The 102963-nt window shown below is 44.3% G+C and overlaps 4 protein-coding genes and 1 pseudogene across 12 annotated transcripts; 3 read left to right on the forward strand and 2 right to left on the reverse strand.

Annotated features, from left to right (window-relative positions):
* Window positions 1-1240: 1240 nt before the first annotated feature.
* LOC139424603 (junction plakoglobin-like) lies at window positions 1241-28198 on the reverse strand. Of its 5 annotated transcripts, none has more exons than XM_071176604.1 (16): window positions 28067-28179; window positions 10017-10072; window positions 9407-9577; window positions 8942-9195; window positions 6951-7189; window positions 6576-6777; window positions 6026-6170; window positions 5753-5856; window positions 5221-5559; window positions 4451-4603; window positions 4197-4316; window positions 3931-4081; window positions 2873-2994; window positions 2477-2519; window positions 2020-2157; window positions 1241-1867 (listed from the first exon to the last, which is right to left on the reverse strand). In XM_071176604.1, the coding sequence occupies exons 2-15, from the start codon at window positions 10027-10029 to the stop codon at window positions 2027-2029; spliced, it is 2187 nt and encodes a 728-aa protein (XP_071032705.1). In that variant the 5' UTR covers window positions 10030-10072; window positions 28067-28179; the 3' UTR covers window positions 1241-1867; window positions 2020-2026. The 5 variants fall into 5 exon arrangements, with proteins under 5 accessions (XP_071032705.1, XP_071032704.1, XP_071032700.1 ...); XM_071176603.1 differs by having other exon boundaries at window positions 1993-2157; XM_071176599.1 differs by having other exon boundaries at window positions 1241-2157; window positions 28067-28198.
* A 6460-nt stretch (window positions 28199-34658) lies between these two features.
* LOC139424604 (trafficking kinesin-binding protein 1-like) lies at window positions 34659-73330 on the forward strand. 5 transcript variants are annotated; one of them, XM_071176607.1, is made up of 18 exons: window positions 34659-34763; window positions 36780-36938; window positions 47211-47558; window positions 47920-48111; window positions 62568-62644; window positions 62869-62985; window positions 63327-63424; window positions 63566-63674; window positions 63768-63846; window positions 64075-64205; window positions 64504-64578; window positions 64818-65029; window positions 65377-65616; window positions 68458-68822; window positions 69099-69305; window positions 69747-69852; window positions 70633-70691; window positions 71448-73330. In XM_071176607.1, exons 3-17 carry the CDS (start codon window positions 47498-47500, stop codon window positions 70670-70672), a joined length of 2109 nt encoding a protein of 702 aa, XP_071032708.1. In that variant the 5' UTR covers window positions 34659-34763; window positions 36780-36938; window positions 47211-47497; the 3' UTR covers window positions 70673-70691; window positions 71448-73330. The 5 variants fall into 5 exon arrangements, with proteins under 5 accessions (XP_071032708.1, XP_071032706.1, XP_071032710.1 ...); XM_071176605.1 differs by lacking the exon at window positions 70633-70691 and having other exon boundaries at window positions 34665-34763; XM_071176609.1 differs by lacking the exons at window positions 69747-69852; window positions 70633-70691 and having other exon boundaries at window positions 34665-34763; window positions 71448-71697.
* Window positions 73331-73610: 280 nt separating this feature from the next.
* Window positions 73611-74107, reverse strand: LOC139423833 (cholecystokinin-like). Its single transcript, XM_071175472.1, has 2 exons — window positions 73834-74107; window positions 73611-73681 (listed from the first exon to the last, which is right to left on the reverse strand). The coding sequence occupies exons 1-2, from the start codon at window positions 74105-74107 to the stop codon at window positions 73611-73613; spliced, it is 345 nt and encodes a 114-aa protein (XP_071031573.1).
* A 7471-nt stretch (window positions 74108-81578) lies between these two features.
* Window positions 81579-87611, forward strand: LOC139423834 (keratin, type I cytoskeletal 19-like). The gene is made up of 9 exons (XM_071175473.1): window positions 81579-81925; window positions 83064-83192; window positions 84423-84505; window positions 84735-84891; window positions 85253-85414; window positions 85611-85736; window positions 86028-86248; window positions 86923-87011; window positions 87119-87611. The coding sequence occupies exons 1-9, from the start codon at window positions 81617-81619 to the stop codon at window positions 87223-87225; spliced, it is 1383 nt and encodes a 460-aa protein (XP_071031574.1). The 5' UTR covers window positions 81579-81616; the 3' UTR covers window positions 87226-87611.
* Window positions 87612-95432: 7821 nt separating this feature from the next.
* The window catches only part of LOC139423518 (keratin, type I cytoskeletal 17-like), an 8907-nt pseudogene continuing 1376 nt past the window's right edge, over window positions 95433-102963 (forward strand).

Below are 102963 nucleotides of genomic sequence, written 5' to 3' on the forward strand. Positions count from 1 at the left end.
AATCGTGTCCTTCGGTCTCTCCATTAGATGCCTGTGAGCTACCTGCCGTAGCCTGATCACGCAGGGAGTTTGAGGGCTGTTGGCAGGTGCTGTGTGAAGAGGGTCTGAATAGACGCAGTTATTGAGAGGAAATGGGAGTGACAGAAAAATCGGCAGGAGTGGAGAGGTTGGGGACTGTTGGCTTGGACGTAATGACAAGTCCTGGAGTTTGCAATGCTTTGACATAATGCTAGAAGTATTGCTTTCCCTGCTACCTCGTCTTATTTGAACAGAGTAGGAGTGTACCTGGACTGGCTGGCTGGCACGCTGTCCTTCTACAGCGTCTCCTCTGGTACACTGACCCATCTGCGTACATTTTACTCCACATTTTCTGACCCTCTTTACCCGGGGTTTGGAATGACAGCGTGTGCGTGTCAGGTAGAGCAGCCTCCAATTTGAAACTCAGGCCAGAATTCCATCATTGCAGGTAGTTGATTTTTGCATTGCGGTTTCAGAACTAGATTTGCGTTGCAGAAATGATACAGAAATCAGTAGTCCCGTACTACCTGGTTTTAGCTGAAGCTCTGGTAGGATGTTTTGAGTTACCATCCCTTCTATATTTATTTTTATAATTCCTTTGGTCGTCATTGCAGTAACACAATTTCAGTGAGCGTAACCAATTAAATAGCATACATTTTTCTGCTCTGCTTCACCTACAGCAAATACAATATTTGGTTTTGTTCAATTTAGGTGTCCTGAGTGAGACAATTTTAATCATGTATATCTGGAATACAATTCTAAAGTGTGCCCAGACCACAGCCTTAAATGACACCTGTAATTTAAGAAATCATTTAGAGTACATGTTGCACATTAATGTAGGCTAATTGAGTATTATAAAATCACATGCTATAGCCAGGTCTCTGGGCTTGTTGCATGGGCTCCGGGTTTCTCAGCAGACCACTAGATGGAGCCACAAACCATTTTATGTAGTGAAAATTCTTCAAAACAATTTGACCGTTTTAGGCTGAGAGACTACTGAAAATGTTCTCGCTAGATAGTGATGCAAGTTACTCCTACCGTCCCATGAAGAGTGGCGGTTCTGACTTCAGCAGCACTAGCTATGTATCATCATTGGATAAAGAGTACTTTCCCTAAATTTGGGTAGGAAAGATTTGCTGTACAGAGCAACAAAAGAAAACTGTATGGCATTGCCCCAGATATACAGCATTTCCCAGACAGTAAAATCAATACCCAGCCTGCCTGTACTTTAATATATTCTTTATTTTCTTAAACAAAAATTGAAGTAAAAACCTTTTCTGTAGAAAGACAAATTCCCTGTCAGTAGCGTTCCACCTAAGGTTCTTGATTTAGGGCCAGTAGACTCCCCCTATTGGGTTCCCTTCTACTGTGAGAGTCAATGTAAGTATATTACATCACTGAGTCCGTATTAACTCCTTACTAGCTCATGAATTAACTCATGCAGACTTTCGAGAAACACAGTTGGAAAAACGTTAACAGCGAATAGCGTTAAAAGAAACCGTTACACAGAAAGAAAGCATGTGCGCAGTACAATACACATTGTCCAGTCACCTCTGGCAGTGTTTTCAACTAGCATTTAAAAAGGAAGCTACATGATTATCGTCACAAAATAAAATCTCTTTGGCATCGATTACCCACCGAAAAGCGCACAACAACCTTGAAAGCGTCCTCGACTAAAAACCGGTGCATCATCAATATTATGCTTAGAAAACAGATGGCAAGCCCTGTTAGATTCGGAGTCCCACAAGTCAGTGATAATTGCATATAATACATCGAGGTGAGCGGAGACCGATTGACATCCCCCCCATTTGAAGGTTCTGTGTGATTGCTTCTTCCTCCCTTCAGTGGTCTGTAGAGAGAACAGCATCTTTATTAAAAAGGGGTGTGACTTGTTTTTAGAATAATAGGTGCATGTAACTAATGGCTGCTCGGTCTTTCGTGTATCTGCGCGCTTGACAATAAGAGCGCGCGTACATTTGTCTATTGGCTGTATGCACGGACCGTTGTCCTAATAGCGCTCAGCATATGCCGGTTGCCTCATGCCGCCGTTCTGGTACTCGACATCGGACATCCCCATCTCGCCGTCCATGACCATGTCAGCAGGGTAGTCTACATAATGGGGGTAGCCTGCATCCAGCTCTGAAACACACACACACACACACACACACACACATACTTAGATCAACACTTTGCAAAACATTAAATTATCTGGAGATGATACCCTTATTTCAATCATAAAACAGGGGGGGGGGGGCTCACTTAACATGGTTGAAGTTACATAGATCAATTGCTTTCTCTCTCCTTAATACAGTATAATCATGTCAGAAATTCAAAACATTTAACTTTATACACAGCCCATTGGAACAGTGACCATCTGGCACATAGAGCCACAGCCAGCGTTCTGTTCTGCCCCCTGTCAGTCAGTATGGGCACCTTTCTGCCAGAGTGAGTTACTCACCGTCGGCTGCGTAGCCTGCTTCCATGGGGACAGCGTTGTGGGCCTGGGGAGGGGGTCACGAGAGGTGAAAGATCAAAATCAAGTCAGCGAGTTGCCCATATATGGATGACAGAAACCGTGCCAACTCTGTCACCTGTTTTCTTAACCTGGATTATCTACCTTTCTCTAAATACAAAATATTACACTGCCATTTTACAGAAACTAAAATACTTCCCATGTAAGAATCGCCGAAAAATGTAATACATGCATTTTTATCAATGTTAAATTACCGCTAGAAGCAAATAATTTTCTTCAGTTAAATCGGAATTGGGAGAAACCGCAATTTGTTACTAGATCCTGCAGTGGCTCCCTCCTCACCACAGAGGGCGCTCGAGGCCGAGCATCGCTCCCACTCACCATTTCCCAGGCGGCGGGGTCGTGCTTGAACAGGGAGTGAGTGAGCTCCACGGACACACGCTTCTTGTAGTCGGAGTTCTTGTCCTCGGAGATGCGGAAGAGAACGGCGGCCGCGTAGGTGGCTTGGAGGGAGGAGAAAGATTATCACACGGACATATTGATTGGCTGACACAGTAAGTCAATCTACTCCCAAGTTCTGAGAGGATGTATCAGGGGGAATCAAATGCCTGCAGTGTGCAATGCTACTTCTCAATCCTGGTGTCATTCAACAATTGAGTTAAGAGATCAGATGTGACCCAGACTCAATAAATTGGTCAATTAAGTGCGAGAGAGAGATGAAAACCAGCAGAGACTTACACCCGTTGAGGCTCCACTGGTTTATGGAAATGTAGCCCATTACACAGTCAGACAAAAAAAAAAGCATTCTCTTCCAGGTAATAACTTCCTCTCAAATGGAGCCAAACAACGACCTCTGAATCTATCCACAAGGCCCTCCAGCGGGTGGTGATGACGGCCCAGTGCATCACTGGTACCGCGCTCCTACCCATTTAGGACATCTACTGGAAACGGTGCCCGAGGAAGGCATGCAGCGTCATCAAGGACGCCACACATCCCATCACGAGCTGTTCTCTCCCTTTCTGTCCAGCAGACGGTATCGGATACCAACAGGCTCAGAGACAGTTTCTAACTACAAGCCGTCAGACTGCTGAACACTTGAACAAGGTCTCCGCACCTTGCTACCAGACTTATTATACTGCTACATTTATACACTTGCCCCCCCCCCCCCCCATCCCCAAAACTTGTAAATATTGGACTATAGATTGCGCCTTCCTGTATTTTACTTACGCTAAAATGTTTTCTATTCTACTGAGCCATTTACTTTGTTTGTATTCGTATTGTTGTTGCATTGTCGAGAAGGAACCCGCAAGTAGGCATTTCGCTGGACGATGTATGCCATTCGTACACCGTACGACTAATAAAATAAAAAAACGTGAAACTAGTGACGCATCTATTGCAAATCCTGATTTTAGATGTGGTTTTAAGAGAAGTGGTCTCACCGATGCCCTCGTTGTTGGAGTGCAGCAGCTCCATGAGCGGCGCGGAGGCTCCCTCTGCGTCGATCATCTCCGCAGACTGCTTGTCCAGGGCCAGCTCACACAGGGCCCCCGCTGACACGCGCTTCACGTTCTCCACTGGAGAGTACAGCAGCTAGGTAGGAGGAGGGAGACCATGGTTAACACACAATCTACAGGAGACATAAGCAGCAACAGAGATATTGCCGTCTTAAAAGCAAGAAACGTATGAGATTAAAACAAGCTCTAACCTGTACAAAGAGCGGGATGGTCTGCATGCTGGCGATCTCTCCCCTGTTGATGGGGTCTCTGGCCATGATGTGCAGGGCCCCTGTGCATCCCTCCACGATCTCCTCCATCCTCACGCCATCCTGAGAGAGAGCGAGAAAGCAAGAGTCAGTAACAAAAAGAGACTAGGGAGGTTAAGAATAACCGTTGGATACATTTATTTATATACATATATATATTTATTTTTTAAAGTCAATAGATCTGTTTCTACATCTACCTGGTATGTCTGCTGTGCGGCGGAGCCATGTTTTTGGGCGTCCTGGTGGGCTTTGAGCAGCAGATTGACCAGGCGTGGGATGGCCCCGGCGTCCCTCAGAGGGGTCTGGTTGTCTGGGCACAGTGCCAGGTTACGGATCAGACCAACCACAGCCTGAGGACAAGAAAGAGGCGGGGTTAGAGAGAGAAGCCATTTTGATTAGTGAGCACAAAGAAAGTAACATTTTTTTTGGTTAGAGACTGTTTGTTTTACAAATATCACCCATCTCATAATCGTTTACAGTTTCTCTCCTTCGCCCCGTTCTCTATGTAGCTTCTTCCTCATTTTCCTTCTTCCATCACAACCTTGTCTTCCTCTTTCCATCTCTCCTTAAGCCTCCTACTTCTCACCTCATAGCGAATTAAGCAGCCGGTTACGTGAATGGTTAGCCCTCTCCCTGGGCAACCATCTGTCAACTATTCATCTCTCTATCCCACAACCCCTCACTCTTTCTCCCCCGCTCACCTTGATGACAGGCCAGTAGTAGGGCTGGTTGTCCCTCTATACACCCCTCCATCCTGCCTCTCCTATCCTCTCTCCTTGACGACAGGCCAGTAGTAGGGCTGGTTGTCCCTCTATACACCCCTCCATCCTGCCTCTCACCTTGACGACAGGCCAGTAGTAGGGCTGGTTGTCCCTCTATACACCCCTCCATCCTGCCTCTCACCTTGACGACAGGCCAATAGTAGGGCTGGTTGTCCCTCTATACACCCCTCCATCCTGCCTCTCACCTTGATGACAGGCCAGTAGTAGGGCTGGTTGAGTAGCTTGACGATCGCGGGAATGCCATAATGCATGCGCACGGCATTCTGGGCCACCTCGGCGTCGGAGTGTCGCGACGTCAGGTGACGCAGGGCGCACACGGCCGGCTCCGCCACGTCCTCCTTCTCTCCCGCCCTCAGGACGGCGTGGATGAGCGCCTCGATGCCGTTGCCCTGGGTGACCATGGCCTTGTTGCGAGCGTTGTTACAGGTGAGGTTGGAGAGGATGCCAGTGGAGCAGGTGAGCATGTTGACGTCGTCAGAGCTCAGGAGACCAACGAGAGTCTGAAGGAGACTGTCCAGACCCTCCTAGAGAGAGACAGAGTTTAGTTCATCTGTAGTATATTAGTGGTTCTTAAACACATGGCTGTTGCAATAAATAAGAACATTTAGAGTAAATGCAAGTGAGGTTAAAAGGTCAAAGGTTAGGACAAATGAGAGAAGCAGACAGCAGGGTGGAAACAGTCTATATGGCTCTAGGTTGGAAGGTAGGAGTTCTCACCTGTTTCGTGGCGGCGTCAGACAGGTTCCTCAGGGTCCACAGACAGTTCTGCATCAGACGCTGACTGGAGCCTGTCAGGTGCATCCCCAGAGCCTGCATCCCGCCTGACAGAGGGAAACAGAGAGAGGGATAGATAATCTATTTTCTAACTCCTTTAACTGCAAAATATGTACGTCCTTCATAATCTCATAGCATTACAACTGAGGGGGAAAAAAATACAATTTCTATTCATTAAAACCACAGTGTCGCTCGTTGCAAATCTAATACACTTACCAGCATCCACGATGGCAGGTTTGTTGCTGGGGCAGACAGAGAGAACTTTGAGCACGCGGCTGGTGGTCCACAGGAGCTTCTCATAGCTGTAGTTCCTCATGATGTGGACCAGGCCCTCCGGACCACTGTTAGCCAGGATGATCAGCTGAGAGAGGGATGATGGGAAAAATGGAGTTTAAACAACATGAATCAAGCAATAGCATTTATATGAGCAGCAAAGTGTGGACATTCACTTTTAGTCCAGCTCGTGACATGATTGGATGTGCCCAATTCCTCGTTTTTCCAGTAGGGGTTTAGGCATTACAAGGTTAACATCTTCAAAAGGGTCAAAACATTCCATGTATCACTCCTGTCCAAACATGCACTTACCCATTGAACCACAGGCAAGCGCACACAGGGCAGACACCCTACCCGGCCACACCTGTCTCATATCCACACATGCTCATAAGCGTGCAGTCACAGAATTACTATGGCAGCCACACCCATGCCAACACGGGGCAATCATTCAAACACACTGTCATTCACCCCCCCCCCCCACACACACACACACCTTGCTCTCCTGGTTGCCGTAGGACAGCAGCTGCAGGCAGTCGGTGGTGATGGCCAGGAACTTGGGGTTGCTCTTCTTCAGCAGAGGCACCATTCGCTGCAGGCCGTCGGCCAGGCGCACCGCCATCTTGGCTCCCTCCTGGTGCAGTAGCAGGTTGTGGAGGGTGGTGATGGCATAGAACAGCACAGACTCCATGGGAGAACTGACAGAGGGAGAGAGTTACCTTAAGGATTTCCAGAGATGAACATAGTAAGACTCATAATGAACTGTCAAATGCTTTGTCAATAGAAGGCCACAAAATAAAAAAGGCCACAAAATAAGGGAGTTGCGAGAATGAGAGGATGCACTCCCACACGCAGTCCCTCAGACTCCTACCTGAGCATGCGGACCAGGGCAGGGATGCCCCCGCACTTGAAGATGGAGAGCAGGCCCTCTCTCTGGTGAGACAGGTTGTGGAGGATGCTGGCTGTAGCCCGGGCTGTCTCCATGTCCCCGGTGTTCTGCATGGCCCGCACCACCGCCGCCACCATCTGGGGGGACGCCATCAGCGCCCGGCGAGACGCCTCCTTGCGGGTCAGCTGGTTGACGATCAGGGAGGCTTTGTTGACTACCACCTGGAAGACGTAGAGGGGGGTTTGGTTCGTTTGAATGGAGGGAAAAATGCAGAGATCTTGACTATTGGAGAAGTACAGCAATGTGAATGAATGACAGCCAGGTTGACTACCACCTGTGATTACTAGTGGTAAATAACATGAACGAATGAGTGATTGAACGAATCAATGTCTAAAACGACAAAGGGTGGATTGATGGCTAGATGCCGAGGGTAGATAAAACAAACATGCATTGCCGGGTTGTGCTCTTTTCAGAATTGAAAATGCCTCAAATTCCAATTCAACTGAAGTAGTAAACATGGTTCAGAATTGCAATTGAAATGAATTCAAGGAAATTGCTTCACGGTGTTCTTTGGCTCCCAAGCCTCCCCCTTTTCCTCCAAACATAACGATGGTCATTATGGCCAAACAGTTCTATTTTTGTTTCATCAGACCAGAGGACACTTCTCCAAAAAGTACAATCTTTGTCCCCATGTGCAGTTGCGAACCATTGTCTGGCTTTTTATGGAGGTTTTGGAGCAGTGGCTTCTTCCTTGCTGAGCGGCCTTTTATGTCGATATAAGACTCATTTTACTGTGGATATAGATTCTTTTGTACCCGTTTCCTCCAGCATCTTCACAGGGTCTTTTGCTGTTGTTCTGGGATTGATTTGCACTTTTCGCACCAAAGTACTTCATCTCTAGGAGACAGAATGCGTCTCCTTCCTGAGCGGTATGACGTCCACGTGGTCCCATGGTGTTTATACTTGCTTACTATTGTTTGTACATATGAAAGTGGTACCGCCAGGCTTTTGGAAATTGCCCCCAAGGTCTACAAAAACATTTCTGAGGTCTTGGCTGATTTTTGGGGATTTTCCCATGATGTCAAGCAAAGAGGCACTGAGTTTGAAGGTAGGCCTTGAAATACATCCATTGGTCCACCTCCAATTGAGTCAAATTATGTCAATTAGCCTATTAGAAGCTTCTAAAGCCATTACATAATTTTCTGGAATTTTCCAAGCTGTTTAAAAGGCACAGTCAACTTAGTTTATGTAAACTTCTGACCCACTGGAAATGTGATACAGTGAGTTATAAGTGACATAATCTGTCTGCAAACAATTGTTGTAAAAATTACTTGTGTCATGCACAAAGTAGATGTCCTAACCAACTTGCCAAACCTACAGTTTAACAAGAAATTTGTGGAGTGGTTTAAAAACGAGTTTTAATGACTTCAACCTAAGTGCATGTAAACTTCTGACTTCAACTGTATATCTAATAGATCAAATATCAAACATGTTATATACATGCATATAAAATATTGTTGAAACAGATTTTCAGGACAAACTTCAAATGAATGAGCAAAGTTATTTCATTAATACCACATCCTCCAGAATGCATTAGTTTAACCCTCAAATTGACCTTAAGGCCTTCAAAAAGAAGCCAAACAAATTAAATCATTGGTGGAAATATAACTGGCTACTCTAAGCACTAAGGTTAAGAGAGTATATGAACATTGTTTCCAGAGAAGTGTGATATATTCTTTGGTATCTGGAAGCGTGACCTGTCGGGGTCAATTAAACTTTCATGTTCTATGACTGAGTGGAATTTCTTTGAATTGCACAGAATAAAATTGCACTTCCTGTTACTCAAACTCAAAAAATTATACACTCTGTGTGGCCAATTCAATCTCATGAGCTGAATGGGAGTCAATTCCAAAATTCTGAATTGAGCCCAACCCTGACGCAAAGACAGACGTATCAAACAACCCGTACTGTACCTGGTCCTCATCGTTGAGCAGCTTGGTGAGCTCGGGGATGGCGCGCGTGGCCAGCTCGGCGTCGTCCTGGTAGTTGATGAGGTGGACGATGGCCGTCTTGAGGAGCTGCGAGGGCTCGGCCAGCCGCTGGACGTTGGTCATCTGGGACGGGTCAGTCTGGGTGGACAGGATGGTCGTGCCCTCCATCACCGTCTCTGGGAACATGGCCGCTCGGACACGCTGGGCCCGGGTCAGGGCATACTGAGACTCCACTTCTACAGGGAGGGGGGAGAATGCTGTGGTTTGTATTTTTAGATGTTGGGTTTGAATGATAGTTTAGTATTAAGCAGTAATAAGGTGTGTGTGTGTTTTAACTCCATGGTCCTAAGTGACTCAGTGCATGTTTGTAGCAGGTTGTATTTTTGAACGTTTGTTTATGTCAATTTGAGCGCGTGTATTCAAAACACTAAACTGCGCGCGTCTCACCAGCAGGGTTCTCTGAGACGACGGTGGTGGTGACGGTGCTGTACTGCTTGGTGCTGTACTCGGTCCCGTCGTCATCGGTCCTCACTGTGGTGGCTCCTGACTGGATCCCAGAGTCCCCGGCGTAGTAGGTCTGCTGCCACTCTTTCACCTTCACCCTCCCGTCATTTCCCACTACGGAGGGAAGGAGGGGCAGAGAGGTTAGACTGGAAGTGCACTTTGAACATGGATAATATATAACTTCAACACACTTGTTAGTGCCCTCAGGGCACAGAGGGAAAGAATGGAGATCTATGTGGTTATTATGGACGGCACTTAGAATAATAGCTGACACTCGTGTTAACGCACTAGGAGGGAGAGCAAAGAGGGGTTACTAGAGACAACACTGCACTTGGAAGTTACCTATTATGCATCTAACATGCTTGTTAATTGCACTAGGGGGAAGACATTGTGTTCAGTTGAACAAAGGAGAGGAAGGAATATGAGGGAGAGGAGGAATTAAGAGAAGAGGAAGGTGATAGCCAAGAAGAGGAAGAAAGCAAAGGAAGATTTTTTAAAATGTTTTTAAAGGTTGTGAAAGGGGGAGAACAATATAGCCAGATTATGAACCCACTCTGCATTTCCATGGTGGCCTCCTGGGCTCAAACCAACAACAATGGAGGAGAAGACCTGAAAGACAAAAAAAAAGAAGAGAACATTTAGATAAAGAATTATCTTCCACATTTTGCCACAAATTACAATCATACCACTCAATTATTTTACAGTTTGCCATCTTTATTCTTCTAACCTGTCTTTAAAAAAAAAGGTCAATATGAATTAGGCCGTTAGTTAAAATACATTTTATTTCATACTCTCTCCCCCAGGTAAGAGTACAGATAGGTGAATGAATGTTCTCCCTCTGAATAGTGCCAGAAATGACAACACCGAATCAACAGCAAAGGCTGCTGGGATAGGAGCGGAGGGGGCAGAGAGACAGCTGCAGGACAGGAATGCCAACTGCTAAGCCCCCGCGGCCTTTAACCCCGGGCTGAGCCTCCGCCTATACATACGGCTGTGGGAGCTAGACACCTGCCTGCCTGCCGGCTGCTGACTGACAGTATCAGCTCCCAGAACCCGCTAGACGGGTTTCTCATGTGTGAGAAAGTAAGTAGTCATTCATACACACCCTATTCCTCCTAAGACAACACCTTTATGGTGAACACACACACACACACAGTTCCTCCTCAAAACGCCACACCTCCTTCACCTGTAAATACAGGCCCAACGCTTTATGGCCATTTATCACTGGCTATTTAACCATTTCAAAACACTCCCACCTCAGTTCTTTTTCAAGCCTTATCAAGTCATTTTTCCCGGCAGTACCTGTCTCTTATCTCCATTCTGCTCTCTCTCTCTCTCTCTCTCTCGTTGTGACCATCTATCATACACCTTGGCGCTGAAGGGGCGGATGCAGATTAATGCAGCCCTCCGCACCTCTCGGATTCAGAGGGGTTGGGTTAAATGCGGAAGACACTTTTCAGTTGAACAACTGACTAGGTATCCCCTGTTCCCCGTTCCCTCCTGAAGTATCGTCATACGGCTAAAGTGCATTCCTTCTGCTGTGTTGGTTTGGACCTGATCTACTCTTCCCCACTTAACTGATCCTTCAGTTGGCCCAACATGGTTTCTCATTATGAAACCATTTAAATGCCGACTCATTCTGTTGCAGCCATGCAAGCTCTCCATTAACATTACATGGGGGTATTTAACCAATGCTATCTAACTGAATGTCTAGAATTAGACCAATAATTCTAAAAGTTTCTTACAATTAAATGCATTTTTTTACTTTTTCTGTTTGGAGCCATTTTCCCAACGAGCAAAGGCCAAGTGAGAGTGTGTGTGTGTCTCTCTCACATTGCACACATTCCTAATTCTGATGGTCTTCAGACTCAAAATAACCTCTGGTGCAGGAGAGAGCTGGTTGGACGATGACCCACATCCACTCCTCAATATAAAACACTCAGTTTCACTGTGAACAAAACGTCACGACTTCTACACTCAACCCACCGCTCACTCCACACATGATCAATGATGGCTCGTTCATTGCAGTTAAATGCGATGCGAGTGGCACGTGATGTTAGTGGCCACTCTACAATGTCACCAGTGTGTGGTTCAGATGTTTGCGGTGATGGGAGTTACTGTGACTGAAAGGGATGGGATTCTTTGCTGGGCACAGACATTACTGACATGCTGTGTGTGTGTAAACTGGATAGGATTGTGGGAGAGTCCGTGGGACGCATGCATGACACAAGAGTCAGGCTGTTTAGAGCCATTCTCCCAAAGAGCAAAAGCCAAGTGTGTGAGAGTGTGTCAACGTGTTCACACGTTTCTGTCTACGCGCATCTCATTTTTCATATGCATGAATGTAGCAGCTTGAGACGTCACCCAATTCCACACGAATGCGCCATTCGTCCAAGATCAGCTAAGATGAACGATGCAGAAATCTTGTTTAAGTCGATGTTGCACTGCTACTCCTTACTCATACGAGAGTGGGTATTCATTTGACGCTTTTAAACCATTAGATTTACCTGCTTATTTCTAGACTCAGGCCGAAAATACATACAATATGAAATGCTTCCTATGGGAGGCATGACAGAGAGTCGCCTACAGATTCACTTGATATTGCAGTCACCGGAAAAGCCTGACAAAATGTGTTTGTTTCCAAATATATGCAGCTATGGAAATGAGGTGGAGGGTTGGACTGACTACCGTGCGGCAGGATGACAGAAATTAAGGAAAGCGGATAGATTTCCCACCTTGTAGTAGCTAGGAGAGAATGTGGCGAGCCGTGACAGCATGTTGTCCCCCGGGCGTGTTTGCACATGATGGGCGATGCACTAACATTCCTGGCTACCGCTGCCTGTCCTCGTATGCAACCCAGGCATCTCCAGGTACTGCATTTGCATACATGTGATTATGACCTAATACAGTAAACATCAAAATGTATCTATGAGCTTTACTATGCAAAAGCATATTCGTTTCATCTCATATAGGACTTTGTTTTAGACATCTAAATTGTCATCCCTCTGGAAATCACATTTAACTCATTGTTATTTTGTACCAGCGTGCATAACAATCCTGGTCTGAAATGAGTCTGGAGCTGCTCTGTGGGTCTGTCAAGCCGTGAGCCTGTTACTGATGTGAGTGATTGTAGCACACCCTCCTGTGTTAGCCCCGGGGCTCAGAATGGGGGATGTGTGTGTGTGTGTTTAATGTTTCAATCTCTAGAACTGGAGAGTTGTCATGTGTTTCCCACAGAGACCAGGAGTGTAGTGGAGATGCCCGTATAATTGTGTATTTCTCACTAATGACCTTCCTGCGTTTTCCCCCAGGGTTCAGAGAGAAATTAGATTGGTGTGTGTGTCTGTTATTCTAGACCCTCCACCCAGAGAGCCCTCATGCATACTTATCTCACTAGCATTTGGAACAACAGACTGGTGAGTCACAGGAAAGTCACCATGTTGCCATGGGAGTGTCAGTGTGTGTGTGTGTAGTATGCATAGGTCTCACTCTAGGCCCTTAAGGAGGTACGTGTGCCCATCTGAGCTCCATTGAGAACAGTCGAGTCACAGCCCAGTCAGCAAGCTACCTGACCTATGGGGGTTCACAGTGAACAGGGCGTTGGCCAAGAGGCATTTCTGCCTGAGCTTGCAGCTACACGTTACAGCTACAAGCTTACTCATCATGGACACAGAACATGTCTCCCACCTCTCCTACTCCCCATTTCTCTCTTGCTCTGTGTTAAAATAGAGGTGTGGCACGCATTTCTCCTTTTCCCAAGCTTGGGAGTGTCTTGTCTTTTCAACTGTACCAATTACCATTAGATAATAATGAATTAGATGACATTGAAAAATAATGTCAAAATAGTAGGTATGCAGTCTACCCTGGTACCACACGCTTATATATATATATTTTTTTTTGTGTGAATCTGTGGCAGTCTGTTCTCCTGGGCAAGGCAGTGGGTTCAGACAATGAGTTCCGATTTAATTGTTGCGCTGTTGCGACACCCCACATCGCCTTAGTAACAAAGACTTCAGTCACTCACACACACACTATACTGTTGACTATCTAGTCTATCAACTCTTCCTGGTTGTCCAATCAATCTTATTCTCACTTGCGTTTTTTTGTAACACTGCAAACAGCCTCGGCAGTTTTGACCCTGACTGTACCAGACTGTAGAGGGCTATGGTGATAAAGTTATGATATGATAGCAGAGAAGAACAGATAGGAGAGAAAGAGAGAGAGCGAGGGAGGCATGTTGAGTGTGTTTCTACAGTGTTCTGGGTGCTGGTAAAACATCAACAGACCTAGAACTTGTGGCTCCTTCACCAAATCCCCCCCCCCCCCCCATTAGGAAATGAAAAGTACAGATTCCTTGAGCTGTGTTGACCACAAGTTAAAAGTGGTAGTAGTATTGCAATATGTCGTCTGCTGACAGAACGACACTGTGTATACCTGAACACTGTTGCATCGTGGGTAGTGACCAGGAACTGCTGTTGGATTGCATGGTGTGTACATCGGGGTGGACTTTGCTCCTCGGCCCTGCATTCTAAGTAGTGTGGTTAGGTTAATGACCAATGGACTCACTCCCTCACTTCCTCCTGTACCTTGATCCATTATTATTCAACACTGTACTAGGAGCTATTCTTTCCTTTTCCAAACCCCTGCCCTGGCCACCTCCTAACCAACTGGCAGGTGTCTTCACTGACATTTTCAACATGTTTCAAGCAGACCACCATAGTCCCTGTGCCCAAGAAGGCAACCTGCCTAAATGACTACTGACCCGTAGCACTCACGTCCGTAGCCATGAAGTGCTTTGAAAGGCTGGAAATGGCTCACATCAACACCATTAACCCAGAAACCATAGACCCACTCCAATTTGCATACCGCCCAAACAGATCCACAGATGATGCAATCTCTATTGCACTCCACACTGCCCTTTCCCACCTGGACAAAAGGAACACCTACGTGAGAATGCTATTCATTGACTACAGCTCAGCGTTCAACACCGTAGTGCCCTCAAAGCTCATCACTAAGCTAACGATCCTGGGACTAAACAACTCCCTCTTCAACTGGATCCTGGACTTCCTAATGGGCCGCCCCCAGGTGGTGAGGGTAGGTAGCAACACATCTGCCACGCTGATCCTCAACACTGGAGCCCCCCATGAATTTTCACAAAGTTTGCTGCTTCAGTGTCTTTATAGATATTTTTGTCAGATGTTACTATGGAATACTGAAGTATAATTACAAGCATTTCATAAGTGTCAAAGGCTTTTATTGACAATTACATGAAGTTGATGCAAAGACTCAATATTTGCAGTGTTGACCCTTCTTTTTCAAGACCTCTGCAATCCGCCCTGGCATGCTGTCAATTAACTTCTGGGCCACATCCTGACTGATGGCAGCCCATTCTTGCATAATCAATGCTTGGAGTTTGTCAGAATTTGTGGGTTTTTGTTTGTTCACCCGCCTCTTGAGGATTGACCACAAGTTCTCAATGGGAATAAGGTCTGGGGAGTTTCCTGGCCATGGACCCAAAATATGGGCCACTTAGTTATCACTTTTGCCTTATGGGAAGGTGCTCCATCATGCTGGAAAAGGCATTGTTCGTCACCAAACTGTTCCTGGATGGTTGGGAGAAGTTACTCTCTGAGCATGTGTTGGTACCATTCTTTATTCATGGCTGTGTTCTTAGGCAAAATTGTGAGTGAGCCCACGACCTTGGCTCTTTTCTAGATGCCCCAAACAATCGGAAAGGGGATTCAGAGAAAAATGACTTTACTCCAATCCTCAGCAGTCCAATCCCTGTACCTTTTGCAGAATATCAGTCTGTCCCTGATGTTTTTCCTGGAGAGAAGTGGCTTCTTTGCTGCCCTTCTAGACACCAGGCCATCCTCCAAAAGTCTTCACCTCACTGTGCGTGCAGATGCACTCACACCTGCCGGCTGCCATTCCTGAGCAAGCTCTGTACTGGTGGTGCCCCGATCCCGCAGCTGAATCAACTTTAGGAGACGGTCCTGGCGCTTGCTGGACTTTCTTGGGCGCCCTAAAGCCTTCTTCACAACAATTGAACCGCTCTCCTTGAAGTTCTTGATGATCCGATAAATGGTTGATTTAGGTGCAATCTTACTGGCAGCAATATCCTTGCCTGTGAAGCCCTTTTTGTGCAAAGCAATGATGACGGCACATGTTTCCTTGCAGGTAACCATGTTTGACAGAGGAAGAACAATGATTCCAAGCACCACCCTCCTTTTGATGCTTCCAGTCTGTTATTCGAACTCAATCAGCATGACAGAGTGATCTCCTTGTCAACACGCACACCTGTGTTAACGAGAGAATCACTGACATGTCAGCTGGTCCTTTTGTGGCAGGGCTGAAATGCAGTGGAAATGTTTTTTGGGATTCAGGTCATTTGCATGACAAAGAGGGACTTTGCAATTAATTGCAATTCATCTGATCACTCTTCATAACATTCTGGAGTATATGCAAATTGCCATCATACAAACTGAGGCAGTAGACAGCAGAACATTTATATTTGTGTCATTCTCAACTTTTGGCCACAACTGTATATATTTTTTAAATGGTCCTCCAATAATTGGTATCGACGTTGAAAAATCATAATCGGTCGACCTCTAATCCTGACTGGTTGCATCACTGCCTGGTACGGCAATTGCTCGGCCTCCGAACGCAAGGCACGACAGAGGGTAGTGCGTACGGCCCAGTACATCACTGGGGCTAAGCTGCCTGCCATCCATTTCTTTACTTACCTACACGAGGCGGTGTCAGAGGAAGGCCCTACAAATGGTCAAAGACCCCAGCCATAGACTGTTCTCTCTACTACCGCATGGCAAGTGGTAGTCTAGGACAAAAAGGCTTCTCAACAGCTTTTACCCCCAAGCCATAAGACCCCTGAACGGGTAATCAAATGGCTACCCGGGCTATTTGCAGTGTGCCCCCCCCAACCCCTCTTTTGCTGCTGCTACTCTCTGTTTATCATATATGCATAGTCACTATAACTATACATATCTAACCATATCTACATGTACATACTACCTCAATCAGCCTGACTAACCGGTGTCTGTGTGTAGCCTTGCTACTTTTATAGCCTCGCTACTGTTTTTCACTGTCTTTTTACTGTTGTTTTTATTTCTTTACCTATTGTTCACCTAATACCTTTTTTACACTGTTGGTTAGAGCCTGTAAGTAAGCATTTCACTGTAAGGTCTGCACCTGCTGTATTCAGCTCACGTGACAAATACACTTTTGATTTGAACCCCACTATTGTTCTTCCTGAGCTACTGGGATAGTTTGGAGGATTCTGATCTTGGGTCAGTTTTGCATTTCCCCCACTAATGGTTAAGGTTAGGATTGGGGGAGGGGAATCTAACTCTAGAGCATTCTGGACTGATGGTCAGGCCTTCCAGGAAGCACAACACAATGAGGGCAGGAATGTCTGACTGTCAGAGAGCCCCCAGTAGACGAGAGTAAAAGAGAGAGATGAATGTGGTTTGGCGTCAATCACTTGAATCCTGGTGTGACATTCCACACTAGCCCCATACATTTAGCCTCGTTTGACACACAAACTTTCCCGCTGCGAACGTCAACCAAAATAGTCCTGAGCTGAAAACGCTGTTTCACCCTCTCGCTCTAACCATCTCATCCTGTACGGGCAAACAAACACCATCCCCTCCTCTCAGACAAACAAGTCTTAGCTATTGTCATACATCCAAACCATCCCTTCCTGACTAAATGGGCTCACACAGACGTTGTGTCAGTGGATGCTTAACTAGGTTCCACAGACGGTGTGAATACTGCTCATCATCTCCAGCCTCCACTCACAAGCATGTCAGACTGGGGAGTGTCCTCATAACCCTGGCAAGTTGTGGCACTGTGCAGTGTGTGTGTGTCTTTGGCTCCTATCTGGCAAAACACACCCATGCACAGTAGAGTATAAACCGTAACATTGCTACATTTAAATTGGAACCTCTTGTTTATTTTACCATTATTAACAGGTAAGTTGACTGAGAACACATTCTCATTTACAGCAACGTCTCTTTCCAGCCCCATCCATTTATACACCGACTTGAATCAAACCCTATCAATTCATACACCGACTTGAATCAAACCCTATCAATTCATACACCGACTTGAATCAAACCCTATCAATTCATACACCGACTTGAATAAAAAATGGCTATTAGCTTAAGCCTTGACACACTAAAAGAGATCCAGCGGACCTGGTTTACCAAGATAAGGTTGACTAAACCAGGCTAGCCTAAGCTACACCCCAAAAGGAACAAAGAGGATAAATGACAGAGTGGAAGTACAGATCAAGCAGATTGAAGTCCCATTAACCACACATCTGTAAAGCTGCGTTCACTATCTGTGTATAAGGCGGACCTGCCTTCCCCCACCAATGCACACACATCAACACGTACACGCTGGGGGAACTGGGTTAGCGAGATTAAGAGATTTTCCGTCCAAACCTACTCCTGTTTCCCGTGATATATAACTGAGAAACGGGTAAATCATTTCTAAGAACAGCATGGTGTGAAACAGAACTGCTAATTTATAGTGTCATGTCTAAATCTGTCTTCTCTACAGACTTTTCTGCACGATCAATCAACACTCAGGCCGGTGACAGACAGCGCATTTTATGGAGAGCAATTCACAATGCAGGTCTTCACTCTTGCGCAATACTCACCCGCCCTCCGCTGGCCTCTCCCCCTTAACTCTTGTGGAGTCCCGGGAAAAGCTAGACTAGAATGTCTTATATTTGTGGATGAAAAGGGATGCAAGCGTGCTCTTGTTTGCTGAATGTTAAATGCAATGGCGATAGACTACAGCAGTTATTTATTCAGACCCATAACCATTCAATCTCGGCGAAGAGAAGCGAAATCCGTCTGCATCTTATTCTCGTATGTCATTACAACGAAGGCCAACGAAACATTTTATTTAACTGATGTGAGCAAGGAAGAAATTAAGCAACGAGAGGTAATACCCATTACTCACGTCGTACAACATTAAGGGAAATATTATGAAAGGTAGGCTAATGAGTCAGCCTACTAATTATACAAATGTAAAATAGGCCATATTATATTTAAAAATTAAAATCTAACTTACAAATGTAACTTTGCAGGCTGCATGTCCTACACCAGCATCACGTGTTCGCTCCCAGCGTCATGGTTTGAACAAAGTGCGTAATTCCAGTCCATGCAACACAACAATACAGCCCACCGTTAAAAATATTACTGGAGCTTGTTTAAAATGTATTTATTTACCGAAGAGCCATACAACTATGGGCTTGGATCTTTTTCTGTCGTGCGTCATGTGCAGTAGGCTATTGGATAACGGCACAATCATTTGGCCTTTTTTTGGAGCGTATGCTAATAAAATGCCTTTAATGTTGGGCTCATCTGGCTCAGGTAGTATCGGGCTTCAATTGTCATGCCGAGCACAGCTCTAATCAAACCCTGATCAAACCCATGACACTTCCGGTTTTGGTAGGAAATACATGTTATTTAGCAGACACTCTTATATAGAGCGACTTACAGTTAGTGCATTCATTTTAAGATGGCTAGGTGGGACAACCACATATCACAGGCATAGTGAGTACACCTTCCCTCAATAAAGTAGCTATCAGCAAAGTCAGAGCTAGTAAGGGGGTGGGGGGGTGGGGTGAGGATGGCGATTATTTAAAATACTCTTAAATGAGTTAGGGTTTCAGGTGATTTCAGAAAAGATGGACGGGGACTCTGCTGTCCTAGCTTCAGGGGGGTGGCTGGTTCTGCCATTGGGGTGCCAGGACAGAGACGAGCTTGGTCCTGCGGAGTCATAGCTGCTTGGAGTTGCTGAGAAATGCTGGGCTACCCAGGAGAAAAGTGATTTATTCTCGGGATGGAACATTTGTAAAAGACCCCCCCCCCAAAAAAAACCACATCCCTGCCAATTCTCTAAATAGATTTGCAGCTCCGCTGCTAAGAGGCCATGGTCAGTAAGTGCTCCCTAGACACAGTTCACACACAGCTGTGTGACCCCTGTGTGCGTCTGGTAGGTGGTTTTGGTCCAGCTAGCCTGCTGAGAGAAAGCTTAAACCCCGCCAGGACCCGCTCACCACCACCTCCCCCTCTTATTCACACTCTCCCACTCACCCGTCACTTTGTGCACTGTGGGACTACTGGAAGAAATAGGGGTTAATTGGCCAACTGTGGAGTATAAAAACCGACACGGGAGGATGTGCAGCGGTGTGGAGTGTGATGCTAATCGATTGACTGTGTGCGCTACAGGAAGTTGTGGTTATTCCACGGTCAGACCAGGCTATGACTCAGCAGCACCAGGGGGTCTGGATTGTTGTTTCCCCAGTCAGAGGGATAGGCTCAACGACATTTGCTACACAGAGATAATTGTTTCCCCGTGTAGAGACAACCACATCAAAAACTAGGTTGGGACAATATCTAGTTACAGTTATCAGTCAAACCTGAAGGTGCAGGAAACTATCTGTGAATGTTCACTTAGAAGGTGAATGCTTCCCACTTGAGCGTAGGCTACACTCCATTTAAACCAACTTCAGTGGCCCTCAACCTAGAGCAAGACAACCTCTCCCTCAACTTGAGCAAGACAAATGAGATGATCATGGATTACAGAAAAAGGAGGGCCGAACACACCCCCGTTCACATTGATCAAGTTCCATCGTGTCCACATCACCAACAAACTATCATGGTCCAAACACACTAAGACAGCCGTGATGAGGACAAAACACTGTTTCCCTCTCAGGAGACTGAAAAGATTTGGCATGGGTCCCCACATCCTCAAAATGTTATACAGCTGCACCATTGAGAGCACCCTGTCCGGTTGCATCAGTGCCTGGTATAGCAGCTGTTTGGCATCCGACCATAAAGTGCAACAGAGGGTAGTGCGTATGGCCCAGTACATCACTGGGGCCAAGTTTCCTGCCATCCAGGACCCATATACAAGGCAGTGTCAGAGGAAGGCCCAAAAAATTGTCAAAGACTCCAGTCACCCATGTCATAGACTGTTCTCTCTGCTACAGCACGGCAAGCGGTACCAGAGCACCAAGTCTAGGTCCAAAAGGCTCCTTAACAGCTTCTACCCCCAAGCCATAAGACAAGATAAGAACAATCAAACTATACTAAACCCAAACTATTTGCATTGACACCACCCTCCGCCTTTTTTGTTTTTACACTGCTGCTACTCGCTGATTATTATCTACACAGTCACTTTACCCCTACCTACATGTACAAATTACCTCGACTAACCTAGTTATTTTATCAAGTCAAAGCCTCATTGTTATGTTTTACTTTAGTTTACTTAGTAGATATTTTCTTAACCAACAACGCAGTTAAGAAAATGGAGTTAAGGGGCTTGTAAGGAAGAATTTCACGGTAAGGTCAACACCTGCTGTATTCGGAGCATGTGACAAATAAAATTTGACTTGAGGTTAGAGTCCAGGTTGTGAGTTCGATCCCCGGCCGAGTGTGATCAAAGACTTCAAAAATGGGACCTGATGAGTGTCTGATTTGCACTCAGCACTAAGGAGATAGATTAGAGGTAAGGCCCTGCGATAGACCAGCATCCTGTCCAGAGGGTTCACTCATCTACGATAACCGATCATTTCAATAAGCATTTTTCTACATCTGGCCACGCTTTCCACCTGGCTACCCTTATCCCGGCCAACAGCTCTGCACCCCCTGCAGCAACTTGCCCAAAATCTGGATCCCTACAATCAGCTGGGCTAGACAATGGACCCTCTCTAAAATTAACCGCCAAAATTGTTGCAACCCCTATTACTAGCCTGCTCAACTTCTCGTTTCGTCTGAGATCCCCAAAGATTGGAAAGCTGCCGCAGTCACCCCCCTTTGTCATCCCCCTCTTCAAAGGGGGAGACACTAGACCCAAACTATAGACCTATATCCATCCTGCCCTGCCTTTCTAAAATCTTTGAAAGCCAAGTTAACAATCAGATCACCGACCATTTCAAATCCCACCGTACCTTCTCCACTATGCAATCTGGTTTCCGAGCTGGTCATGGGTGCACCTCAGCCACGCTCATGGTCCTAAACGATATCATAACCGCCATCGATAAAATACAGTACTGTGCAGCCATCTTCATCGACATGGACAAGGCTTGACTCAAATCACCACATTCTTATCGGCAGACTCAATAGCCTTGGTTTCTCAAATGACTGCCTCACCTGGTTCACCAACTACTTCTCAGATAGAGTTCAGTTAGTCAAATCGGAGAGCCTGTTGTCCGGACCTCTGGCAGTCTCTATGGCAGTCTCAGGGTTCAATTCTCGGGCCGACTCTTTTGTCTGTATATATCCATGATGTCGCTCTTGCTGCTGGTGATTCTCTGATCCACCTCTACGCAGATGACACCATGCTGTATACATCTGGCCCTCCTTTGGACAAACCTCCAAACAAGCTTCAATGCCATACAACACTCCTTTAGTGGCCTCCAACTGCTTTTAAATGAAAGTAAAACTAAATGCTTGCTCTTCAACCGATGGCTGCCCGCACCCGCCCGCCCGACTAGCATCACTACTCTGGAAGGTTCCGACTTAGGTATTTGTAGTTGTTCACATATTCTAGGTGTCTGGTTAGACTGTAAACTCTCCTTCCAGACTCACATTAAGCATCTCCAATCCAAAATGAAATCTAGAATCGGCTTCCTATTTCACAACAAAGCCTCCTTCACTCATGCTGCCAAACATACCCTCGTAAAACTGACTATCCTACCGATCCTTGACTTTGGCGATGTCATTTACAAAATAGCCTCCAACACTCTACTCAGCAAACTGGATGTAGTCTATCACAGTGCCATCTGTTCTGTCACCAAAGCCCCATATACTACCCACCACTGCAAACTGTATGCTCTCGTTGGCTGGCCCTCGTTACATATTCGTCGCCAAACCCACTGGATCCAGGTCATCTATAAGTCTTTGCTAGGTAAAGCACCGCCTTATCTCAGCTCACTGGTCATTCCCAAAGCCAACACCTCCTTTGGCCGCCGTTCCTTCCAGTTCTCTGCTGCTAATGACTGGAACGCATTGCATTTATTTAAAAAATAAATAAAATAAAGGCACTGAAGCTGGAGACAAATCTCCCTCTCTAAGCATCAGCTGTCAGAGCAGCGTACCGATCACTGTACACAGCCAATCTGTAAATAGCGCTCTATTGCCTTACCTCCCTAATCTTCTACATTTGCACACACACTGTACATAGATTTTTCTATTGTGTTATTGACTGTACGTTTGTTTGTAACTGTGTTGTTTTTGGTCGCACTGCTTTGCTTTATCTTGGCCAGGTCGCAGTTGTAAATGAGAACTTGTTCTCAACTGGCCTACCTGGTTAAATAAAGGTGAAATACATTTTCAAAAATCAACTCATAGGCTCCTGTCCTACGAGCTGTTCCAGCTACTTTCTTAGTCCATTTATCAGTCCACCGATAACAGCTAGTTGATGGAACTCCCCTCTCGGCTCCACTAGCATACCAAACCCCCACTACAGTCAGGCACATTGAAAGGCTTAAGTACACAAAGCAGGGCCCTGCTGGCAGGATCGCATGTGAAACAGAGCGCAAGCACACATTCTCCAACTTGAAAAGAGGGGATGATATCGGATTCTATGAACATCCACGTCTAAGAGAACCCGCGTGTCAAAGACATTTTACGTCTGTTTATAATATGCTTTCAAGAGTCAAAGCATGAAGCCTCTCGGACTTTCAAATTGAGGATTAGGCCTAGTCTTGAGTTTTAGAGTTTGGCTTACTGGACTTGACGAAATGATTCATTACCACCCTAGCTAAATACAGTGACAGCATTAGAAAACAGTGGACAGTTCCAAGACTGTAACAGCATGGTTTTACATTACAGCAGCGACATGGTGTCATTAGCAGTGATTCATCAGGAGAAATGCAAAGCCTTAGCTAATGTTATTGTGTTAATTGACATAGCCTGGAAAACAGCTAGCAGTCAACTGGCAAATAAAAAGAAACGATGACTTGCAAGTCATTCAACAAGTCAATGTAGGTTCTAGTTGACCGTGTAACACAATAATGTCTAACCAGAAACTGATTAAATAATCATTCTAATTAGGCTTCGATCAGTAGATGTGTCGAAAGTGTATCACACCAGACCAGAGGGCATACAGTTGCCGCAGACTGGGACGAGCTAGTTGGGTAATTCATGTTTACCCCCTGTACGCTCCTCGCAATAGGAATTATAGGCGGTCAGTGTTGTCTCCGAGGTGTGGAAGTGCAGAGTTGGATCAGATTACACAGAGAAGGGAAGCAGGGAAGGAAGAAAGTGTGTAGCGGTAGAACTAGGCCTTCATGTCTGCGTGGCTTCTCTGATGTAACAACGACAGTGTGTTTCCCCTGTCTCCATTGTTATAGAGCCCTCAAATTCAACTCTGGACCCAAAGCCAGTTCCACTGCCCCCCCCCCCCCCTCCATTGTTCCCCTCTAACCAAGGACCGATTTAGACCTGGGACACCAGGTGTGCGCAATTAATTATCAGGTAGAATGGAGAACCAGCAGGCTCCGGCTCTTGTAGGGAGTAACGGGAGGCTGTGTTGTCACTGCAAGGAAGGACGATGCTGCATGAACTCTGATGTAACATGCTGGGCTGCTGTCCACAATTACTCTGTATGGAGGAAGAATGGACAAGGAGGCTTGTGTCACAATATCTAGGGTGAATGGGAGGACGTCAATGGGAGTGAATGGAAATAAGTATTTTATAGTGAACTCAGTTTCTCAGTGCTTGAATACAAGAGTTTTGCACAGAGCAACTAGAATGGATGTCCGTCATGGTCTGGACAGCGAGGTTCGCTTGGTCTAAAGCCCCCCTTTAGGGTTAGTGGGGAGGCTTCGCCTGCTGCAGCATGGATACTGGATATATGCATGGCTGTACTGGTGAGCATTGAGGCGATACGACAGATGATGAATATTTCAGAAAGATCAGAGGCGGGAGGGGAGGCTAGGGAGAGCGGGGAGGATTCAATTTGAGGGGACGCTAAAGAATACCCCCCCCCCCCCCCCCCCCCAGAAGAAGTTAGTCTGACTAAGCCTGTACCAGACATCTTTGGAGGGGAAGCTGGAGTATTTGCATTTACCTCAGTGTTTAGGCTTCCACTTTTTACAAAAATGTTCTTCGTGTAAACCGTGACCAACACAAAAGACGACAGGGGACTGAAGCACGGAGGGAAGAATTACAAATAACGTTTTTCTTTTTTTCCTTGGTGTTGTGAGGTTATTGTGAGGCGTTGCTTCCATAAAGGTCACCTACACGCCACACGTCAATCCTCGCAACAGACACTTCATATCTGTGTGTGAATTATAGTCACTCCTCTAGAGGAGGCTGATGATTCTCTTCTCTGATACGGCGTCTCGACGGGGAAGAATTCCCATTCGCTAGCGTTGCTTTTCCACCGCACCCACACTTCCTCCCTTCTCCTCTCCCTGCTCATTGGAGTGCAATTAAACGGATGAGTAGGAAGTGGGAGATGAGAGAGCAGGGTGAAGAGGGTTACCACGGCAATGACGAGGAGTAATCACCCAAGTTGACTTACTGAGAAGCACTGCTGAGTGTAGGCTAAACGAACCAGCCCAACTGTAAAACCTGTGTTTAAGTCACCCATGGATTCAGGAATCCAGTCCACTCCAGTCCCTCCCTTCGTGTGAAACTGTGTCAGGAATGAAAAAAAAAGAAAAAAGATCAAAAGGTAATATATTCATAAAAGAAACAGACAGTAATGGATGCAGCTATTTCCAGCATGCCGTCAGCAGATGTGGCCTGGTGGTTTATGAAGAGCTGTCTGATAGGAGCCGACTTGAAAATAATACAGTTGGCAGAGTAGTACCAGACTTCCAGAGCACCAAGTGATGGGGAGAAACGGTTGTTAGGCCTCCCCGGGAAAAAAAATGTATTGAGTGAATAACTCATATTCATGATGGTAATAGGAGCACAGCTGTGTTGGTCGCCCGGGCGATGCCAGCTTGGATGGAGTCTTTCATATCGTGCCACCTCTGCCACTCCATTTATGACTGGGTTCCAAGACGCTTTGGGCCTCTCTTGCGTGCTTAAATCATAGCATTCTCCAAGTTAGAGGGCTCAGGCGTCAGTCTTCATATCTTCTGGTCCGCCCTTGTGTAAATGTCCTTGACATTTGCAACAGCCGTCCAATATGGAAGTCGCCTTAGTCTGGGGATAACATATCAAAAGATAGTGATTTTTGTCTTTGTTCTATGCCAATCTTTTTTAAATGGTGGCAAAGGGGAGGGTAGAAGTCAAAGTAAATCTGCTTTGGGTTGATAACAGCATTGTCTGAGAAGATATCTTAAGCCCCTGTCCGGTTGATTTAACCCTTCGGAGATTAGGCCGCTATCGCCCCACCTCCTCTTTAACCCCAGATAGAAGACGAGTCCATATCATGGCTGACCAGCAAAATAATCCCAATCTTCCACCCCCATATGTAGCCTACACATGCACGCAAACACACTCAACCTGGATACACACATTGGCACCGAGGCCTGGTCCCACGCGTGGTCCGATTAGGTTCTACGGCATAACGGCGCTCTCTGTGGTGCTCAGGCGCTACCGGGGAGGGAGGGCGTGGGGTGAGGAGAGAGACTGAAGTCAAAAAGAGGGAGGAGAATTAGGCAGGGAAGGGTCACATTTGAGAAGTGGCAAATGTGGGACCAAGTTAGAGACGCATGGAACGAGACAGCATGATGGGGGAAAAAAGATAGGAAGGAAAAGAAAGACGAGGACAATATTGTTGGACAATAAAGGAATTAAGTAAGGGCCAGGATTAGCGCCAGTATGACCCCAGCTGCAGCTGAAAATCTCAGCCTACCCCCACCACCACCAGATTCGGGACGCTGTTGAATGCCAAAAAAACTTGGTTGTTTTGATGCCATTGTTCTTGGTTGTTTCTGGTTATTGGAATGGCATGATCATGACTGGTGTGAGAGGAGGGAGCTCTCCATTTTGACAGACATCTGTCCAGCTCTAATGCCAGGCTGTGCCATGTCAAATATGACTTGGACATTCATTAAAAGTTGGTCTTGGGAGTCTTTGAAAAGACTAAACCGCGTAAGATGAGCGAACGAGATAATGTTATTTCAGGTTGCATGTTGAAAGTGGATTTACTTGTGAAATAAAATGAGAGGATCTGTGCTCTGTTATCGCAGTGGCATAGAGTGGGGTAGTAAAGCTACTGTAACTAATGGCATATGGTTCCCTTTGGACAAGGATGAAGTATGAGGCAACAGAGGTTCACTGGTATGCATAATGTCATCAGCCTGAACACCTGGTTTGTGTCCAATGGGCCTTGATCAAAAGTAGTAGTGCACTATATAGGGAATAGGGTGCCAATTGGGACAAAGACCTGGACATTACTGGCACTGGTTCCCTTCTGGATCTGAACTGCCCTAAAAGAGAATGTATTGTAGGTGTGAAGGTCTTGTAAGGACATTTTGGTATCAATGCCTCATTGTTGATCAGTATTATTCATCCTAACCCATGATGCATGTATGAACCATGCAGGCACTCATCATGTCATGCCCCACCCCCAACTCACTGGGGTTGTCAAAGCCCCCAGCAGAACCCTTGAATAGAGATGACATACTAGGGGCTCCCGAGTGGCGCAGTGGTCTAAGTACAAGAGGTGCCACTACAGTCCCTGGTTCAAATCCAGGCCGTATCACACCCGGCCGAGATTGGGAGTTCCATAGGGCGGCACACAATTGGCCCAGCGTCGTCCGGGTTTGGCCAACATTGTAAATAAGAATTTGTTCTTAACCGACTTGCCTAGTTAAATAAAAAAATAAAAAAATGCTGTATAGCCTTCTGTAGGACATAGCTTTGGCCCCGACTAGGGGGGCAGTGGATTTGACAATGGATGAGGGGTAGACAAACTTTGATCGTCTCTCACTCTCTGCTGTGTACTGTCACACCACGAATTACTTTAAGCTCTATTCTACTGAAGGATAAAGGAAACCGCACACTGCTCTTGTTAGTATCACTGATCTTTAATAAGCTTTATTCTATTGAAATGTGCATGATGTTAAGTTGATCAATAATAGTTTGTCCCAAAATGGTTTGGGCACATCTATTTGGCAGGAACAGCGTTTGACAAAACCTTGTTGCGGCAAACTAAAAACATTTGCTCTTAAACAGGCAGGAAGGAGTAAACGGTTTCTGTTGCATAACGTTTTGTAACAGAGGAAACGTTTTGCAACGGTATCGGCGTAATGAATACACCCACCATAACTAAATGTCCGACTTTAACGACGTTTGGGTGGCGACTAGACACTTGACAATAGGAAAGGAACATTACGCTATTCTGCCATCAAGTTCAGAGACAAATACAAAAATTGACGGGGGACAGAATGTCAGAGACAGGCTACATTGTATCCAGACCGGGAAGAACATTTATGGAACGCTAGAGAATCGTGTTTCCAGTTTAGAGACAAGCGCAACACAGGAATGGAGAAACTGTGACTATCCTATCTCACTCGACTCACTTGACACGAATTTACTCTCTTTCCGAAGACTGTCAATACACGGGAATGTGACAATAAATACAGATCTTTCTTACCTGTCAAAATACAATCAATTGTTTCGAATATTCCAAAGTCTACGCAGGTTCACAAACAGACTTTACCAACGATATACTTTGTCCTCTCTGCCTCACCTCAACTGCGGTAGGATGATACTCAGAACAATGAGTAAAAAGCCTAACACCAGCGACTCCGCCTCTCTTACCATAGTGTTGTCGACCCGACCCCACCCTTCACTTCTCCACAATTTGGAATGTAAACGCAATTGGCCAGAACAAAACAAATGTGGCGTTACTTGGGTCTATACAGTAATATGAATATTAATGTTGTTTCCCAAACGTATTTTTGGTCAACTACATTACTAAAACATTGTTGTTTTGTTTTCGAATTTACAACGAAGGATAAAATGTTAGTGGTTAGCATGGCCTGCTCACACACAGGGCATTAGTCTACCTGTGTGAGAAAGTAGCCTACAGAACGGCCACACCTTGGGCTACGTCATGAAACTTGCCTAGACAGAAAGGTGAGTCACATGGGTAGACTAGCTTTTATGTCGCGAAGTGGTGGCATAAAATCGTATCACATTTTTATAGAGAAGACAGCCCACAGCGGTGGAAAAAGTAAAGACACCTTAATAGAAAAATACTCAAGTAAAAGTGAAAGTCATCCAGTTAAATCACTACTTGAGTAAAGTCTAAAAGTATTTGGTTTTAGATATACTTAAGAATTCAAAGTAAAACTATTAATAATTTAATTTTTTTTATATTAAGCAAACCAGACGCCACCATTTAATAATAAAAAAAATATGTATTTACGGATAGCCTGGGCACACTCCAACACTCAGACGTAATTTACAAACAAAGCATGTGTATGTCGTGAGTCCGTCAGATCAGAGGCAGTACGGATGACAAGGGAGGTTCCCTTGATAAGTGCATGAATTTGACAATTTCCCTGTCCTGCTATGTATTTAAAAATGTAACTAGTACTTTTGGGTGTCAGGGAAAATGTATGGAGTAAAAAATACATTATTTTCTTTGAGAATGTAATGAAGTCATAGTAAAAGTTGTCAGAAATGTAAATAGTGAAGTAAAGTACAAATGCCCCAAAAAGCTACTTAAGCAGTACTTTAAAGTATTTTACTTAAGTACTTTACACCACTGCGCACAAATACACTCCACAAACGTCTGTGACTTTCACCATGGAGACAGCCCACACAAATACACTCATACAAACCACAAACATCTGTGACATTCACCATGGATTTAATTTAACCAGCCACTTTTGCTTTGTTTTTATTGTCAGCTTTTTCTGCTTTTTTTCCAGAGGAAAATCACACAGACTTCATCCAAGACCGTGAGGATGGGGTGTTTGTTGCCGCTAGACACCCATTTAAGGTCATGAGATAGGGAGAAGGAGAAAGTGCAAGAGACCAGATAAATCTGGATCCATAATTTCAACTCACATTCGCGCTCTCTTTCGTCTTTTTGGAGAAAAAAAACTTTCTCAGTGGGCACGGAGAGAGTTTTAGTAAGTTGTGGATGAAAATTCAAAGTGACACCCTGCATGGTGTTAGGAGTCTCGAAAGGATAGAGTATGCGGTTACGTGAGGAAAGTGACAGAGAGAAAGTGAGCATGTGGAAAGTGTTTCTCTCTCCCATGCTGTATGACAGACTGAAATAGGTCAGTCCATATCCTGCCTCAGGGTGTACTGTTGCCAGGCTAGCAGCTAGCTGTCCATTGTGACAGCCATATTCTATACCCCTAGCCTGGATGAGACAGGGGCCAGGGCCGGTGGCACGGCATATTGGGTCAGTGCTGCTGATTACATAGGCCATGCATCTGGGTGTAAAAGCATGTGTGTGGTTGACAGACGAATGTCTGAAAGCATTAAGGCTAATTGACACTTCTCGTCACAAGCTTATTTACTTTGTGTCTGTGTTGCCTAGCCTACTCTTAGTAAATTGCTGTTGTGAGTCAACCTATTAGAACCTAACATGTAAACCTATTAGGAAGAATGTATCGACAACTTTCTGGTCAGGGAACCTGCAATTTCTCCCAAAGTTGAGATCTGGTTTGACCGGTCTATTCGTGAAACAAAACTTAGACTTTGGCTCAAGAGATCACATGATTGTTCATATCACAAGAACTCACTTTAAATTCATTCTGATGCTGTGTAACATGATTACAATTGTGTATTACAATAATGAAATGCCCTTCATTTGTTTCAAATCAGTTCTATATCATTAACTCTGCTAAGCTTTCTTTACAGATTACTGGATATTGTGGATAAGTGGCCGTAGGATTTTCAGTGAGATGAATGGTCCTATTGTTTAAACACAGCATGCCTTGTCCTTGAATATTAGCCAGGAGGAATTAAAGTGTGGGGTTCATGTGGGTTTCTGACTCTGTCTTGCCACCTGTTTTGGGGCCTTCAAAGATGGGTATTGACTCTTTGTTAAAATGCGACCATTGAGGTAGAGTTTCAAAAGATTTTCTCCAGAATCAAAAACAGAACATCCATTTGGTTTTCTTGTATGGGCAAGCATAACACACCCTGTTCCTCTGTCCTTTCTCTCTCTTTCTTTCTTGCGTTCACACACGCATGCACGCACACACACCACAATGCCTCCTTCTACGCGATATCACAGATGTATTCATTGGCTTGTAGTAAGGCTGGTAACTGCTCTGAACTTTCTACACAGGGGGTCATCTGAACATTCTGATGACTGCATTTGGGTGCCAGTGACCAATCAGCCCTCTCCGACCTCAAAGCAAATGGACCAATGAATCTCAGTGTATATGACTGAGTCAGTCTTTCACTCCAAGGTCATGGCTGGCTGATATGATGTCCTGCCTCACAATACTCCACTGTCTCTGCTTTTACATCCGACAGGAAATGGCCCCATTGTCCTTGGGAGAGGATAAGGCCGCCAGTCCAGAACCGGACCAGCCCCATCGGCTCACTGGCTGGATTGATGGAGAGTGTTGTAAATTATTAATGGCTGTTTCCCCAATGTGAGACACTGTAGTCTTGTGTTTAATGTGGAAGAATGGACAGTGGGAAGCAATATAGGATCTCACCCCACAAGACAGAATTAGACTACTCTGCTACATTAAAACATGTTCAAGTGATTATAGTGTAGAGAGGTTCAAGTACCAATGATTTTTTTGGTGGATTAATATGGATAATAATATTGTCTATAAATCGGATTGTTTAACATGCAACAGCTATGACAGAGTACGTGTGATAAATCTATAATGTCCTTTGTAACTCAGTTGGTAGAGCATGCTGCTTGTAAAGCCAGCGCAGTGGGTTTGATCCCAGTGCCAACCATATGTAAAATGTATGCATGCATGACTGTTGCTTTGGATAAAAGCATCTGCTAAATCTGCTAAATGGCATATTATTATTACTGCTCAAAAAAATAAAGGGAACACTAAAATAACTCATCCTAGATCTGAATGAATTAAATATTTTTATTAAATACCTTTTTCTTTACATAGTTGAATGTGCTGACAACAAAATCACACAAAAATTATCAATGGAAATCAAATTTATCAACCCATGGAGGTCTGGATTTGGAGTCACACTCAAAATTGAAGTGGAAAACCACACTACAGGCTGATCCAACTTTGATGTAATGTCCTTAAAACAAGTCAAAATGAGGCTCAGTAGTGTGTGTGGCCTCCACGTGCCTGTATGACCTCCCTACAACACCTGGGCATGCTCCTGATGAGGTGGCGGATGGTCTCCTGAGGGATCTTCTCCCAGACCTGGACTAAAGCATTCGCCAACTCCTGGACAGTCTGTGGTGCAACGTGGTGTTTGTGGATGGAGCGAGACATGATGTCTCAGATGTGCTCAATTGGATTCAGGTCTGGGGAACGGGCGGGCCAGTCCATAGCATCAATGCCTTCCTCTTGCAGGAACTGCTGACACACTCCAGCCAAATGAGGTCTAGCATTGTCTTGCATTAGGAGGAACCCAGGGCCAACCGCACCAGCATATGGTCTCACAAGGGTTCTGAGGATCTCATCTCGGTACCAAATGGCAGTCAGGCTACCTCTGGCGAGCACATGAAGGGCTGTGCGGCCCCCCAAAGAAATGCCACCGCACACCATGACTGACCCACCGCCAAACCGGTCATGCTGGAGGATGTTGCAGGCAGCAGAACGTTCTCCACGGTGTCTCCAGACTGTCACATGTGCTCAGTGTGAACCTGCTTTCATCTGTGAAGAGCACAGGGCGCCAGTGGCGAATTTGCCACTCTTGGTGTTCTCTGGCAAATGCCAAACGTCCTGCGCGGTGTTGGGCTGTAAGCACAACCCCCACCTGTGGACGTCGGGCCCTTATACCACCCTCATGGAGTCTGTTTCTGACCGTTTGAGCAAACAAATGCACATTTGTGGCCTGCTGGAAGTCATTTTGCAGGGCTCTGGCAGTGCTCCTCCTGCTCCTCCTTGCACAAAGGCGGAGGTAGCGGTCCTGCTGCTGGGTTGTTGCCCTCCTATGGCCTCCTCCACGTCTCCTGAGGTACTGGCCTGTCTCCTGGTAGCGCCTCCATGCTCTGGACACTACGCTGACAGACACAGCAAACCTTCTTGCCACAGCTCGCATTGATGTGCCATCCTGGATGAGCTGCACTACCTGAGCCACTTGTGTGGGTTGTAGACTCCATCTCATGCTACCACTAGAGTGAAAGCACCGCCAGCATTCAAAAGTGACCAAAACATCAGCCAGGAAGCATAGGAACTGAGAAGTGGTCTGTAGTCACCACCTGCAGAACCACTCCTTTATTGGGGGTGTCTTGCTAATTGCCTATCATTTCCACCTGTTGTCTATTCCATTTGCACAACAGCATGTGAAATGTATTGTCAATCAGTGTTGCTTCCCAAGTGGACAGTTTGATTTCACAGAAGTGTGATTGACTTGTAGTTACATTGTGTTGTTTAAGTGTTCCCTTTATTTTTTTGAGCAGTATATATATATATATATATATATATATATATATATATATATATATACTGAGTGTACAAAACATTAAGGACACCAGCTCTTTCCCTAACATAGACTATCCAGGTGAAAGCTATGATCACTTATTGATGTCACTTGTTAAATCAACTTCAATCAGTGTAGATGAAGGGGAGGAGACAGGTTAAAGAAGGATTTTTAAGCCTTGAGACAATTGAGATATGGATTATGTATGTTTGCCATCCAGAGGGTAAATGGGCAAGACAAAAAAAATCTAAGTGCCTTTGAACGGGGTATAGTAGTAGGTGCCAGGTGCACTGGTTTGTGTCAAGAACGGCAATGCTGCTGGGTTTTTCACTGTAGCTAATGGTAAGTTTCCCGTGTGTATCAAGAATAGTCAATGCATCGCTTTGTTTTTACTGTACATTTCTGTACATGACTTTAGCCACTAGAGGTAGACAGTAGCCTACGCATCAAAACACTGCACATTCAAATACTGCTTTACTCCATATATCAGCGCCGCCGTGTGTGTGTCAGTGGAGGCTGCTGAGAGGAGGACGACTCATAATAATGGCCGGAATGGAGTCGATGGAATGGTATCAAACACAACAAACACGTGGTTTCCATGTGGTTCATACCAATCCATTGACTCCATTCCAGCCATTATAAGGCGTCCTCCCCTCAGCGTCCTCCCCGCTGGTGTGTGTGTGTGTGTGTGTGTGTGTGTGTGTGTGTGTGTGTGTGTGTGTGTTGTTTAGGGTCAGATGGATGCATTCCCTAAGGGGTTGGTGGTTCTCTCTGGGGGTTAAAATAGTCTATCATTTGTTGCTCCAACTCAGTGTAGGCATCTTAAGGAGTGTGGGAGAATCTAGATATAGAGTAGGAGAGAGATGAAGCCCATCTTTAGAATGGGAGAAACATCAAGCCCATAAGTGTTCCTGCTGTTTTGGGAGGAGTGGTACAATTGCACAGCAAATGGATCTTTTACAATTTTCTCACAATATATATCTGTACCCATTTGTACCCTTGAATATGATTAAATCCTTCCAATCTTATCTTTTAAAAATAAGTATGAATATAACCATAAATAATATCTAAGAAAGTCAATAAACAGCATCAACATGTCATATAGGAAGTAGGTCAAGCTTATTCATAATTTCCATGCGTGTAATCTGCAGCATTCAGGTTGACTGTCTCCTTTAACCACTAGATGAATGCCTGATATGTCAGATATAGTATCACCAAAATGATCCAGCAGGACATGACTAAAATACTTTTCACGTGACCGCTGGTTTGGACTGCCTCTAATTTGAACATGGCTGGGCTGCAAACTACAGGGGCACTTTTTTAGGTGGTGTGGCACTGTCCTCAACTGGGTTGCTTTTCTATAATATTTTTTTTTGTCTGTTGAAATCAAACAACATGGTCTGTGTGTACATCGTATATTTACATTCGGGACACATTCTGAACACATTGACATTTGTAATACATACAATTTCACTAAATATTTGTCAAATTTGCGCATGAATGCGGAATTGTTGTCGTGTTCATCATGTCTGTTACTGTTCCTGGGGACCACTGGTTCAAAGTATTTTAGCTAAGCAAGGAGGTTACACGTGAAACTACATGTGCCACAATGCTTCGCTTCCAAGATGACCAAATACAGACGGACCCAGCGCTTTGACAGATCGAAGTCCGGAGGAAAAGTTCCTGTCAAGTTTTGCCGACAAACGACCTTGAAGAACTTGGGTAAAAGCAAATGCGTAAGTCTCTATGAACTTGTTAACGTTTATCTCATCTCTGTTGATAGTTGTATTTTGGTATTTATCTTCTTCTAAACAAAGGAAAGTGTGACCAACTTGATGAAGCGATGTTTCCATAGGCTCACACAGGGTGGGATCAAATGGTAGGATCGCTGCCGCTTTTGTTGTCGGTGGAAATGCAAAACGCCTGTGCTCTTTGCCAATGTTCTCAAAATAAACACTTTATTTACCTCAATGAAGTAGGACAAATGAACACATTGTACACGACTGTCACCATTTTTCAGTTGCAGCATAGTGAATGAATTATCAGCAGAAAAGACGAAGAGAGATGTAACGTTAGCTGGTCAACTGGAAAATTGGCTGAGGCAGATCGGATCGTATCACGACAACAGTATCTAATCTTTGTTAGGCCTAATTGACAAATGAATCGCACCCATCCGGTTGCCGACAATTCAAGTCGATAATTAACGTTTCCTTTTTACCCCAAACATTACATTTTTTTTGTTCACATGTAATTGATTCATAGTGAACGACAAAATCACAACGGGATATAGGCAGAGGGCAGATAAATATTGACTAGGATAGTCTATAAACAGGATGTTTTGTCATGTTTCTGTTTGCCACATTGTTACTGTTTGCGACACCATTTTTGCAACAATGTTTCAAACAAACAGTAACGTTGGTCTTTGAAAATCCCCTGCCGGTGTAACTATAGTGGGCAACAATTTTATGGGTACAGCCCATGTGTCCTGTAGCGGTGCTTCCCTACCAGTCAATGTGGCCATGTTTTGAAAAAAATTGTTTATCAAAATAGGTGTATATGACCCTATTCTATCATCTACTGCATTTTGATCTTGTTAAACAACTGATGTTGGTCCTTGGAACCATCCAACACCACCCTTGACACTGACTATACCAACCCTACATATTGATGGGTGTTTGCAATATACCATAGCACCTCGATACAGATACAATCAAGCAAGTCACTGTATGTCAGATCCAGTCACCTCACTCTTTGAACGTCATTGTCACTGTAGCCTAGGCTGGCTGCATCCTGTTGTATTAGCTCGGGGACACAACGGGAGGCGGCGCTCTCACCACAATTTTTGATGACTGAATATAAATGCCCTTATATGGCAGCCCTTATTACTCAGAGCTGTAACTTAGAACGTGCATTTTCTAAGTTGTGATACTTTTCCATAAATAGCCTAACAGTTCATGACCAGACAACTGGTTTAGAGTCTGTGCCAAATAATGAAGCCTCTGTGTTCACAGATCTATGATGTATTCATGCCTTTCATATTCAGTGCCTTCCTTTTATTGAGCATAGCCTGACGTTGGCCTACCATATGCCATCAGCATGTAGCCGAAGTGTCCTACTTTTCCGGTTAGTTTAATTGTCAAACTACAATGGATAATTGTTTCTAAAAGCTATAAGCCGGATTTAGAGAGCATTTTGGGACCAAACAACAGGAGCTAAGTTTATCTGCTGACTGTTGGTTGCACGTCACTGGTTTGATTATGACCCGATTTGAGCATTATTGATTGTTAATCAGTTATCTTCTACTTTTTAGAAAAACAGATTCATTATAATAGCTGTAGGTAATAAATGTTGAACTGTAGCGTAATAAACTAGTGCATGAGTAAGGCATTTGATTTGGCTAGTGTACGGCTGTGTGTAAAGCAGAAAGTGAGATGTCTGATTTGACTGGCGCAAATGAATGGCTCTGACCAGAGCACCAGACTGAGCCAGATAGTATGACAGAGAGAGAGGGGCGAGGGAATTCCTTGCCTGCAGCTGCAATACGACAGCGTGTACAAGTGCTGACTCACAGACTGTCTTCCACTCTCATTCTCTCTCTCTCTCTCTCTCACACACACACACACACACAATCTCTTTGTCTATCACACACACCCTCTCTCGCTGTCCCTCCCCCACCTCTCTCTCCATCATAACCCCACCTCCTCCCGCCTTCCCTCGCTCCCCCTCTCTCTCTCTCTCTCTCTCCCTCTCAGCCAGGACACCACACTGGATGAGGGCTAAAGGTAGCTGACAGGAGAAGCAGCAGCTGTAGAGGCCATTGGTTTTGACTCGGGCTCACTCACTCTCAAGGAGAGACTGTCCTAGCAACTGCACCTGCGTCCAATCAATGCAAGGATACTCCTAGCAGCACGGTAAGTAACTGTCATTTACAATAGTAAGTGTTATACTCAGTTAGTCAATATAGCTAATAACCTAATGTCATCAGCATTATCAGCATACCGTCTCTGTGTCTATGCTGCTGTAGTTAGCCTCTGACTCGGTTTGCGTTCGTTATCCCTGAGAGAGCCGGCACGGAGGACTTCTGTGTTTGTTCTTCTCCCCTCCCTGCAACTTTGTAATGTCAATACATTCGGGGCAGACTAAACAAATTGACTGCAAACTGGAGAAGTGTGTGTGTGTGTGTGTGTGTGTGTGTGAGTGTTTCAGAATGCTTTCAGTCGAATGAAAACATTGCAAACATTGACCAGAAGCACAGTAAAGAGGTCTGTTATTTTGAAGATCATAGAGGTTCACTTCATAGCTGATGTATTGTGTCACCGTGTGTGTATTGTTGGCCTTAGCTAGGTTGTGTAAGAGCCCGTCAAAAGGCCTGTAGGCCTGTTGAACCACAGTACTTGCAAGATGGGGCTAACCTATACTAAGGTTCGATATTTCACTAACTGATGCTGTGGTTGTACTTTATCAACTGTTTAGATGTTATTATGATGGTATGGTTTATCTATCCTAATGTTGTGACTATGTTATTATAACGACATGAGTTAGCTAATGTTGTGACTATGTTATTATAGTGACATGAATTAGCTAATGTTGTGACTATGTTATTATAACGACATGAGTTAGCTAATGTTGTGACTATGTTACTATAACGACATGAGTTAGCTAATGTTGTGACTATGTTATTATAGTGACATGAATTAGCTAATGTTGTGACTATGTTATTATAACGACATGAGTTAGCTAATGTTGTGACTATGTTACTATAACGACATGAGTTAGCTAATGTTGTGACTATGTTATTATAGTGACATGAATTAGCTACTGTTGTGACTGTACAGGTGCATGTCACCTGTTCTCTTTCCTTGGAAGGCCTATATAGAAAATATTCAATATATAGAAGTGTAGGGAAATATGTGTCTGGTGTGTGAGAGGGCAAATGTCTGAAAGGATTTATAGCTTGCCTGGCGTGGTATGACTGATAAACAACTGAAGGAGCTTTTGGCCAGACAGAGCAGATGTGGATGGCAGCCATTGCAGAACATGAGGTGCTGTGTGTGCGCAACACATGCATTTGCATTTGTGTGTGGCCACTTTGGGTTGATTTATTGACCTGTGATAACTGTCTTGTGAGCTGGCAGAGTGGTTTCAATCAGTAATACCGTCTTCCTGCTTAAAAAAAAAGGGCGAGAGAATGTAACACGGCGCAGTCGTCCAAGGTATTTGTGCAGAGGCAAGTTGACCTGAGTTGAATTGCATGTTGTGTGAAAGACTCTTTTAGCCACGTCGCACCGCAGACCAAATGTGTGCATGATAAAGGATATAGTGTGTGCATGATAAAGGATATAGTGTGTGCATGATAAAGGATACAGTGTGTGCATGATAAAGGATACAGTGTGTGCATGATAAAGGATACAGTGTGTGCATGATAAAGGATACAGTGTGTGCATGATAAAGGATACAGTGTGTGCATGATAAAGGATACAGTGTGTGCATGATAAAGGATACAGTGTGTGCATGATAAAGGATACAGTGTGTGCATGATAAATGATACAGTGTGTGCATGATAAAGGATACAGTGTGTGCATGATAAAGGATATAGTGTGTGCATTGGCGACTCCCAACTACCCAAACCATCCGTGTACTCTCTTCAAATACAACCATATGGATACAATAGCAACTCTCTGTCTGTTAGCATATTAGAGGTAGAATGCCACTCTGTTAGGCTTGAACGGTCCTTACTTGTCTTCTTAATGCCGAGTTGTGAATGACATTTGATGAGAATTACCACTTGACAGACATAATGATGACCGTGTTCGACTCTCAATCCTTCAACCTCTCCTCACTTGTAGCTTTTGCTCACGGACTCTTGTCTATCATACAGGGTGTGCAGGCTTTTGCTGCAGCCCAACACTTAAGTCAACTAATTCAACCGATCAAGGTCTTTGTGAGTAGTAGATTGGTCCGATCACAACAGCGGGTATGTTAGATCTGGGCTGGAACAAAAAAATCCTGAACACTGTTTAGCGCATTAGCTTTGTAGGAGCAGGGCTAGTGACCTCTGGTCTGCACAGAGAATCATCTGAGACCGCGGGTGCTCTGTAGGAGCAGGGCTAGTGACCTCTGGTCTGCACAGAGAATCAGCTGAGACCGCGAGTGCTCTGTAGGAGCAGGGCTAGTGACCTCTGGTCTGCACAGAGAATCAGCTGAGACCGCGAGGGCTCTGTAGGAGCAGGGCTAGTGACCTCTGGTCTGCACAGAGAATCAGCTGAGACCGCGAGTGCTCTGTAGGAGCAGGGCTAGTGACCTCTGGTCTGCACAGAGAATCAGCTGAGACCGCGAGTGCTCTGTAGGAGCAGGGCTAGTGACCTCTGGTCTGCACAGAGAATCAGCTGAGACCGCGAGGGCTCTGTAGGAGCAGGGCTAGTGACCTCTGGTCTGCACAGAGAATCAGCTGAGACCGCGAGTGCTCTGTAGGAGCAGGGCTAGTGACCTCTGGTCTGCACAGAGAATCAGCTGAGACCGCGAGTGCTCTGTAGGAGCAGGGCTAATGACCTCTGGTCTGCACAGAGAATCAGCTGAGACCGCGAGGGCTCTGTAGGAGCAGGGCTAGTGACCTCTGGTCTGCACAAAGAATCAGCTGAGACCGCGAGTGCTCTGTAGGAGCAGGGCTAGTGACCTCTGGTCTGCACAAAGAATCAGCTGAGACCGCGAGTGCTCTGTAGGAGCAGGGCTAGTGACCTCTGGTCTGCACAGAGAATCAGCTGAGACCGCGAGTGTGTTGGTATTTAGGTTTAGGTATTTAAGGCCACTTTCTATTCACACCGTAGTTGGAGTCCAGATATAGCTGCTCCAGTTGTCTGGGTGACTGGTGGGTTGTAAAAATAACCGGTCTCTGTCCAAGTAAAGGTTCTCCTGATACACTGCTGTTGTCTCTCTCTCTCTCTCTCTCTCTCTCCTTCTGTCTCTTTTTGTGGCTCTGTATCCTCTCACTCTGTCTCTCCTCTTTCTCCCCCCCCCCCCCCTCTTTCTTTCTCCACTTCCCCATGCCCTATACCTGCCTCTGTATCATAGCTGTATTCATTAGCTTGTAACAAATCTTCTGGGCAGAGGTCATTTTAAAGATAGATGCTGGTGTCTGTGTAGTATCTCTCTCTAGCTTTCTTACGATTTCTCTCTCTCTTTCTCTCTCTCTCTCTCTCTCTCTCTCTCTCTCATCCACTCTCCTGTTTTGTCTTTCTCTCATACTATACCAAGTGTTTCCATTTGCTTTGTGGAGAGTTATCTCTCAGCTCATATCCTGCCTTTTGTAATGACTCATGACAGGCTTGGGGATTTTGCCTTGATTTGTACCTGATCGAGGCCCGATCAGGTACAATAGTACCCGTGGCTTCATCTCTGTAGATCCAGAGGCTTCAACGTTTTTTATCCAGACTTTGGTTTCGTCTGTACCATCCATATGATCTAAAGGAGCCAAACGGGCATAACAACAGATGGCATATAGACATCACACGAGTCATTCTCAAAGCATCCAAATAGTACGTATTGTTAGATAGGCAGAGCCACGAGAATAACTGAAATGTCACATTGGAAATGGACAAACAATGATCTTCGAAATGCTTTGTCGTACTCCTTTCCCCCTCTATTCCCGTGCCAGAGTTGAAACAATATACATTTAAGAGACGCCACACCTTTATCAGTGAGGTGGTTGATAGACTGGGTCTTTATGGGAAATAGTACAATGAGGAAGTTAATGGTTAACCAACCAGTGCTCCCAGTTTGAGTTAATGGTGACCGCAGGTTGCTTCATAGGAATGAGAGCTAAGTGTCTGTTAGAAGACCTATGTGGAGACAGGGTGTAATAGATGTGGTGTCTGTTGGGATGGTACCTGTCAGTGGGTCTTCAAAGGGCTAAGGACGTTCATTTATTTATGTTTGTTATTTAGCAGACGCACTCATCCAGCGTGACTTACAGTTGTGAGCTCATACATTTTCATATGGGTCTCCCGTTGGAATCGAACCCACAACCCTGGCGTTGCAAGTGCCACGCGCTACCAACTGAGCCACGCAGGACTATATGTCACGGCCGTCTGTTTCCAGGGTCGATGGCTTTGTCAGCGGTTTTGATCCGGTTAGCAATAGCAGGGGGAAGCTTCTTGGAGCCACGGCGGCTGCTGACTGGGGAAAATATTAGGCTTTGAGGGGATTGGGAGGAATTTGGAACATATGTCACTTTCCTCGTCCTCTGAGAAGCTTGAATTTGTTTTATTCTGGACTCAGGAAACTCTGCTTACTTTAAAGGTAGACTCAGCGATATGACGTACATGCAGAAAGTAAACAGCATAGTGGGCCAATTTCTGCAAACAACTGAGAGGGTTGAAGTATGAGGCTCAACTTCTCTGCTGTTTTGGTGCCCTGTCCACCACGCTTTAACAGCGCAAAGCGAACCCGTGCACATGCTCAGATGCTGTGTGTGACTGTGTGAGAGCGAAGTCTTGCGTCTCACTTATCTCAACATCTGCGGCGCTACTCGGCGGCGACGTCATTTCGCCGAGTCTGCCTTTTTAAGTTGAGATATCATTTAGTCGTAATTGCCTTGTGACTTGATGAATCAGGTTTGTAGTGAAGGCAGTTCAGCCATGGTGTGTGCAGAAAGTCTCGTAGGCATTATTTATTGTTTGGGGAGTGAACACTGTGTCTAGATACTCAACTGATACAACACAGCAAGCTTATCTCTGAACATGAGACAGTGGCTAAGGCATTAGCTCAGCTGTTTGAAATGAGACTGTAGTAGCTACATGTCTCTGCATACTCCTCACCGACTTCAACCCATGTTGTCTGGCTGCTTGGCTCCAGAGATGCGTATAGTATTTACATACTTACTCAGGCCTTTTACTCCTCCTGGATCATAGGCCATCAACTATTTTAATAGTTCATTTCCTGCTTTTTATTACTATAGCGTGATGACTAATTCTTGTCTTTTCTCAGAGGTTTGGTGGGTTTTCAGTATCTTTCCGCAATTTAGTTTGAAGGCCTACCTAGTAGGAACTAATGTTACCTGTTCTATTTTGGGGGACCCCTCTCTATGGTCGTGTCTACACTTGACACTTTACATGCAACTTCTGCTATCAGAATACGAAGATCGTATTGAAAAGACCGGTGCATTGTGGTCTGATAACTTCAGGAGGTGGTCAGGGATGCATTGTGTGTGTGTGGGTTTCGCCTCAGTCCGGATTCAGTCAGGCTACCAAAAGCGTACACAGTGGGTGACGTCATCAGCACTCCGCTATGAGTCTCCAGAGAATGTGTGTTTTGGGACCGAGAGGCACATTTTTCATTATAACGTCGGAGAAAATACATTCCTAGCGTGTGTGGAACCTATTTTCTGGCCTCATAAATGCTATCCAGCTAGTTCATATTTAGAACAATTATTTTGTGTTTGGCTAGAGTTACGCTAACCCATTTGCAATCTCTTTCATTTTGCTTGCTGGCTAGCTACAGAGGTTAGCCGGCTAGTTAGCTACTGCCATCAGTTGTTGTTGTGTTATTATCATATTTAGCCTATTCTATCGTTTGCAGAATGCATACTGGCATTTTAATATAGTGCGGGAAAAGGGAATCCGGACACAATGTGCACATGGTGGACACATTTTAAATGTAGATGTAGACGCGTGACGTGTTTGGAATTCCAGGATCAGAATACAAAACCTACATTAACTGTCAAGTTTAGACACAGCCATATGGGAGCAACACTCCTATATGAGGCCACTATAATTAGCCTGAACCCCAATCATTAGAAAGGCTCTAATCTCGTCACCCATAACTAAAGCTCGTGTGCATGCTGGCCTGGTCAGCTCCTTGATTTAAGCCTATCAGGAGAGACCATATAGGCTGCTATCTCATGGTAGTGTTAAATAACGAAATGGAAGGTATCATTCAAGCACTAGTTTATCTATCTGATCTCATTATCCCATAGTGCCCTCGCTGACCCTCCCTGGCCACCACAGTAATGGACAGTGTGGCACCACTTGAAGTAAATGAGGCCAGTTATGGGGTCAGTTACACCCTCAGTGAAAGAACGCTGAAGTTGTTGGATGGAAGCCCTGTCCGGGTTCAGAAAACAAGTTTCATCACTGATGCATTGTATATTAGCTTGTGTGGGGCGGTGATCTGGCTTAGATTTACAAAAGCGATCTTAGAGGTTTACTTTCCTCTTTCTTGTTGTTATGTGGATGTCTTGTATTGTTTGACTTTGATTGTCCTAGCTTTTCCTGTTCCCTCTGGGGGGGGGGGGGGGTGCAGATTTCGCTCTAGTGCAAAGGGTCTTGTAAATCTTGCCCAATTTTAGTACAGAGCTTTTCTCTGGTTTGTGGATAAAGTACAAGCTTCTACCTTGAAGTTGAATAATTATGTACTTACCATTTGAATAAAATCCCTACTGGCAGAGGCATCAGTTGGGCTTCGTCACATGACCAAACTGTTGCCCGGGCGACCATGGGTCCAGAGTCCTTGGCCCTCAGCCAATTAGAGGCGAGATTTGCATTTGACAAGCTTCTCCCTCTCAGCCGGTTTGCAAATTCTGATTTGTTATTCAGTCTGGTGGTGACAGGCTAAATTGAGTGTGACCCATTCATCTCTTTCTTCCCTCTTTTCCTAAGTACCCTTCTCTCAAGGGCCCCTTTCCTCCCTCCTGTGCCCTCTCTCTCCAACTCAGTTAGCCCTCTCTTTCCTACCCCCTCCCTTCCCACTTTCCTAAGTACTGTACCCTGCAAGTGTCCCTCCTCAACCCTCACTGTCTGTTTTCTACCCCTCCCACCCTCCCTCGCTTCTTTCTGTAGCACCCTCGTCTGCCCTTCCTTCCTCTCTTGTTCCTGTGTGACTCCACACACGTACACACCCCTTCTGAACGGCCAAAGAGCACCAAAGACGGGCTCTTCCAACCCGGCATTGACGAGTTCAACGTTGAGTCCTCTGGAAGGTCAGTCAGCCTCAGAATGACATCCATTAGAGTTAGAGAGTTACACTTATACCTGACTTATTATTCCTTTTACTTTTGGCACTGCTCATCTTGGATGAACGTGCCCTTTGCATCTATAACACATTAAGGTAACGTTTTAACTTCTCATTTACATTAGGAAAGTAGTTTGCGATCCTTGAAATTCAGATTGAAGTAACTTTCCTTGTTTGAGTTAAACCACGTAGCATACTGCTGTGCATTCCCACATTTCTCAAGAGCAACTTGTGTAGGCTACACAGAAAATAGCCTGCGTGTTTGATTATATCCTTATGGATGTACTGTACAGAACACATCCTCAGGGATGTTTTTGGCTTTGTCCTTAGTGGCCCAGCCTTCCGCACCCTACTGTGTGTTTGTCTAGGGAACTGGACAATTGTTTTCTCACAGCTCCTGTGGATTCTCTGTACTGTTAATTTGCTGGCTGATCTGGCGAGCGAGGGCCTGGTGGAGCCCAGGGTAGTACAGTGGGCACACTGGGCAGCGTAATAGGGTCTTTCCCTTGGCATTCTGCCTGGCCCAACGACAACCACACAGAGAAAGAGACAGGGGGAGATGGCCAATAACCATGCCCACTGGTGACCCCCTCTAAATGGGATTACAAGACTGCACTTGGTTGGGTAGATAATAGACCCACAATGTGACGACAGTACAATGCCTGCCAACTTGGCCTCGGCAGCGTGTAAATATGACAGATAAAGAGATGATGTGTCTTTGTTTGTGTGTGTGTGCGCGCATGGGCACGCTCCATTTGTTTTGTGTGTGAGACTGTGTGCTGCAGGTTAGTTGAGTGCCATTACCAAATGCCAATTGATTCCCCTCAATATCTTTTTATTTGTCCTTTGAGGCGTGGTAGTAAGACATTTATAATTGTATAATAACATGATATTTTGGACTGCATCCACGTACCCTCATTTTGCATCCTAGTGAAAACACAAGTGCTACTTGTCATTCTAGTCAGTAGGTACGACATGCTACAGGACTACCAGACATTATGCATCATGGTGGTGGGGGGTGGATACAGTAAAAGCCAGACCTAGAGTATGTATACGACCCTGCTGTATGTATACGACCCTGCTGCTCCCTCTGACAGCTGTACGTGGAGGGAGTGGATGGATGGATGTGGCAGGAGTGACCAGAGCAATACACTCAGTTAATTAAGGGGGTTGGCGAGGGGGGAGGAAGGAGGAGAGGAGGAGAGATTGTCATTCTCATCTGTCTCATCTGTCTCTTGAGTGGGTGTGTGGCAAGCTGCGCACAGCTGAGTGTGTGCGCGTGTGTGTGTGTGTGTGTGTGTTTGTGCGCGCGTGTCTCATGTTTTGTCTACCCACATGCACGGTCAGTGCTTTGTTAACCCAATAGTCCTCATATAATATGTCCTGCATAGCTAATGTATTGTATGATATCCACTGTCCTTTACTTACTGGCCTTGATACTGCCGAGGTCTGATGTATCCAAACACTAACAACGGAATTATGACAAAACTGGATGTGACAATTGTTTAGAGTTCCATCAATAAACTAAGGCTACTTTGCTGCCCATTGTTAGAATGTCTTGTATCCCCCTACCTAATTTTCTCTTTGGATTACGTCACTAGCCAGGCTATTCAGTTACAGAACGATGGCCCGCAGCATTTCCTGGCGGACATGTAGGTGAATGTGATATGCCTTATGAAGAGGGACATCATTCTGTAACTGAATAGCCTGGCTAGTGACGTAATTCAAAGAGAAAATGAGGCGAGGCATAATAAAAGTACTGTACATTCCAACTAGGACAGTGTGCTAAGGCTAGCTGTTTCTCTTTGCTTTCGTAAACAGAAAGAATGAGCATTTACTCTAATACAGGTTGCAGCTAGCCTTAGCACACGGTCCTAGTTGGAATGTACAGTACTTTTACTATGCCTCGTAAAGCTTTGTTTAGTAACTGTGTTGGTTTAAATGTCATAAGGTGGTGTGTTGTGCTCCGGGTTGTAACTTGATCTGTGTGTAGCTAGGGTAACTCTAGCTTTCTGACCCTAAAAACTCTGGGGAAAGGCCAAGCCTAGTGAGACAATTGGAGCATGCATGACACACTGTACGTGGCTTTAAAAATATGAAGATGCTTGTAAAGTTGTGGTTCATGTGTCTGAAGTACAAAAATAATGATCTTAAACTTGACCTATATCTGTATGTCTTTTCACCAGGCTGTTATAGAAAACGAGAGCATAATTTCAGTATCTCACCTGGAAAAACTGGTGAAATACATTTCAGTAAAGGGATGAGAGTTTTCTTGATACGTTCGTATTTGATGGCATTCCCCTGTTGAAAACGTAAAACGGCATTTAATGTTATGCCATTCCGTACTAAAACGTAAAATACTATGATGATGATGAATTAAAGATAGTCGGTTTGAATGAATCTTTCTTACCAGGTTTCCGTCCAACCTTTTTATGCGAGTAAAGTACATGTCGGATAAAAATAAATAAATGTAATGACAAGACTGATGGAAACAGAAAATGTTTCAGTAAACTTTCCAAAAATAAACTAGACAAGGTGAGATCTTTTTGTGTCTGCAAAATTCATTATGCGAGAAATGTCGTTTGAAGCGCTTTTATGCAAATATTGATATAATAACCACAATGCCAAAGTAAATTTGGAGTCACGCATGGAGTTTATTAGGCTACAGATTAAACAAGGTATAATGAACTTCACAGGGTGGTGAAAGTGAAAAGCAATGAGCTTTCCAATAAATATCAAGGGTCTCATTCTGGTGACATGATCATCAATGCTTGACTGCCGTTTGACAAATAAAAATAATCTTACCCTTTTGTCGTAGATACAGTATCTGCGCCCTGTGCGGTGTTGGCTAGAGTGCACGTGCCAATACCAGAGTTGCCACATTCGCTATTTAACGCAATTTTGTTTAGTGATAAACCCATCAATAGAGTTGAAAATGCGATGGAAACTCATTTAACTTGTATTTTTTATTCAGTACATGGGAACTTAACTGCAAAATGTATTTTGATGTGCATTATGTCATCACACACCTATCATCTGCAACAAGTCAATTTGATGTAAACACATCTTTGCTGAGGACATGTTTTCATGTGGATTTTAGAATATTAGCATGAAATCTGTCACAAATTGGATGGAAACCTAGCAACACTCACACTTTTTTTTCTCTCTCCCTCTCTCAGACCAGCCCTGGTACCAGATGTGCGATCAGCCTGCTGTTTCTCCCTGATCCACCAGGGGGCCTCAGTCCCTCACAGGGACCAGCCCTGAGTCCTCCACCCTCACCCTGAACACCCCGGACCCAGTCAAGCTGTCCCACTCTCATCCCTCTCCCTCTCCTCCTCATCTCTTCTTCTGGCCCCCACATTCCCCACTGGACCCCCTGTCGACCCTCTCCCTTTATGGGGGGCAGGGGGAGGCGTCTGGGGGCCTCGATGCAGAGACCCTGCCCCTATATGAGGGCCTTAAAATGGAGTGCGACCTCCTGGAAAGAGTGGATAGGGGAAGCCATGATGTGTCCACCCTCACAGGTAGGTCACAGTTAATGAATGTAGTAGACGGTTTATGAGGGATTGGATAATGGGTTCACTTTCATGTTGGACAGCACTTGTTAGAAGCTAGTGGGGAGATGGGTCTCTTAGAACCATTGCAGGGGACATTAGATTGGACTATCATCCTGCATCCAGGAACAGTGTTCAATTACATGTTTTTTAATGTAATGCATTATAATGTGGTGAGTGGGAACTGTGTCATCCAGTCAGTGCCTCAGGGGGGCAGCAGAGACTATATTTCAGAGCGCTCAATCCAATGGGATGAATGCTGTCTTTTTGTTCTCCCATATCTCCCCTGCCACACCCTCATACACCTCCCTCCCTCCCTTTCCACGGTCAGAACTTTGTTCAGGTGGTGACAGTGAGGTGGAGATAGTGAGCCTGCTGTCTGAGGGACTGCCTAACTACACTCTGCGGGCGGACTGCATGTTTGGCTACGACCACGACGACTGGCTCCACACCCCTCTGCTGCCCCCGGAGGTCGCGCTGGGACTCACACACGATCAGATAGAAGAGACGCTCAAGTATTTCTGTAAGTCCACCACTCTGTCCACGCTAGGCATCAAACACAGGAGAAGACTCTGGTACTGGTGTGCCAAATGTACTGCACCTGTTTTAATAGTTAATCACCTCACCAACTTAGATTGGTGGGAATCAACTTCTTAAATACAATGATGAGTTGACTCATGTGGTGCAGCCGCTGGCTTGAGTGAAAGCACCTACCTGGTCTCCTAGATATATAAATCAGAGGCCGTATTCATAAAGAGTTTTAGGCGGTCTGGTAGGGTGTCCCAGCAAAATAAATAGTGTGGGTACTTCTTACCGCTAGAACATGAGCCTATTCAACTAAAATGTCAAGAAAACTGTAGGCTATTTTACACCATTATTTATTGTTACCACATGTCAGAGGCATGAAATATTTGCGGATGGACTTGAAAATGTCTGGAATAGCCTACGCTCCAAATTGCGATGTGATTTGACGAAAACACAGACATTTTTCCAAGGCAGTCATGAGTGGCTGACACCGAGACGCACGTGGACAGCAGTGGATGCTTAAATTCAGGCTAATGACAAACGCTAAATGTTATTATACTTTTTGGTGTTTCTTGTAACAGATGTTTATTCCAATTCACCACTGTTTGGAGGCTGGAAATATGTTACCAGTGGATAAATGTTCACAGGTAGCCTAGAAAAACAGTCCTTTGGAGCAGGGCTGGATTAATGCAGAGGCATCCCAGGGCGGAAGCCCCTGGGCCCAGGACCATGGTTGGCCCAAGAGGCAAAACAAAAAATGTAAATATATACAGTGCATTCGGAAAGTATTCAGACCACATCCCCTTTCCACATTTTGTAACATTACAGCCTTATTTAAAAAAAAATCTCATCAATCTACACACTGATGATTGGCTTCGGGACAAGTCTCTGAATGTCCTTCAGTGGCCCAGCCAGAGCCCAGACTTGAACTCGATAGAACATCTCTGGAGAGACCTGAAAATGGCTGTGCAGCGACCCTCCCCATCCAACCTGACAGAGCCTGAGAGGATCTACAGAGAAGAATGGGAGAAACTCCCCAAATACAGGTGTGGCAAGCTTGTAGCGTCATTCCCAAGACTCAAGGCTGTAATCGCTACCAAAGGTGCTTCAACAAAGTACTGAGTAAAGGGTCTGAATACTATGTAAATGTGATATATACACTACCGGTCAAAAGTTTTAGAACACCTACTCATTCAAGGGTTTTTCTTTATTTTTACTATTTTATACATTGTAGAATAATAACCAAAAACAAATCAAAATAATATTTATATTTGAGATTCTTCAAAGTAGCCACCCTTTGCATTGATGACAGCTTTGCACACTCTTGGCATTCTCTCATCCAGCTTCACCTGGAATGCTTTTCCAACAGTCATGAAGGAGTTCCCACATATGCTGAGCACTTGTTGGCTGCTTTTCTTTCACTTTGAGGTCCAACTCATCCCAAACCATCTCAATTTGGTTCAGGTGGGGGGATTGTGGAGGCCAGGTCATCTGATGCAGCACTCCATCACTCTCCTTCTTGGTAAAATAGCCCTTAATAGCCCTTACGTGTGTTGGGTCATTGTCCTGTTGAAAAACAAATGAGAGTCCCACTAAGCCCAAACCAAATGTGATGGTGTATCGCTGCAGAATGCTGTGGTAGCCATGCTGGTTAAGTGTGCCTTGAATACTAAGTAAATCACAGACAGTGTCACCAGCAAAGCACCCCCACACCATAACACCACCTCCTACATGCTTTACGATGGGAAATACACATGCAGAGATCATGAATTCACCCACACTGCGTCTCACAAAGACACGGCGGTTGGAACAAAAAATCTCCAATTTGAACAATAGACCAAAGGACACATTTCCACTGGTCTGATGTCCATTGCTCTTGTTTCTTGGCCCAAGCAAGTCTCTTCTTATTATTGGTGTCCTTTAGTAGTGGTTTCTTTGCAGCAGTTCGACCATGAAGGCCTGATTCTCACAGTCTGTCTCCTTTGAACATTTGATGTTGAGATGTGTCTGTTACTTGAACTCCGTGAAGCATTTATTTGGGATGCAATTTCTGAGGCTGGTAACTCTAATGAACTTATCCTCTGCAGCAGAGGTAACTCAGGGTCTTTCGTTGCTGTGGCGGTCCTCATGAGAGACAGTTTCATCATAGTGCTTGATAGTTTTTGCGACTGCACTTGAAGAAACTTTCAAAGTTCTTGAAATGTTCCAGATTGTCTGACCTTTATGTCTTAAAGTAATGATGCTGTCATTTCTCTTTGCTTATTTGAGCTGTTCTTGCCATAATATGGACTTGGTATTTTACCAAATAGGGCTATCTTCTGTATACCACCCCTACCTTGTCACAACACAACTGATTGGCTCAAACGCTTAAGAAGGAAAGAAATTCCACAAATTAACTTTAAGGCGGCACCTCTGTTAATTGAAATGCATTCCAGGTGACTACCTCATGAAGCTGGTTGAGAGAATGCCAAGATTGTGTAAAGCTGTCATCAAGGCAAAGGGTGGCTATTTGAAGAATCTGAAATATGAAATAGATTTTGATTTGTTTAACACTTTTTATGGTTACTATATGATTCCATATGTGCTATTTCATAGTTTTGATGTCTTCACTATTATTCTACAATGTAGAAAAGAAAAACCCTTGAATGAGTAGGTGTTCTAAAACTTTTGATTGGTACTGTACGTTTGCAAAAAATTCTGAAAACTTGTTTTTGATTTGTCATTATTGGGTATTGTGTGTTGATTGATAAGTGGATTTTTTTTTTTAATAAATAATTTTAGAATAAGGCTGTAACGTAACAAAATGTGGAAAAAGTCAAGGGGTCTGAATACTTTCCGAATGCACTGTATATCTTTTTGTTTTTACTGCAACCGCCAACCACAGGAGGACTCAGGAACCCGCTGTCAATGAGTGTAGACAGCCTGCTGCTGCTCTGCTAATCGTCAGATGTGGGGAGGAGAAGGAGGTAGGGGGCCCACGTGGGTAACAGGGGGGCCCTGTCTTGATTGATTAACTGCTTAATCAACTTTTTTTAAAACTGCATAATAAATCAATGTTACTGGACAATTGTGTGAGTCAGGTGCTGGGCCCAACCCCGTTGGAAGCCCAAGAGGCAAACCATTTCTTTACAATGTGCCTTGGCATAGATTTTACAAGTGGACCTAAACCATGCCAGAAAAATGCACCCGACACCATAACATACTGTTTAGTTTTTATGCCTCGTAAAAAATACAAAATAGTCCCGTGGCTTATGATTTCTTCCTCCAGCCCAGCTTTGAAGTCATTGTTTGACAATCAGATCAAAACATCATGACGGGTTGTGCTTATGCCACAATAAAAGGTCGTACATTTTTCAAGTTAAATTACAAATCTTTATGACTAGGCCCACAAAGATCATTTTAAATTGATTGGGATTCTATATTTAATTCTATGTTTAGGCCCATACATTTTTTGGGAACACGTGCAAATGCATGCACATATAGGAGGTCCCATACCGGGAAGAAATTAGTTCTACTTTCAGCCCTTACGGGAACTGATGCTTAAAAATACTAAACTTGATGTACTGTACCTGCGGCAGTCAGCACCAGGGCTACCTACTCCCAAAGCTATTGCATGTACCTCTGTGGAGGCGTGTCTTATATTTCAGGGTTGAGAACATGCTGTCCTCTATCTAGTGTCCTAACCTGGTAAAATGAAGTCAATACACGACCTCGGTTGCAGGGCTATTCCAGTAGGGCCGAAACACTTCTGTTTTGCGTCCTCTCTTTCTAATTAGGGACTAATTCAGACCTGGGACAACAGGTGAATGCAATTAACTACCAAGTTGAAACAACAACAAAAAAGAAATGTTTCGGCACTCCAGGACCGGAATTGAACAGCCCACTAGTGTTTTATCGTCAATGTTTTAGCATACAGCAATTCCATCTTAAAGTCCTACTGTGAATTGACCCCTCACATATGCTTTGGAATTGGTCAATGGAAACTTGTACACAGATTACACATATCCTTTAATCACTAGGCTTTATAGTACAACAATGATGGGATAATCTCTCTCTCTCTTTTGCCATTATCAGGTCATCCATATGGTGTGGATCTGAAGAGCTTGTGGTCTGACTCCTTGCTTGTGAGACAAACACGATTGGAAGAAATAAGACATCTCAACACAGTGTAATGCATTAGCAGTGTCCACAAGTGAAGACATTGATTGTGAATGTAGCAATATGTCCTGCAATAATATATCTGATATTGTACCAATTTATCCTGGTGTGTTTAAGTCACACTTGAAAGCACACCCATAATAGAACCACACAGGAGCGGTGACTAAATGATTGGAGTTAGATGGGGTGGAATGGTTCCAAAGGGCTTGGTTGGCGGCACGTTGCCAACAGGAAGTACCGTATATAACAACCATGGTAAACTCCTGATAGTTTATCAAGAAACTCTAAATCTGAGGTGAACGTTCTTCCTATCGGTCTGACGCAGGATCCCGAGTTAAGGTCTGTCTGAAGATGATATCTGTTTCAATTGTCCTTTCAACAAAGTGTTTTCACTTGACTCCCCTACGTAGATGTGGAAAAACAAATCTAATGAGATTTGTGAATGTTTTTGCAACAATATTGTGATTGTTTTAATGGGGTAATGTTATAAAAGGTAAATGCTCAAATATGAGCTGGAGACAGATAGGGGTGAAATTGATCATAGTCACAAGATCGTCTGATTCTATGGAGAAACAATTGATTCGGTACATGGAAGCCTGCATACTGTATCCCTCAATCTAACGTAACAAACACTGAGTTTACCCAAATCCAATACTGAACATGATCATGCTGCCGACTGTTACAATGCTACTCCACTTGTCATAATCACCTTAACGGGACACTATCATATCAGAATCTCCATTTATCAGTACAGTACAATAGTACACACATGTATGTATGTATGGTCTGTTTAGTAGAGGAGCTAACGGAAGCTCCTCCCCCTCCTCCCTCTGGTGACTTTAGGGGAGGTGTCATATCCTCTAGCCACATCCCTTCCCTTGATGCTTGGGGCCACAGATGCCAAATGCCAATAAACCGATTAGCCTCTTAGCTGTAATCAGTTTCCTTCTGCACCTCCAGTTCTGAACTGACTTTAACAGTAGCCTTTTACAAAGGACTTGGCCCCCGATCACCGACTGCTCTTCAGACGTCGCGGCGACACTGACCGTACTCTCGTTACTGTGTAGGACTTGGTCGTCTTAGCCACCCACCAGTAGGGCATATTTGAAAGATATCTTTGTGAGCATAGTCGAGAGCAGAGAGGTGTAAGAAAGGTGACAGGTTGAACGCGCAGAGATTGGGTGTGCTGTGCGTATTTCTGGCCTTTGGTGTAATCTTTAGAGAGACACCCCGAAGAGGTTATTAATTAGTGTGAAAGTCGGAGGTCTCAAATAGAGACGGACGTTTAAGATTGGTTGAACATTTTGGCCAGGTTTTTACCTCAGTGGGACAGCCTGGTGACATAAAGGTTGACTAAATAAAAATATACGTTGCCATGCATTTGCAAAACAAAACAAGTGGGCGGCGGCTAAACAGGCGATATGCCAGTCTTGTCTGACATTATGATATCATCAAAGATGGCATTTTCTTGTATCTGATGCGGTCTATGTTATTAGGAAAGCATACAGAGCTTGAGTTGGGCACAGCGGCCGGATTTCACGTGTTGACATTCGTTTCACATTGGCACAGAAGTCTGAATTGGTGTTAACCTTTAGTGTTAGTTAAACATTTTCAACTTCTGACCTCATCAGTGCAGTACTAGGGTTGCCAGATTTCCATAGGATTGCATGGCTAACTCCCCCATTAGGCAGGATAGGCTATACCGTCCTTTCACTAAAGTAGAGCTGGGACGATACCAGTATTGCAATATTTAAAAACCTGCTGTATGTAAAATATTGTGCTATAGCTTGGAAAATAAATACATGTGACTCTGGATGACACCATCCGCTCTGTCTTTTGTTTCCTTGCCAAGATACTAGATACTAACGAGTATCGCGAGACAGGTTTTGTCCCGGCCCTGCGCTCAAGCCGATCGTGACTAGGGGTACGTTGCCATGTGGGTTCCCATAAGATTGAATGTAAGACAGGATAGACTGTACTCTCCTTCACTCAAGCCAATCGTAACTGGGGGTACATTGCCAGGGATACTAGGGTTGCCAGATTCCAATAAGATAGTGAGAATAATCCCCCATAAAGCAGGATAGACTACTCTCCTTTTATTCAAGGTGATCGTAACTGGGGGTACAGTGCCAGGGATACTAGGGTTGCCAGATTTCAATAAGATAGTGAGAATAATCCCCCATAAGGCAGGATAGGCTGTACTCTCCTTTCATTCAAGCTGTTTGGACTGGGGGTACAGTCAGTACCAGAGTCGCGATGTCCCCATAGGATTGAATGGCTTACTCCTTCATAAGGCAGGATAGGCTGTACCCTCCTTTCCCTCCGTCTTCTTTGCAGAGCACAGGTCAGACTGGTACACAGCCAGTCGGCCGACACACAGCTGTGCCTTGAAGCTGTGAATTTCGGATGCAACCTTTGTGTTTTGCCGTTGCGCTGGACGGCTGACCACTTCAAAGAGCGGAACGGGACTGATTCCACTCTTCATATGTCGTTGTTGATCAATGCGTATCTAGCTATGTGATCACTTCGTAGTGTACTTTACACTGGCTCAATCGCTCTTTATCTGATCAGTGATACCGAGCTTACGGTGTTGTTTTGCTCTGACTGTGATTCCACGTAAACCATAGGCGCCCATAAAACTATTTGGCCATTGACCTCTAAGGGGTGTGTTCTTTCCATTGGTTGATTGCAAAGGAGGTGATATCAGTGCAAAGTGGTTTCTTGTGTCAATATTGATTAGGAACTTGTGTTTTTGTCCATATCTGGGGAGGCAGAACGGATTTGTCCTTGAATTAGTGTAGCAGCTCTTGGTCACACTTTACTTGATCCTTCCACTGTTATTAGCATGATATTACATAAGTGACATCATTTTATGTCAATATAACATTGTCAGGTTGCTTGCAGTGCTATTTTTATGCACACTAACAATGGCTAGGCTGGGGTGGAGTGTGTGTGGGGGGTCTCGGATGGTTGAGGGGCAGCACTTAGGGGGGCGTCTTAAAGGGCTGGTGGCCTGGTGGTTGAGCGCTTGGGCCGGTGGCTGACGGATCGCTGGTTCAGGTCCCCGTTTTTGACCTTGTGGGAGATCTGTCGACGTGCCCTTGAGCCGGGCGTTGACCCTGGTTGCTTCCGTGTGTCGCTCTGGATGGGAGTCTGTTAATTGACTAATGTGATGTAGTTGTTGAGCGGCTTCACTGCGAGTATATTGTATGTTTTTAAATATTAGATGAAAAAACAAAACAATGGCTAGGTTGGCATAGTCATGACTGTGTCAAATTAGTCAGCTAATTATGACTGCTTAGTGCTTATGGTATCTGTTGTCATGCCTTTGCAAAAACGTCAGGTTTGAGATAGATGATGTGAGGGAAACGTTACCCAACTTTACTACTACACAGGTTTTAATGAGCTTTGTGTTGCTGCACTTTTTATTGGAGACAAAGGGCCTGACACTGTGTATTCTGTACTGTAGCCTTCTTTAGCCATCTTGGCCCTAGCTTAATCTAACTTTCCATTGTCTTTCTAATACTGTGACTCAACAAATCCTAATTAATCTGCTAGGTTTGGAAGGCTAAGGAAGTCCAATTGTATTGGATGGGCTGGGCTGGTATTTTCAGGGAGCTGGCAGCCTCCGTTTTGTCCTGGCCGGCTAATGCGTTGCGTTGGGGGCGCTCACTAAACAACCCTGGTAGGAACGCGACGTGGATCGAGAGATGAAACGGGATGGGGGGGGGGGGGGGGGGGGGCGTAAAGAGAGGAAGGAAAAGAGAAGGGGGAGACGGTGAAAGTTGTGTCCCAGCCGCCCCTTGCCTGCCGCACTCGACCTGAAAGAAGGCGTCTGCGGGTGAAACATTGATGAAGGGGAGGTTAATATTTGATTTGGAGAGGACACTTGCGTGCCAGGGTAGCAACAGGGAGGGGGCACTGGGTGGATGAAGTGATGATGGTGGTGATGAAGGCTAGACTTCAGGGGTGTGCTTTTCTCTATACCAAGTTGTTACATGTCAATAAAGCATACCTGGCATATATCTGATATATTGTTTTGACACGTATCAGTTGATGTGAAATAAGCAGCCTTTGTACTCTGGGATAACTTTATTTGAACTCCGTCAATACAGACCATTAATTGGAAAACATGAACACAATGGGCATCTCTCCAGTTTGTACGTTCGCAGTTCATGTGTATACATTCATCAAGTGTATTTGCATTGAGAATTGAGGAACTATTGTGTTTGCATTATTTGACTGTGCATGTGAGGATTGTGCAGTGCTAATACACTAAAGAGTAAATCGAGAGGCACTGCTGAAAACCCAGCTTGACATCAATTCATATATAACTTTCCCTCTCAGACACCTCCTCTCTCTCCACACAAATAGCAACAGTCCACACAAACATCAACAGTCGTTTTACAATCTCAGTCTGTGTGTACAGTGTCAGTGTTGCATTCCTCTCCCTCTAGAAGGGGGTGTGGCTCAGTCTGCACCAATATTATGTGTGCAGGGAGACAACAGTCATGGCCTTAGCTGGAACGTACCATCTTACTCTGCTTCACGGGGGTGCAGGGACTAAGTGCATTCTCTTGCTAAACCAGATTATAATTGGAATTTAGTTTTATATTAAAGCCTTGCATTTTTATATGTATAGTTCTTAGGCAAAGTTAGGTATGATCTATTTGAGCTTTTATGCGTTGTTTTGGTCTCAAGCTACCTCCGACACCCCTCCTCCTCTTTCGGTGCTCCCACAGTCCAGTGTGGCCAGGTTGATATAAACAGGAGGGTAACGACAGATGGACCTCCCAGTCAGAGGATTACGTATTAATACTAAGGACAGCTCAGTCTCCTCTCACACACGTAACACACGCCCACACAGTCACAGGGACACACAGAGGAGGATACTGTTTTGGACACGCAACAGAGCATCGGTTTATTGGGACGGGCGTAGAGCTGAAGCAGGGAACAGAAGAACAAGAATAAATAGAGAAATATAACAGAAGGAGGGATGGAAGAGGGCTTCTGTCCGGTCACCATGGAGGTGTGGAGTTCCTCTGCTTCCGAGGAGGAGGAGGAGGAAGAGAAGGAGAGTGGCCACGGGAGCCAGGAGGAGGAGGAAGAGGAGGTGGAGGAGGGAGGAAAGCCACACAGCAAAGAGAGTCTGTGCAGGGAACTGATGCAAGGTGAGGGAGTAAAGGGAGGATGAGAGACGGACAGAGAGAAGAGAGGGACTGAGAGAGGAGCAAGGATCGAGGGAGCAATGGAGGAGGTTGAGAGAGAGAAGGGGGGCGGGAGAAGGGAGTTGCAGGCGATCAGGATGATTCTGCAGCCATACATCTGTCTTGTTGGCAGCGTTGCTGCGCTGTAAACGTACTGTCGAGTCTGTGCAGCTTACAGTCAAGCTAACTGAGTGATGGTATGGCTGGGAAGGTGCTTATGCATGGATTCGTTGTTGTATGAATGGTTCGTTCTGCTGTGATTTCATTCACGTACAGTAACACGTGGTTAGGTTATTGACTGGCTGCACACGTGTGTATATGAATATCCAAAAGCCTGATCTGTGTCTCTACTTTTGAGTCATTGAAGTCACACATGCCAAATGTGTAACTTCCCTCCAGTGAACACGGGCTGCCAGGTATACTGAGCTTGCAGTCCTCCTCATAGAGTGTGAAGGTCACTGTGCCACAGTGTGTGTTCCTAGCAGCAGTTTGTGTGTTTTCCGTCAGCAGCAGCGGTGTTTTCTGTGGTGTATTGTCTCTGTGCCTTTTTGAGTGTCATTGACTTTGGGCCGCAGTAGACAGACTGGCCGGAAAAGGTTTGTGTGGACTTTTTAGGACTCAATATGAAGGTCAAAAACATAAAGATACTGGCTACCCACTGGGCACAGATGTCAGTTCAACATCTAGTTTTGATTTGCCTTTTGGTTGAGTTGTTAACTAACGTGAATTCAACGTGAAATGAGAATGACGACATTTCACGTTATTGGATTTATGTTAAAGGTTGGGTGTCTAAATGCCCTTACGCTGATGACTTTTTGCAAATCCAATTCATTTTCCACGTTGATTCAATGTCATCACATAGATTTGTTTGTGGTTGGAATTGCGGGGAAAAACGTTGACTCAAGCAGTTTTTGCCCAGTGGGGATGTTCTCGTACTGTCCATTTGCCCTGATGAGAACGATGTTTCGTAAAGGTGGGATCTATCATATCATCTTAACTACATTGAATTAAGAAATTGAACCGACCACTCGTGTTTGAATTGGGTAATTGTCCATAATTGTTTCAGTGGGCATTTAATAGAATTTTCAATTCAAACCCTAAATTGGTGAAATGATAAGCTGGTCCCAACCATGCTGTTTTGTTATGGTTCTTCAATGTGGCAGGTATCATGATGATGCCCTAGATTCACATCCTAGTTAATTGTCTTCACTCAGTACCTCAAGCAATACTCCATATGCTGGGTTACAGTATAATATACACTCAGTGAGTGGCCTGTTTATTAGGTACACCCCCCCATTCACGAAAATGGTTCTCTCCTACAGACAGTGAGTCACATGGCCGTGGCTTGCTATATAAAGCAGGCATCGAGACATTCAGTTACTGTTCGATTGAATGTTAGAATGGGCAAAACGAGTGACCTAAGCCACTTTGAGCGTGGTATGATCGTCGGTGCCAGGAGCGCCGGATCCAGTATCTTGGAACACACAACTCGTCAGTCCTTATCGGGGATGGGCTATTGCAGCAGACGACCACATCGGGTTCCATTCCGTTCAGGTAAAAACAAGAAGACCTCATCCTGCCTGGTGTCAACGGTACAGGCTGGTGGTGTAATGGTGTGGGGAAGGTTTTCCTGGTGCACGTTAGGTCCGTTGATACCAATTGAGCAACATGTCCATGCCCCAAATAATTCAGGCTGTTCTGGAGGCAAAGGGGGTCCGACTCAGTACTAGATGGGTGTACCAAATAATCTGGCCACCGAGTGTATAATAGTGAAACTACTATAGTATAATACTGAGTATATGAAATAAGAATACGGCAGATTATTCATTCTACCTCAGAATATTCTAGATTGATTCTTTGCAATGTAAATCAGAAATGATTGTACCCTATCAAGCGTTTAACTTGCAGATTAAAGGGGCACACTGCTTTGACACACGGATATATAGTTGCTAAGAAGCGACCTATTTCAGCTAGAGAATGTCTTTCTTTTCAGCCTCCATTTGATCCTTTGTCTGAACGGGCTGCGTGCTGGCTGGCTGGCACCTTTTCTATCAGTGTACTGCGACACTGGCATAGATGCTGGCACAGACCCAGAAAACAAACAGACTTTTCTAGAAAATCTCTGGCTACAGATGACTCTTACACAATGGCTAAATAAAATTGGATGAATTATAATATTTCATTACACAAATACAGTACAGCTGTAATCTGTAGGCACTGCTACTCAAGGGATTTGACGCAAAGGATTTGATGATGATGTAATCCAGGCTGCCTACACCACAGACAGGCAGAAACTTTAACCTGGGTGCAGTTTATGCCACAAATGATGATTTATCATCTCCCTTGTCATCATTTAGTATTACATGGAATTAACTAGGCTAATGCTGTAATCATAAATTATGTAGCGCTAGAGGCTGGATATATTTGTCTAGGACTAATATTTCATACCAAATAGTCAATTGGGTTTTATTGTTTATAGACCCAAGTTCAATCTTGAGATTCACTGGCTCTTTACTGCCATTCTGCCTTAAAGCACTCATAGTAGGCCTCAATGACCCACTAGGCAGGACATTGGTGTGCTGGCTGTCTCTTTCTCCCTGACCCCTGCACCACACAGCTAAATGGATCAGGGCAGGAAGACGGAGGTATTGTGATGTCACGTGCAGGTACAATGGCCTGCCTTGTATTAGTAGCCTAATACCTCAGAATGGGCATTCCAAGAAGATCGGTAGAAAGGCTTATGATAATGTCTGTAGGGATGCGAGAATCAGACTGACAGAGGACAGAGTTGAGCTTGTGGGTTTGATCCCTATGGATCCCTGTTAATTCCGTAGGCTCCTATGTACTGTACAGGATCTACTCTCAACCCTCTTGGTTAGGGTACAGTCAGCTAGGAAATCCCTCAGTCAAAGAGCCCCCATGAGACCATCTGTAGCGTGCTCTTAGACGGCAAAATAGGTAGCCTTTTTTATGTATTGCACACACAGTCAACTGTACTGTACTGTGGCATGGCTTTTAAAGGGATAGTCCTGTCAGATGTCATCATTCTAGAAACATTTTCTTTCCAAAGAAATCGATCAAGCTTGGCACTGTGAAAAATAAATTAAGAAAATAAGTTGACGGCTTGATACAAATTCAGCATTAGTTCTTCTCGATAGTCCAACGCAATGTTCTGTCTGCAGTGTGTCTGTATTTAAATACCTTTTTCTTGTCTGGAAAGTAGTCCAGTCTATAATGTTTGTTTTTTTTAGCCTGATTTACAAAAAGGATAACTTGAGCTTGTAAAGATTGAGAAGCTATTGGGGAAGCTAAATGGGGATTTAGCATTAGCATAGGTATGTACTCCCAGTAAATTACCATGTAACCATCGGATTTGCAGGACGTTAGCCAGTTAGCTTGTTAGATTCACCCATAGAACAAAAGCTATTTTGATAGTAGTACAATTAGGAATTGTTACATGGATAGGGCCATTTCAATTGTAGTGACCTGATTTATAATGGGTCTTTGTCCTAGGAAGCTACTTTAATTGAAGTAGGCCTAGCCATATTAGAAAATGTGCCTTTTTGTTCTATGGAGAAATTTTAATTTCAGTCAGCCCATCCCAGTTAGTTATTGAAAACTGGACACTCTTGCTCTGCTCTACCATTGATACTTTTACTGCAATGTATTGGCACTTCTTTTGGTGCATAAGTAGCAGCTCTGTCTGTTGCAGTGGTTAAGTTGGCACTGTAGCTGCAGTTTGCTAGTGCCCGTGCCCAGTGCTGCGGGAAGCCGTTGGATCCAACTCAACCACCACCCGCTTCTGTGGACCGGTCTCAGTATCCTAGAACAAGATGTTATTTCTCTCTCACTCTTTCTTTCCCCCTTTCTCCTTTTTAATTTCATTCTCTGTTTCTCTACTTCTCTATTTCTCTCCCTATATCTCTTTTTTTCCACGCTGCAGACCCCCCACCCCCCCATCACCTCTGAACAAGGACACACACTATTTTCTTAAAGGGTTCAAAGGATTAATGACTGTAGGCATACAGTAGATCCGGCCGAGGACCATTCCATTAGATAATTGGCTCACGGATACTGTTACACAGTCACCCCGTTTTCAGCCAAATGCTGCCCCTCACTTGAATTATTTCAATCTACTGTGCAATCTCCTTGGCGCCAGCCAGGTTTTTGATCAAAGGGAGGTCTGAGTGGCTGATTTGAGCACAGGGGTATGTTACTGCATGTACCTGAGACTACGTCTGCAGGATGTATGCTGATGAAAATAAATGTCAACTTGAAAGTCCCGGCTGATTGGTCGGGATAGAAACCTATTTTTGGATTATATGGAGATGAGGCCTTGCACAGAAACCATGGGTCCCACTTCTTTAGGTCACCGGAATGGTTACTATGATGAACAAAACATCAACTGTAACTCCATGATGGCTCGGCTTCCAAACAGGATGAACACTATTCACCCACCCATCAGTTCTGTACAGGGTCGCAGTGTCCATTCACCAACCAGTAAACTAACTGACCTGTTTATAACCAGACCGCTCTAGAATCACTGCCATAGATATCCAGCCTATCTTCCTACTGGGGGTTAACTGTCCTCATTACAGTGTTCTACAGCAGCTTGTGTTGAGGTGTATATTTATATCAGAGGGGAGGAGAGAGATGGGTCTTATCCCTGTAATGAGAATCAGGCTAAGAGGATAAGCTCTGACTGACTTGGCTACGTGGTAATGTTGTGGTCAGCGCCCCGGTCTGTTGCCTTCCAACTGCTGTTGACCGTGAGTCATTCACAGAAAGAGAGGGGATAAGAGAGGACATGGTTGCGGGACAATGATGACCTGGTCCCCTGGGCAGTTAGCTTTTACCTGTCAAGAGTTGTATTTCCCGATATCGTGGTCAAATGAACTGAATTGTGTAGTCCGTGTACGCCAGAAATGATCTTAGCTCCCGTGACCAATTAAGTCTCGAACCAGAAAGTTACTGTCTCTATACTGTCCGAATAATTCACTGTCTAATGGCCCTCTCCTACTTTCCAGTGAACTATATATTAACCAGGTATTTTTATTTTCTCCCTCCATTCCCCATCTCCCCCCTACAGTGCTGTGTTCAGAGAGAGTGGGCCAGGTCACTAAGACGTACCATGACATCGAGGCTGTCACCCACCTACTGGAAGAGGTAAGTAAATATAACGGGATTGTTTTCATGCGTAAAACCCTTAATCGCCCCCCCCCAGGGACGAATGAAGTTGTATTGAATAATGTGCAACTGGGTATATTATACATTTTGAGCAAGTCACGATAGTCATCAGCCATAAGCATGTTGCTAGAATGGTAAACAAGTCTTCTGCTAGAAACTAGATCACAGAATGAACAACATCAAACCGTTTTGTCGTCTGGCAGAAAGAGCGGGACCTCGAGTTGGCGGCCCGGATCGGCCAATCACTGCTCAAGCAGAATCGGGATCTAACGGCACGGAATGAGTTAATGGACGAACAGCTGGAGATCGCTACGGAAGAGGTATGAGACCATCACTGTAGCCCTACTTTGATATATCTCACCTATTACAGACAGAATACAGTAGTACTGGAGCATATAGCATTTAGCGAGAGAAAATACACACTTATTTTGGTCCTGGAATATGAAATTTACAGTGTATGTAGTCTTTTGTTCCAGCCCGGGATTAACACAGCTGGTATCACACCTTGTATCACTTAAATCATTGCATTAATGCTAGGCATGATCAAAAGCCTGCGCACCCGGTAACTCTCGCCCAGACCAGGAATGGCGACCAATGTACATGATAGATCCTAGTTCAGTACTCTGACCCTGGTTCCTACTTCCTGGTTCCCATTCACCAGATAGCCCAGCTGCGACATGAGCTCTCCATGAGAGACGACCTGCTCCACTTGTACGCCAGCACAGAGGAGATCGAGAACGCCTCCGACTCACACGCACTGTGAGTGTGTACACACACACACACATACACTGCAGGGTACACATACACATCGTACATGCCCTCAGGCATATCAACACAACTTTGGCAGGTAAACGTAAGACTTAAATTCTGACCGCCTTCTCCCTCTCTCCTGGTTTTCAGAATGAAGAGGAACGAGTCGTCTAACTCCCTCAGTAACTTTGTCAATTATGACTTCATACAGCAGAAACTCAAAGGTCTGGAGGAGGAGAACCTCAAACTGCGCTGTGAGGTGTGGAACACTGACTACTTCCAAATACCTGAAGTCATTGAAGTGGATTGGAAACTTGTTCATGCTAATGCCATCGATGTTGTCACTCCACAGGCCAATGAACTGACGTCAGAGACCGCTAACTATGAGGAACAAGAGCAGGAGCTGATGATGGTGTGTGTGGAGGAACTCAGTGAGTATACTACAATGTACTACAGTGTAATACTATACATATTTGTTAAGGTATACGGTATTACTGTGTTCCTGAGGGAGAGGTAATTGGTGAGTGGGTGAATACAGTGAAAACAGTATGTTTCGTACTGTGTACTCATACTAACCCTCTCCATCTCGCTCCCTCCTCTTTTTCCTCTCTCTCTCGTCTTCTCTCCCTCAATCTTTTTATTCTACCTCCCTCCCCCAGCCTCTGTGAATAAGCAGGTGGTGGACCTGTCTGATGAGTTGGCCCGTAAGGTGGAGGACACTCTCCGGCAGCAGGAGGAGATCAGCTCCCTGCTCGCGCAAATAGTCGACCTGCAGGCACGCTGCAAAGCGGTGAGGGATCACAGACACAACGAGGCAAACGCATACACACACCTAAATACATACCCACACACACACACACACAAGCATGCAGTGCACGGACACAAAAACACATGGAGTTGACATGGCACTCTCATGCCTTGAGGTTCCACAAGGACAAAGAGACTCAAGACTCGCCCACACCGAATGCTTCTATAATGGAGTACATTAAATATTTACACGTGCACTTAAGTTGTTATCTACAGTATTAAGTTGGTATACAGTATCACTGATGCGATCATGGTATTAACTCTCCACTCTGTTCTTCTAGCTCACCACTGACAATGAAGAGCTGACCCAGCACCTGAGTGCCTCGCGGGAGAGCCAATCACAGCTCAAATCAGAGGTAAGACACGCCCTCAACACTCTCCCCACAATCCACAACTCATTACCCTCCAATGAGCTATCTATAACTAGTAGGATAAAGTTGCTCTTTAACACGGATCTAAGGTCGGTTTTGTTAATTGTTAATGCATTGATTTGGGGGAGGCTAAGCTGATCCTAGATCTGTCCCTCAAGGCAAGCTTGTACATAACCGCAGTAGCAGTGTGTATGTAACTGACCTCTGGCACTCCCTGGATGCAGCTAAACTACCTGCAGGACAAGTACTCTGAGTGTGAGGACATGCTACGGGAGGCCAGAGAGGACATTAAGAACCTGCGCAACAAGAGCCTGCCCAACAGCACGGTGCAGCGCTACAGCGCCCTATCAGCCGTGTTCCCCATGGACTCCCTGGCAGCGGAGATTGAGGGCACCTTCCGCAAGGGCCTGGACGTCCCCGCTCCTACCGAGTACAAGTGAGTGAGGATGTCACCGTGAAAACATAAAACACCGGTGACAGTGTGCTTTTTCCAACCTGTTAAGCTCAGTTGAATGACAATGCCGGTATGTCAGTTATGTGCCAGAGGTGAAGTTGTTACCAAGTGTGTTTGATTGATCAAAGACAGCGTGACATAACAAAGCACATCTGTTCATGAAAAATATAGAGTAAGTCAAATACAACGTTTAAAATGTTTCCAGAATTATACTACAGAAGATCGAATATACAAGCAGAAATACACTGACGTAAACATAAATGTTAGACTTACTACCGGGCACTTTGTCACCATCTCTAATCTATATGGTTTATCTATGGTTGCCAAAGGAACCACCCGTGGCGCGTGTTTGAGACTGTGAAGGTGCTGAAACAAGCGTCGAGGCTGCGCTCGCGGTGCCACTCCCCCGGCCAGGTGCCCGGCTCCAGCCCTGTGTCGCTGCGCTCCAGCTGCGCCTCCACCCCTCGTACCAGCTACTACGGCTCAGACAGCGCCAGCCTCACCTTGGAGGACAAACCACCTAGTGCCGTGTCGAGACTGGCAGAGGTGACACACACTGAGGACAACAGGTGAGACTGGCGTGTGTAAATATACACTACCGGTCAAGGGTTTTAGAACACCTACGCATTCAAGGGTTTTAGAACACCTACTCATTCAAGGGTTTTTCTTTATATTTAGTGTTTTCAACATCGTAGAATAATAGTGAAGACATCAAAACTATTCAGTAACACATATGGAATCATGTAGTAACCAAAAAATGTGTTAAACAAGTCAAATATATATTTTCTATTTGAGATTCTTCAAATAGCCACCCTTTGCCTTGATGACAGCTTTGCACACTCTTGGCGTTCTCTTAACCAGTTTCATGAGGTAGTCACCTGGAATGCATTTCAAATAATAGGTGTGCCTTCTTAAAAGTTAATTTGTGGAATTCTTTCCTTCTTAATGTGTTTGAGCCAATCAGTTGTGTTGTGACAAGGTAGGTGTGATATACATAAGATAGCGCTATTTTGGTAAAAGACCAAGTCCAAGACCAAGTCCATATTATGGCAAGAACAGCTCAAACTGCCCCTAAACAGGCAGTTAACCCACTGTTCCTAGGCCGTCATTGAAAATAAGAATTTGTTCTTAACTGACTTGCCTAGTTAAATAAAGGTCAAATAAAATAAAAAAGAAGTAAAGAGAAACGACAGTCCATCATTACTTTAAGACATGAAGGTCAGTCAATCCGGAAAATGTCAAGAACTTTGAAAGTTAATTCAAGTCCAGTCGCAAAAACCATCAAGCGCTATGATGAAACTGGCTTTCATGCGGACCGGCACAGGAATGGAAGACCCAGAGTTACCTCTGTTGCAGAGGATAAGTTCATTACAGTTACCAGCCTCAAAAATTGCAGCCCAAATAAATGCTTCAAATTTCAAGTAACAGACACCTCCCAACATCAACTGTTCAGAGGAGACTGTGTGAATCAGGCCTTCATAGTCTAATTGATGCAAAGAAACCACTACTAAAGGACACCAATACGAAGAAGAGACTTGCTTGGGCCAAGAAACACGAGCAATGGACATTAGACCAGTGGAAATTTGTCCTTTGGTCTATTGTCCAAATTGGAGATTTTTTGTTCCAACCGCCGTGTCTTTCTGAGACGCGGTGTGGGTGTACAGATGATCTCTTTATGTGTATTTCTCACCGTAAAGCATGGAGGAGGAGGTGTTATGGTGTGGGGGGTGTCACTCCCTGACCATAGAGTTTTTTATTCTCTATGTTAGTTAGGTCGGGTGTGATTAGGGTGGGTTATCTAGGGGATTTATACATCTATGTTGGCCTAGTATGGTTCCCAATCAGAGGCAGCTGTTTATCGTCATCTCTGATTGGATATCATATTTAGGCAGCCATTTCCCCTTTGTGCTTTGTGGGATCTTGACTATGGATAGTTGCCTGTTAGCACTTTTGTTAGCTTCATATTTCGTTTGAGATGTATTGTTTTGCTGTGAGTTTCACTTAGTAGTAAAAAGGTGTGGAACCCAGATCACGCTGCGCTTTGGTCCACTTATTATAACGAACTCCCTTGACAGGGGGTTCTTTCAAGTCACACTTAACCAGCATGGCTACCACTATCACGTTTCAGGTATGACCCAGATGCAGACGGTGTCGAAGAAAACAAAAGTTTATTTCTGAAACAGGGGCAGGCAAACGACAGGTCAAAGAAAGGCAGGGGTCAAAAATCCAGAGAGGGTGCAAAGGTCCAGAATGGCAGACAGTCTCAGGGTCAGGGCAGGCAAAGGTCAATAATCCAGTAAGGTACAGAACGGCAGGCAGGCTCAGGGTCAAGGCAGGCAGAATGGTCAAAACCGGGAAGGACTAGAAAACAGGAGCAAGAAACAGTCAAGAGCAGGGGAACAAACGCTGGTAGGTTTCGCAAACAAAACGAACTGGCAACAGACACAGAGAACACAGGTGTAAATACACAGGGGATAATGGGGATGATGGGCGACACCTGGAGGGGGGTGGAGACAAGCACAAAGACAGGTGAAACAGATCAGGGTGTGACAACCACTGCATTCTTCAGCGATACGCCATCCCATCTGGTTTGAGCTTAGTCCCACTATCATTTGTTTTTCAACAGCACAATGACCCAACACACCTCCAGGCTGTTTAAGGCCAATTTTACCAAGAAGGAGAGTGATGGAGTGCTGAATCAGATGACCTGGCCTCCACAATCCTCCGACCTGAACCAAATTGAGATGCTTTAGGATGAGTCTGATCGTAGAGTGAAGGAAAAAGCAGTCAACAAGTGCTCAACATATGTGGGAACTCCTTCAAGATGTGGGAACTCCTTCTCTCAACCAGGTGAAACTGGTTGAGAGAATGCCAAGAGTGTGCAAAGCTGTCATCAAGGCAAAGGGTGGCTAGTTTGAAGAATCTAAAATCTAAAATATATTTTGATTTGTTTAACACTTTTTTGTTTACTACATAATTCCATGTGTGTTATTTCATAGTTTTGATGTCTTTATTATTCTACAATGTAGAAAATAGGTGTTCTAAAACGTTTGACAGGTGGTGTACATGGGTATTTATGGGTATATGTGTGAATTACATGAACTCTCATACAGAGTCTACAGACATCAGACACACAGAGTATTTACTTTTCAAATCAAATTAATTTGTATATGTCACATGCTTCGCAGACAACAGGCGTAGACTAACAGTGAAATGCTTTTCCATAGTATATTAATGGACTGTCCTTCATACATGTTCAAACATACAGCTTCCATTTCTCTGGTCTATGTGTACTAATAACAGCAGTGCATTTGTATTCAAAACCTATTCTACCTCCTCTACTCTGAGTGTTAGTGCATCAACAGTGTAAGGTATATCATTAACCTGCCTTTATTTCTGTCTGATCTCAGTGTGAGTGGCCGTAAGCGTCTGGGTATGCCGGGCATGCCTGGAGGCCAGGACCTTGCGGCCGCGCTACGCTGTTTATCTGACCGCCAGCAGAGCCATGCCTCAGAGCGCCCCTTCTTTGAGGTGGAGCGTGAACGCAAACTCCGCGCCCTGGCCACCGCCTGTCAGGGGTGCAGCGAGGAGGGTGAGGAGGTGGGCGAGCTGGGCTCCAGTGGGTTCCTTACGCCCAACGACAGCCTGGTGTCCAGCTCGGTGGCGTCGACAAGCACCAACTACTCCAATGGCAGCTCGCTGCACTCCTCGGCCGGATCGGGGGGCTCACGCTCCTACCTACCCGATCGCCTGCAGATTGTCAAGCCCCTGGAAGGTGAGGAGGGACGGGGAGACCCTGTGTGTGTTCTTAGCTGAGATATTAGGTGTGTGGTAACTCAAATGTTAGTTTTACGGTAACTTGCCTAAGGTTTCTAGACTCAATTACAAGTGAAACTATGAATGTAGACTCTAAAAGCTGAAAATAGACACTCTTTACAATTGTTTCCTTCTTTCAATATGAAAAATATGCATGATTAGAGAAATACAGGTTATTATATAAATAAATAAATGTGTTATTCCCAACATATATCGCCCTTCCTCTCCACCCCAGGCTCAGTGACCCTGCACCACTGGCAGCAGCTGGCCAAGCCCAACCTGGGTGGTATCCTGCACCCTCGCCCGGGGGTCCTCACCAAAGACTTCCGGGAGCTGGAGATCGACCTCCAACACGTCTACAGCCTCAATGACCTTGAGGAGGATGACCCTGACCTATCACAGCTCTCCCACAACCTGGCTGCCGGAGCCCACGGCACCATGGGTAAGAAAAGAGGCCACAAAGTAGTGTTTAGTTGAGTTCAGTAGATACGGTTGATAGGGTCTCAATTGTGAGCGAAAACATTCACCCACAGTGCACACTCATTCCTCTGGTCCCTCTAGTCTGGTGTGAAAATCTGATCGTTTTCCCTTCTCTCTCCGACGGAACTCTTTAGGTCCGTCAGATTGGGTAAGGGAGAACGATCAGGCATTGACACTGGAACCTTCTATTTGGATAACATGTCTACTGTGGTCCTTATCCCCCTAAGTTCACCTGTGTGGTAGGTGTGATGTTACTAAACAGTTTGTGTCATTCCAACTCATACTGTCCGTACATTCTCCCATCCGTGTTGGGTGGCTCTGGGATTTTCCTCATCCATTGTGAGTAGTTAGGCATGTTGTTGTGTTCGTGTGTAGTTGTGTAAAGTGTGTCCATCACCCACAGTCACTCCATCCTCCGGCCCCAACCTCCCCCAGACCCCTCCCACCCACACCGTCACCACCTGTCGGCGCCACCACCCCTCCCTCCTGCTCCCCTCCTTCTCCACCAGGTAAGATCTGCGAGTCCCTCACACACACCTATTCATTGGTTACACTTTATTTTACAGTCCGGTTTCACATTTTATTTTAGGTATGATTTATTTAACCAGGAAGGCCGTTGAGATATTTGTTTAGAAGGAGACATGGCCAAGAAAGCAGCGTACAGTCAAGTGCAGAAAGTTACATGTTTTTTGTCTGGTATTTACTAAGATCGTATTTATGGTGACAATGAATACTTCCTGGAAGGTTCGTCAAAGACGTCGAAATAATAGGAAACCTGGTACTAAATGGTGTTTGAAATTAATCCAAAGGAACATAAGTAATTACCAGGTAGTGGACTGTTGAAGGCAGACTGAACTAAATCTACAATAAAATCAATTTGCATCTGAATGGAAGTGTGAAGAGACTTTTCCCTGTTTCTCCAGTTTTGGAATTTGCTTCCAGCACCATCACTAATCGGTTTTGTGTGTGCGATAGATTCTGCCTGTTATCCCCAGGTAGTGGACTGTACAATAAAGTGAAATCCATTTATTTTGAATTAATTTGCCTTTTGGTATTCATTAATTCAATCATTAATTAATTAATTAAACCAAATCCCAATGTTAGTAATGACGTGAAAAGGTATTTACGATATGACTACAAAAGACGACACCACTCTCAAAACAACAGCAGCTTTGCTGTGCTGCCCCATTTTTCTCCTCAAAAGTACCTTGCTACTTTGTGTGTGTGTATAGCAGTCCTCTCCTCCCTTACTCAATCCGTCTCCCCTTACCTCATGTCTCTCCCTTCAGTGGTAGGAAACGCTGGTCCAAGCACTTTCTCCAGCTCTAAAGTGGGCTTCCTAGGCAAAGTAAGAGCCAACAGGCATGGACAGAGTGGGAATGATGCTGGAAAATCCCATATTTATCCCCTAACTTTTCTAAAACTTGCCCCTTCTAACTCTGACCCCACCCAACCCCTAAGTAAAACTATCGATCATACCCCACACTAGAGCCTTAAACAAACACCACTACAAAGCAACGCAAATGAATGCACTCACAGCTACGACAAGACAATGCTTCAACTTTCCATGCATAAAACAAATGGATGTTCTTTTGTCTATTTAAATGACTTTGAGGTTTAGTATTAGTTTAATTGGGGCCAAATCCTAATCTAAGATAACACACACACATAACTCAAACTTTAATACACACAGGTCTCCCATTCCAACATCTTAATGCCTGCTTCTCTATTAAGGATTTGGTCCATTATCTCGAATCTACTTCGTAAACAACATGTCACACACTTGCTTGGCTTGCTAACTTGGACACCATGGCCCATGTGCTCATCTTAACAGTTCCTGATCCCTTCCAGATTATTCCAGGTAAACTGTATGAACAAACAGAAATCCTATTTTCAGTTCTCAGGCTGACTAACTAACGGACTAACACAATCTCTAACCCACCCTTACAGGCGTAATCCATCACTGGGAGCAACTACACTAACTAACCACTCTTAACTAATGGTGCACTGTTACTAATGCTGCTAAGCTTCTAGCTATGTATTTATTACATATAACAGAACTCCTGTGTCTGATTGGTATTTTTCTCTTTTCCTGTATTTACAGCCTTTGCTCTCGCAGCCTGTCCGCTTGTTGGAGCTGTGAGCATCTGAGCACCACGTCGCCCTCCTCCTCCAATCAGCAGCACTGTGTGCCGACCTATGACCCTAGCCAGGGTGGCGGCCACCACTCCACCTCTACCACAGCACCTCCACTATCACTGGGACTCCTGAGGCTGCTGGAGGAGCAGGGCATCTCTGCCTCCACCCTCCCCTACCCTTACCACCAACTGACCCCACACACACCCCACACACGCCCCACAACGGCAGAGGAAGAGCGGGTTGGAGGAACTTGCACTATGGAGGAAGAAGGGAGAAGGAACATTTTCAGCTTCAACCTGGTTGAGAAGCTGAGGCGTCTGGGACTTCACAAGGTGGCTGACCGAGGCGTGGTGGACTGAAGAGAGAACGGAGAAGAGAAAGAAGCAATCAGGCATTACAGACATCCACCTAGTGTCTGAGAAAGACTGGGAAAACTCCTTCTCCCCTTCCTCCTTAATCGTCATTGACTTAACTCCATATACTGACTATGCACCGTACCGCCATTTTGTGTTTTGTGCCCACAGCAATACATCGTAAAATGGAACCTCAGGAGAACCATAGAGCCATACGTTGAGTTTCTGTTACGTGTATAGTCACTCTTCTGTTTGTAATGGACTCATGTTTTGTAGATACTAGGTCTCCACGACAATGATCATGATCATTCTCAGGAGAGTCACCTGATCACTGGTCCGGCTGGCTTGAACACGCGCAAGGTTTTCTTTTTTTTCAATATAAAATTAAAAGATGAGGAACATCACAAAGAAAAACATGCGTTTCTTTTTTATACCTGTGTTTCGTGGGTGTCGGATGGTTTTACACGGTATGAAAGAAAGAGAAGGCTTCTCCTGGTGTTTATTTTATTTTGATTTTATTTTTGAAAGACCCCCACCACTATGCTTTTTTAATATTTTTTTTTTTTACCATTAAATACAATCACATGACCTTTTCATTACTTTGGGAAAGGTTCAAGGTATTGTTATTTAAGAACCACCAAGCTGACCACAGTTTGTCACACTTAAAACACCCCAGATGCACTGGAATTCAGTATGTCCTTTTGCATATTAGCTGCTATTAGAAAATGAAGCATTTGTGGGAATTAACCACATTCACTTTACTGTGGTAAAACTAACACTTCAATCACTCCCCATTACAGAATGGTAGAGAGATTGATACACTGACTGAACTTCCTGAAAGTTTAGGACATTATTGGCATTCGCTGAGGTATACTAATCTGCTCTTTGCCCAAAAGTCCTCATTTAGCACTCGTGGTACTGTGCAATTGCATGGCGTCACACATCACCTGCTGCAAGTCACTGTAAAATGCTTTACTTTGAAATGCTGCCAATTATGTCAGTCATTGTAAACTTGTGCATTTAGTCGTACCTCACCAAAACCATTCAGGTAGTCTACCATGCTGTATCAAAGACACCTGAAAGTGACTGTAAAAGGTCTCGGCACTAGTCTATTGTGCCGGATCTGTGTCTAACAGACCTTAAACTAAAGTGTTGTTGGGACAAATGTAATTCATGTCATCAGGAATAATGAAAGTGAGCTGAACGAAATTGTTTAGATCAAGTGATCATGGACTGCATGCTTTTTTTGGATTCTCCTTCGGGTGTCGGGACAATCAACTGTAGATAAAAGGCGTAGGATACTGCAGATCAAACGGGGAAATGATAGCAATTATGACCATTTGAATTCAGAAGAAAATGAACCAAACAGCACTACATATATTTCAGATGTTCAAATGGACTACTCTTTGCGGAATTTTTTGTTATGATCACTGAGATGCATGTCTGTATAAATTGTACCGCCTGTACATTAAAACGTACATTTGTATTTCCATCAGCCACACGTGCATGCGTGTTCTTTTTCTACTCAAAGGGCCGGTTTCCCCGGACACATTAAGCCATTAAGAACACTTAATGTAGATTCTACAGCCGGCCCATGTCCTAAATGAAGTCAAGAATTGTCCGTAGACATAGATACTGCAAACATGTTTGTTTTGACACTTGGATAAAAATCAATATAAGCAAATTCAAATATATACAATCTATTTCAAATAGGGATGTATTCCTGAGTAACGGCAGTGCAGGCAGACGTTCCTCAGTTGGCCTTTGGTACGTCTCTACTCTGCACTCCGCCGTCCAAAGTCGACCCATCCTTGGTAGTCCCGGCCCGGACACTCGTTCATCAACTCTGCGAACAATACAAACCTACATGAACCAAACAGAAAAGTTCAATGTGCATTTAAAGAGAACGACGATACACTTCACATTTGTCACGGTAGATGTTGGCATCTCTCTCTCTCTCGCACACACACAAGCACTTGACCCGACACCACCACATACCTGAGATGGCCTGCTTGATTTGCTTGGACATGAACTCGCGCTGGTCCTCCGACAGGTGCGCCATCCTCGCCATCCGTGCCATGCTCATTTGAGTGTCTTGCTCCCGCTTAGCGACGTTCTCCGCAGCATTCCACACTGCCTCCCTCCTGGCCAGTAGCTGTGGCAGTATCCCACCCTGTTTGGTGTTGCCATCCGACTTGGATACGGGTGATGTCAAACCAACCCCCACTAGCGCTGCCATGAGGACGTACACCAACAATCCACCCATTGCCATGCCTGGACGCAGAAGAAGAGTTTTCTTACAATATAGCTTTAGATTATTAAAAGTAGGGAATACAAAAAGGGTTTTTTTTGCATGGAAGTGACAGTGGAAATTACCTTAAAAGAGAGTGGACCGTATGTGACAGTCTGTACAAAACGAAGTCAGCAAGTGCGAATGATATTGCCAGTTGTCTGTGTCAGGTCTTTTATACACCAAGGTCTATCTAACCAATATGGTCAAAGAGCAATGTCTGATAACAATGTCCAAGATAGATCCCTTGATTGATTAAAAGAGACGATGGAAACTCCATGCGTAATGGATACTCAGTGCCAGAATGGGGCGCATCAATATTCTAATCGTTCACCTGGAAATGTGAGACAATAAAGTATAACTCAGACGTTCAATGGTGGTTGTGGTTACAGAAGAAGTCTACAACCCTGTCATAACACCGGTATCCAAGGCCAAGGACCACCAACTGTAACTTCCACTTGCATTGACAGGCAAGAAAAACAATGAATCGATCATTAAAAATGCCATGGGGAAAAAAATGGCAAGATGTCTATCACTGAGAAACACATTTGAAACACAAAGGCACCATATCATTACTGATGTTCTTAACTATAGACCTAGTTGTAAAAGGATTATGACAGCGATATCGTTATGGCGTAACCTTAACAACGGATGAGGAAGGGTTTTAAGTGATGACGTACGTCCTCCACTCCACTTATCTGGACTAAAGAGAGCATCATTGACTGGAACCAACATTAGAGTTGTGTACCTATATATTTTCTAAATGGTTAAGGAACTATCTTCTGTAAATATTATAGTCTTTAAAAGCTGTAAAAAAAAAAAAGATATGATATCCATTTAGAATGTTGTAAATGAAGCTTGTTAATATATATTTTTTTAAACACTGGAATTGTGGTCAGGATTCCACAGCCAAAGTGACATGCTGTTATGGAAATAGGAAACGAGATAATGGTTTAACATGGACCTGATGTCTCTTTTCATTGTGCACTTCACAGTAATGTAAAGTATCAACTCATTTATATAGGAAAACTGGAAGCCAGTCTGTCAGTTTCTGGCACTCCAAGGATGATGAGAATAGATAGGGGGGCTCTTTCCTAGGAAGACTGGAGGTGTGTGTGTGGTAACTGTGGTAATTGGTGTGTGTGTGAGATGTTGTTCGTTCAGTTCTGAGATGTGGGTGTGGAAGAGAGTGTATTGTAGAAATGGATCGTTAAAGGGAAATTAAAATGATAATTAAAAGCAAAAAAGCATGTAAGATTGTTGATGTCCTAGATTCGAAATAAACCCATTTCGTTAGGGTCCTTCCACTTCCAGCCCTCTAAATTGTGCTGGCCCAGTCGGTGCTGTGTCCATCTTCTTTACTAGGTGCATGTAACTTCCTGTAAAGGAGGTATACCACTCCCTTCAATACTTGCTTTATCATAATAGCCTAGACACACAGGCATTCCAGCTGACATTTGGAAGTAATCGCACATAGGCCAAAGACATATAGGACTCACCCTTTCGCTTTTGTTATTGTCTTACCTAATCGAGGCAGAACATCTCTACTTGTGACAATACAACCAAAGAAAACAGTAGAAATAACAGAATGCCTGCCAAGTGATTAGGCACGCAATGGTGTCTTGGTTTCCCAGACATTCCTCGGACATACTCTTGTCACGAGAATAGCCAAGTCAAACACTTCCTTTGAACCTTTAGTGTCACCAGAGACTACATAGATGCCATCAAGTGTGTGAATGATTTGTACTTTGGGAGGTAAAAAAATATATAATTGTCTGCTTACAGGGCCTTAAGAAAGTATTCACACCCCTTGGCTTTCTACACATTTTGAGTTACAGACGGAATTTAAAATTGATACAATTAACATTTTGTGTCACTGGCCTACACCAAATAAACCCATAATGTGAAAGTGGAATTATGTTTGTATTATATAATAAAATGTGAAACGCTGAAACGTCTTGAGTCAAAAAGTATTCAACCCCTTTGTTATGGCAAGCCTAAATAAATTCAATTGCTTAAAAAGTCACATAATAAGTTACATGGACTCACCCTGTGTACAATAATAGTGTTCAATATCATTTTTGAATGACTACCTCATCTCTGTACCAGACACATACAGTTATCTCCAAAGGTTCCTCTGTCAAGCAGTGAATTTCATACACAGATTCAGCCACAGAGACCAGGGAGGTTTCCAATGCCTCGTATAGAAGGGCACCGATTGGTAGATGGGTAGAAATGTAGAAAAGCAGAGAGTGAATATCCCTTTGAGCACGGTGAAGTTATTAATTACACTTTGGATGGTGTATGAATACACCCAGACATTACAAAGATACAGGCATCCTTTCTAACTCAGGAATCTGCGCAGGGATTTCATGAGGCCAATGGTGACTTTAAAACAGTTACAGTTTAATGGTAGTAATAGGAGAAAAGTAAGGGTGGATCAACAACATTGTAGTTATTCCACAACATTAACCTAAATTACAGAGTGAAAAGAAGGAAGCCTGTACATAAAAAAAATATTCCAAAACATGCATCCTGCTTGAAATAAGGCACTAAAATAAAACTGCAAAAAATGTGTCGAAGAAATTAACTTTATGTCCTGAATACAAAGCATTATGTTTGTGGCAAATCCAACACAACACATCACTGACTACCGCACTTCATATTTTCAAGCATGGTGGTGGCTGCATCATGTTATTGGTATGCTTGTCATCGGCAAGGACTAGGGATTTTTTTTAGGATAAAAATAAACTGAATAGAGCTAAGCACAGGCAAAATCCTAGAGTAAATCCTAGAGTTCATTCTGCTTTCTAACAGACACCGGGAGACAAATTCACCTTTCAGCAGGACAATAACCTAAAACACAAAGCCAAAAATATACTGGAGTTGCTTACCAAGACAAAATGGAATGTTCCAGAGTGGCCTAGTTCGTTTTTTTTGTGCTTATTTTGGCTTGAAAATCTATGGCAAGACTTGAAAATGGCTGTCTAGCAATGATCAACAACCAACTCGACAGAGCTTGAAGATTTAAAAAAAGAATATGTGCAAATATTTTACAATCCATGTGTGTACAGCTCTTAGAGACTCTTAGAGCCAGAATGACTCATAGCTGCAATCGCTGCCAAAGGTGATTCTAACATGTATTGACTCAGAGGTGTGAATACTTATGTAAATGAGATATTTCTGTATGTCATTTTCAATAAATGTGCAAACATTTCTAAAAACAAGTTTTCATTTTGTCATTATGGGGTATTGCGTGTATATGTGTGATATGTATTTTTTTTTAATTCCATTTTGAAATCAGGCTGTGACACAAACATGTGGAATAAGTCAAGGGGTGTGAATACTTTCTGAAGGCACTGTATCTGTGTGCTATTCATCAGTGATGATATTTGTTCAGGTGAAATGGCCCTGGGGATGTGTCTGTTCATGCTCTGAAAAGGTAAAACTCATTTATCATCATTACATGAAAAGAGGCAGGGCTCAATTCAGTCTAACCTGCCTTGCAGTGCTTACACAGCAGCTCATTTCCCCCATGATCAAATAAAATCCTAGAATGGTTTTCACTACAGTCAAAATCCAACTACAGACTCCTCTAACAGGTTGATGCTTGATGGTTTCAAATCAAATCAAAATGTATTTGTCACGTGTGCCGAATACAACAGGTGGAACCTTACAGTGAAATGCTTACTTAAGGCTCTAACCAATAGTGCAAGAAAGGTGTTAGGTGAACAATAGGTAAGTAAAGAAATAAAGCAACAGTAAAAAGACAGGCTACATACAGTAGCGAGGCTATAAAAGTAGCGAGGATACATACAGACACCGGTTAGTCAGGCTGATTGAGGTAGTATGTACATGTAGATATGGTTAAAGTGACTATGCATATATGATGAACAGAGAGTAGCAGTAGCGTAAAAGAGGGGTTAATGGGTGGTGGGACACAATGCAGATAGCCCGGTTAGCCAATGTGCAGGAGCATTGGTTGGTCGGCCCAATTGAGGTAGTATGCACACGAATGTATAGTTAAAGTGACTATGCATATGTGATATACAGGAGCGTAAAAAGAGGGGTTTGGGGGGCACACAATGCAAATTGTCCGGGTAGCCATTTCAGGAGCCTTATGGCTTGGGGGTAAAAACTGTTGCGAAGCCTTTTTGTCCTAGACTTGGCACTCCGGTACCGCTTAGGTCATAGGCCCAAAAAGTTTGGGAAGCCCTGTGTTATGAGAAGGTTGTATGCTAAATAGGCATAGGGCAACCACACTCTCACCAAACTCTAAGAAACATGTGGTTCTCAGAACGTTATGTGCTAGCTGGGATGTGGTTGTCTCACCTACCTAGTTTGAAATGAATTTCTGTAAATCGCTCCGGATTAGACTATCTGCTAATGACTAAAATGTCAAATGTAAACATTAACATATAGATGTCATATTACTATATTGAATAACGTTTTTGTACATTTTTTAAAATATTGATGTCACAAATGTATCATTTAATTTTTTTTATTTGTTACATTTGACTGTGTGAAACTGAATAGTAGTAACAAATACATGTCTGTCATTGAACAACCTCATTAGATAGTGAAAAAACACTGATCTCTTTTTGCTCGCGTTGAGGACAATACAGTGCCACTGACACGGCCCGCTACCAAAACCTGCGGGCTCTCCTTCACTGCAGCCGACGTGAATAAAACATTTAAACGTGTTAACCCTCGCAAGGCTGCAGGCCCAGACGGCATCCCCAGCCGCGTCCTCAGAGCATGCGCAGACCAGCTGGCTGGTGTGTTTACGGACATATTCAATCAATCCTTATCCCAATCTGCTGTTCCCACATGCTTCAAGTGGGCCACCATTGTTCCTGTTCCCAAGAAAGCTAAGGTAACTGAGCTAAACGACTACCGCCCCGCCCCGTAGCACTCACTTCCGTCATCATGAAGTGCTTTGAGAGACTAGTCAAGGACAGATATCACCTCCACCCTACCTGACACCCTAGACCCACTCCAATTTGCTTACCGCCCCAATAGGTCCACAGACGATGCAATTGCAACCACACTGCACACTGCCCTAGCCCATCTGGACAAGAGGAATACCTGTGTGAGAATGCTGTTGATCGACTACAGCTCAGCATTTAACACCATAGTATCCTCCAAACTCGTCATCAAGCTCGAGACCCTGGGTCTCGACCCCGCCCTGTGCAACTGGGTCCTGGACTTCCTGACGGGCCGCCCCCAGGTGGTGAGGGTAGGTAACAACATCTCCACCCCGCTGATCCTCAACACTGGGGCCCCACAATGGTGCGTTCTGAGCCCTCTCCTGTACTCCCTGTTCACCCACGACTGCGTGGCCATGCACGCCTCCAACTCAATCATCAAGTTTGCGGGCGACACTACAGTCGTAGGCTTGATTACCAACAACGACAAGACGGCCTACAGGGAGGAGGTGAGGGCCCTCAGAGTGTGGTGTCAGGAAAATAACCTCACACTCAACATCAACAAAACTAAGGAGATGATTGTGGACTTCAGAAAACAGCAGAGGGAGCACCCCCCCTATCCACATCGACGGGACAGTAGTGGAGAGGGTAGTACGTTTTATGTTCCTCGGCGTACACATCACGGACAAACTGAATTGGTCCACCCACACAGACAGCGTTGTGAAGAAGGCGCAGTAGCGCCTCTTCAACCTCAGGAGGCTGAAGAAATTTGGCTTGTCACCAAAAGCACTCACAAACTTCTACAGATGCACAATCGAGAGCATCCTGTCGGGCTGTATCACCGCCTGGTACGGCAACTGCTTCGCCCACAACTGTAAGGCTCTCCAGAGGGTAGTGAGGTCTGCACAACGCATCACCGGGGGCAAACTACCTGCCCTCCAGGACACCTACACCACCCGATGTCACAGGAAGGCCATAAAGATCATCAAGGACAATAACCACCCGAGCCACTGCCTGTTCACCCCGCTATCATCCAGAAGGCGAGGTCAGTACAGGTGCATCAAAGCAGGGACCGAGAGACTGAAAAACAGCTTATATCTCAAAGCCATCAGACTGTTAAACAGCCACCACTAACATTGAGTGGCTGCTGCCAACATACTGACTCAACTCCAGCCACTTTAAATTAACAATGGAAATAGGTGGAAATTGATGTAAAAAATGTATCACTAGCCACTTTAAACAATGCCACTTATTATAATGTTTACATACCCTACATTACTCATCTCATATGTAAATGTATATACTGTACTCGATACCATCTACTGCATCTTGCCTATGCCGTTCTGTACCATCACTCATTCACATATATTTATGTACATATTCTTTATCCCCTTACACTTGTGTGTATAAGACAGTAGTTGTGGAATTGTTAGGTTAGATTACTCGTCGGTTATTACCGCATTGTCGGGAACTAGAAGCACAAGCATTTCGCCACACTCGCATTAACATCTGCTAACATGTGTATGTGACAAATACAATTTGATTTGATTTGATTTGAAAAACACCAATCTCTTTCATAATTTCTGGAAACAATAAAAGATAATTGACCAACATTTCTGAAAATGGATATAGAGCGTTTTGGAATGAAACGGTTCAATTTATTCAGGCTGTTGTGTGGCTGTTTTGCATACACACTATCCAAACCAACATCTGAGAGAAAGTACTGAGTAGGCTAAATGTGAGGAATGTGAGGAATTATGAGGTTTATTCATATTTCAAATAAGGGTATAGTTACTGAACAGGACACCTGTGAATTCAGAATCAAAGCATGAGAACATCATCAAAGTGACTTAGGGCAAAATAGTAAGAAAACCTACTACACATCTTTGACAATGATTGAACACACTATTCAACCAACTAATCTGAGAGCAAGTAGACGGAGTAGACAAAGTAACAACATTGAATGTGTTGAATTTATGAACAGTTTATAGTGGTTCTACATCTACATTTCAAAAAGATGACTGTTAATGACCATCTTTTCAAATGGATAGAATGATGGAAAATCATCAAATGTAAGTGACGGAGTGACTTGGTGCAACATTTTAGTTTGGCAAAATAATAAACACATACAATATTTAGCCTACAAATCCTTGAAAATAATATATTTTTTAAAATATATAAAAAAATATTGCCAATTTCAGTAAACAAACCAAAATGTAATTGAAAATGGATGTCTGCAACCATGGAATGCCAGCTTTTACAAAACACATTTAGTAAAGCTGTCTGACTTGCCAGTCTATACCTGTCAAACACACTGCCTTTCATAAGTCACAACATTTACTGAACCATTAATTTCCTTCGTTGTTGTAAGCCCTGTATCCACCCACTGAACAAAACAATTAGATATACCTTAATTCCAAGGAATAATGGTGACGCAGTCAATCATTCTTAACCCAACTGTATAAAACGCTCGAGGACACGAAGGGGGTTATTTTACCTGATTCCTCAACTACGAAGAACGCACTTTAACCTCCCAGGACGCATCGCCAGACTATCTCTCGCCATGTCCATTGTAGCCAGTCGCAGTAGTAGCCTTAGATACAGCTCAGGTAGCGGTGTCGTTTCGAGTGGCCTCAGTTCGTCCGGTGGGATGCCGTTTTCCAGCGGTTTGGGATACGGTAGGTCCCGTATGAGCGTGTCCTCTGTTGGGAGCAGTCGCTCGCCGAGTGTATATGGAGGTGCCGGGGGATACGGCACCCGTATCTCTCAATCTTCTTTCTCTACGGACGGGCCAGGTCAGATCACTATCGGTGCCAACGAGAAGCATACCATGCAGAATCTGAACGATCGTTTGGCCCGCTACCTGGAAAAGGTAAGGAAGAATGATGGAGATGTGGATAGAGATTAGGCGCGCTGCGGGATATTACGCACAGCCCAGATTATGGAGACCGAAAGACAAGGCAGAGTCTTTTCAAAACACTACATAGTCGATGATACAGAATGGTTTTTATTAGAAAGTGAACTTTAATCTTTGTTAGAAAGCATTTTTGTTTTAAACAACCCCTTTCATCAATACTATCTACAACGTTCAGTAAAAAGGGATAATACAGTCGGCTACAGTAATATGTACATATTTAAACAACGTTTACTTAACTTGTAACTTTTTAAAACGATTTATTCCATCATTGTTTCTGATTGTAAAATTGCTATTGAGAAGAAACAGTAACCTGTAGTTTGCTGTAAAGCTCCAATGAAAGTCTCCAGTACAAGTCCAAGTCTTTGGTTGTATATATACTTCGGTATCAAAAGAAAATGAAATTGGTCAAATATACTTTAAGTATCAAAAGTAAAAGTGGAAATCCTTTCACATTCCTTATATTAAGCAACCCAGACGGCACACTTATTTATTTACATTCTTTGTACTGATTGTCAGGGGCACACTCCAACGCTCTGACATAATTTACAACCAAAGCATGTGTTAGTGAGTCCACCAGTTCAGAGGCAGTAGGGATGACCAGGGATGTTCTCTTGATAAGAGTGTGCATTTGACCATCTTCCTTTCCTGCTTAGCATTCAAGGTGTAATGACTACTTTTGGGTGTCAGGGACAATCTATGGAGTAAAAAATACACTATTTTCTTTAGGAATGTAGTGGAGTAAAAACAACAGTTGTAAAAAATATAAATAGTAAACTAAAGTAAAGATACCCAAAATACTTAGGTAGTACTTTAAAGTATTTTTACTTAAGTACTTTACACCACTGATGAGTACAATGACATAGCAGGATTTGATCATTTATTTATATTCCATTATGTTGGGGATTATTTAATGGGAGTGCACAGATTCACTTAACGTGATGGGATGCGCCCCAAATGGCATCCTATTCCCTATGTAGTGCATAACAGGGCCCATAGGGCTCTGGACAAAAGTAATGCTCTATATAGGGAATAGGGTGCCATTTCGGATAGACCCATGAACTGAACTGATTCCTTCCACTCTCTGTGTACACAGGTGCGCTCTCTAGAGGCAGCCAATAGCAAGTTGGAGTTGCAGATCAAAGAGTTCTACGAGATGAGATCACCGACTCACAAGAAGGACCTCAGTGGATTCTATGCCACCATCACAGACATCCGCAACAAGGTACTTCTGGGTAATGGGGCGGCAGGGTAGCCTGGTTAGAGCGGTGGACTAGTAACCGGAAGGTTGCAAGTTCAAACCCCCAAGCTGACAAGGTACAAATCTGTCGTTCTGCCCCTGAACAGGCAATTAACCCACTGTTCCTAGGCCATCATTGAAAATAAGAATTTGTTCTTAACTGACTTGCATAGTTAAATAAAGGTAAACATTTACAAAAAAAATGTAGTCTTAATGTAGCAACACACTGGTTGAATCAATATTGTTTCCATGTGATTTTAATGTAATTATGTTGAATAGACGTTTAATTGACGTCTGTGCCAGTGGGAAGGGAGGTGGGGATAGGATTTAGAGGATGCCAACAGGTTTGTGAAAGAAGCGAGTCACTAGAATGAATTACAGTGCATTCGGAAAGTATTCAGACCCTTTGACTATTTCCACATTTTGTTACGTTACAGCCTTATTCTCGAATTGATTAAATCGTTTTTCCCCCTGTCATCAATATACACACAGTACCTCATAATGACAAAGCAAAAACAGGTTTGTAGATATTTTTGCAAATGTATAAAAAATAGAAAACTGAAATATTATATTTATATATGTATTCAGACTCTTTACTCAGTACTTTGTTGAAGCACCTTTGGCAGCGAATTACAGCCTCAAGTTTTCTTGGGTATGACGCTACATGCTTGGCACACCTGTATTTGGGGAGTTTCTCCCATTCCTCGCTGCAGATCCTCTCAAGCTCTGTCAGGTTGGATGGGTAGCTTCGCTGAACAGCTATTTTCAGGTCTCTCCAGCGATGTTCGATCGGGTTCAAGTCTGGGCTCTGGCTGGGCCACTCAAAGACATTCAGAGACTTGTCCCGAAGCCACTCCTGCATTGTCTTGGCTGTGTGCTTAGGGTCGTTGTCCTGTTGGAAGGTAAACCTTTGACCAGTCTGAGATCCTGAGCGCTCTGGAGCCGGTTTTCATCAAGGATCTCTCTGTTCTTTGCTCTGTTCATCTTTGCTTCGATCCTGACTAATCTCCCAGTCCTTGCCGCTGAAAAACATACCAAAGCATGATGCTGCCACCACCATGCTTCACTGTAGGGATGGTGATTTACAACCAAAATTGTTGTATATGAATGAACAGTAGACATGAACCTGATCTGCTGATCTAAACACATGATATCCCATACATAGTTGACTCTGATATTACATTCCATTGACTGTGGCTGTCCTCCTGTTCCTAGATCCATGCCAGGTCTGTGGAGAACGCTCAGATGATCCTGCGGGTGGATAATGCCAGAGTTGCAGCTGATGACTTCAAGATGAAGTAGGTGCACTTCCTGTTTGTACTGTACACAGCCTCTGTGAGTGTACTGTTTCTATTTGTAGCTTTGGCCTATAGGTTTGAGATTGAGTAGATCCAATCCTCCCAGATCTACAGAAATGTTTATGGGGGTATGCAGGAACTATGGATCAGTTCATGGTTGGGCAAGTTGTATCTTGGTTTGTTGTGAGAAGGAACTAATCAAGCCCTCTGCTTTCCTCAACCCCTGTAGGTTCGAGACGGAGGTTAACATGCGTATGACCTTGGAACTGGATGTTGCTCGTCTGAGAGGAGTGCTGGACAGCTTTATGCTCGCCAGAGGAGACCTGGACATGCAGATTGAGGGGCTGAAGGAGGAGCTGGTCTACCTCAGGAAGAACCATGAGGAGGTAACCTCCTCATTTCTCCTCACACACTCAAGTCTTAACGCTTGTGCTGTTGGCTGAAGTGCCAATATGCAAGGACAGCCACATGTGATTTTTCATTTGGACACAATGACTTCCCCTGTAGTTTTTGTAATATTTTTGCACTTGAATTTATTTATTAATTCTCTTTGTGTTTAAACATTTCCATGTTTGGCCCCAAGGGGACAAAACCCACACACAACACATCTAGGGCAACTTCTCTGTTATTTGTCCTCAAATTTACGGTATCTGATTGTTTTCGGGTGCTTTTGCCCTTCCCTGTGTATACGCGAACTAGACATCCCAGGTATTATAACTCAATTTGTCCCCCTTTTCCTGTTGTTAGGAGATGCATTTGATACGGACACAGCCGTGTGGTGCTGTGAATGTGGAGATGGACTGTGCTTCCTCAGTGGACATGAGCAAGGTGCTGGAGGAGATGAGGACCCAGTATGAGGGCATGGTGGCGAAGAACCAGAGAGATGCTGCCAAGTGGTTTGAGAGCAAGGTGAGACAACCTGAAAATAGGACAGGGGGCCTCGAAGGGTGTGGGCCTGGGTCCCTAAATGTGTTTTGTGGGAGGCACAATTGACATCTATTTTGTGAAGTGGTACTATACTTTTGACTAATAGTTTGTGTGTGTGTGTGTGTGTGTGTGTGTGTGTGTGTGTGTGTGTGTGTGTGTGTGTGTGTGTGTGTGTCAGGTGGAGGTGCTTCAGAGCCAGATCACCACCAGCACCACAGAGGTGAAGACCTCTCAGTCTCAGGTGACCGACCTGAAGAGGACCTTCCAGAGCCTGGAGATTGAACTGCATGGCCTGCTCACTCAGGTATGATGTCTAACCATCTTAGTGAATCAGCATCCCTAAATATATAGCATTTCTCTTTACCCTATCTTTGTTCCTAAAATATGGAATTCCATTAGGTTTTTAAAGGAACATTACACTCCAAAATCAAAGTTTGTTAGAAGTTTTCAGACCTCCACAGTGGTCTAATGTCAAGGTGTTCTAACACCTTCATGTCTCTGCCCTTCATCTCCCTCTTTATACATTTCTACTACCCTCTCCTTCCTTCCGTCTCCATTTTCTTCATCCCTTACTGACATAAACACATTCCTGTAGAAGGGGTACCTGGAGCAGAGCGTCGCTGATATAAACGGCCGCCACGGCTCCCAGCTGAGCCAGCTGCAGGTTTGTATCAACAGCATGGAGGAGGAGCTGCAGCAGCTCAACGTCAGCATCCAGCAGCAGGCCTCCGAGTACCAGATCCTCCTGGACATCAAGATGAGGCTGGAGATGGAGATCGCTGAGTACAGGAGGCTGCTGGATGGAGAGGGATTCAGGTGAGAGGGGATAATAGAGGGGCAGGAAAGAGAGGGAGGTGGAAGGGATGGGGTGAAGACAGCTGTTTATTGGCACCTCACTGCAAACAGTGAGGTCCAGGGGTATGTCATACTGTCATACTTGAGTAAAAGTAAAGATACCTTAATAGAAAATGACTAAAATAAAAGTAAAAGTCACCCAGTAAAATTCTACTTGTGTAAAAGTATAAAAGTATTTGGTTTAAAATATGCTTAAGTATCAAAAGTAAAAGTGTAAATCATTTCAAATTCCTTATTTTAAGCAAACCAGATGGCACCATTTTCTTGTTTTTTTAAATTACGGAATGCCGGGGCACACTCCAACACATAATTTACAACCAAAACATGTGTTTAGTGAGTCCGCCAGATCAGAGGCAGTAGGGATGACCAGGAATGTTCGTTTGATAAGTCTGTGAATCGTACTATTTTCCTGTCCTGCTAAGCATTCAAAATGTAACAAGCACTTTTAGGTGTCAAGGAAAAGTACAATATTTTCATAAGCAATGTAGTGAAGTAAAGGTAAAAGTAGTCAAAAATGTAAATCCTTAAGTACAGATACCCCCAAAAACTACTTAAGTTACACCACTGATTGCAAACTAGTAGATAAAGATGGTGAGTTTAGCTGATCGTAAGTGTTCTTCCCGTGTGTCTTCCAGTAAGCATGTGGAGACCAGACAGGAGGTCAGGAAAGTGATCGTGGTCGAGAAGATCCAGGAAGTACAACAAGTCCAGGAAGTGGTGGAAGGTGAGCAAGCAGAGAATAATTAATCAAATGAATGAATCAAGTTTTGTTCCCCATAATACACACAATTAATGAATGAATGAATTCCTGTTTTGTGGCCCTTTCCACAGAGCATAACCCCCACATGCAGAAGCGGGTGAGGGTGATCGTGGAGGAGATGGTGGATGGGAAGGTGGTGTCCACCTCAGTTGATGAGAAGGTCCAGGATTTGAACTAACTGAGAAGGCCAGATAGTTCTGGAATCTGGTGAAGCGGTAACGGACCAAACATACCCCTGGACCACACATACCCCTGGACCACACATACCCCTGGACCACACATACCCCTGGACCACACATATCCCTGGACCACACATATCCCTGGACCACACATATCCCTGGTGACGGGTGTTCAATCCCCATCTATATATATATAAATCATGTCATGGTTGCATACTGTAATATTTCCCTTTAGACAGGATTGCATCAGCTGAATGATAACTGATATAATTTACTCGTGTTACCTTATAACTCTTATATGTCTCGATCATGTGGCAACTTGAATATTATTTCTCGTGTGCTTTTGTTCCATTTGTGGCCACCAGGTGACGTCTCTCATTTTAACATCTTTGGCCAGTGCAATTAAAAGTGAAAATGATTGTGTGAAAAGTGGAAACAGATTATTCCAGTTACATAAGTGACATCAGGGAAAATATGACTCATGTCATCAGCCATTATAAAGCTATTTTAGCTCCATTATATCCTCCCAGGACCACAAGCCGTGTATGTTCTCTGGACTCTATGACAAGGTTAAAGTTCATGTTCTGTAGGCCTACGACACTGACACTACATGTTACATTTGGCTGTTGATTAAATATAGATGTCAATGCATTTCAGGGCGCTGATATCATAATTGAGGGTGCGTTGTTGTCCTCTAAAAAGCTGAAAAGAAACACCTTTACAGCAGTGGCGGTCGGTGCCGTTTAAGATGAGGGAGGACGACAATTGTTTTTATAAGCGTGGCCTTATTTCTATTGCACCATATTGGATGAGTGTCATTCATATTCCATTCACCCAGTTCAATGTAACAATGACAGGTTTAGGCTTCCTCATGATTCTCACATTTTCCCTATAAACGTCATGAGGTTTACAAAGTTTACAACGTAGGTGCACGAGAGAAAACATTTGAGGGTACAGATAATGACACATTTAACTTGCACACTTTTGCCTGCCTCTAGCTGATCTAGGGTGTAATCATTGGACCAACAGTTGCAAACAAGCGTTTCTACTGGCCAAATTCAGGTATGTTTATCCCCGTTTTGTTCGCTTCCGCTTAAGAAAGGTTTTTCAACCGAATCGGCAGAATGATTCCCGAGTGGCGCAGCGGTCTAAGGAACAGCATCACAGTGCTAGCTGTACCACTAGAGATTCCTTACCTGATGTGTTTGAGTTCAGGCTCTGTTGCAGCCGGCTACAAACGGGAGACCCATGTGGCGGCGCACAATTGGCCAAGCGTCGTCCGGGTTAGGGGAGGGTTTGGCCGGCAGGGATGTCCTTATCCCATCGCGCACTAGCGACTCCTGTGGCGGGCTGGGCGTAGTGCACGCTGACACAGTCGCCAGGTGTACAGTGTTTCCTCTGACACATTGGTGTGGCTGGCTTCTGGGTTAAGTGGGCATTGTGTCAAGCAACAGTGCTGTTTTGTTGGGTTGTGTTTCGGAGGACTCTCGACATTTGTGTCTCTTGAGTCCGTACGGCAGTTGCAGCAATGAGACAACACTGTATGTAACAATTGGATATCATGAAATTGGGGCGAAAACAGGGTAAAAAAAAATTGTAATAAAAATAAATTGGTGGAATGAATACACTCCTGATCATGTGAAAACACAGCTCAATTTCATAGCAGCCACATTGCATTCCTTCTCACATCTACGTGCTTTCCTCCTCTCACCTTTTCCCTTTGCTTGTGGACTTCAATGCACAACACATCAGCTGTCTGGGACCAGGAAGAAAAAAAACAGCCTACATCGTAGTCATCATATTAGGTGAAGTAACATCATAGTCAACATAGCTAATAGAAGTAATGCGTTAGTAAACCCGCAAAAAAAAAAAGCAATTGGTCTTCCCCTTCCTCCTCTGAGGAGCCTCCACTGATTGAAACAAAGTATGTGCAGAGAATCAGTCGGTAAAGTTTCAGCAGAGAAAGTTTCAGTTACATATATATCAGTTTAAACAGCTAAGAGTATGACATGGAGTAGCTCTGGTCCAGGGCGTTACATGCAGCTTGAACCATCAAGGCTCAAACCACATATAAGGCCTTGGACCAGAGCTAGACAACGTAAAGGCAGGTTTGTCATGCAGAGATATGTTGGGCTTTAGAATTTCCCCACAGTGGTAGTAATTGCATCCATAACTGCAAGGCTTGATTACTTATTCAATTTCCAGTGTTTCAACAATATTTCCTCTCGTCAACAGGTGATACATAAGCACAATTACATTTTGAGCTAACATCTGTATGTACCTGGTCCATTACTTCAAGCTTAAGTTACTTTAACAGAATGGTCCCTGGTCAAAAGTAGTGTACTATATAAAATAGGCTTTAATTTGTGATGTAGCCAATGAGGGTTGTCTGAAAGCAGAGGTGTCTTCTGGTCCTAGCTATATCTTCCTCATCTGAGCCATCAGCTCCTCTAGACTCTGTTCCGTCTCCCCTAAGAGGAAAATGTTTTGTGGTCCAATACCCATTCTAGCATTCTAAATAGTAGGCATTTTGAGTATGCAAAAATATAACGTTATATAAACTCAGCAAAAAATAAATGTCCCTTTTTCAGGACCCTGTCTTTCAAAGATAATTCGTAAAAATCAAAATAACTTCACAGATCTTCATTGTAAATTGTTTAAACACTGTTTCCCATGCCTGTTCAATGAACATGCACCTGTGGAACGGTCGTTAAGATGCTAACAGCTTACAGATGGTAGGCAATTAAGGTCACAGTTATGAAAACTTAGGACACTAAAAAGGCCTTTCTACTGACTCTGAAAAACACCAAAAGAAAGAAGCCCAGGGTCCCTGCTCATCTGCATGAATGTGCCTTTGGCATGTTGCAAGGAGGCATGAGGCCTGAAAATGTGGCCAGGGCAATAAATTGCAACGTCTGTACTTTGAGACTCCTAAGACAGCGCTACAGGGAGACAGGACGGACAGCTGATTGTCCTCGCAGTGGAAGACCATGTGTAACAACACCTGCACAGGATCGATACATCCGAACATCACACCTGCGGGACAGGTACAGGATGGCAACAACAACTGCCTGAGTTACACCAGCAACGCACAATCCCTCCCTCAGTGCTCAGACTGTCCGCAATGGGCTGAGAGAGGCTTGTAGGCCTGTTGTATGGCAGGTCCTCTCCAGACATCACCAGCAACAACGTCGACTATGGGCACAAACCTACCGTCGCTGGACCAGACAGGACTGGCAAAAAGTGTTCTTCACTGACGAGTCATGGTTTTGGCTCACCAGGGATGATGGTCGGATTTGCGTTTATCGTCGAAAGAATGAGTGTTACACCGAGATTTGTACTCTGGAGCGGGATCGATTTGGAGGTGGAGGGTCCGTCATGGTCTGGGGCGGTGTGTCATAGCATCATCGGACTGAGCTTGTTGTCATTGCAGGCAATCTCAACGCTGTGCGTTACAGGGAAGACATCCTCCTCCCTCATGTGGTACACATCCTGCAGGCTCATCCTGACATGACCCTCCAGCATGACAATGCCACCAGCCATACTGCTCATTCTGTGCGCGTTTTCCTGCAAGACAATATTCTGAAATGGCCAGCGAAGAGCCTGGATCTCAATCCCATTGAGCACGTCTGGGACCTGTTGGATTGGAGGGTGAGGGCTAGGGCCATTCCCCCCAGAAATGTCCGGGAACTTGCAGGGGCCTTGGTGGAAGAGTGGGGTAACATCTCACAGCAAGAACTGGCAAATCTGGTGCAGTCCATGAGGAGGAGATGCACTGCAGTACTTAATGCAGCTGGTAGCCACACCAGATACTGATTGTTACTTTTGACCCCCCCCCCCCCCCCCCCCCTCCCCCCTTTGTTCAGAAACACATTATTCCATTTCTGTTAGTCACATGTCAGTGGAACTTGTTCAGTTTATCTCTCATACAAATATTTACACATGTTAAGTTTGTTAAAAATAAACGCAGTTGACAGCGAGACAATGTTTAATTTTTAGTATGTTAAATTTCAGAAATGTTGTATGCTTTAAATTCCAGGATGTACTGATTTTCAAACTCAAACTCGATTTTCAAACTGAGAGTCAAACTCGGTGAGGTCATGTGGCCCGAGTCTGGACCGCCTTTGGCAGTATTGGACCGCCTTTGACGATTCTGGTGTGAGTTATCTGGCCCTAATGTATTACTTGGGGCAGGGCCGATTGTGGCTCCTCTCTGGCAGATGATTACACGGGCTGCTTCATATAATTAACATTTTATTATTTATTTATTTTTCCATATATATTGTCATTGTTTCTGTGATCAAATAATAAAATGAACATTTATATTAAATTCTTTAAGAGTCTTGTTTAAGTAGTATTTTAGTATTTTGATACTTTGTGCAAATTGATAAGCATTAAAAACTTTATGGGTGGGGCCTCCCGAGTGGCGTAGTGGTCTAAGACACTGCATCGCAGTGAAAACTGCGTTGCTACAGAAGCTGGTTCGATACCTGGAGACCCACGAGGCGACGCACAATTGGCCCAGTATCGTCTGAGGGTTTGGCCGGCATGTCCTTGTCCCATCGCGCTGTAGTGACAGCTGTGGTGGGCCAGGCGCATGCACGCTGACAAGGTCACTAGGTGTACGGTGTTTCCTACGACACATTGGTGCTGCCGGTTTCCGGGTTACGCGTGCATTGTGTCAAGAAGCAGTGAGGCTTGGCGGGGTTGTGTTTCGGAGGACGCACGGCTCTCGAACTTCGCCTCTCCCGGGGCCATACAGGAATTGCAGAAATGGGACAAGACAACTGAATATGACGAAAAGGGGTTAAAATAATAATAATAATAAAAAATAAATTGTGGATGGGTATAATTTGTATGTATAAAATGTATAATAGTAATATTTAAAATTACTAAATTGGGTAATTTTGTATGCATTTACTTAAAATTGCATCGCCGCTTCTGGGGGGGATTCTGGTAAGATGTCGGCTGAATTCTGGTTGAGGGAAACGGGCCGATTCTGGGCAGTCATTCATTTTGATTCCGGGCCGAGTCAGACACCCGAATTCTGGGCCGATTCAATCGGTTTCTGGCCCCCCGGCAGAGGGAAGCTTCTGTGCTGATTCCTCATTGCTAGCTGGGAATTGGCATATCTCAAGCAGGTTCAATTAACAACAGCCTTACCTGAAATCTGGCTTTTCTACTACTGGGACAAGTCTCTGAATGTCCTTGAGGGGCCCGGACTTGAACCCGATCGAACATCTCTGGAGAGACCTGAAAAAAGCTGTGCAGCAACTGACAGAGCTTGAGTGGATCTGCAGAGAAGAATGGGAGAACCATGGAAAAAGTCAAGGGGTTTGAATACTTTCCGAATGCACATTGCCATTTTCCGCATTTTGTTACGGTACAGCCTTATTCTAAATTTAATTTTATTGTTTTTTTTCCCCCTCATCAATCTACACACAATACCCCATAATGACAAAGCAAAAACAGGTTTTTAGAAATATTTGCACATTTTTGAAAAGTAAAAACTTAAATATTACATTAACATAGGCGTAGTGGCTAAATTGTCCAATATAATTGTCTCGATGCAAATTGCTTTCTAATACTTTAGCCACAATGGAGAGTGGTGAAATGTTAGTCTTGACACATACAAATCCAATGTCCATGATGAGTTTGATTCAAGTTGAAAAATAATAATACATTTGTTGTTCTTCTGGATAAAAAAATGTATATCAATCTACCAAAACTAATTCTGATCATCTGGGGTTTGTTGTTTCAGGACGGAATGGAGCACCTGGCGAATCACCCGAAGAGCCTTTCCTAGACTCCTCCGTGGTGGGACGCCCCAGGGTGATTAAAACTCTGTTGTATTCCTTCCTGAAGTAGAGCATCCTGGATCTTGCCTTGGTTTAAAGCATATAGAGCTTCTCTGTGTTCTCTGTCAGTACCAACAAAGTTAGTTCCATTATCAGATCGTACGTGTTGTACTTGTCTTCTTCTGCACATAAATATTCTTATGGTGTTGATACACGAGTCCGTGTCAAGAGAGTAAGCAATTACAATGTGTATTGCTCTACTGGGCATGTAAAGATCACTCCATATCTTTTAACATTTCCTCTTCCTCTTTTGATTTCTATAGGACTAAAGCAATCCACAGGTATATTGGTAAATGGTGGTATGTCTGGCATGATCCTTTCAAGTAACTAATCTGCCATCTTCTGCTCACCAATCTGGCCTCTTTGACTTCTGCACACAACACACAGATGATCTTCCTTGCTGCAGACTTTGAATTGGTGATCCAATACCTTTGACGGAGAAGTGAGAGCATGTGATTCCTTCCACCATGTCCTGTTTGTTGATGTATGTGGTGGAGGATAAGTGTAGATATGTCAAGGTCTTTGGAAAGAACGACAGGGTGCATAACTTCTTCAGGCATCGCTGCCTCACACAGCCGTCCTCCGACTCGGAGAGCTCCATCCACCAACACTGGACCCAACTCATAAGTGATACTTCCTTTGTTGACTGTAGATGGCGTCATTGTCAAAGTCAAGAGCTCCTCTGGGAATCTTTGTCTTTGGGTGAAGCAAATGATCGCCTCCTCTGCTTTCAACGGTTCGTCCAAACTTACAGTTTGACCACTGAATGTTGTCCTGTGGGCTCGACTCTTGTCTTTCACCATCTGGTTCCGTGAGCGTGTGTGTATGCTGGTGAGATTGAGATTTAACTGGATGTATTTTCTTTCCCGTACAAGTGACTAACACTTTTTTCACTTACAGGAACCAAGCAACTGCTATCTTCAACTACATCCAAGTGGAGAAATAAGATAGCAGCTTGTTGGTGGGATTTTCCATCTCATTGACAGTAGCACTGCACACAACAATAGCATTTTTAATCTCAGGGTCAGCAAATGTGAGGGAAACTGAGTTCATGTGTTCCAGGGGCAACTGCACTTCTGGTTTCCAAAGAAACGTTGGGCCATGGATCCACCTTTTGCACTCCAGAAACTTGTTTCCACTCAGTCCTCTAGATGCATCATCAGCAGGATTTTGCCTGGTATCTACATACATCCACTGTGATATGGATGTGCTCTCTCTGATAACAGAGATCCTTGTGGCCACAAATGTTTGTACGCTTGTACGCTCAATGGCTATGTACTTGAGCATTGACTGGCTATCTGTCCAGAGCACAGAGTTGTCCAGCTTCAGCTGTAGCTCTGTACGCAGCATCTTGTCCACCTTTGCACTCAGTACTGCAGCAGCCAGCTCCATGCGTGGGATGGTTGTCTCCTTCAGAGGTGCAACTCTGGCCTTCCCCATGACAAGAGATACATGAACATCACCCCGTTGATTCGTCAGTCTCACATAGCTTACTGTTCCATAACCTAGCTCACTGGCATCTGAGAAATGGTGCAGTTGAGCTTGAGTGGGTGGCCCAAAGTTATTTGGCTTAAAACACCTTTCAATCTTAAAGTCTACAATTTTTCCCAGATCCCGAGTCCATTTCATCCACTTTTCAGAGAAACACCTGGGGATATTCTTATCCCAGCCACAGCTTCTTCTACACAGCTCCTGTAACAGCAGTTTGGCAGGCAGGGTGAAGGAAGCGAGGAAGCCCAAGGGATCATAGACAGAACTCACCATGGATAGAATTCCTCTACGTGTGTCGTGTTTTTTTTAAAATGGTAACATTAAAGGTAAATGCTCTCTACACACCATTGTACTCCCAGTGTTCTCTCAATGGGAAGTTTGTCTCTGTCCAAATTCAACGCTCACCTCTTTAGCTCCTTCATTTTCTGAGATGGAGGCTGGTACAGTTCGGCTATTGCTCACCCACTTGGAGAGATGGAGTCCTCCTTTATGACAAGCAGCTGTGAAATCCTTGGCAAGTTGTACTGCCTCCTCTTCAGCGGACACGGATTTCAGGCAGTCATCAACATAAAAAGGATTTCTGATTGTGTCAACTTCCTTTTACTTGATTCATGGTCATCAACACCATTTTGGCTCCTCTTCCTGTGACGTAAAAGCTGTGTCATCAGTCTCTCTGTGCAGAATGTGCTTCCTGGGTGTAGGAAGACGTATGTCTGGATAACCCTGTGGCCTTTACTGTGTTTGACCTTTACTGGCAAGTACACATTCTTGGTCCCCGGCCCCAGTATGCCCATATATGTTCAGAGAAACCAGTCCACTGCTCACTAGTGCATCTGATGAATGCTCTGCTGTTCAATATGAAGCACACTTGGGTGAGTTTGGTTACATACACGGCATTTGAGACGCCTATTGCAGTCTCTTGACGTGTCCACTTGACAGGCAACCCAAACAAATATTTTTTTCCTTTAGGAAACCCATCTTCTCCCTGTGGCTCCTTTTCCTAAGTCGTGGACACAGCTCCAATTTGTGTCCGCTGTTACAGAACAGACATCTGATGTATTGGGTTTGGGGGGGTATGCTGTGCTGATGACACGCTGGTAGCAATACTGCTTCCTGTGGACTTGTGAATAGACGTGTGAATGAGCCTTGACTGTGGCCTTTGAGCCTTGCTTCTGGATTCTGTAGGATCTCCAATATTACAGTTTTGTTTATACATTATTGTTGTTTTTCAATGAACAGGATGAGATCAAGGAGTCTATCACGCCTACCATGGCGCTCCTGTAACTCACAAGCAACCGACCTCCACCTCTCCCTGAGGTTGTAGGGTAGTTTCAGGATGATGTTCTTTCAGCTGGAGGCCAGATCCATCTCGTCCATATCTTCCATTGCATTACAACAGCCTCTGAGGTATAATGCATCAGCCTGTAATGCCTTGTGGTCTTTGGATTTGATGCTAGGCCAGCTAAAAGCCTTCTTCATGTATGCATTGACAATCTTGTATTCATTATCGTAGTGCTCTTTCAATAAGCCCCTGGCTTTCTGATAGCCCCTATCTGGAGCCCCTATCTGGAGCCAGCTCCTAACTAGCTCTCGAGCCTGCCCTCTAGGGTACGGTTCGAGGAAGTGCAGTTTGTCCTTGCTAGTTTGGACTCTATTCTCTATATCAGGGATGGGCAATTCCAGTCCTCGAGGGCCTGATTAGTGTCACAGTTTTGCCCCAGCTAACACACCTGACTCCAATAATCACCTAATCATCTTCAGTTTAGAATGCAATTGGATTAATCAGCTGTGTTTGCAATGGATGGGGGCAAGTGTGACACCAATCAGGCCCTAGAGGAGTGGAGTTGCCCAGCCCCTGCTCTATACCATGTTCAAATGACCTGTACTGTAACATGTCACCATCAAAAAGAGTGATATCTCTGGATGGCAGAAAGGAATGATGATGCTGTTTGACTAACATAGCGGAAACTTCATTCTGTCTTTGGATAATGGTGATGAGAGGGTTTTCTATGTTTTCCTGTGAAATGTGCTGTACATCGCAGCGCCTCGTATCGGCCGGGCTAGAGTACTTTTACTTTACTACATTCCCAAAGAAAATAATGTGCTTTCTACTCCATACATTTTCCCTGACACCCAAAAGTACTCGTTACATGATAAATACTTAGCAGGACAGGAAAATGGTCCAATTCACGCACTTATCAAGAGAGCGGGTGGTCATCCCTACGGCTTCTGATCTGGCATACTCACTAAATACAAATGCATTGTTTGTAAATGATGTCTGAGTGTTGGAGTGTACCCCTGGCTATCCATACATTAAAAAATACAATGGTGCAATCTGCTTTTCTTAATACAAGGAATTTGAAATTATTTATACTTTTGCTTTTGATACTTAAGTATATTTAGAACCAAATACTTTTAGAATTTTACTGTGTGACTTTTACTTGAGTAACTTTCTATTAAGGTATCTATACTTTTACTCAAGTATGACATGTGGGTACTTTTTTTCCACCGTCTCCAACTACACAGAAGTCACCTTACTTCCCCCTTCCCCCTGCCCTTCTGGCAGCTTTATGGGGCTTGTACACCTGGTGAGCAATCAGTCCTTGATTTACTCACCAGCTCCCAATCAGCCCCAATTAGTCCTGGGTGTAGTACCCGTCGAGACCTGGCACGTCCAGCAGATAGAGCCATCGCCTCGTGACGTATACTCCGTCTGCCACCAGGCCTCGACGAGTCTCCCCCTGGTGGCTGACCTGCTGTACGCCACTAAATATAGATATATATACATACACACACACACACACACACACAAAATACGGTCAACTTTTACTTAACTTGTAACTTTTTAAAAGCGATTTATTCCATCATTGTTTCTAATTGTAAAATTGCTATTGAGAAGAAACAGTAACCTATAGTTTGCCTGTAAAGGAAAGTCTCATTATTAAAAGACACACGTGTAATACTATTATAAACACATGTTCCTAAATACATAATGAGGACCAGTAAAGATGACTAAATGACTAAAGTAAAAGTGAAAGTCACGCAGTAAAATACTACTTCAGTAAAAGTCCAATAGTCTTTGATTTTAAATATACTTAAGTATCAAAAGAACATGTAATTGCTCAAATATACTTAAGTATCAAAAGAAAATGTAATTGCTCAAATATACTTAAGTATCAAAAGTAAAAGTAAAAGTGTAAATAATGTTACATTCCTTATATTAAGCAACCCAGACGGCACAATTATTTATTTACATTTTTTATACTGATTGTCTGTGGCACACTCCAACACTGACATAATTTATAACCAAAGCATGTGTTTAGTGAGTCCGCCAGATCATAGGCAGTAGGGATGACCAGGGATGTTCTCTTGATAAAAGTGTGAATTGGTCCATTTTCCTGTCCTGCTAAGCATTCAAAGTGTAATGAGTACTTTTGGGTGCCAGGGAAAATCTAAGGAGTAAAAAGTACACTATTTTATTTAGGAATGTGGTGGAGCAAAAGTAACAATTGTCAAAAATATAAATAGTGAAGTAAAGTACAGATACCCAAAAAACCTAATTAGGTAGTACTTTAAAGTATTTTTACTTAAGTACTTTACACCACTGATGAGTACAATGACATAGCAGGATTTGATCATTTATTTAAAATTCCATTATGTTGGGGATTATCTAATGGGAGTGCGCAGATTCACTTAACGTGATGGGATGCGCCCCAAATGGCATCCTATTCCCTATGTAGTGCATAACAGGGCCCATAGGATGGGGTTATATCCTGCCTGTTTGGCCCTGTCCGGGGGTATCGTCGGATGGGGCCACAGTGTCTCTCGGCCCCTCCTGTCTCAGCCTCCAGTATTTATGCTGCAGTAGTTTATGTGTCGGGGTCTAGGGTCAGTCTGTTAAATCTGGAGCATTTCTCCTGTTTTATCGGGTGTTCTGTGTGAATTTAAGTATGCTCTCTCTAATCCTCTCTCTTTCTCTATTTTTCTCTCTTTCTTTCTCTCTCTCGGAGGACCTGAGCCCTAGGACCATGCCTCAAGACTACCTGGCCTGATGACTCCTTGCTGTCCCCAGTCCACCTGGCCGTGCTGCTGCTCCAGTTTCAACTGTTCTACCTGCGGCTATGGAACTCTGACCTGTTCACCGGACGTGCTACTTGTCCCAGACCTGCTGTTTTCAACTCTCTAGAGACAGCAGGAGCAGTAGAGATACTCTGAATGATCGGCTATGAAAAGCCAGCTGACATTTACTCCTGAGGTGCTGACTTGTTGCAACCTCGACAACCACTGTGATTATTATTATTTGACCCTGCTGGTCATCTATGAACATTTTAACATCTTGGCCATGTTCTGTTATAAACTCTCACGGCACAGCCAGAATAGGACTGGCCAGCCCTCATAGCCTGGTTCCTCTCTAGGTTTCTTCCTAGGTTCTGGCCTTTCTAGGGAGTTTTTCCTAGCCACCGTGCTTCTACACCTGGATTGCTTGCTGTCTGGGGTTTTAGGCTGGGTTTCTGTACAGCACTTTGTGACATCAGCTGATGTAAGAAGGGCTTTATAAATACATTTGATTGATTGATTGATAGGGCTCTGGTCAAAAGTAGTGCTCTATATAGGGAATAGGGTGCCATTTTGGATAGACCCATGAACTGAACTGATTCCTTCCACTCTCTGTGTACACAGGTGCGCTCTCTAGAGGCAGCCAATAGCAAGTTGGAGTTGCAGATCAAAGAGTTCTACGAGATGAGATCACCGACTCACAAGAAGGACCTCCGTGGGTTCTATGCCACCATCACAGACATCCGCAACAAGGTACTTCTGGGTAATGTAGTCTTAATGTAGCAACCCACTGGCCAAACACTGTTTGAATCAACATTGCTTCCATGTAATTTCAATGTAATTATGTTGAACCAAAGTGGAATAAATGTTGAATTGACGTCTGTGCCCAGTGGGAAGGGAAGTGGGGATAGGATTGAGAAGATGCCAACAGGGTTGTGAAAGAAGAGAGCCACTAGAATGAATTAGATAAGCGCTAGATTAGAGGTGTAATTCCTATAGTCTTTCAGTATTTATCTTGTTGACTGTTGAAAAACGGTGTCCTGTTGTATTTGAATGAACAGTAGACATGAACCTGATCTGCTGATCTAAACACATGATATCCCATACATAGTTGACTCTGATATTACATTCCATTGACTGTGGCTGTCCTCCTGTTCCTAGATCCATACCAGGTCTGTGGTTAATGCCAGACTTGCAGCTGATGACTTCAAGATGAAGTAGGTGCACTTCCTGTTTGTACTGTACACAGCCTCTGTGAGTGTACTGTTTCTGTTTGTAGCTTTGGCCTATAGATTTGAGATTGAGTAGATCCAATCCTCACAGATCTACAGAAATGCTTACGCGGGTATGCAGGGGCTATGGATCAGTTCATGGTTGGGCAAGTTGTATCTAGTCTTTCCTGAACCCCTGTAGGTAAGCGACGGAGGCTAACATGAGTATGAAGATGGAAGGGGGTGCGGCTAGTCTGAGAGGAGTCCTGGACAGCTTTACGCTCACCAGAGGAGACATGGACAGCTTTACGCTCACCAGATCTGACCTGGAGATGCAGATTGAGGGGCTGAAGGAGGAGCTGGTCTACCTCAGGAAGAACCATGAGGAGGTAACCTCCTCATTTCTCCTCACACACTCAAGTCTTAATGCTTGTGCTGTTGTCTGAAGTGTCAATGGGCCAGGACAGCCACATGGGTTTTTTGATTAGGACACAATGGCTTCCCCTGTAGATTTTGCATTGTTTTTGCAGTTTGTTAATTCTCAGTGGGTTTGAGACCCTTCAATGTTTGGCCACATGGGGGCAAAACTCACCCACAACAAATCTACGGCAACTTCATATACAGTAACTCATTGTTTTCAGGTGCTTTTGCCCTTCCCTGTGTGTGAGTAAACTACAAATCCCAGGTATTATAGCACAATTTGTCTCCCTTTTCCTGTTGTTAGGAGATGCATTTGATGCAGACACAGCAGTGTGGTGCTGTGAATGTGGAGATGGACTGTGCTTCCTCAGTGGACATGAGCAAGGTGCTGGAGGAGATGAGGACCCAGTATGAGGGCATGGTGGCGAAGAACCAGAGAGATGCTGCCAAGTGGTTTGAGAGCAAGGTGAGACAACCTCTGAAAATAGGACAGGGGGTCTCGAAGGGTGTGGGCCTGGGTCCCTAAATGCCCTTTGTAAGAGGCACAAATGTACATGTATTTTGTGAAGTGGTACTATACTTGACTAATACAGTGTGTGTGTGTGTGTGTGTGTGTGTCAGGTAGAGGTGCTTTAGAGCCAGATCACCACAGAGGTGAAGACCTCTCAGTCTCAGGTGACCGACCTGAAGAGGACCTTCCAGAGCCTGGAGATTGAACTGCATGGCCTGCTCACTCAGGTATGATGTCAATGCCATCTTAGTGAATCAGCATCCCTAAATATATAGCATTTCTCTTTACCTTATCTCTGTTCCTAAAATATGGAATTCCTTTAGGTCTTTAAAGGAACATTACACATTACAAGTTTGTTAGAAGTTTTCAGACCTCCACAGTGGTCTAATGTGAAGGTGTTTTAACACCTTCATGCACACCAGTCTAACTATCTCTGCCCTTCATCTCCCTCTTTATACATTTCTACTACCCTCTCCTTCCTTCCTTCTCCATTTCCTTCATCCCTTACTGACATAAACACATTCCTGTAGAAGGGGTACTTGGAGGAGAGCGCTGATATAAACGGCCGCCACGGCTCCCAGCTGCAGGTTTGTATCAACAGCATGGGGGAGGAGCTGCAACAGCTCAACGTCAGCATCCAGCAGCAGGCCTCCGAGTACCAGATCCTCCTGGACATCAAGATGAGGCTGGAGATGGAGATCGCTGAGTACAGGAGGCTGCTGGATGGAGAGGGATTCAGGTGAGAGGGGATAATGGAGGGGCAGGAAAGAGAGGGAGGTGGAAGGGATGGGGGGAAGACAGCTGTTTATTGGCACCTCACTGCAAACAGTGGTGGAAAAAATACCCAACTGTCATACTTGAGTAAAAGTAAAGATACCTTAATAGAAAATCTCTCAAATGAAAGTAAAAGTCACCCAGTAAAATTCTAAAAGTATTTGGTTTAAAATATGCTTAAGTATCAAAAGTAAAAGTGTAAATAATTTCAAATTCCTTATTTTAAGCAAAACAGATGGCACCATTTTCTTGTTTTTTAAATTTACAGAAAGCCCGGGGCACACTCCAACACTCAGACATAATTTACAAACAAAGCATGTGTTTAGTGAGTCCGCCAGATCAGAGGCAGTAGGGATGACCAGGAATGTTCAGTTGATAAGTGCTTGAATTTGACTATTTTCCTGTCCTGCAAAGCATTCAAAATGTAACGAGAACTTTCGGGTGTCAAGGAAAAGCACAATATTGTCTTAAAGAATGTAGTGAAGTAAAAGTAGTGAATAATATAAATAGTAAAGTTAAGTACCTTTGGAAATACCTGGACTTCTGCATAAATTGGTCATAAAATGTTATCTGATTTTCATCTAGGTCACAAAAATAGACCAACACAGTCTGCTTCAACTAATAAACACAGAAACAATTAGACGTTTTCATGGCTTTATTAAACACACCGTGTAAACATTCACAGTGTAGGGTAGGAAAAGTTTGTGAACCCTTGGATTTTACAACTGGTTGATCCTCCTTTGGCAGAAATAACATCAATCAAACGTTTTCTGTAGTTGCGGATCTGACCTGCACAACGGTCAGGGGGAATTTTGGACCATTCCTCTTTACAAAACTGTTTCAGTTCAGCAATATTCTTGGGATGTCTGGTGTGAACTGCTCTCTTGAGGTCATGCCACAGCATCTCAAATCGGGATGAGGTCAGGACTCTGACTGGGCCACTCCAGAAGGCATATTTTCTTCTGTTCAAGCCATTCTGTTCTTGATTTACTTCTGTGTTTTGGGTCGTTGTCCTATTGCATCACCCAACTTCTGTTGAGCTTCAAATTGTGACCAGATAGCCTAACATTCTCCTGTTAAGTGTCTTGATAAACTTGGGAATTAATTTTTCCGTCCATGATAGCAAGCTGTCCAGGCCCTGAGGCAGCAAAGCAGCCCCAAACCATAATGCTTCCTCCACCATACTTTACAGTTGGGATGAGGTTTTGACGTTGGTGTGCTGTGCCTTTTTTTCTCCACACATAGTGTTGTGTGTTCCTTCCAAACAACTCAACTGTAGTTTCATCTGTCCACATAATATTTTTCCAGTTGCGCTGTGGAACATCCATGTGCACTTTTGCAAACTTCAGTTTTTTTTGGACAGCAGTGGCTTCTTCCGTGGTGTCCTCCCATGTATACCATTCTTGTTGAGTGTTT

The sequence above is a fragment of the Oncorhynchus clarkii genome, chromosome 13, assembly GCF_045791955.1.
Source record: "Oncorhynchus clarkii lewisi isolate Uvic-CL-2024 chromosome 13, UVic_Ocla_1.0, whole genome shotgun sequence".
NCBI lineage: Eukaryota > Metazoa > Chordata > Actinopteri > Salmoniformes > Salmonidae > Oncorhynchus > Oncorhynchus clarkii.

Coding starts and splice junctions, on each gene's coding strand:
- LOC139424603 (XM_071176599.1), bottom strand. Junction 5,857..6,025: donor ACCTGCCATCGTGGATGCTG/GTAAGTGTATTA, acceptor TCCCTCTGTCAG/GCGGGATGCAGGCTCTGGGG. Junction 4,082..4,196: donor CCATCCCGCTCTTTGTACAG/GTTAGAGCTTGT, acceptor CCTCCTACCTAG/CTGCTGTACTCTCCAGTGGA.
- LOC139424604 (XM_071176605.1), top strand. CDS start 47,498: ATGGAGTGCGACCTCCTGGAAAGAGTGGATAGGGGAAGCCATGATGTG. Junction 47,559..47,919: donor TGATGTGTCCACCCTCACAG/GTAGGTCACAGT, acceptor TTCCACGGTCAG/AACTTTGTTCAGGTGGTGAC. Junction 65,030..65,376: donor CCCGCTCCTACCGAGTACAA/GTGAGTGAGGAT, acceptor TGGTTGCCAAAG/GAACCACCCGTGGCGCGTGT.
- LOC139423833 (XM_071175472.1), bottom strand. CDS start 74,107: ATGGCAATGGGTGGATTGTTGGTGTACGTCCTCATGGCAGCGCTAGTG. Junction 73,682..73,833: donor AATCAAGCAGGCCATCTCAG/GTATGTGGTGGT, acceptor TATTGTTCGCAG/AGTTGATGAACGAGTGTCCG.
- LOC139423834 (XM_071175473.1), top strand. CDS start 81,617: ATGTCCATTGTAGCCAGTCGCAGTAGTAGCCTTAGATACAGCTCAGGT. Junction 84,506..84,734: donor GCTGATGACTTCAAGATGAA/GTAGGTGCACTT, acceptor CAACCCCTGTAG/GTTCGAGACGGAGGTTAACA. Junction 85,737..86,027: donor TGCATGGCCTGCTCACTCAG/GTATGATGTCTA, acceptor ACATTCCTGTAG/AAGGGGTACCTGGAGCAGAG.